This window comes from Mustela putorius, unplaced genomic scaffold (genome assembly GCF_011764305.1).
Source record: "Mustela putorius furo isolate JIRA1106 unplaced genomic scaffold, ASM1176430v1.1 tig00000129_pilon_pilon_pilon, whole genome shotgun sequence".
Taxonomy (NCBI): domain Eukaryota; kingdom Metazoa; phylum Chordata; class Mammalia; order Carnivora; family Mustelidae; genus Mustela; species Mustela putorius.
Genome location: NW_025421290.1, coordinates 12,015,555 through 12,135,193, shown reverse-complemented (window position 1 = coordinate 12,135,193; position 119,639 = coordinate 12,015,555). Strand labels below are relative to the sequence as shown.

Below are 119,639 nucleotides of genomic sequence, written 5' to 3'. Positions count from 1 at the left end.
ATAATTTTAAATTTAATAAAACTTAAAGGAAAACATCCTGAAAAGCTCCAAATACCTTTAAGGGATTATATTACTTTGGTTGAGCCCTAGGTATGAATTACGATCTACGATCTGGCTGCCTATCTTGCTTGGAAAAGATTAGTAGGTTTCTTATTTGTTGAAATGGGAACAGAAGTTCTGGATCTTGTTTTTTTATTCATAAGAACCAACTTTATGCATTTTATACCTATGGAATGGCTTTCTATTTTTTATTTTACTTTTTTTTTTCAGTTTTACTGAGATAGAGTTGACTTAACAGCCCTGTGTAAGTTTCCGATGTATTTGGTTAAACACGTGTTGGGAAGTGATTACCCGGATAAGTTCAGTTAACAGCTGTCTCCTCACAGAGTCACCAAAAAATGTGTTCTCCTTGTGATGAGAACTTTTAGGGTCTTTGCAACTTCCAAGTACACCACACGACCGTGGTAACTATAGTCATCCTGTGGAACATTTCGTCTCTAGGACTTATTTATCTTATAACTGGAAGTTTATACCCTTCGAGCACCTTCCTCCAGTTTCCCCACCCACACCAGCCCACTCCGTAGGATCTTGTTTTTCTTAAAAACAAGCCCAACTGTCTTCTTCGGAGGCTGCTCTGTGTGAGGATACGTTGGGGGGGGGGGTTGGGTGCAGCCTTGGAGCGAGGCAGGGTCCGTCTCCTGGTGCTGAGAGGCTTCTGTGAACTTTTGACACTTGTCATGGGTGATCATCAAGTGGTTAATCTTCCTTAGCAGATGAAAAATAAAGCAAGTATTCCAGGGTTGCCATGTCAACCCAAGGCTGGATTCTGGAGGGCTCAGGGCAACAATGTAGGATTGAGGAAATGCAGAAAAGCATGAGAAAAAAAAAAAATGATCATTTTAGTCCCACTCCCCAGAGACAACCATGGGGAACATTTTAGAATGAATATTTCTCGTCTTTTTCTCTGTGTGTTTATGATATCTTCTGTATACCTACTTTCATTTGTACACAAAAGGATTATAATTTACATGCTATCTTGCTACCTCCCTAGAGCTACAGTTTTTCATGGCTGTTTAAGAGTTTGTGAAAATCCCAAGGTTGTATTTGAATGAATAAGCTGTTTTTTTCTCATTCAGATTTATTTGGTATTTGATTGTCTGTGACTGTCCAGTACCTTAAGACACTTATGTATGATGTAAATGAAACGCGAGTTGAAAAGGGAAACGTCTCTGTAAACACAGTGCCCATAGGCTAATGTCACATTCCTGCACTCTGAGGGATTGGAGAAGACCATCCTCTCTGCCTTTGCTGCCAAAGCGAAGGTTGTGAGCTTTTATAATTAGAGGTAAGACTGAATTCCCATGACTGTAGATACTACGTGGTAGTGGGAGAAATAACGGGAAAGAATACACTTGCTGTAATGACCTAAATTGACTACAGCGACCTGAATGGTTCAGTTCAATTCTCTTGAATTTAATTAGTGTTTTTGTGTCATTCATTATAGCGCACATGTATTTTCTTTATTTGGTTTCACTTGGCTAAGGTTAAATGGGCAAATGTTCACTGTTATGCCCATTGTTTTCTTCTCTCTGTCATTGTTATAAAGAGAAATCTCAGCTTTTCACATTCCCTCTCCACGTCTTCCTAAAATTTTAGGTGCCTTTAAAAACAGTTAATGGAGCCTGGCTGTCCATGTGACCAAGACCTATATAAATGTCTCCACTAGCTCATACCCTCCAAATTTCTTGCACAGAGTAGGATATGAGATTAAATAAGGCACACAATAAAACCCCATGAGCTTTATTCTAATAATATTTTCTTTGGCTATCAAAGTGGATTCTTGTTCATTAGGTATTACTAGATGAAAATAGAATGGCATAAGCACTTGGTGAACTTTGAATCTTCACCAGGAAGACGATGCTCTTCAGGACACATTTCTGTTCATGTTCAAGGTCTGGAGTCAACCAAAAGCAGCTGGGAAAATGTCTTACAAATAAATGAATTGAGGTCTTACTTATTTTCTACTCTAAACCACAAGGGCCTTTTTTTTTTTTTTAAAGGATTTTATTTATTTATTTGACAGACAGAGATCACAAGTAGGCAGAGACACCGGCAGAGAGAGAGGAGGAAGCAGGCTCCCTGCTGAGAAGAGACCCTCGATGCGGGACTCGATCCCAGGACCTGAGATCACGACCTGAGCCGAAGTCAGAGGCTTAACCCACTGAGCCACCCAGGCACCCCCACAAGGATCTTTTTATTTAAAGTTCAGTTCTGGGTTCTTATTAGATAGGTGAGTTTTATGCTATGAGAATAAAATGCGCAATTCACATTTATTTCTATTTATGGATAATAAAATTACGAACATTTACTGGGCCGTTGCTGTGGGATGAATGCTGTGCTCAATGCTTTACAAGGGAAAACTCACTGAATTCATACCAAAGCTCAATGAGATAGGCACCCTCGGTCACCTGTGACTCTCCTGATGATGGAGCTCTCACTTACAGCAAATCATGATCCTGACAACAGAAATATATAATAAGACCTCTAATAGCCATTGTGTTGATTATTTTTCCATGCTGCAGAAACTACACTGCACTTTGGCCATCATTTTGCCTCAAATTTTTTAAAGTATTCAATTTTTATATTAGCCCACAGTGAATATTGGCTTTGGGGTAGTGCCTGTCACTTTGGGCTGATGTAACAAAATACCATAGACCGGTGGCTTAAACGGCAACATTAATTTCTCACAATTCTAGAGGCTGGTGAGTCCAAGATGCAGATGCCAGCCTGGTGGGTTCTGCTGAGAACCTTCTTTCTGGCTCACGGATGCCTGCCTTTTTGCTGTATCCTCTCCTGGTATTGAGAGAGAGAGAGCTCTAGTGTCTCTCTGTCTCCTTATAAGGGTGCTAAGCCCATCATGGGTGCTCCACATTTATGGCCTAATGGAAACCCAATTATTTCCTTAAGGCCCCACTTCCTAATAACCATCACACTGGGAGTAAGAGATTCAACATATACATTTTTGTATGTATGTGTGGACATATACTCAGTCCATACAAGGTCGATGCTCCATCTCCCAAGGGCTTCAAGATGAGGAGCCCAGAAAGAAGAAGACTGCATATTGAATTACATCCGGAAATCATTGAATGAATGCCTGGGGCCATACAAACACCTTGCTTTAGTAAGTAGTGTTCAACAGACAATCCAGTTATTCAAAATTGTTTGGAATTAGCGTCTATCATTTATTGGAGAAATCGTTTGCAGTTCTTGAGTTAGTAAATTCAGTTTTATCACAGTGATCTAAAATAATTGTATAGCTTGCAAATACATATGTTTGGTTCTGAAATAAAAACAGTATTTGTGATGTGAGACTTACGGAATGTCATGAGAAAATCTGTCCTATTACAACAGCCACCACATTTTAAAAGTTGAAAATGTGCTATGTTTATATACGCTTGGTTTCTAGATCCACAAGGCTTTTGCCTATGGTTATGGTACTTGGCATTGCTTAACATGATTTTTCTAACTCAAAAGAGGATTATTGTTCTGATTAGACTTGTGCAATGCACTACTTTGTTAAATTAAGGATATTAAAATAAAATGGGGGCTCCTGGGTGGCTCGGATGGTTGAGGGTCTGCCTTGGCTCAGGTCATGATCTCCAGGTTCTGGGATCGAGCCCCACATCCGGCTCCTTGATCAGCGGGGAGCCTGCTTCTCCCTCTCCCTCCATCCCTTCCCCTGCTGTGCTCTCTCTCTCAAATGAAAAAATAAAAAATATTAAAAAAAATAAATCGGTGTGGAGTAGGATCTATTCCTCAGTTAAAGAATTAGTAGAAGGTGGTTTCTTTGGGTCTATTTGCTTCACTAAAGACAAAGTACATTCTATCATTCTATCCAGAGACTTTTCTTCAGAGGGCAGTAGAAAAATAAAAAAAAAAAAAAGAAGAAGAAGAAGAAACAAGTTTGAAAACATAATTCTGGTGGGAATTTTTGTGTGTGTGCTTCTTAAAGTGTGTGTGTGTTTGTGAGAAAGAAAGAGCAAAGGGACCATATCTTTATGATTTGAACATTTGAAAGCAAAAAGGGACACAATAATTATGATGGGGCAATCGGCAAAACAGGGATGCTCCTGGGCAAACTGGAACCCAAGACTATCTTAAAGGGGCTGTATGGGACCCTCCCGTGTCACTCTGGGTCCTAGCGTTTATGACAGCCCCTGCAGCAGCAGTCAGCTCTGCACAGGATTCCCCCAGGTTGTGAGGGTGCAGGCTGACAGTTCGTCATCTCTGGCACGCACCGCCCACCTCTCTTCCTGCTGCGGTTGGCTTCTGTGTCATGGTATGTGTTGCTGTGGGGCCTTGCCCTGCACTCACACATGGATGACCTGGAAACTAATCCAGTGGGCCTTAGCCGATGGGGATGGAGACTGATGAGTGAAGTCTCCCACCGTTCATTGCTTATGTGGCTAAGTCTCAGATTCATTCATGAGGGCTCCTCAGAGTGTCTCTTAGGATAGAGTGCTGGGTTGTCCACTGCAGTGTGCCATGAGAACCCTTCCTTGTATTCTTTCTTTTCCTATTTTGCTGCAAACTGCATGCAAGACTTTGTCTCAGGCTCTGCTTTTGGGAAACCCAGGCTTCAATAGCTGGGACTGGAATTTTGGAGTGTGACTCCTCCCCAGACAGAGATAATAAGGACCCTCTTATTGGTGGTAGGTGGAGTGGTGATACCTGGCCAGCAGCATCTCGGTGACTAAGACTCTTAGCTGTGGTGGATTGGGATGGGGGGCTAGCAGAAGGCAGAGTATCAGGTGTGTGATGGCTGTGGTCTGTAAGCCCTATGGGAATTATGGTGGTTGTAAGGATTGAGTTGGCTGGTGGTTTTAGACTGCACTGGAAGCTTTGAAATAACAAAATGAGGAAAATGATCAGGTCAAGTCTGTCCATCATCAATCAACACAAGGAATCTCGTGAAAGCCAGCAATGCCTCTGTGATAGTGTTTTAGGAGATTCATCTGTGTATTGTGCTGAAATTCTCATACCCAAGGTCACCCTCCAAGCAAGCAACCTAGACCAGCCAGGATGCTGGCCAAGGGTGGGAGCAATCCACATGGGAGATGGAGGAAGATCAACAGCGACCATTTTTTGCAGAGATTATGGCTGACTGACAGCTGGAAGGGGACTATGATAGAGTGAATTTAAAGAGAGGCATAAACAAGCATGAGACATGGATTGTATCTGATGACATATTCTGTCCAGATCTCCTGCTTTTGCCTCTTCTGTGGTCACCAGGCCTGTGCAGGCTTTCATCAGCTTTGCATGGATGCAACTTGACGGGGACAAGCCTCATGCTTGACTTTCTCATTTTTCTGATGCTGGAGTGTCCCGACACCACACCTGGGGAATCAGATCCATGTTCGGGTATGGGGGACTCACACATATGAGGGGCCACCTTTGGCCAATGGGGACGAGGGTTGATAGATAAATGCTTCCTCTTTTGGAGTTGCAATTTTCAGGGCTCCTTGGAGATCTGCTGGGAGAGGCTTCTAGTCACCTGCAACGATGGCCAACCTATTAAACGTCCTTGAGAATCCTGTTCCTCTTTCACTTTCCACTCCTCTGCCTTCTGCTCCTATTCCCTGAGATCATGTTTTCAAACAAACTGCTTCATTGAAGGCTTTGTCTTGGGTTCTGTTTCCGGGAGAGCCCAGATGAAGACCATGAGAGGGAAGGTAGAATTATGGGTACGAAGCAAAGGAGGAAACTGGGATCTGTTCTTAAACTGCAGGAGTATTTCAGGAGATCAGAGCCCATTTAGTACTATGATATCTCTAATAATGAGGATGACGCATTTAGGCCACATGCTTCCGTGTGAGAAACTCTAACCCGAGGATAGAGCAATTTTAGAGCTGAAAGCATCCTTGGATCTCATTTTTAGCATGACTCCTTTATTTTCAAGAAAAGGAAGTTTGGGCTGTGGATATATTCCAGGACATCGGATACAGGGGATCTTATAGTATATCCAACTACCCAGTTCTAACCAAAATAATGATGGATATTCCCCCAAATGTAAAATTGCATACCTGAGTCTTAAAGACAAAGAGACATGCAAAACAGGGTGAGGGTAAGGTTAGCTGACGGCTGACTATGTTCAAAAAGTATGGAGGGTGGGAGTATTCCAGAGAGAGGAAACAACCTTTCCAGCAGGTAGATTTCTCCTGGGACTTGTTACATTTTTGGCCATGAAAGAAGAGAATGAAGGCATTCTGCAGACCAAGAATGTGACCTATTTATCCATTCGAGGGGGGCACTATTATCTCCATTTTATAGAGCAGGAAGTGGAGACTCAGAGAGATTAAGTGACTTTCTAAGATGTGTTGTAATTCAGGTACTTTTGATTGTATTTTTTCCATTTCACCTTACCCTATTTCCTCTGCCAAAGGGGAGACCCAGTCTGCTCTATCCGCAGTGGTTCTAGAAGTGATATGCAGCCTTGCCAGGGTTGTAAGCAAGACCCCATCAAAGGTTGAAAGAGATCGTTGTTCATCCCTTCTGGTCTGTCACCCCAAAGCCCTTAGGAAAGACTCAATTTTACCTTCAAGATGAATTTAACATGTCTAACTTCTACCTTTTTCTTCTCACTCCCTGCTAAAAGTTTCTGCCAGATTGTTGGTGATAACTAGAAAATAATTTCTTCGAAATGAAGAAGACGGTTTCTACCTAAAATACCATGAAACAGAAATTTTTTGCAGGTAAGGTAGTTGTATGAATCGAAGTCCATGAAAGTATTTTTACAAATCAATGACAAGATTTTTAATAACATTCTTCGTGCTTTTGAAAAGGGATTCATTCATCTATCCGGTGCACTTTTATTTTTGGAGTGCCTGGAGCCATTCACTGTGGTAGGAAGTAGTTGTACGTGGCTACTGAAATTTAAATGAATTAAAACAAAATAAAAAATTAAAATTCAGTTTCTCAGTCATACTAGCCTTATTCAAGTGCTTAAGTAGCCTCCTGTGTCTAGAGGCTACCATACTGGGCAGAGTGGGTATAGAACATTTCCATCATCACAGAAAGTTCTGTTGGACAGCTTGGCCAGGTGGGCACACTGTTAAGTTCTGGGGATACAGCGAATAAAGTAGACATGGTCCCTGCTTCTGGAGCTCACATTTTAGTGGGGAAAGAGAGACCAAAACTAATGATAATACAAGATAATTGATATTATAAAGGAAATCCATAGTGTGTTGGGATAAAAGACTATTAGGAGGCTCTTTCTCTATATAGTGAGACCACCAGAGAGAGGGGGAAAACGCCACTGTGAAGGACATTTGAGACAAACGGCAGAACAGATGCAAATGTCTTAAGAACCTGCCATGTTTCTGCAAGGGGAGTAAAGAGAGTCTGAGGGTCTGGACTATCTGGGGGAGGGGGCAAGAAATAGGGCACCCTACAAGGAGGCTAGTGAGAGAACAGCTTGAGAACGATATTTGAGAAAACAGTTCTTAAACTTTAATGTGCACTAGAACCATCTGGAGGGTGGCTTAGACCACAGAAGACTGAGTCCTACCCTCCGACTGTCTGGTCTAGTAGGTCTGGGTGGGGCCTGGGAACCTGCATTTCTAACAAATTCCCAGGTGGTGTTGATGCAGCTGGTCTTAGGACCACACTTTGAGAACCACTGGTTTAGTAGATGCTGCTCCAAGTTGGCAGGAATGAGCTCTTAGAAAGAGGACGCAGCTGGCCTGATTCCATAGCTACTTAGGGGAAGAGACGGGCATTGACCAGGTCTCTGGGCCGAATCCTGGGCTCTTTGCTTTCTACCAGCCTCAGTGGTGTTTTGCACCTTCAGAGGACTTCACAGTTCATGCTCTTTGCTCACAGTGAGATCGTGCACACCTTTCTCCAGACTTCTAGTCCGCGCAGCACAGGGGAAGCGGCTCCAGGCTGCACCATAGGCGAGGCTTTTACCTCGATGCGTGACACTGTGACCACTGACTTAGCTGCTCCCAGAATTTTTCTTATGGAGGGAGTTTTGTTAAAGCAAACGCATTGAAAAACTGCTCTGGGTTGAAGAAGGTGCAAGGGCTCACTCGGTAGAGTACGCAATTCTTGATCTCAGGGTTGTGAGTTCGAGCCCCACACTAGGCCCAGAGGCTGGTTAAAAATAAATAAATTGTTAGGGGGAAAAAAAGACAATTAAACTGCCAGCTTTGCGCTTTATTATTATTATTTTAAAAGATTATTTATTTATTTATTTGACAGAGAGTGATCACAAATAGGCAGAGAGGCGGGGGCGGGGGGTGGGAAAGCAGGCTTCCTGCCAAGCAGAGATCCCGTGCGGGGCTCAATGTGGGGCTGGATCCCAGGATCACAGGATCATGACCTGAGCCAAAGGCAGAGGTTTTAATCCACTGAGCCACCCAGGTGCCCCAAAGAGAAGGATGTTTAAGGTTTGTCTGAAGTTGTTTGCACTACTTCAGTGAAAAGTCTACTAAATAGACAGCCCCTTTGAAGAAGTGTGAAATCCAGCGTAGACTAAGTTCTGCTTTGGGGTTCCTGTGACCCAGGACACATGATAGGATATAGGCGGAAAGTGGGGGGCAGAAAGTGGGTCATTGCACCTGAAGCAGGAGTTCAGAGACAGGGAGAGAAGGGACACCACCAAGGCGCTGCCGGTGATCTGGTCTTCCCCGGGGTGTGGAAGGGGGAGGACAGCCGAGCGGCCGGCAGAGCGCAGTGGCCTCACCTGGATCCCACAGGACCATGAGTTGGGCTGCCTGTTGGTGACACGAGAGAATGGGCTTGGCCTGACTAAGCTCGCAGTGGCCTCACCTGGATCCCACAGGACCATGAGTTGGGCTGCCTGTTGGTGACGCGAGAGAATGGGCTTGGCCTGACTAAGCTCTGGCCATGTCATTCTCACAGCGGCCTTGACCATTCGGGGGAACGTGGCTGTGACTCTGACAGTCTGCGGAGAAAAACGAGGTCCAGGACAGCCTGATTATGAACCATGTTTGCCTAAGGGACAGTGTCTGGGAAAGGACTGAAGATTTGAAATCAGGAGCTGGACTCCCTTCCTTGTCACTGGTGGCCTTATCCTTAAACCACAGGAGATAGTGGTTTCAAGTGTGAGTTCTGGAGACTGCCAGGATTCCTAATCCCAGCTTTACCATATTTAGTTGTGCTAACTTGAGCAAGAAATTCAGTTTCTGCCTCAGCCAGGGTCCTGGCAGGAATGAGACAGCACACTCAAGGAATTTATGCAGAGAGTTTAACAAGGATTACTTTCGGGGTGCAGAAAGGTTAAGGTAACTTGTGAGGGATTGGTAAAGCCGCCAGAGACTAACCACTGGGGAAACCATTGTCCCCTTTCTGCCTGTAGGGACAAGAGAAAGGAACAGAGTTCCCTGAACCCTGGGAAGGGCTGTCGTGTGGTTGGGGGCCCACAGGACCAGAGAGAGGTAAGGCCCTGGGAGAGGAAAGCAGCCACTGCCCAAACAGACCAGGCAGGGACAGAATTGGCAGCAGGGTGGGGGGTGGTGGTGGTGGTAGTGTGAGGGGAGAAATGCCCATTCTTTTCTTCTCCTGGCTTCCCACCTCAAGCCACTGCCTCCCACTGGCCCAACTCAGCCAGACACATGGCAAAAAAGACCCGTTGATACAGTCACAGAGGCCCGTCTCCCAGCACACAGAGCAGTGCAGAGAAGGGAACAGAACAGATCCGGAGAGCCAAACACAGGGTCAGCAGCCCGGCTTTGAGAAGCCTTACTGTTGTAGAATGGGGATGCTCCCAGTCATGGCCGTTACCTCACAGGGGCACTATACATTTTAAATAGGGTGGCTCAGCAAAGCATAGAGCGCAGGGTCTGGCCCGTGGTACATGCTTGGGTTGTTAGCTGTCATTATTATGACGGTAAAGGGAGCCACCCGAGCTGCGGGGGAGACACTTCTTTTGTGGACTGTAATCCTGATTCCTAGATTCTTGTGGCAGAATAACCCAGGTGGGCTGGGGTTCGGTGGCCCGTGGAGGTGCCTAGTCACACGGCTGGTGAGTAACATGCTGAATCAGAGGACTGGCACCAGCTTTCCCCGTGCTGCTTTTTTAGCCTTGTTGCTATTTAATATGTTAAGCTAGATGAAGGCTAAGGTGTCTGATGGAGGTGACCGGCTTTATTTATAGACTCAGATTCTGCGGGGTGAGCCGTCCCAGGGGTGGGGATAGATAATCACTTTCTTCCCTAAGAAGTAACAGATGGGCACGTTCATGGAGATTCTGGGCCCAGGCTAAACCGCAGACGCCAGCAGCCATGGCTTGGAGCTGCCCAGCACCATTTTCTCACATTTCCTTTGTGTTGACAAGGGATTCTCCTCCTTGTCCTCCTCCTCCTCCTCGCTGTCCCCAGGCTGAGCCCAGCAGCTGACCTGGCTAATCACAATACCTCATTCTTTCAGACCTGAATTGATTCAAGGGTTCAGAGGTGATGGTTTCTTCTTTAAAGAAAGGAGACTTACAAAAATCAGCTCTTGGTCCTTTCCAGGCCTGGAGTTTCTGGAGATTAAAAGAAACAACTCAAAAAAAAAAAAAAAAAAAAACAACCTTAAACACTCCAATGATTGACTGCAGGTCTTTTATTTTACTCGAGGCAACAGAAACATATTGCTGACCAGTGCGGGCTTTGGAGCCGGCGGGCCTTGTGCCCAATCTGAATGCGATCTGGGCAAGTTTCTTCACCTGAGCTCCTTCTCCTGCCTCTGCGAAGTGGGGATATCTAACTTCTTCCCCTAGAGCTCGGCATTTGGGGAAGCGCAGGAGTTGGTATAGATGGAAGACAGGGCGTGGTGCCCTGGAGGGGAATAAACAAGGTCCGGTACGGATTTGCTCACTTAGTACCGGTACAGACATCATTTGTTATCGATACATATTTTTTTCCATTCAAAATGTTTTATTTATTATTTTTTTAAAATTTTTATTAACATATAATGGATTATTAGCCCCAGGGGTACAGGTCTGTGAATCACCAGGTTTACACACTTTGCAGCACTCACCATACACATACCTTCCCCAGTGTCCACAACCCCACCACCCTCTTCTTACCGATATTTTTTAAAGAACCTGAAAGCAGAGATGTGTCTGGAAGGACAGAGAGCCTCTCCCAGCCCACAGAGTTCTTGGAAGGTCTACATGGAATAGGTCTGAGAGGTTTTAGCTGTTCATCTTCACCCCCAAATAAAGTCAAAGCCAGCGTTCAGAGAGTGACTACAGTTTGACCCAAGACATAGCGTGAGTCAAGAATTACACTTGTCAAGCTCTGTGGGATTCAGCCAGAGAAGGTTTTGTCTAATTAAATGTTTCTCCCAGTGTAAGACACAGTAATGGCTCTGCTTGATCCTACAAGGAAATAGAGCCATGAGGGTTCAGCCCTTCCTTCTGGTGTGATGGCCTCAAAAGAGACAAGGAGAGACTGGTCTGGCTCTCTTGGACAGTGATGGGGTCTGCCTCGGGTCTCCCACATGGGAGGCTCTGGTAGAGTTACTATCACACTGTGAGGGTGTCTCCAGGGACTGGGGACACCCCGTCCTGCCCTGTGGCTCTCGCTTGCATGGGGAAGGTGCTCTGCCCCTGGCTGAGCCCCAGGAGGAGCCGTGAGCACCAGCTGTCATGCCTACTCTTGCCACATAAATGGACTTCTTTCCTCTCCCAAGTGCCTAGTGTTAGAGAATGCTGCATTCCCTTGAATTATTCGCAATGTTATAGCTCCCGTAATAGGAGAAGAAGAAATAGAGAAAGCCATCTTCACCCCCTGCCACACCTATAATCTGAATATTTCATTTTTTTTCTGCTCCCTTCTGGTCCTCGCTCATATAACTGCATGGTTTTTTGACAGCTGAAACCGTAGCAGAAATTCTGTTTTGAATTTTTACTTCATTAAGCTCTGGAAACCATGCTTGTAGCCTCTGAATTCTCCTTGTTAAAAAAAAAAAATCTACTGGTCTACGTCTACCCCTCGTCCCCGCACCCCTCCTCCCGCCTCAGTTATGAAGAAATCTCCAAAGACAGCCGTATAGTTTCAGGAGCAGGTGCTTGGCGGTTTGGCATGTCCAGCATTTTAGAAACTGCTATTTTGTTTCATGTATAGAATTTGATCATACTCTCTTCCCCGCAGTCTTCTTGTTCTTTGCCTTTCCCAGAAAGAGGACCTGGTGACTTCTGATCTAAATATCAGATCCTGTTGTCTCTGCAAACATCAAACTCACCCAGAAACGCGTACATCAGTGTATGTTCTAGTCTGAGTCTCCCACGGGGAAGAGACAAACCTTGCAGATGCATTCTGGGTGCAGAAATCGGGGCCACTCTGCCGCTGGGGCAGTGGTTCCGGAGAGCTCCTGAGAAAGGAGAGGGGACCGTGGGGGTGACAGGCCCCCACACAGAGATCGACTCTTGGACAAGAACAGGAAAGTGAAGGCCTTTCATTCGCTGGAAGAGAGGGAGCTTCAGGGAGGTGGAGAACTCACCTGCTATCTGGCTGAACCATGCCAGGCTTCTGGACTCACAAGGAAGCTGGACACAATGGGGACCCCAAGGACGTGCCCCTTAAATTTACACACTTGCTTCCCCACAGAGATGCTTATAAACCTCAAAGCTTAGAGTGGCCGGTTTTTGAGAGAATGAACACATGCCCCGTTTGTCTGAGTTTATGCCTGTTGTCTTGGCATGCTAATAATAGTGCCCCTTCGGTTTGAAGTGGTGGTGGGGGGGAGGTTGGGGGAACCAGGTGGTGGGTATTAGAGAGGGCACGGATTGCATGGAGCACTGGGTGTGGTGCAAAAATAATGAATACTGTTGTGCTGAAAATAAAAAAAAAAAAAATAATAGTGCCCCTTCATTCTCAGAAATGATAATGGTCACCCTAGTTTTTGAGGACCCTGATATAATTCTAGGACATCTAAGATTCAGAGTATTGTCCCATTCTCTGGGAAATATTTTGTTTGGGGTAAAACTATCTGTGAGTCTGAAGTTCAAAGGCAGTGACAGAGAGGAGGTAGCTCCTGGGGTGCAACGGCAGTGACAGACAGGAGGTAGCTCCTGGGGTGCCACGGTCCCACCGCCGCCTGCCCCAGGAGCAGGGCCTGAGCAGCACCAGCACTTCCTGCTTGGAGGCGGGGTCACAGCAGACCAGGAAACTGTGTTGTCGAATGGGGCCAGGTGCAACAGGGATGAGGGTTGCCACCCACTCATTTCCCATAGAAGTAGAGAGAAATGGAGCCACTTGAGTTAGGGTTCCAAAAAGACTGGATGGGGCAAGGACCATACCCCATCCGGATGCTTTGACTTTTTCAGTCGCGGTCTCCGGAAACAGGATATCATTCCAGTAAGAGAGCAGGCTCCCTCTCCTCGGTCCTAGCATCAAGTTCTTCCTACTGTAAACTCTTCTCTCCCTACCTGGCTAGCCCCGCCTGCCTTTTGTTACCTTCTGCTCCCATCCCTTCCCTTGAATCCCGTTGCCTTTTCGGAATCAGAGGCAACGTGGAGCAATTCTTGCCCAAAACAAGAATGCTGGTTCATCAGGGAAGTTGGGAGATGAGCAGCTGTGGACACAGCTGGTGCTTGGAAGCTCTTTCAGCAGTGTCCGGTGCTGTTTTTGCTGAGTAGTGCTTTTCAGAGGCAACACCTATAACTTCTCAGCCCCACAGAATCATCAGAAGGACATTTAGCTTCTGTTGGCTGGAGTGGGGCTCTGGACGCCATTTTGTCAGTACAACACGTTTCTACCACCCTGCTTCTGAGGACTCAGCATTCCCAAAGCTCACTCCAACCCCCTACCTGCACTTTAAAAACCTGCCCTTTAAAATCTCTTCCCAAGAAGTTGCAAGTGCCTCTTTTGACCGTGTCTGCTGACATGGTTTTTAATTCGGGAAAGAGGGTAAGGAGCCGTGTGGAAGCATCACTTTCTGGGATGTCAGAGTCTCCTTGGAAGAGCCCTAATTAAGGACTCGGAATGATTGACAGGTGGTGGAAGCCCACGAAAAGCACACTTGACATGCAGCAGAAGTCAATGTCTGAGCTGCAACATTTTTTTTTTTTTTTAAAGATTGGCAATCGGAGACCTTGAAAAACCTTTGCAGGTAATACTATAATTTTATTCCTGAGCTATACATGTATAAAAAGTCTCTGAAATGGCTGGCAAATGAACCCAGCGCGGATAAGCTTTGACTTTCTTAAGCAGAGGGTAATATGTTATGTTAGTAGCAAGTTTATTATTTCAAATTCAATGGAATCTATTTTCTAAACCATGCAGTCTTGCTGAAGTACGGTCTTAAATGTATTCATTTGGAGTTAGGAATCTGTGAACAGGGAGGTGTGATTTACTGCTGTGAATAACAAAAGTGTGATTAGAAGGCAGCTGCATACGAGATGAAAGGGGGGGCACAGAAAATTAATACCTGCAATGTTTCTCCAGGGCTCTGTGTTTGTACATGCTCCACGGTACCCAGCTGCACCATTTTGAAGCAGGAAGGAGGGCACGTTTCTTTGAATACTCAAATTACGGGACTATGAAACCCGATCTACTAGCATTAGAACAGACTTCTTCCTAACCTCCCTATCAATGAGCATCAGTCAGCGTGAACTTCAGTTTGCTCATCTCTGAAACAGGGGTAATATCAATAGCATCCACCCCATAAGGTGGTTGTTCTGATAAGGTGAGAAAACATGTTGCAAAAACTGAGCACAGTCCCTGCTGCATGGGAATTTGATAATGTTGTAATCTTCCTTAAGCACGGTGGGTGGGTTCTGGTTCCGTGTGCTTCTGTGCTTAAGAGGACAGAAGATCAGAAACGCAGCTCAGCAAGGAGAGGGGATGTTTAACTGAGGTTGCTTTATCTACCACGAGGTGTCGCTGGCGGCCCCCAAGGGCTTACGCGGATCTTCCCGGAGCTCAGAGGTTCCTCAGCGGTATTCCAGGGGTCGGGAACAGAGGGGCACCACTGGGGCGCCCCTCTCTCCATAGATATATTCAGCCATGGTTGTTCCATGACACACTGGGCCGCGATCCAAATACTATAGCACGTTCACAGCACTGTCTGTGAAATGATGGAAGATTTTTATATCTGTGTGATTCAATATGGTAGCCACAAGTCACAGGTGGTTTTTGAGCAATTGATTACTTCCTTTTCCCCCTCAGTTTGATTGAGATGTAAATGACATATAACACCGTGTAAGTTTAAGGTGTGCAAGTTTAAGTTTATGTGGTGATTTGATACATGTATATATTTCAAAATAATTACTACAGTAAGTTTGCTAACATATCCATCACCTTACATAGTTGTAATCTGTGTCTGTGCGGTAAGAACTTTTAAGATCCTCTTTATCAACTTTCAAGTATGTTAACTATAGTCACCATTCTGTATATTAGATCCCTAGAACTTTTCTTACATCGGAAAGTTTGTACCCTTTGACCAATATCTCCCCATTCCCATCTGCTCCAGTCCCTGGTAACCACCATTTTACTTTCTGTTTCTGTGAGTTTGGCTTTTTTTTTTTTTTTTTAAAGATTTCACAGAGAAGTGCACTTGTCTGTCTGACTTACCTCACTGAGCATAATGCCCTCAGGGTTCATCCATGTTGTTACAAATGGTGGAGTTTCCTTCTTTTTTGTGGCTGAGTAATATTCCTTACGTGTAATTTTCTTTTTCCTTTTTTAAAAATTTATTTGAGAGAGAGAGCATTAGAGGGGTGAGGGTCAAAGGGAGAAGCAGACTCCCCGCTGAGCAGGGAGCTGCACGTGGGACTCGATTCTGGGACTCCAGGGTCATGACTTCAGCCGAAGGCAGTCACCCAACCAACTTGAGACACCCAGGCACCCACACATGATTCTCTTTATCCATTCTTCCATCAGTGGACACTTCCATTGATCCCATATCTTGACTATTGTGAATAATGCTGCAATGAACATGGGGCTATAGTAACCTCTTCAAGATAGTGATTTCATTTCCTTCAGGTATATAACCGGAAGTGGAACTGCTGGATCAGATGGTAGTTCTATATTTAATTTTTTAAGGAACCTCCCTATTTTTTTCTAGAGTGACTGCATCAATTTACATTCCTACCAATAGTGTACAAGGGTCATATTTATAATGCATAATTGGGATAGATATATCTTACAGGATTTTCACATGGATTCCCTGACCTGTGGATTAAGAGTCAGAATAATAGGGAGAGTTCTATGGATGTCCCGAAACTAATTCCTACACCTCATCACGGTAATAAACCAGAAGGACATGCCTGATGTCAAACCTCTCTTCTAATAAGCTGGAGGAAATTTCTGGTTCTTAGAAAGGGAAGTTTCCAGGTTCCATCATTAGGTTTTAGGGCCCTACAAACTCCCCAGTGCCTTGGCATCAGTGTTTATTTCTATAAAAAAGACCACTGGTGTGAAAATCTTGTACAATACTTTCATGTAACTCCATGTATGCCGTCTGGCAGGATACCTTACGCTGATTCTAATACTCTCCTGGGCTGGTTCTTTGAAGCTGTGACATCAGGCTAGCCCCAGCTTTTGATGACTAGTGGAGAGGAGCTATTTGTTCCTGTGCGGTCAGCTTGTAGCAAGTCTCTCTGGAACTCTCTGGATTGTAAGGAAAGTGGTCACTGGCACAAAATGGTCACTTTGATCACCAACTTTTTGTGGAATATGATCATTCCTGCAATTCATGTAGGGACAGACCACCTGAGAGCTTTAAAATGGCACTAGTATTTTTATTAGATAACACATTGAAATGAAACTTATTTACTTGGAGGATCCCGAATGAATTCGGCCTGGTAACTGCCATATAGATAAAGGAGTTGTAAATCGCATTTCTTCCTTCCTTTGCTTCCCAGTATAGTCCTGAAAAATTAGCCTCTGAGGAATTAACTTTTGATGCCTTGTTAAGGTTGGAAAGTGTTTCCATGTGGTCTATCAAGGATGATGATGATGATGAATATTAATGGGGCCCTTACTATGGGCCATGGGCTGTTTAAAGTGCTTTGCATATATAGAGTCAGTTCAGTCTTTGCAATCTTATGAGGTAGGTTTGGTATTCTCATCCTTTTTGTGGATAATCCTTTCTTCATCATTTCTTGAAGCTACAATCCATTGGTGAATGGAGAGGATTGATGGGGGTCAGTCTCTGCCTGAGCCCCCTAGACAGTCCCATCATGGCCCATCCTGAAACTGTAGCCTCCCAGTCCCCTAAACCATTTGATTAGATGTTTGTTTCCAATCCTCATTTACCTTTCCCTTGGATCTAAGTGAGTAGGAAATACTTAGGTAGTGTCTAGTAACCTGTCTGTGGGAGGTTGAGGGCCACAAATTATTTCATACTGCTGTGAGAGGTAGAGTCTGATTCACCTCCCTTTGCATCTGAGCTGGCTTTGGTGATTTGTTTCATGAAGTAGAAATATTGTCCTGAGTTCCCTGAGGCTAGATCACAAGAAGGCTTGCAGCTTCCACCTGGGTTTCTGGGGAACCCTAAGCTGCAATGGAAGACATTTACAACAAGGCTGCCATGTTGAGAGGCCATGGGAGGGTGCTCAGCAGACAGTCTCCACTGAGCCCTGCCCTCCATCCAATGCCACCAAGGCACCAGACCTGTGAGTGAAACTGTCTTGAGCCTCTACGCAAGCCCACCTCCTAGTGGGCTACCACCAACTGACCTCCACTGAAACCATATGGAAAGGAAGAACTCCTGGCCCATGAAATCATGAAATTTAATAAAATGATTGATGTTTTAAGCCACTAATTCCTGGGGCATTTGTTACACAGTTGGAACCAACCAGAGCACTGTCCAGTTTTGGAGAGGGGTGGTGTTGGGAACAGGGGTTGGTGAGGGAGAGGATGTGGTGGAGCAATGTGCGTTTTAGGGAGTGTGTATGTACCTATTGTTAGAGAATTACTATTATCACTGTAACTGATATAGTTACACTGAGCTGACGACAGATCAGGGGAGAGAATGCTGATAGTTTTCAGTTCCAGACAGGAGTCTGGCTTGAGGCTTGCTTGAACTTCCTTTCTTGGGGCCATGAAATATCCCGATTCCCTTTTGTGCATCAGGTGGTTTGAAGTGGGCACCCATTATATGCCATCTGAAGAGCCGGAATTAAGACTCTGTAAGGTCTCTCTTGGCCCCCGCGTCCTAGGACTCAGAGGACCGTGGTGAGGCCTTCACAGTAATTCCACAGGAAACAGCATATGCCTTCTGCTTCTGATGAGAAGCCTCCAGCAGGGAACAAGAACCCCGTGAAGCACCCCTTCGTCCTTCATCTTGCCCTAGAAAATCGCTCTAGAAGCTAAGGTGTGTAGACCCAATTGAAATGGTGATTTGTGGTTGAAATCCGTAATTAATCCTGGAAACAATGAAACCTAGCGATTATGAGCAGCCTCCTGGGTTCTCTGGCTGCCTGCAAGTTCTGTCTTTCATATCCTGCAAGGCAGTGCTTACATAAAGACTAATTATTCCCATATAATCACCCACAGAAAACTTCCTGGCATGGAGCTCAAAAGGAAAATAGCACCACAACACAACAGGTAATGTGAGAGGAACAGAGCAGATGCTGGGGGAGCACAAAGGAGCCTGACCTCTCCCACCTCGGAGCTGGATGTGGCAACCGGACAGTCTGGAGACAATGCGTGGGTGGCACGGAGCTTGGGAAATGGCTCCTTGAACTTTTCTGTGCCTTATTTTAGTGGTCTGCAGACTGAGTCTAAAAACAGTACCCATCTCGGGGCGCCTGGGTGGCTCAGTGGGTTAAAGCCTCTGCCTTCGGCTCAGGCCATGATCTCAGGGTCCTGGGATCGAGCCCCGCATCGGGCTCTCTGCTCCGCAGGGAGCCTGCTTCCTCCTCTCTCTCTGCTTGCCTCTCTATGCTACTTGTGATCTCTGTCTGTCAAATAAATAAATAAAATCTTTAAAAAAAATAAAAAAAAAATAAAAACAGTACCCATCTCACAAGCTGGTGGTGAGGATTGAATGACCTGTGTGTGTAAAGCATTAGGATCAGTATCGGGCACCTAGTAAAGGAGCTAGCAGTTGGTCCTAAAACTCACTGAGGTCCTCTCCCCTGTCAAAGGCTCAGGAACAGGATTTTGTCTGCTCTGCTGGGCAGGGAGTGACTAGGCTTCCACTTGTGCAGAGCATCCTGAGGTCTCTTGCTTGGGGTCATGACGGTGGAAATGAGACTACTGGGCTGAGGGCTGGGATCCTGGTTCTGCCCCGAGTCAGCCAATGATCTTGGAACCAATCATTCCCACCCTTAGGGCCTCTGTTCCCTTTCTATAAAATGAAAAGGTGTTAAGGCTCCTTCTACTTGAGATGGTCCTTTCTTTCTTCTCCCTATTTTTAAAGCTTTTTACTATTTAATTACAAGAGTTACAGCATGTTTTTGTAGCTTGTCTCCCAAACTCAGCTTGAACCTGTGTCCTTCTTTCTAGCTCTGTTGCTACATCCTCATCCAGGCCATTCTCCTTGCCCACCTGGACCACTGTTCTAGGCTCCTAACTGAGTCCCAGTTTCTGCTCCTTTCCACACTCTTTCCAGATAGCACCCAGGGCACTCTACTTAAAATAAATGCCACTCCCTGGCTTAAAACCATCAGTATATTTTCTTTATATTTGGAATAAAATAAGATAAAATAACATTTTAGAATAAAACACAAAGGTCTTTTATGATCTACAAGGTGCTACGTGATCTGGTTTCTGCCAGCGTCACTTCTTCTGATGCCACTTACGCCATCTTTTCTGCTATCATCCATCCTGGGCCTTCCACCAGTGTCTGGAACACACCGAGCTCTTTTCCAGCACAAATTGTTCCATTTGCTTGTTGAATACTGTTCCCTGTGCCTGAAATGTTCCATGCTGCTGTCCATAGAACTTTCGCTTTGTAACCATCCGTTCTCAGCTTGACTTCCATTGTTCAGCCAGATCTGTTCTACCCTTCGTAGTAGTGAAAGGAGATTCTCCCACTGCTTTTCCATCTTAGCTTCTTGTTTTCTTCTTAGCTCCAAATCACAATTTCCTTTCCTTAATTTGTTTCCTGATATTTTATTTGTTTCCTTCGCTAGAGTACAGGCTCCATGAACGCAGAGCGCATTTTTCTGTCTCATTCACGGTTTTACTACCAGCACCTAACGCAGGGTACGATTCATAGAAGATGCACAATAACTATTCGTTGACTAAGTGAATGGTTGCCCCTCACCCTGAAGATAAATTCCATAGGTCCTTTTAGCCTTTGTGACTGTCAACCTGAACCCAGGCCCTCCCCTTGTTCTGGAAGATTGTATCTGAAGGAGGCCTGAACTCAGTCTAGGTCAACATTTCAATTTGTATCACGTGTTGGCTATTTGAAGCACTAGCTCTTGATCACGAGCCGGTCACTCTCACTTCCTGAGCCTGTGATGGAACAGTTAGAGAGGGTGGGGTCATCTTATGTAATCGTGGTTTCCAGAAGCCCTCGCCCACGAATGGGAAGAGGGAGACTATAGAAGGTCCTTAGGGCCTGGAAAGACACTCCTGAAATTATTTCTGTAGTCTGTATCAAATACTCACTTGGCCAAGGTGAGCCCCCAGAGAGACACCAAGATGATCTGAGCCCTCAGAAACACAGCCACCCACTGCCTTTCTGTCCCCATTTCTGTGCCTTTCTCTGTGCTGCTTCTCCTCCCTAAAATGTGATCCTGTCCTTCCCTTAGTCTCAGCACATCCCTTGGTCAGGAAGACTTCTCCCATTGTACGATGACCTCAAGACCCTTAGGATCTTTCCTTTCTTTTTAGCCCTTGTTTGAATTTTTATGTATGTTTAGAAACTTGTGAATTGGTCCTGAAACTGGAAAGGACCTCATGTCCTTGTCTGATCAGGTTCCATGTCTTCTGTTGGGAAGAAAATGGTGATTTATACTCCGGGAGGGCACCATACCCTGGGGTGGTTGAGAAAAAGGTGTGAACCTACAAAGTTAGTTGGTGTGAAAGCTTGAGTTAGAACCCAAGCCTTCTGCCTGCAAATTCTGTGCATCTGTCTTTAGCTGGAAATTAAGTGCTATTGGGTCTTGTATACTGTAATAGTAATAGCTTACATTTCAACAATTCCTTAGTGTTAACAACTCTTGAGATAGGTGTAACGACTTAGAGCGTCTGGTTAAGAGAATTGTTTGAGGCCATAGGACTAGGATGCTAAGAAAAGTCATTCAGTAGGATGATGGGAAAACTAAAGTATATATGCGATTTCTCCATCCTGCCTCTTCTGAAGAGGAGGAGGAGTGCAGGCCTAGGGAGGATAGAAATTGTTACCTGTGAGGAGACAAGCTTTACTGCCTAGGAGACTGTGTGCACAGGTGAGAAGCAGAGACCTTGAGTGTGCTGTGCCTGATGGGACAGTGCTGGGAAGCAAGGGGGAGCTGTGTTGGGGGAAGGGAGGATTTTCCCAGAACTTTTGGGAGGAGGGGCATGGGGTTAGCTGTGGCTTTAAGGAGTAGGAGTGATTGTACAAGCCTAGTGTGTCCAGTTTGTGAGAGTCCCTGAGAGGGTGAGGAGAAAGAAGGTTGAAACATCACCACTACTGAGAGGGATGAGGAAAGAAAGGGAGAATGGTGGTAAGGAGCTACCTATATATATATTTCTTTCAGTTTCTTTTTTTGGGGAGAGGATGCTAACTTGAGAGAATAGCAGGGTCAAATTAGAGAGCCTTAAGGATTGTGTCCAAAATTCTGATGTCTCTGTGGGGAGTTGGGTTGGGCCTGGCTAGGGCATGGGTGGGAAGGTCAGGAATTCGGTTCAGGTCCTGGGGTGGGGCAGGCAATGCTCCTATAGAGAGTTAGTCCCGCAGGAGGCAGCCTGGGGCAATGCCTGAGCACAGCGTGGGCCAGAGAGCCTTGAGGGCCACTCAGGGAAGCCAAGCTCTCTAGCCATTCTAAGGGTGGGACCAGGGCCAAGAACCAAGACCAAACTGTGGTCCAGAGCAATGGGAACCAGCCTGGAGGGAAGTGAGGAGAGTCGTAGGAGCTTGCTGGGCATGGCATCAAAGGAAGGGTTTATTATACAGGTTCTCTAAAGTTACCAACAGGAAAAAAGTGCATCAGATTTTAAAAAGTTATGCCTTCAAGAAATTTGTTTATTTTTTGTAAAAACAAATAATTTCTTTTTTTGATTCTAAGTTTCTTTGAACTCTAGGCTTTTGCACAATCATTAATTCAACAATTTGTTGAGAATATACTATGAGGCAGTGTTGCCTGGGTGACTCAGTTGGTTAAGCATCTGCCTTCGGCTCATGTCATGATGTAGGGGAGGTCCTGGAATAGAGCCCCAGTTGGGCTCCCTGCTCAGTGGGGAGTCTGCTTCTCCCTCTCACTCTGCCTCTTTCCCTGCCCCCCTCCTGCGTAGGGTCCCCCTCATGCTCCCCCCAGTGTGTGCTCTCTCTCGATCTCTCAAATAAGTAAATAAAATCTTAAAAAAAATTTATTAATCTTAAAAAAAGATTTTATTTACTTATTTGAGAGAAAGAGTGAGTAAGAGAGCATGAGAGGGTAGAAGGTCAGAGGGAGAAGCAGACTCCCTGCAGGGCTGGGAGCCCAATGCAGAACTCGATCCCAGGACCCCAGGATCATGACCTGAGCTGAAGGCAGTTGCTTAACCGACTGAGCTACCCAGGCATCCCAAATAGATAAAATCTTAAAAAAATATATAGTATGAGGCAGATGTTATAAAGGTAAGTTCTCTCTTTGCAAGTTTGGAGGAAATGGACATTCAGATAGTCCAAGCTTTAAAAAATATTTTTCTATATATTTAAATTTCCTACATGTATTGCTTTTCAGATCTAGGGGTAAAAGCAAGGTGGTTATTTTTTTAAAAGTATTAATTCTATTGCTTTCTTATTACCTCTTTCAAATGAGAACAGCATTCTGGAGACTTTTAAGTTTTGTGAAGAAATTTTGTTTTAGTGGACACCCACCAAATGTGCTGAGTTTCTACTTTTGATTAAATTCTTGGAGACCTTGATAAATATTCATTGACCCTGGAAGCTAAGTCTCTAATTTTTTTAAAGCTGAGTAATATATTCTAGAAATACTGGTTTGAACACCTCTCTCTCCATGGTTTTTTAGTTACAACAGCTCAAACAAACTGGATTTAAAATAATTAAAAGTAAATGGCATTTTTTTCAGATTTTTATTTAAATTCCAGTTAGTTAACATGTAGTGCAAAATTGATTTCAGGAGTAGAACTCAGTGATTCATCACTTACACACAACAGCCAGTGCTCATCACAAGTGCCCTCCTTAATCCCCATCACCCATCTAGCCCATCCCCTGCCCACCTCCCTCCATCAAACCTCACTTTGTTCTCTGCCATTAAGAGTCTCTTATGGTTTGAGGGTGCCTGGGTGGCTCAGTGGGTTGGGCTGCTGCCTTCGGCTAGGGTCGTGAACTCGGGGTCTTGGGATCGAGCCCCACATCGGACTCTCTGCTCAGCAAGGAGCCTGCTTCCCCCTCTCTCTCTGCCTGCCTCTCTGCCTACTTGTGATCTCTCTCTGTCAAATAAATAAATAAAATCTTTAAAAAAATCTCTTATGGTTTGATTAAATACCCTCAATTTGAAGAATCCATATTAATGGAAAACTTTTGAGTACAAAGTTGGTAGGGAAACCCAAGGATGGGAGGGGGTTGGGGGCCAGGAGCCCTGCAGAGCTGATGACAACTTGGGTCTTTCACACTCTTTCTGACTAGAGGAGAGCGGGCTTGCGTATGATGACCCTTCCTTTGAACGTCCCAAGTGAATCAGATGGAATAGGTCTACACTCCACTTTAGTGAATAGATTGCGTAAGTAGAGAGCCCTTTGAATCAGGGAAACTCTTCCTGTGGTTATAGGTCTTTAAGAGTATCACCTTATACCTGTCAGAATGGCTAAAGTCAACAACATGAGAAATAGAGGTGTTGGCACAGATGTGGAGAAAGGAAACCCCTCTTGCACTGTTGGTGGAACTGCAAACTGGTGCAGCTGCTGTGGAAAACAGTATGGAGCTTCCTTAAAAAGTTAATAATAGAACTACCCTGCCATCCAGCAATCGCACTGTGTGGTATTTACCCAAAGAATGGAAAAATACTAATGCAAAGTGATACAGGCACCCTGATGATTATAGCAGCATTATCTATAATAGCCAAATTATGAAAACAGCCCAAATGCCCAACAATGGATGAGTGGGTAAAGAAGATGTAGCATGCATCTATATTTATACACACACAAGTCTTCCTATTTGCAACAGCATGGGGCTAGAGAATATCAGGTTAATCAGAGAAAGACAAATACCATATAATTTCACTCATATGTGGAATATAAGAAAGAAACAAAAGAAATAAGCAAAGGGTAAAAAGAGAGAGAGAGAGGCTAACTAAGAAACAGACTCTTAACTACAGAGAACAAACTGAGGGTTAGCAGAAAAGGGCAGGTAGGGGACGGGTTACGTAGGTGGAGGGTATTAAAGAGTGCACCTGTTGGGATGAGCACTAGGTGATGTATGTAAATGAGAATCACCATATTGTCCATGTGTAACTAATATTACACTATGTGTTAACTAAATGGAATTTAAAGAAAACCTTAAAAAAAAAAAAGAATATTGCAGTTGGACACTGGGGCCTGCTCTGAACTCAATGAAATGGCCCTGAGAGGTTCCTGCCCCGACACTTGCCCTATCACTTTTGTAGCATATGCACAGAGCCATCTGTGTGGCCAACTATCCTTATATGGCACCTAGAAGGAAGAAGACACTCCTGGACCTGGATTCCCTTGCATACAGTTAGTTGGCTTTTCCTCCTGAATGTCTAGAAAGCCAACACACTTGCTTACAGAAACCTAGGCTATTTTAAAAAAAATATTTATTTCTTTTCAGCATAACAGTATTCATTGTTTTTGCACCACACCTAGTGCTCCATGCAATCCGTGCCCTCCCTAATACCCACCACCTGGTTCCCCCAACCTCCCCCCCACCCCGCCCCTTCAAAACCCTCAGATTGTTTTTCAGAGTCCATAGTCTTTCATGAAACCTAGGCTATTTTAACTGCAAATCTTACATTGCTTGAGACCAAACATTAACAGCTCTCACCCCCGCCCCCTCATACCACCACCTCTACTAACATATTTCTGAGATCTTTATGTAAAGGAGCGGAGGGAAGGTGATTCACTTTACACAAATTCAATTTACAGACTACATTGTCAGAAATCTCTTGTCTATTTCTTATTCATGTTTGTGCCCTGAAATGGATTGTTTTCCTCTAGAAGCATGGGAACCTTCCAGTGTTCAAGGGAGGGTGGATCGTTCTGATGACCATCCTGAGTTCTTGTCTTGAGCTGAGACATCAAAACCTTAATGTAATATATAACCTTGCCACTTGGAGAGCAGATTATGCTATCTTCTTATGAGTGATGGCTGTCACTCACCAGCTCCTTGGCAGACATAAGGATCCCAATTTCCTACTGTGAATTTGGTTTCAACTTCATTCAGTGTCTAAAATCTCTTCCAAATTAAGACTGTTCGAAAAGTTCTCTTTCTTTATGCTTCCTGTAATTTTTGCCCATGGGCAAGGAATAATGCTTAAATACAGTATTCTAAGAAGACCCGTGTTGCACTGAAACGATTTCTTTTTAAACAATTCACATACTATAAAATTTACCCTTTTAAATTGAGTTTTAACCACAGTTCACTGTCTTTAGTATATATTCTCAAGGTTGTGCAACTATCACCACTAATTTCAGAACACTTTCTTTACCTCCCAAAGAAGGCTTATACCCACTAGCAGTCATTCTCCATTCTCCCCTCCCCCAAGCCCTGTCAACCATGAATATACCTTTTGTCTCCATGAAACTTAGGTTAATTTTATATCTATAATTCTGAGCAAAAAATAGCTGATAGATAGCTGAAATCAGCTTTGGGCTAAGTTCCTATGCATAACAACATTTTAGATAAAGAAATAAGGTTATTATTAGCAAGTGCTAAAAGTAAAAAAAAAAAGGGGGTGAGAATTTGATTATCAAACTTTACCAAGTAGAGTCACAATAGAATGGTGTATTAATGGCAGAGAGGAAGAATCCATATTTTATGTTATAATTCTTGCAATTTATTTTTCAGTTCATGGAATAATGCACTAGAAGCTCATCAGTTTGGATTGAATGAATTAAAAACCTTTTATAATTTAACAGGATTGGGTTGAGCTGAATATTACTTATCAACATGGAAGATAAGGTTTGCCAAGTAATTTATAGTTTAAACAACTATAAAGGTTGTTGAAACTATAGGTTATCTTATTAAAGAGAACCAACTATTTTGGCATTTTTAGAAGAATCTATGTACATTCTAGTAACAACTGAGCTCATAGTCAAATATTGTATCTTTTTTTTATTGAGGCATAATTGACATACATTATGTTAGTTTCAGGTGTACAACAAAATGATTTGATATTTGTATATATTGTGAGATGATTAACACAGTCTTATTCACATCTGTCACTATATATAGTTACAGCATTTTTTTTCTTGTGATGAGAATTTTCAAAATTTACTCTCTTAGAAACCTTCAGAGATTAATGTAGTATTATTACCTATGGTCCCCATACTGTACATGACTTTCCCATGACTTGTGTATTTTATAACTGGAAGTTTGTGCCTCTTAATTCCCTTCACATTTTACCCATCCCCAACCCCCTGCCTCTGGCAACCAGCAATCTGTCTCTGTATCTGTGAGCTTGGTTTTCATATTTTGGTTTTGTTTTTTAGATTTCATATAAAAAAGATCATATGGCATTCATCTTTCACTGTCTGACATTTCACATAACATAATGTACTCTAAGTCCATGCATGTTGTTGCAAATGAGAAGATTTCATTCTTTTTTACGGTTGCCTAATATCCCATTGTGTGTATATATATATATATATATATATATATATATATATATATAACACATTTTCTTTATTTATTCATCTGCTGATGGACACTTAGGTTGCTTCCATATCCTGGCTATTATAAACAATGCTGCAATGAACATGGGGCGTCCATATACCTTTTCAAGTTGTTGTTTTTAATTTTCTTTGGATAAACCCACAAGTGGAACTGCTGGATCATATAGTAGTTCTATTTTTAATTTTATTAAGAGCCTCCGTACTGTTTGCCACAGTGGCTGCACAAGTTTGCATTCCGACCCACAGTTCATGAAGGTTCCCTTTTCTCCACATCTTCACTCGTATTTATTATTTTTTGTCTGTTTGATAATAACTATTCTGACAGGTGTGAGGTGGTATCTTACTGTGGTTTTGATCTTGCATTTCCTTTGATGATGAGTGATGTTGAGTCAAATGTCTTATCTCTTAATTCAGCAAGTCCCTAGTTTGGCAAGTCTTGGCTTGACAACAAGCTGTGAGTTGTTAATTTTTGTATTGTTGTAATAATTCAGGTAACCCATTCATTTGGCAACCCATTAGCCTGAGCATGAACCATCCAATCAAAGCATAAGGGATAAGAACAGAGGGAGGCAAAGTCATCTCTAACGAGATGGAATTGTTCCCAGAGCAACCAAATCTGACTGGAACTTGATTTAAGCTGTTAACATAGGTGAAGGGAAAAATGTCCTTCAGAAGAAGGGATAGTTGGCCATGGAAGCAAGGAAAAGGGAAATTCTCAGAGGCCATGGTTGGCCGTGTCATTCAAGACCTGTCTAGAGGTTTTGTGAGTTCAAGGACACAGCCTGTCCTGTCTCAGTGGAGGTGGGTGCAGCAGAGCCTGAAGCCATCCAGCATCTGAGTCAGGAGCCAACTCGCCAGGCTTACTTCCACGCTTACCAAGCAGACTTCTTCCTAATTATAATCTGGGCTTCTTTGCAGATTTTATGTATAGGGGGAGAAAGCCTGGCCAATCACTCCAGAATTTTGGCAGATATATTTCTCGTTATAAATACTTGGTTTATGAACTATTTCATATTGTGGATAAATGTTAACTTACATCTCTGTGCTGGGGTCAACCACGCTCCCAAGGCCCCTGGAGCTCTAGGCCTTGACAGTCACATGGACTTTCTGAGCTGACAGGACAGAGAGCTAGACTCTGGACCCTGGGCATCATCTTGTCGCTGACAGTGACTCCATGGCTCCCCTTTAGATTTAAATGATTCTTAAAAGAGATCAGGCCACATTTTTCAAAAGTAGGAATATTTATTCACCAGTTTTATCTTATTTTTCTGTACATTGTCTCCTCAAGTTTAGCAAATATGTTTACTACCATTTGGCAGGTGGAGAAGTTGAGAAAGAAGATTGTCCAGGGCCAGTTAATTAAATGCTCTGCTAATTTAAAGCTCTTGAAATTCATTTTGCATTTAAACTTTTTCAAATTACTGAGAAGGATTCTTGGTATTGAGCTCAATAAAAGTAAATAATTGAGAGTGTGAATTCAGGTTAGTGTTTTGGGTTAATTTTCTTTACTTGAAGCCTAGTTTATTTTAGAACTGATTTAATTTTGGCCTTGTTTTCTTTCCACCTGGAATGAGTACTTAGTGTGAAACTTTTGTTGGAGTTCCAGAGAAAATTCTGCTGGAACACTGAGGAACGAGTTTGGTATTTCGGATCAAGGGCGGTAAATAGATGTTAGCTCAGTGTCCCTATAGTCTGCTTGTTGGAATTTAACCAAAGGAAATAATTCAAAGGAGGAAAGAAAAAATATATAAAAGGTTCATTGTAGCATTGTTGCCAGTATAAGACAAATCTTTTTTTTTTTGGATAAAGATTTTTATTTATTTATTTGACAGACAGAGATCACAAGTAGGCAGAGAGGCAGAGAGAGAGAGAGAGGAAGTTCCCTCCCTGCTGAGCAGAGAGCCCAATGTGGGGCTCTATCCTAGGACCCTGGTATCATGACCTGAGCCGAAGGCAGAGGCTTTAACCCACTGAGCCACCCAGGCTCTCCAGTATAAAACAAATCTTAGATCATTTAGAGGTCTAATAACATGGCCAAGTAAATTATGGCAGATCCCATGGGTTATTGAAGAGCTATAAGTCAACTATGAACATCGTATAGTGACATAGAAATATGGAAGAATGCTTACAAAATATTTTAAGATAAAAAAGTGCAGGGGTGCCTGGGTGGCTCAGTGGGTTAAGCCTCTGTCTTCAGCTCAGACCATGATCCCAGGGTCCTGGGATGGAGCCCTGTACCAGGCTCTCTGCTTAGCAGGAAGCCTGCCTCTCTGCTTACTTGTGATCTCTCTCTCTCTGTCAAATAAATAAATGAAATCTTTGAAAAAAAAATGCGGAACACTTGTGTGCCTTATGTCACAACTGGGCAAAAACAAATACAAATGTATAGAGAATGGACAGAATGCACAGAAATATGAAGATAAGTGTATTAGGGATAGGTCCCTTGAAAAAAATTTCCTTTCATGCTATATTACATGTAAAAATAATTTAATTTTGATAAAAATATCAAAATTATAAGGCAGCGAGAGTGTCATTGAGGTATTTCATGATGATCTCCTTCTGGATATGTTCAGGTAACATTTTCTTTACACTGGAATTATTTGGTTTTGGCAACATTCTTCTAGAATAAATAAATATCCAGTTCTTATTCCTTTCAAAACTCTTTTCAGGACACTCTATGCATTAAAATTTGTAAGTTTGTAGTAAAAACTTTCTTAAGGGCTATATTTGATTACAGCATAATACTGTGTGGTGTGATGTCTGGCACACTGATCTAAACCCAGGGTCCAAGGTCCCCATCATCACTCTGCCAACTCATCAGCCCAGTGAGCTTGAAGAGAACTTAACATCTGTAGGCTTTGTGCTTTCCTGTGCCTGATGACCTTCTCAGACTCTGCTCTCTCAAAACCCTCTTTCACATTATAGTAAGTAATCTTTGAATATAAATTTTATGGTCAAATTTATATTTCCAAATTCTGTGTTTGGTGAGATAACATGGCTGAGTTCTGAAACTAGTCCTAATTTTTCTTTCTTCTTTCTTTTTTTTTAAGATTTTATTTATTTATTTGATAGAAGACACAGCGAGAGAGGGAACACAAGCAGGGAGAGAGGGAGAGGGAGAAGCAGGCTTCCTGCTGAGCAAGAAGCCCAATGTGGGGCTTGATCCTAGGACTGTAAGATCATGACCTGAGCTGAAGGCACATGCTTAACGACTGAGCCACCCAGGTACCCCTTGATATTTCTTGACAAGCTTAATGGAGTCCTAACTCTGGAAGACTTTCCTAAAAGAGCCAGACTCAAATCCTAACCTTTCCGACATTTCACCTTCCCACCTGATCCTTTGGGAGGTTTCATTCTGGCGTCCAAAGCAAGGGTTTCCCATGTTCTGGCACTTGTACCACTCTGATCTCCAGTGAGAGGTTTTTCTAGTTTAAGTGTACCTCAACCTCCCCTGGAGGGCTTGTTAAAACACAGATTGTCAGGCTCCTGATTAAATTTATGATTCAGAAAGTCAGGGGTCAGACCTGACTGAATAGTGAGTTCTAGGTGATGGTAATTACACTGGACCAGGGAGCATACTCGGGGAGCCACTGCTCTAGAGAAATAAGTGTGTAGCAACACAGGGAGGCCTCTAGAAGAATGGGCATGTTGTTCTTGCAGCACTGTGAGAAACTGCAAACTATTAGGACCCATATAAAGAGCTATCAGTGGGTGAATGGCTCTAACTATTCATTCTAGGGAACATTATACAGCAGGGAAAAAGAGTGAGGTAGATTAGCTCTGGCATCAGATGGTGTTTGAAAACAGTGCTTCAGCTGGGAAGAAAATGGAGAATCTGCATTATGATTTAAGTTTAATATATGAGAATCATTTTATTTACTGGTAAAAATCACTTTGTAAAGGGGAGAATGACTTTGGCTATGCTCCTGGTTTAAGGTGGATCTGCACTTGTTGAGTTTGTTGGAACCAGATCCATGAAGTCAGAGTGCATGAGCAAATTATCAGGAGGCCAGGGGAGACCATTTGTACAACACGCACTCTGACAAATGTCTTTTTTTTTTTTTTTTAAAACAAGCCTTCATGATCTCAAGGTTGTAAGTCAAAATCCTTGGCTTTATTAAAGTTCTTTGCCTTTATAACAAACAGAATAAAAATTTAAAATGTGTGCTGTCAAGATGCAAGGTAATTTCAGGTTTATTTAACCTTTATGATAACTGGTATTTAAATATTTACCTTCTTTCTGTCTTACCTATCAGAACAAAGGCTAATTGTTAAATTGCTGCATTTTCTTCAGAAAGCACTTTCCTCTGAAGTCTCCTGATATAGAAGCTGATGGCTTCTTGTCTCAACTTAATTTTGGTCAAGGATAATCTAATATATTTGGAGCTATAAATTTTTAAAAAGATTTTGTTTATTTATTAGAGAGAGAGAGAGCATGAGTGGCGGTGGAGGGAGGGCAGAGGCAGAGGGAGAAGCAGACTCCCCGCTGAGCAGAGAGCCCAGCTGAGGCTCAATTCCAGGATCCTGGGATCATGCCTTGAGCCAAAGGCCGATGCTTAACCCACTGAATCATGCACGTGTCCCAGGGCTATAATTTTTAACTCTACATTGACCACAAGCTGTGTGACTATAGAAGGATTTTTTTTTCTTCTCTGTGCTTCCATTTCCCTCTCTGTGAAATAACAAGAATACCTACTGGGAAAGGATGCCAAGGATTAAGTCGGATAATTTGTGTCAGTATTTGAAACAATATTTGGCATACCGCCTCAAAGGCATAGTCCATGAAAGTTCGTGAAAAAAATCAAATGATAGAAAAATGTATACAGTATGATACCATATATGTAAACAAAGTTCCAAGCAGTTCTGAATGCTTTTCCCAGGTACATCTACGTGCAAGTAGACAAAGAACAAGATCTAGAAGAATATATTGCAAACCGATATCAGTGATTACCTTTAGAGAGAGGAGGAAGGGACTACATTAATTTGGGACATGGTCAAAGAGGACTTAAGCTTTATCAGTAGTGTTGTTTTTATTATTTTATTCATTTATTTATTTGAGAGAGAGAGAGAGAGAGCACAAATGAGGAGAAAGGGAGAGGGAGAAGCAGGCTCCCTGCTGAACAGGGAGCAAGACACAGGGCTCAATCCCAGGACCCTGAGACCATGACCTGAGCCGAAGGCAGATGCTTAACTCACTTAGCCACCTAGGTGCCCCATGTTATTTTTACTTTTACATGATGGCTTTATTTAGTAATACTTATAGTTATTTCTTGTACTTACTAAGACCACCTATTTGTCTTCTCTCAGAGGAATTCACCTCATGGGTTGATTAAAGGTAACAAAGATAACATTTTGAAGTCAAAGTGAAAAAAATGAAGAATTACTACATATAAATATATTCTTACCTTAATAAAACTGAAATTGTGTTCTTTTTTTTTAAATTTTGGGTAATAGTTCAGACTGTCGTTGACATTTAATTATTTATTTTAATTGTGAATGAGAAACACCAATCTGATCTTGTTTGTTTTGACCTCTGCATTCTTTTTCCTCCTTTAAAACTGTTTTTAATTCTTTAATTTCTAAAAAGCGTATTTTCCACTCCCCAGGTAAATTGTTTTTTTCTGACTAGTTTGGCAGAAGTGACATCATGTCGTTTTCCTTTGGTGCTGTATTTATTCCCAGCCGGGCTCAATCTGTGTGAGTCAACACTGTCTCTTTTACAAATTTTTAATAGTTTATGTCAATTTGTTGAATTATGAAAGGCACGTTTGGTCTACTAATGAATTATGCATCAATCAGTTTTCATCTTGTCTGTTAATATTTAAAGATATATTAGAGAATTCTCAGTTACAGACCGTAGACCTGCAACTGAAATAATGTACTCTCTCTTCTACTCTATCCAGGCAGAACAAACTTTATGCTGATGAAAGATATGATATGTCTAAGAATCACAGTAGGGATAAACCATTGATTAGGTAACTAGTTTATGAGAAACAGCCAAGAGGTGGGAGAGGCTACACGTGGATTGGGGAACTTTAAAATAGTGGCCCCCAGCTTTAATTTTGTCTCAGAATTACTAAAAAAACCCTCTTAAAATGCAGACTCTTGGATGTCACTCCCAGACAAAATGGGTCAGGGGCTCCGAGGTAGGTGGGCTGCAGGCCATACACTGAGAAGCATTGCTGGGGCCTCATGGTGAGTTCCCTGCTGCTGGGAAATGCTGTGAAGAGCTGCCCTAAGTCTATCCTTTTTTTTTTTTCATCTGCCCAGAGATGAGGCAGCAAAGCTATACGGTGCCCTGGGGAATGACATTTGGCTTACTAGGTACTGGGAGACTTTGGAATGGGTGGTTAACATATCTTTGGGTTAAGACTCTTTGTGCACCCTTGAAAAATTAAAATTAAATAAAGAACAGTGCAAGTTGGTCAGTAGACTGACTCCTTGTTTTCTTACACGCTCATACCAGGTATGGGGTCCCCACTAGGACCTACAGCCCTTCATGTACTCAGCAAGGTGACCTTTTCTCAGATCTTCCTTTGCAGCAAAATGTACCTGGCCTGATTCTCAGAAGACAAGTTCAAAAGATTCCTGGAGGCACCTGGAAGCCTAGCAATGTCCCTCAAATCCCAATATATGTGCTAAGAGTGTCTATACAAAGAGCCCTCTCCAAGATGGTTGCCCTGACCTGCTCCCTGGGCTGTAATTTTCATCCCCACCTGCCAAGATCTCATCAAGGCATCTTGCCCTTCACTTCTGTGGTTGCCTGTGATTCTGATTCTCCCCTGCCTCTACCACCCAGAAGCCTACTGCATGTACCCAGTACAATGTTTCTACACCAACAGGAGGAATTTTGCACAACTCCTTCCTCCCACAGAGAATAAAGAAGACTCCTTTTCCCTAGGAACAATGGTAGGTTAGATCTGGTGAAGTCAGACATAGGAAGAAAACAATTTGAAAAATCACCATTTTTAACCTTATTGAGTCTCATGAGAAACTTCCAGGTTTGGTGTTTGCTTGATGAGGCTACTGAGAAAAGTGGGTTCCACTTGATAGAAGTATTAGTTCTAGGTTTTTTTTGCACGAGTTTTGATTTTTAAAAAATTCTAGAATCTCTTTTCCTAGGGGAAAGATTCAAGCCACAATCAATGCATACCTTTTGCCACTCTCTGCCTACTTTGCTCTCTTCCTCTTGCTTCTGCAGAGAAGTTGGACACACTGGTGCATGTGAGAAGTAAGTGTATGGCAGCAAGAGGGGAGCCCTTCCCCCCCAAAACCCTCAGCTTGCCAGCCACATGAAGTTCCTCTGTTTCCTTTCCATAGTTGTGTCTCCTGAGGTTGTTGAAATCAGATTCACATTTACCAAGGGAGTGATTTATCTTTCCAGAGTGAGAATGGGATCTCCCTCAAAGTCTGCCTGTCCCAGTAAATTCATGAATACGATGACTTTTTTTTCAAAAATTAACATATAATGTATTATTTGTCCCCAGGCTACAGGTCTGTGAATCATCAGTCTTACATATTTCACAGCACTCATCATATCACACACCCTCCCCAATGTCCATAAGCCAGCCACCCTAACCACCCCACCCCCAGCAACTCTCAGTTTGTTTCCTGAGATTAAGAATCTCTTATGGTTTGTCTCCCTCCTTGGTTCCAGCTCCTTTCATTTTTTTTCCCTCCCTTCCTGCCACAACTCCCCGCCCTGCCTCTCAAATTACTAATATCAGAGAGATCATATGATAACTGTCTTTCTCTGAGTGACTTATTTCATTTAGCATAATACCCTCTATCTAGTTCTATCCACATCGTTGCAAATGGCAAGAATTCTTTTTTTGATGGCTACATAGCATTCCATTGTGTATATATACCACATCTTCTTTATCCATTCATCTGTTGGTGGACATCAAGGTTCCCTCCATAGTTTGGCTATTGTGGACATTGCTACGATAAACTTTGGGGTGCACATGCCCCTTCGGATCACTACATTTGTATCTCTAGGGTAAATACCCAGTAGTGCGATTGTTGGGTCATAGGGTAGCTCTATTTTCAACTTTTTTTTTTTTTTTTAGTATATGTGCTGCCTAAGTGAGCACTCTATTTTCAACTTTTTAAGGCACCTCCATACTGTTTCCCAGAGTGGCTGCACCAGCTTGCATTACCACCAACAGTGTAGGAGGGCTCCCCTTCCTCCACATTCTCACCAACATCTGTCATTTCCTGACTTGTTAATTTTAGCCATTCTGACTGGTGTGAGGTGGTATCTCATTGTGGTTTTGATTTGTATTTGTATTTCCCTGATGATGATGATGTTAAACACTTTTTTAATGTGTCTGTTGGCCATTGGATGTCTTCTTTGCAGAAGTGTCTGTTCATGTCTTTTGCCCATTTCTTGATTGGATTATTTGTTCTTTGGATCTTGAGTTTGATAAATTCTTTATAGATTTTAGATATTAGCCCTTTATCTGATATATCTTTTGCAAACACATTCTCCCGGTTGTCTTTTGGTTTTGGTTTTGTTGACTATTTCCTTTGCTGTGTGAAAACTTTTGATCTTGGTGAAGTCCCAGTGCTTCATTTTTGCCCTTGCTTCCCTTGCCTTTTGGCGATGTTTCTAGGAAGAAGTTTCTGTGGCTGAGGTTGAAGAGGTTGCTGCCTGTATTCTCCTCAAGGATTTGATGGATTCTTGTCTCACATTGAGGTCTTCATCCATTTTGAGTCCATTTTTGTGTGTGGTGTAAGGAAATGGTCTAGTTTCATTCTTCTGCATGTGGCTGTCCAATTTTCCCAACACCATTTGTTGAAGAGACTGTCTTTTTTCCATTGGACATTCTTTCCTGCTTTGTCAAAGATTCATTGACCATAGAGTTGAGGGTCCATTTCTGGGCTCTCTGTTTTGTTCCATTGATCTATGTGTCTGCTTTTGTTCCAGTACCATACTGTCTTGATGATGGCAGCTTTGTAATAGAGTTTGAAGTCTGGAATTGTGATGCCGTCAATATTGGTTTTCTTTTTTAACATTCCTCTGGCTATTTGGGGTCTTTCTGGTTCCATATACATTTTAGGTTTATTTGTTCCATTTCTTTGAAAAAGAAATTTTTGATGGTATTTTGATAGGGATTTCGATAAATGTTTAGGTTGCTTTACGTAGCATAGACATTTTCACAATATTTGTTCTTCCAACCCATGAGCATGGAATGTTTTTCCATTTCTTTGTGTCTTCCTCAATTTCTTTCATGAGTACTTTATAGTTTCCTGAGTACAGTTTCTTTGCCTCTTTGGTTAGGTTTATTCTTAGGTATCTTATGGTTTGGGGTGCAATTATAAATGGGATTGATTCCTTAATTTCTCTTTCTTCTGTCTTGCTGTTGGTGTATAGAAATGCAACTGATTTCTGTGACACTTTACTGAATTCCTGTATGAGTTCTAGAAGTTTTGGAGTGGGGTCTTTTGGGCTTTTCATGTAAAGTATCATATCATCTGCAAAGAGTGAGAGTTTGACTTCTTTGTTGATTCAGATGCTTTTTATTTCTTTCTTTCTGTTGCCTGATTGTTGAGGCTAGGATTTCTAGTGGTGATAGTGGATAGCTCTGCAGTGTTCCTGACCTTAGGGGAAAGGCTCTCAGTTTTTTCCACATTGAGAATGATATTCACTGTGGGTTTTTCATAGATGGCTTTTATGATATTGAGGTATGTACTGTCTATCCCTACACTGTGAAGAGTTTTGATCAAGAAAGGATGCTGAACTTTGTCAAATGCTTTTTTTTTTGGACAAATGGTTTTTCAGCATCTATTGAGAGGATCATATGGTTCTTTTTCTTTCTTTTATTAATGTATTGTATCACGTTGATTGATTTGTGGATGCTGAATCAACCTTGCAGCCCAGGAAAAAAATCCCACTTGGTTGTTGTGAATAATCCTGTCATGTACTGTTGGGTCCTATTGGCTAGTATTTTGGTGAGAGTTTTTGCATCTGTGTTCATCAATGATATTAGTCTGTATTTCTCCTTTTTGTTGGTGTCTTTGTCTGGTTTTGGAACCAAGGTAATGCTGGTCTCATAAAATGAGTTTGGAAGTTTTCCTTCCATTTCTATTTTTTTGGAACAGTTTCAGGAGAATAGGTATTAATTCTTATTTAAATATTTGGTAGAATTCCCCTGGGAAGCCATCTGGTCCTGGGCTCTGTTTTGGGGAGATTTTTTGATGACCGCTTCAATCTCCTTACTGGTTATGGGTCTGTTCAGGTTTTCTAGTTCTTCCTGGTTCAGTTTTGGTAATTTATATGTCTCCAGGAATGCATCCATTTCTTCCAGATTGTCAAATTTGCTGTTGTATAGTTGCTCATAATATGTTTTTATAATTGTTTGTATTTCTTTGGTGTTGGTTGTGATCACTCCTCTTTAGGGTCTTTTCTTTTTGATATGTCTGGCCAGGGGGTGATCAATCTCCTTAATTCTTTCAAAGAACCAGTTCCTGGTTTTGTTGATTTTTTTCTAATGTTCTTTTGGTTTCTATTTCATTGATTTCTGCTCTGATCTTTATTATTTCTCTTCTCCTGCTGGGCTTAGGCTTTCTTTGCTGTTCTTTATCCAGCTCCTTAAGGTGTAGGGTTAAGTTGTGTACTTGAGACCATTCTTGTTTCTTGAGAAAGGCTTGTGGGCTAGGATTTCTAGTGGTGATAGTGGACACTATTTACTTTCCTCTCAGGACCACCTTTGCTGTGTCCAACAGATTTTGAACAATTGTGTTTTCATTATCATCTGTTTTCATGAATTTTTTCAATTCTTCTTTAGTTTCCTGGTTGACCCATTCATTCTTTAATAAGATGTTCTTTAGCCTCCATGTATTTGAGTTCTTTCCAACTTTCCTTTTGTGGTTGGCTTCTAGTTTCAAAGCACTGTGGTCTGAAAATATGCAGGGAATGTTCCTAATATTTTGGTACCAGTTGAGACCTGATTTGCGACCCAGGATGTGATCTATTCTGGGGAATGTTCCATGTGCACTAGAGAAGAATGCATATTCTGTTGCTTTGGGATGGAATGTTCTGAATATATCTGTGATGTCCATCTGGTCCAGTATGTCATTTAAAGCCTTTATTTCCTTGTTTTTCTTTTGCTTAGATGATCTGTCCATTTCAGTGAGGAAGGTATTAAAGTCCCCTATTATTGTATTATTGTCATTGTGTTTCTTTGATTTTGTTATTAATTGGTTTACTTAATTGGCTGCTCCCATGTTAGGGGCATAGGTATTTAAAATTGTTAGATCTTCTTGTTGGACAGACACTTTAAGTGTGATATAGTGTCCTTCCTCATCTCTTATTATAGTCTTTGGGTTAAAATCCAATTTATCTGATATAAGGATTGCCACCCCAGCTTTCTTTTGATGTCCATTAGCCTGGTAAATTGTTTTCCACGCCCTCACTTTAAATCTGGAGGTTTCTTGGGGTCTAAAATGAGTTTCTCGCAGACAGCACATCTATGGGTCTTGTTTTTTTATCCATTCTGATACCCTGTGTCTTTTGATTGGGGCATTTAGCCCATTTATATTCAGGGTAACTATTGGAAGATATGAATTTAGTGCCATTGTATTGCCTATAAGGTGACTGTTACTGTATATTGTCTCTGTTCCTTTATAGTCTATGTTACTTTCACGCTCTCTCTTTACTTAGAGGACCCCTTTCAATATTTCCTGTAGGGCTGGTATGGTGTTTGCAAATTCTTTTAGTTTTTATTTGTCCTGGAAGCTTTTTTTCTCTCCTATTTTCAATGGCACCCTAGCTGGATATAGTATTCTTGGCTGCATATTTGTCTCATTTAGTGCTCTGAATATATCATGCCAGCCATTTCTGGTTTGCCAGGTCTCTGTGGATAGGTCTGCTGCCAATTTTTTATTTCTACCGATGTATGTTACAGACCTCTTATCCTGAGCTGCTTTCAGGATTATGTCTTTGTCACTGAGACTTGTAAGTTTTACTATTAGATGACGGGGTGTGGACCTGTTTATATTGATTTTGAGGGAGTTTCTCCTTGCCTCCTGGATTTCGATGTTTGTTCCCTTTGCCAAATTAGGGAAATTCTCTGCTATAATTTGTTTCAATATACCTTCTGCCCCCTTCTCTCTTTCTTCTTCTGGAATTCCAAGTATTCTAATATTGTTTCATTTTATGGTATCACTTTATTTCTTGAATTCTCCCCTAATGGTCCAGTAGTTGTTTATCTCTCTTTTTCTCAGTTTCTTTATTCTCCATCATTTGCTCTTCTATACCACTAATTCCTTCTTCTGCCTCATTTATTCTAGCCTCCGTTTTTGATTGCACCTCATTAATAACTTTTTAAATTTCAACTTGGTTAGATTTTCGTTCTTTTATTTCTCCAGAAAGGGATTCTCTAGTATCTTCCATGCTTTTTTGAAGCCCAGCTAGCACTTTGATAATCGTCATTCTGAATTCTAGTTCTGACATCTTACTTATGTCCATATTGATTAAGTCCCTAGCCATCAGTACTGCCTCTTGTTCTTTTTCTTGAGGTGAGTTTTTCTGTTTTGTAATTTTATCCAGATAAGAATAGATGAATGAGAGAACAAAATACTAAAAGTGTAGCAATGACCCCAGAAAAATAAACACTAACCAAATCAGAAGAGACCCAAAATGGGGGAGAAGATAGGAGGGGAAAAAAAGGATGAAAAAAAAAAACTCTCTCTCTCTATATACAATGGTAAATAGAACAGAGGCACACATTTGATTTGGGATGTATTTTGTTCTGTTAGAAGAAAATGCCTCCTAAAATTTTTAAGAAGGAAAAAAAAAATATATATATATATATATATATATATATATATATATATATATACATATATATCTGGGTAAATGCAATGAAGGGATGGAATATGTGTAAAAATGAAAATTAAAAAGATTCTAAAAAATAAAATGTTAAGAAGTTGGTTGAAAAATAAAAAAAGGAAAGAATGTGATCAGGCTGGAGACTAGAACAAAGCCATGCACTAGATTTAGGGTATATTTTGATCTGTTAGAAGAAACTATATCCCAAAATTTTAAAGAAAGAAAAACCTATATGTGTACAAAAAATAAGGTTAAATACAATGGATGGAATATGACTATAACACTGAAAATTAAAAGACTTTTAAAAAAGGTATTGATAAGATAAAATAATTTAAAAAGGTTAAAATAGGAAAGAGGAAAAATTTTAAAATAGAATAAGGAAAAAATAAAATTAAAAAAATTTAACTTTGAAAGACTAAAGGATCATGGGAAAAAAGCATTGAATTCCATGTGTTGCTTTCCCCTAGCTCTGGAGTTTCACAATTCTCATTGATCAGTGAACTTCATCTTGGTCGGATGTTCTTGCTAATCTTCCGGGGGAGGGGCCTGTTGCTGTGATTCTCAAATGTCTTTGTCCGAGGTGGAATTGCACTGCCCTCGCCAGGGGTCAGGCTAAATAATCTGCTTGGGTTCGCTCTCAGTAGCTTTTGTTCCCTGAATGCTTTCTGTATTGCTTTGGAGGATGGGAATGAAAATGGCGGCCACCCAATCTCTGGCCCCATAGAAGCCAAGAGCTCAGGGCCCCACTTCTCAGTGCACCTTCAGAGGTAAGCAGTCACTCTCTCCCATCTCCCTGGTCTCTGACGGGTCTCTGAGCTCATCTGGTCTGTGATTGACCATTTCTATCTCTGACACTTGGCCCTGTTTGGAGTCTCCAAACCCAGCAGATTCCTGCTGCGTGCTCCCACACTGCTCCTCCTGGAGGAGGTAGGAGGAGGTCTCCTTGGATCTGCCACTTGTGGGGTCCCTGTTCGAAGAACAGTGACCTGACAGTGCCTTGGATCATGGTATAAGGTAACCCCAAACTGAGAGCACACTCCTCGGCTCCATCTCTGTAGCTCCCACTCTGATACCTGGGAGCTCTGCCACACTCAGATGCCCCTGGTGTTTCTGTGACCCTGTGCATCCTGAGACTACACTGTCCCTGCAAGGGCTCCACTCCCCACTTAGCCTCTGGAGCAATGTCCCTCAGAGGAGCAGACTTCTGAAAGTTCTGATTTTGTGCTCTGCTGCTCTACTACTTGCTGGGAGCCGCCTATCCTCCCTTTCCCACCTTGGTCTATCTTCCTATATATCACCTCGGATTCACTTCTCCGCACATCCTACCTTCCAGAAAGTGGTCATTTTGTTGTTCCTAGAATTGCTGTTGTTCTTCTCTTCGATCTCCTGTTGAGTTTGTAGGTGTTCAGGATGGTTTGATAACTATCTAGCTGTACTCCTGCAACTCCATGATATTTAGGTCTCCTATTCCTCTCCATCTTGGAGTACAATGACTCTTGAACAGCATTTCTGTGTGAATGAAAATTCTGGGAGTTGAACAGGAAGACAGCTGACTGTCCTCAAAAAATAGGCCATGTTTTGTCTGTCCTTTTCCCAACACCCAAGCAGTTGTGGGCCTACTGTGAGCCCCCTGTGGATGATGACAGCTGACAGGCTGACTCCCTCCACAGAGGTCAGATGGCTCATATCTGTTTGGTGGCAGCTTGGTTGGGTGTTTTGTTTTGTTTGTTTTTTTTTGCCTTCTGTGAAATGGCACAGAGGGACCTGCTACTGAGCCTGTGGCTCTTCCTTCCTTTTCTCCAGTGAGTCTCAACCCAGGGTGGCTATGAGGAAGGTGCTTCTGGGCCATGTGGCTAAAAGCCGAGAGCCAGGAGGAGGCCACACCTTCCCTGCCCCCTCTGTGCTTGCCTGTCTCATCCTAGGGGGTCTGCTTTGAAGACCAGCAAGCCACATGCCAAAAGCCATGTGCCTGACCTGCTGTAGCCTGGACTGGCTCCCTTGTCTAGCAACCACTGTCCCCATGGAGGAGTTGGAAGAATCCACATGGCCTAAAGCAAACAAGGTCAGTTTATTCTGATTTTTATCCTGGGAAGAGGTCAGAACTTCTGTGGAACAGAAATCACTCAAGAGAGAAGGCCCAGATGAAGGGATGGCCTTAGGGGAATGGCTTCCAGCTCTCCCTTGGGGATCCCAGACACCTAGATCACCCAGCCAGCTTCCAGCAGCCCACATGGCTCTGTGAGCCTGCAGATTTTTCTTTGTCCATCTATCCTACTCAGTGACAAGAAAGACTGAGGCACAGCAAACATTTAAGGAACAGAAGGAAAAACCAACCTGAGGTTTTGTGCCATGAGCTGCTAGGGGGACAGCAGCAGGGTAGAAGAGGCATGCAGGGTGGGGAGTGCCTCAAAAAGGTGTAAAAGGAGCTCTTCATCAAGTTTTGTCTGGGTCCTTATGAACATGGTGGGGTTTTTTTTTTTTTTTTTGTCACAAAGGAGAACTGCGAGGCAAGTCTCAAGTTTTCTCATGATTTTAGTCAATAACAGACTAAATGAGTCTCTAGTCCACTGGGGTTGTTGCTTGTAATGGTGAGCACCTTGCTTTGCAAGACTCTGGGGGATGCCCTACACATGAGAGGGATCCAGGGGTCCTGCAGGGTAAGTTTTCAACAGGTAACTGGGATGTCTTGAAGAAGAGAGTCCTTTTCCTACTTTAGACATGGACTGGGCTGACTGGACATCTGGGACCAAGACACTCCTGTCTTGATCAGAGCCACCCCCGGCCTCTTCCTGGACTGACCTGGGCTTAGATTCTTGCCTCTAGAGCAATCACTCAGGGTCAGGCCACATCCTCTATAAGTGATGCCCGAGTGATGCCCATTGATGCTTCTTGACTCTTCTCTGTCATCTCAGCAGGCCACCCAGACCTCTAGCCTCTTATAACCCTGGACCCTTGGCCACTTGACACTTTCTATTAACCATATAGATAGAATTTTTTTTCCTGTTTGAAGAATCTTTAAACATGAAGACATAAATTCAGACTTTTATTTTATCTTTAGGGGATATTTTAAAATTTAATTTCAATTAATTAACATATAATGTATTATTGGTTTCAGAGGTAGAGGTCAGTGATTCATCAATCTTACATAACACCCAGTGCTCATCACATCACATGCCCTCCTTAATGTCTATCACCCACTTACCCCATCCCTCCACTTCCTCCCCTCCAGAAAACCTCAGTTTTCTTCCTATGATTAAGAGTCTATTGTGCTTTGTCTCCTTCTCTGATTTTGTCGTCTTTTATTTTTTCCTCTCTTCCCCTATAAACCTGTTTTGTTTCTTAAATTCCACATATGAATGAGATCATATGATAATTGTCTTTCTCTGATTGACTTATTTCACCTAACATAATACCCTCTAGTTTCATCTACATTATTGCAAATGGCATGATTTCTTTTTTGATAGCTGAGTAATATTCCATTATATATATACCACATCTTCTTTACCCATTCTTCTGTTGATGGACATCTAGGCTCATCCATAGTTTGGCTGTTGTGGACACTGCTGCTATAAATATTGGGGTACATGTGCCCCGTTGGATCACTACATTTGTATCTTTGGTGTAAATCGCTTGTAGTACAATTGCTGAGTTGTAGGGTAACTCTGTTTTCAACTTTTTGAGTAACCTCCATCCTGTTTTCAGAGTGGCTGCATCAGCTTGCATTCCCACCAACAGTGTAGGAGGGCTCCCCTTTCTCTGCATCCTCACCAACATCTGTTGTGTCCTGACTTGTTGATTTTAGCCATTCTGACTGGTGTGAGGTGGTATCTCATTGTGGTTTTGATTTGTATTTCCCTGATGCCAGGTGATGTTGAGCATTTTTTCATGTGTCTATTAGCCATTTGTATGTCTTCTTTGGAGAAGTATCTGTTCATGTGTTCTGCCCATTTCTTGATTGGATTATTTGTTCTTTGGGTGTTGAGTTTAATAAGTTCTTTATAGATTTTAGATATTAGCCCTTTTCTGGTATGTCATTTGTGAATATCTTCTCCCATTCTCTCTGCTGTCTTTTGATTTTATCAACTCTTTCCTTTGCTGGGCAAAAGCTTTTTATCATTTTTTGAAGATTTTATTTATTTATTTGAGAAAGTGACAGGGAAAGAGAGGCAGAGAGAGAGAAAGAGAGAGAGCACGAGCAGGGGGTGGGGCAGAGAGAGAGGGAGAAGCAGGCTTCCTGCTGAGCAGGGAGCCCTATGTGGTGCTTGATCCCAGAACCCTGGGATCATGACCTGAGCCAACGGCAGACACTTAATAACTGACTGAGCCACTCAGGTGTCCCAAAAGTTTTTTTTATCTTGATGAAGTCCCAATAGTTCATTTTTGCCTTCAAAGACTTTTCAAACCAGTAAGTAACAATTTGGTTCTTTAGAGCATGAGCTTTGACTGAGACAGGCTTGAGTTTGGATTTCAGCTGTAAAACCTTAAGCAAGTCCTGCAAGTGCTTTTGATGGATTGACCAATCTACTCATTCCTTTAATTACTTATTTCCTCAGAAATACTTACTGAGTACTTACCCTGTGCTAGGCGTTAGGTAGTTCTGGTCTCTGCCCTCACAGAACTTGTAAGTCCCTGGAGGAAGGTAGATATTAAACAGACACTGACACTGATAATTACGCCCAAACTGGTCCCAGCCAGGAAAGGAGCCTATAGGAAGCGACAGGGATGAAAAACAGGAGGGCTTGATGAGCCTCGTAGGAGGGCTGAACCTTAGAGAATGAAAAGGAATGAACCTGGCAAATGTGAGGAAGCATGCCAGCTGGAGAGAGTGGTAGGGGCAAAGGTTCTGGGGCAGAACATTCTGTGACAGAAGACCAGTGTGGTTGGATATGAAATCCTGGGCAAGAGGAGCATATTTGGAGACAAGGCTGGCAGGTGGGGGCTGATCAGGCCTGGTGCTGAGAACTTTGCACTCTGACCCGAGAGTACAGAAAGATTTAAAGCAGGTAAGGGACACCATCCAGCCTAGTTTTAATGTTTAATAAAGCCACGGGTCTGTCTACCGTGAAGAAGCTAACCTTGGGGTTAATTCTTGGGGACAAGAATCAGTGGAGAGAAAAAAAGACCCAAAGGGTATCAGGGTGTCCTGTAGTTTCACAGATCAACCAGTTAGTTTCAGAACTCAATTCTCTCTCCTTGGGACGTGTTTATTCCAGCTCCTCTGTTCTCTGCAATGCAGCTTGCCAGGACTTTTCTCTCTCTCCTCTAGATGTCCTCCGTATGTTCTATGGGGACTCTACACCCACCACTAAGCCAATGAATTTTTAAAAGCAATTTGTTTTCTAAGAGGTGGTGTTTGGTTTCAGTGCAGGTTTTTGTGGGGTATGACGAAGCCAGACCGGTGCTCACAGTTCACTAACTATGGGTCCCAAGGCCCAGGCCAATGACAGCAGTCTGAAAAATCATGGCTCTGTGCCTCTGAATGGGAGGCAGGGGCAGCTGACTCACCTGCCCAGGGGCTCGTCACGCTGCCAGAGACTGCATCAGGGCCCACTGCGGGCCTTGTGCTCCCACCCCAGCCCCCTGACAGCTACCTGGAAACCCCACTCTTTACCCTTGCCCAGGGCGGTGCAGAATGGGCAGCAGTGTTTTCCCTAGGGACCCGAGATCATTTATGCACTAGTTCAAAGTGGAGGACTGGGAGCGCCCAGGAGACACTGAGCCATGGTGTGGGGGTCCTCTGTCATCTCCTTGGTGGGCAGCCTAATTCTCCCACTGCCCTCAGTCCTCACCCCAATGGCTCCTTGATTTCTTCTGCTGTCACTTCTCTGCCTACCAACTAGGAGAACTGCTCATGATGTTTAGAAAAGATTAATCTCCCAGTTCTCTCTAGGGATCAAGACTATCCTAAATAAAGTTACCTGTCCTGTGAGTGTCTTTGATCCCTTTTTTACTTCCTGTTTAGGGTTGCTGGCAGGACTGCACAAGGTCTATTGATTTTCTTTGTGTTCATTGTTCCTCATAATTGAGCATTCTTAAGTATCTCTGGATGGAGATCAGCTGCATAATAAGAGAGAGAGAGAGAGACTTGGAGATATTAAGAAATATTTGGAGTCAAATGTTTTTAAAAATATGGGTCTCCTGAAAAAGGGAGGGAACCAAAGAGGTTAGAAATGTCCCACTGGACATGACATTGGGTGCAGAGTCCTTTGTCATGTGGCCTCTAAGTGAGCCCCACGGCTGCTGGTCCTTCTCAGGGAAGTGTGTTCGAGGCTGACCAGGGTGAGCTACACCTACGACGGATACCAAGGGGGTCTTGGGGCTCTGAAATCTTGGTCCAGCACCAGGGATTTCTGAGCAGACATCACTGCCACAACTGTCTGCTTTTTCTGAGAGAAAAGGGGATCCAGTAAAACTAGCTAATACTTTCATAACTCTTAGCGCATACCAATATGAACTTCAAGTTAAGATATGTAATCTATGAGATGACTATTGTTAATCCTTCCGTTCCATAAATGAGGAGACTGAGGCACAGAGAAGTTGTTTGTGTCAGGCAGACTGGCTCCAGAGCCCTGGCCACACAGGCCTGCCTTTGCATAGCGAGTGCCTCAGTTCTCCTGGTCAGATCCCGCTTTTCCCCGGGGGTTCCCACCTGTTGTCTCTGAGGCCCTCCGCCATGTTGGAGCCTCAACCCAGCTCTTTTCCCAAGCCTGGCCTGACAACAGCCTCAGTCTAAAAGCCTGGAAGGGTCTTATTCTCATTGGTAACAATATCAATGGTAACTCGTGTTTATGGAGCACTATGTTGGCACCAGGCATTCTACCAGCTTTTAGCCACAAATCCTCATCAGGTTTTGTTATCATCCCCGTTTGTGTGAGGTGTAGGGGAGAGAAGTGGCTTGTCCTTGGCCATGAGACTGGCGGTGGGGTGGACCCTGACTCCGAAGCTGTGTGGTGAATCTGTGTGTGGTGACTGCCATAGAAGTGGTCACCTCTGTCAGGAAGGTGGTGGGGGCAGGTTCTGGGCGGTGGGGTCTCCTGTACAGGGCCAGACAGACTGGAGATTAAATTCCTACCATATCGGTACTCGCTTGCCATGGAAGCGCTACTTAACCTCTTGGAAAATCAGTCTCTTCTTCTGTAACCTGGGTCTAACTCCTCCTTCGTCCCGCTGGGTCATTTCGAGATCAAAAGAGATAAGGCTGGATTTCCGAAATCTGAGGCATTCATGCACCGCCTTTGTGATTTTTGCCATTATTTAAGAGTCTCCATAGGTTGAGTGAAAGAAAAATAAATATAAAAAACCCCCGTGTTACTACTTTATGTAGTAGTAACTTAAAAGCCACACATGGGAGAAAACGAAAAATCCGTCATTCTTAGAGTAAAGAAAAACTGTGTGCATGTACTTTAAAAACAATCGGTACAATCAGAGGTACCTATACCTTGGAAAACACCAACACCAAAATCTTTTTTGTAAAGTTTGTAAAGGTCAGGGCACCGTGTGCAGGAAGTGGTCCTTAAAAGGCAACCCCTCTCGTCCTGCGCTTCTCCTTTCTCCCCAGCAGTCCTTTGGGAGCCTATCTTGTTCCTGCCCCTGCCATGTGCCTCCTGTCTGGACCACTACACCTGTCTTTGCTGCTGGACCTTGCGCTGCACGTTGCTAGCCTAAAGCCCCATATGGCGAGTCTATGCACTACGGACTAGGAAGAAAGAAATCCAGGAGCTTCCTGCTTGGAGACTAGCAGGAAATGAAAAGTCACGTCAGGAATAGGATAGGAATTCCACTGCTCTTTGCTGAAGCCTCCAGTAAACAGCAGCTTCATTGAAGAAAGGTGGATAATTTGAAAAAGGAACTTAGTTTCTCGCCCCCCCTTTCCTTAATGTTGCCAATTGTATGCAAAGCCTGTGGGGGGGGCTACAGTGGGAACTGAGGGCAGAGTAACTCTCCCTGCTGGGCAAAAAGAAGCAATGGAGGCTGGGTGGCTTCAGCAAAAATTTTCCAATTATTTTCGAGGCTTACGGATGTTTTGGGGGGACGGGATGAGAAGCATTAGCACAAAAGTGAGAGGACAGAGTTCTGGCTTTTAATAGACCAGATTCAAGCATGGTCTATCTTTTTGCTAAGTATGTTATCTTAAGCCAATTCCTAAAACGTAAATCTCAGTTTTTGCATTTTTCTTAAAAAAAAAAAAAGATTTTATTTATTTATTTGACACAGAGAGAGAGAGAGAGGGAATGCAAGCAGGGGGAGTGAGAGAGGGAGAAGGAAGCTTCCCACTGAGCTGGGAGCCCAATGCAGGGCTTGATCCCAGGACCCCAGGATCATGACCTAAGCTGAACGTAGATGTTTAATGACTGAGCCACCCAGGTGCCCCAGTTTTTGCATTTTTAAAATAGAGGTAACAGTACCTGTCCCACTCATCTTGCTGGTATTTGGAAAGTTCGAATTAAATAAGATATGTGAAATTTCTTAATAAACAGAAAAAATCCCATCTGCATTTTTACTTTAAGAGCTACAACCTTGGTTGACCTGGATGCCCATATTCTCAAGGACAAGTGTAAGCCGTGACTTCCAAGAGCACGGTTACATTGGTTCTTGGTTCTATTTCTCACCAAAGCTCTTGTCCCAACAGCCTATCTGGCTCTGGGAAACTGAGTCATGTGAGTTGCTATTGATAAACGAATTGAAATTTTGAACATGGCTCATCTTGAAACAAAAAGAAAAATCTCCTTTGGAACCTTTCATCCTGTATTGGGCTGGAGGGAGATGGTCAATTACTATACAATTACAATTACTATATAATTGTACTATATAAATTACAATTACTATAAAGGTAATAAAACTCAAAAGGTGTCTTAAAGTCATCTCACCTCTAGTTAGGTTACGCAGTAAAGGAAGTAAGTATCATGCATGAGACTTCAGGGCTTGGGATACTGAATGAGGGACACAATAAATTCAGAACAGAATCAGGGCCTGGAAGTAAGATTCAGCTTGTTTCAGGAAATTCAACTCTGTATCATAGTTTATATGGGCTGGCCCCTGGTGTTACAGCAGTTATTCCTCCTTTATAATTAGTTACAACCCTGCATTTTAAGGGGTTTACCGCTAAACTGGAACATTCTTTGGAAGTATGTGAAAGCTTTGCAGGGAGAAAAATTTTGATAATGAGATGCTGACATCACCCACTCTTGAGGCAAGATATTTTCAGTCAGTGTCATCTCTCTAACCAGGATAGCAAAATGTACAATTTTAAGTTGGGGAAAAAGAATGGCACAGATTCCTAAGTCTTGAAGTATGGGGATATAGGAAAGGAGTTTCTAGCCCATAGATGCTTTGCAACTCCTAGACAGAATCATCTGCAGGTCAGAGGTAGGACTGGTGGCTGGCCTTGGTGACAGGGGAAGGGCTGGTAGTATAAAGTATAAAATAACATAATACTTTATATGGTGCTGGGAAGGCATTTGTCCATTCAGTTATTCTACAGGTACTCCAATGTCTATATACCCAGCACGTGGCTGGCCTCTATAGGGATTTACATTTTCATGAAATACTACCTTTGTTCTCAAGAAGTTAGAGGTCATGTATTCTCACTCCAAGTTGCCTTTTACTGGTCTTAAGCAGATGAGCATTAAAAAAAATTTTTTTTTTTAAATTTTATTTATTTGAGAGAGGGAGAGATATAGTGAGAGGGAGAACAAGCAGGGCGAGCAGCTGAAGGAGAGGGAGAAGCAGGCTCTCCCCTGAGCAGGGAGCTTGATGTAGGACTGGATCCTGGGATCCTGTGATCACAACCTGAGCCAAAGGCAGACCTTAACTGAGAGAGCCACGCAGGCACCCACATACACCCATCTTAAAGTGAAAAATCCCGTGACATTTAATACATACACAATATTGAGCAACCACTATCTCTATAAAATCCCCAAACATTTTCATGCCTCTAACATAAAACCACACGCTCATTAGCCATCTCTCTCCCCTCCTTGTCCTAGCCCTATGCAACCTCCAAGCCTCTTTCTCTCTGGATTTACCTGTTCCAAATATTCATATCAATGAAATAAAACATGATGTGACCTTTTGTGTCTGGCTTCTTTGGCTTAGCACAATGTTTGCAAAGTTCATTCATGTTGTTTTAGCCTAGATCAGTACTTCATTCCTTTTTATGGCTGAGTAATATTCCATTGTGTGTATATAACAATTTGTCCATCCATCTGTCCGTGAACATCGAGGTCTTTCTCTCTTTGGGCTATTGTAAATAGAGCTGTTATCAATATTCATGTACAAGTATTGTTTGAGCATTTGTTTTCAATCCCTTTGGGCATATACCTAGGAGTGGAATTTCTGGGTCATGTTGAACTCTGTTCAACTTGTTGAGGACCTGCCAGATTTTTGCCCACAGCAGCAGCACCATGTTACCCTCCCAGCAGCAATGTGCAAAGCTTCCTATTTCTCCACATCCTCACTAACACTTGCTATTCTTGTTGTTTTCCACATTTTTTTATGTTGCTCTCTTAGTAGATGGGAGGTAGTATCTCATTGAAGTTTTGATTTGCGTTTCCTTAATGATGAATGACGTTGTGCATCTTTTTTTTTTTTTAAGATTTTATTTATTTATTTGAGGGAGAATGAGTGAGAGAGAGCATGAGAGAGGAGAAGGTCAGAGGGAGAAGCAGACTCCCCAAGGAGCTGGGAGCCTGATGCGGTACTCCATCCTGGAAGTCCGGGACCATGACCTGAGCTGAAGGCAGTTGCCCAACCAACTGAGCCACCCAGGTGCCCGATGTTGTGCATCTTTTCATGTGACATGAAGTGTTTTTACAAGGTAACAAAGATGATGCCAGGTCATCTGAAGAGAATTATCACCTTTGTCCCTTGGAGGAACTGGGGCCTGAGATCACGGAACAAAGAACTAACAAACGTTGATAGGAGGTGGAGGGCGACGAACAGGAGGGAGTGAAGGGCAGACCTGGGGCACAGCCTGCCCCAGGGAAGGGGAGCACGTGTGGAAGAGTGTTTGGGAGAGCAGACATCTGGGCAACCAGAAAATGGACCAGGGGTTCTGTGTATTGGTGAGATGGAAAAGATGGCAAAATTAGGCTGTGTGATCCCAGAGAGAAAAGTGGGGATGGTCAGGACCAGCCTCCCTGTTTCACAATGTCTCTAAGACCAACTACTCCACTGATGAGTGAATGATTTCATTGCTCAGGGAGAATAAGCAGAACTATGCACTGGTCATTAGGAAAATTCTGCATCTGGGATCAGGAGAGAACAGCAGCCCTCAGCTAAGATAAGACAGGTGAGGTGCTTTAAGATAATCAAGAGTCCTCTCCAGGCTCTGAGATGGCACAAGCCTTATCTTAAAAACCACAATTTGGAGGTGTGTAGAGTGAACTAATTTGTTCAGGATTGTTTTCAAATGAAAGATTCTTGGCTACAGCTTTGGAATATATATTTTTTCATATTCAACTGCCATCTCACACTTAGCAAAAAACCCAGGCTGATCAAAAGAATTTTTTTGGAGCCAATTCCCAGAAATAAAAAAAAAAAAACTTTCTTAAGGGTTACTTCCACTCCATGGATGAGAACACTGAACCTTGACCTGGGAGGGTTGGACTTCAACTCTACCCTCTTCACTCATCTCCCTGCCTCTGTATAAATATGAGAGCTGAGTTGAGTTGTGGAATCTCACTGGATGATGCCATCATGGTAGGATGCATAATTTCCATGGTGAGTTTCTATCCCTATCACTCTGCTGAAACTGCCCTCCCCAAAGTGAACAATGTTCTCTTAATTGCCAGATCCAGTGGCTTTTTTGTAGTCCTTACTTAACCTGTTTAACCTAGTTACTGTTTATCGATTACTTTCTACATAGCTGGCATGTTGCTAAGCACTTTATATATTCGTCCTGTGGTTGCAAGTTTAACTCACTGTATAAGCTTGGATGTGTAGAGAAAAATGTAATATCTTTATTTTGTCTCTAAGAAATTTGGCCTTCTTCTTAAGCCTCAACACACTGGGGAAAATTATTTAACTATCCAATCCAATCCCAAGCTTAAACCAATCCCATAAATTAAATTGCTCCCTTAGGTAGCATTGAATCTATATTGGATAAAAACACTCAGTTTCTCAGAAAGCCTCCCTCCTCACTGCTTTTTTTCTAAAATGTTTGGGGATATGCAGGGAGTGGGTGGCTTTCCACACCCTAGGGCAACATGGAAGAACCAGGCAACACGGAAGGGATGACATCCTTTTTCTGGTCCCTAGACCAATGACCCTTGTCCTGGGTTCTGCTTGCTCTTCTGACAAAGATGGCTGAAGTGGCTGCTCCCTCTTGCCCTGGGCAGGCTGTGGTCCTGTTCCCTGGCCAACTTAGCTTCCCCTACACTAGAGTGGATAGAAGAACTCCTTTGAGATCTATCTGTTACCCTCATTTGGCCCCAGCTCAGGAGGTCCACTCAGGGGGTCCACAACCACTGTCATGGTTGTGAATAGCTGTCTGAATACTTCCAAGTCAGAATCTCAGCTCTAATGGAAACCTACCAAACCAACATGGAAACTCAGAGCAGCTAGAGAAAGCGAAATCTTTCCCTCAGGATTACCTTTATTTATCTGATGTACCTCTGCACTCTCAGGGAAGAGGAGTGGTGTAGACACGTCTCCACACTTGTTCTGCTACTTCCTGGTAGCTTCCTCTTCCCACAGTCCTTTGTGGCTAGACCGGAATTATCTTTCTCCCCTTCTTCTTCTAAGGTAGACATCGTTTACATAAAATGTGGAGGTCTAGCCCTGAACCTGCTCACAGGTCTACTTCTTATTGCAGCAGAATCCTACTTCTAAACATCAGAAGTTGAATATTATCTCTGTCTTTCTTTTGCTTTTTCTCACAAATCCTTATCTGTAACAAATCCTAATCAGTTAAATGCCTTCAGCACACTTGGGTCTTGCCACTAAAAGCGTGGTCCACACATTGGCATTAGCAACACCAGCAAAGCTTGTCAGGAGTGTAGACACTAGCCTAGGCTAGGCCCCACCCAGTTCTACCGAACCAGAACTTGCATTTTAACAGAATCAGGTGGTAAGTGGGGACTTAAAAGAAGCAGTGGACTAAGACAAAGGTCATGTAATGAAAGACTAAAGAGAAAAACATCTTCATAAATTCAAAACATCTTTCTTAATATATTTTTTAAAGATTTTATTTATTTATTTGACAGACAGAGATCACAAGCAGGCAGAGAGGCAGGCAGAGAGGAGGGGGGAGAAGCAGGCTCCATGCTGAGCAGAGAGCCTGATGCGGGGCTCAATCCCAGGACCCTGAGATCATGACCTGAGCTGAAGGCAGAGGCTTAACCCACTGAGCCACCCAGGCACCCCCAAATCATCTTTCCTATTGCATACATGTAATTTTATTTTACTTATTTATCTACATATTTCTAAAAATTTATTTGAGAGAGAGAGAAAGAGAGAACACAAGAAGGGAGGAGGGGCAGAGGGAGAAGTAGCCTCCCCACGAGCAGGAAACCCAATGCAGGGGGCCTTGATCCCACGACCCTGGGATCATGACCTGAGCTGAAGGCAGATGCTTAAATGACCAAGCCACCCAGGTGCCCCATCATTTAGTTTCATTTAATCACAAGATTCCTGTAAAGTGGACATCATTCTCTCCATTTATGACTCAGCAAACAGGCTCAGGAAAGTTCAGTGAAGTGCTGATGATCTCATAGCAGGTGGACCATTTGAGTCTGGCCCATCCAACTCTGAAGCTCCTGTTCTTCAACAAAACGAACTCTCATACTGGATTTTTGTCCATCCTTCTCTTCAAATTTTTTCCTTCCTTCCTAAACGCTACTTCATATCTTACCCCTTGAGAATTTCCTGGCTATTTATCTTTGGTACCTAGCCATTTTTTTTTTTTTTAAAGAATTGAACCATTTGCCTAGATTTCTGACCCAGACCTGCCTGTGTTCTAGGCTGTATCTCTAATCTGTAAATATTCATGTCTCCTTAGGTTCATGTTGATTTGTACTGTTCTAGATGGAGTATCAGACAATCTTCTGTATCCTTGCTCTGCAGTACATGGGAGAATACCAGTAAGGAAGAGGGGTCTCTAGCTGGGCTTCAAGGGTGGGCCCTGGTTGCAAAGTAGAGAGAATATTACGGCTAGAAATCTAATGGGAGAAAGGTTCAGAAGTAAGAATGTGGAGACAGTGTTGGGGAAATAATTTATACTTTTTATTTAGCTAGGATCCGATGCGATAATGCATTCCTCTGGATTTGATTCAGGTGCTCTTCTTTGCCCTTCATCATATGTCTGGCTGTGGATCCACATCCAGCCCAGAACTTCAGCTTCAATACAATCCTGGTTCTCAGAGTCTCAGCTTCTCACCTCTGAATTCCTTTATTTGCCATCACCAAACTCCCTGAGGAATAGCCAAATCTTTCATTTTTTTGTGATGTCTTCTTTTCTCTTGTTCCTTTCTTTCAATTCTGACCATCACCACTATAAATTGCGTTGATGTATTTGGTTATTTATGAGAATCTAGTGAGTGATCTCCTGACTTTTCATCTCTAATCTGAGCTAGACGCAGTGAGACTGCTGGCACTAGTTCAGAGCACCTACATTTCAAAAGTGGGTAAAATATATATTCATTTCCTGTTCTGAAGTTGTCAGTTTTCCCCTATCAAATAAAAGGATAAAGCTCAATTCCTTAATGTGACACATTTAAGGTCTTCCCAAATCCAGCTTCACTGCCTCATGTCTAATTATACTCCAGGACGGGTTCTCCTTTTAACATGGACTGGCTTGAACATTGTCACTCGACATTTCATGCACATGTGCCTGCTTATGGACTCCCTTCAAATTCCATTGGAATTCTCTCCTGAAAGGTCCTTCATTTATCCCAATCATCCTCTCCTTTTAAAGCTCAGCTGAAGACTTATTTCTCCTAGTCATCCCATAGAACAGACCTGGAAGATGGCTCAATACTAAGAAGCTAGTGCAGAGTTTCCCAGTCATGGCATTATTTGCGTGTTGGGTTAAATAATTGTTTGTTTTAGGGGACAGTCTTCTTCATTGTGGGAGGCTCAGCAGCATGTCTGACCTACTCCGTAGATTCCAGTAGCATGTCCTCCTTAAGCTGTAACAACCAAAATGTCCCAGACTATGCCCAAAGTCCCCTGGGGACACAAATCGCCCCATTGAGAACCATTGGTCTAATGTAATGGAAGACCTGAACCAATGGGGATGTCAATATTTACAGAAAAGCTAGAGATGGGAGTTATTTTCTGGGATACAGAAATCATGTCACAGGATGTTTTCCATCCTATTTAGAATATTGACTTGGAGGAGACCATTTTATGACTATGTTCTATATGAACTTTAAAATTTATCTCTGTAGACTTATCCCATTTGACTGGCTGTAACAGCCTTTAGAAAGAAAAAATGCATTTGGTCCATGCCTATGTCTATTTCGTAGTGTCATTATCATGTTTTTTAAGCTTAAAAATGGTCCTTCTTTTTTCTTATGAAATTACTAAAAAAAAAAAAAATAGTAAAATGAATATGCTCGGTATTCCTTGGAGAATATCTGTTTAGTATGGAATTTTAAAGTAAGAAAAGTTAGAAGGCTTAAATTAAGGTCTGTGTACAGTAGGTCTGTGGTCCAGAGATTCAGGAAAGAATAAAACTGAAACTTAACATATAGATCTCTGCAGAGATGCTTTCATAGTTTCTAACATTTATTCCAAGTACATGTACTGCTGACCTATTCCAAATTTATTTCTAAGTCTATTTTTGATATTAAGAATTGACTTTAATACCACTACTTTCAAAATCAAAATCCTTACTCTAAATTGGATTTTTTTTCTTTCTCCAGCTAGTGCAAAGCATTTGGAATATAGGAATGAATTAGCCATTATTTGGATTGTACAGAAACTTGTCCAGTTGGTTTAAGTCTCTGGAAGAAACAGGATATATGGATATGGCAGAATATTAGCAATATCAGTAAGTAAGGCACCATGAGGACTGTAGGGGATCCAGACCCAACAGCTGATGGATAGATACACTGCTCTGCTAACACCTCTTCTTAGTCTTGCTCTCTGGACTCCGAGAAGGATAAGACTAGTAGGCATCATTTTGTAAATGAGAAATCTAGGGTCCAGGGGATTTATTAACTTACTATCTTTTGCCTAATCCTAAACTAGAACCCAGTGTCATGAGTTGGGGTCCAGTAAGCCACTCCCTATAGTCTTACCAAGACCACTCAGTTTCTTGAATGTTTTGACTACACTGTTAAGCTACTAAGACACGCTTCAACAAGGGCTTTCAACAAGGCTACACTTTTTTTTTTTTTTTATAAAGATTTTATTTATTTATTTGACAGACAGAGATCACAAGTAAGCAGAGAGGCAGGCAGAGAGAGAAGAAGGGAAGTAGGCTCCCTGCTGAGCAGAGCCCGATATGGGACTCCATCATGACCCAAGCCGAAGGCAGAGGCTTTAACTCACTGAGCCACCCAGGCGCCCCCACAAGGCTACACTTTTAAGCTACTAAGATACCCTTCAACAGTGCTGCTCTTTTCTATCTAGTACTTTCAGCTGAGCCAATGAATAGCTAGTTGAGCTGAAAAAATAATCTCAAACAACTTATTGTTAAGGAAAATCCCATTCTCCAGTTCTCATGTTTCTATTCAATCATTCTTCAGCGGATATTTATTGAGAGCGAGGGAGTCAGATTCAGCAGTGAGCAAAATAGAGAAATCCTCAGGGATTTCAAGAAGGAACATCTGGCTCCAAGGGGAAAAAAATAATGGGAAGAAAACTTTTACCCTTTCCTCTACCACCTCTACTGGCTCCTCCCCAAGGGAACCTATATGATGGTTGAGACTGAGGAATGGGAGTGAGCTGAGGGGCTCGGATCCCTTCTCTCTTTCCAAAGCAACACTTATTGCTTCTTCCTGGGAGGTTGTGATTCTGTGATTTAGGGTTGGTAATTTAGTGCACAGGAGAAAGTGTTCAAAAACCAACTGTGACTGCAGACTCAAGTCCTCTTCTCTGTATTGGTAATCAAGCTGATCAGTGATTCTTCTCTGTATTGGTAATCAAGCTGATCAGTGATAAAGCTGACATGTTGATCCTTCAACATTTTTCTGGATCTTTTTCTTAGTTCAAAAGTCAGAGAAGAAAAAGGGGTGATTAATTATCAGTCTCAAACTTTAGCCAACTCAAAATTTAGCCAATTTAGCCAATATTACAAATACCATCAAGTAAAACTAACAGCTCTGTTACTGGTTACCCATAGGGGAGCCTATAGGGAGAACCTGGCTCCATTAGTGGACACAAACTCTTTTACTTCTGTGCATGAGCAGGTGACAAGTGATAAGAATTGTTCATCCAATGCTGTCCTTCTGGCCAGGAGTTCTTGTCATGTACTTGTAATAATGTCAGCCTGAATGACTAAAAGCTAGAAGTTCAAATCCCGGGGTACCTGGGTGCCTCAGCTGGTTAAGCAACTGCCTTCAGTTCTGGCCATGATTCTGGGGTCCTTGCATCAAGCCCCATGTTGGCCTTCCTGATCTGTAGGGAGTCTGCTTCTCTTCCTGCTTGTGTTCTCTCTCTCTCTCTCGCTCATGCTTTCTCTCTCTCTCAAATAAATAAATAAATAAAAACTTTAAAAATATACATGTTCAAATCCAGGCAGCCAGTAATCCCTCTGTGCGGGGAGAATGACTTATGGGTACTTTAAGTTACGTGCTTACTTCTGATGTGCAGGACGTACCAAGAACTGTTTACTCTTTCATGCAATGTACATCTTCATCCTCTGGAAGGATTTTTGGTGACATCTGGGTTTTGCCGATGAGGAAGCTGAGCCCAGAGAGATTGATGTTTCCAAGTTTACTAAGCACTGTCCACCCTCCCCATCACCCCTCCCCCTGCAGCCCAGTTAACAGGGAGCAGAGGATGGACTGGAACAGTGTTCGGATAGTCCTTGGTGATTATTTTGGCATTGTAAAGAAAGTAATTTAAAAAATACCTTTCTCCCCTTATGAAACTAATCTAGTTTACAGATCTGTAGTTAGACTGTAGTTCAAACTACAGTCTAGTTTAAAAAATATCTTTCTTGCTTTACAAAAGTAATACACACTTCACTTCGAAAAGTTTAGAAAATGCAACAAAAAAGGAGGAAGTTAGAAAACCCCATAATCTTTCCACCCTGAGGTAACCGCTATAAATATTTTAGTGTGTATTCTTTCAGTTTTTTTAAATGTATACAGATACAAAGAGACACCTTTAAAATACAATAAAATAGTGTGGCACTGCATATACTGATTTGCAACCCACTGTTTTTTTTTTTTTCATGTAACCATATATTTTAGAACTCTCTTTATGTCATTAAGTAATATTTTCACATTATTTCTACCATTTCTATGGCATTCCATTATGTGAGTATGATTAATTTCCCAGGGTTGAATATTTATGTTTTTTCCAATGAATAGCTGTAATAAACAATACTGTGACAAACATCCTTAGAGATAAATCTCTACACACTTGTCTTTACTACACAGACGAGACAACAGAGGTCAAGGAGGCGTAGTGACTTCACTTATCTGAGTTCCCAGGACCATGAAAGTCAAGTTTACTGACTCCAGATCCTGTGCTCATTTCACTCTGTCACAGTTGTCCTCTGCCTTCCAGGACAGAGCCGGAGAGCTAGCCCCTCCGCTGGGTCCTCACATGTGAGCCTAGTTCATTTATTCAACAAATATTTCTTGAGCAGCCTCTGTGTGCCAAGTACTGGTTCTACCCCTGGTCGTAGGCAGTGAACAAGACAGTTGGCTCTGTGCTGTTATGCAGTTTATTCTTCTAGTTGGGAAGATGGACAAGAAGTGAACACGTTTATAAACAAGACAATTTCAGATACTGATCACATTCAAGCACGTGTCTTTGAGAATGATGGGCTGGAAGGTGAGTGGGTGTGGTGGGCGCATTTACTGGCTTTGTGTGCCCATACCCTGCTTCGGAGGGCATAGGACCCCACCTAGCTCACACTTGTGATGCTCTTCAAAAGTCTGCTATTGGGTGGCTGGGAGCCACTGGGTGTGCCTGGGGGGTTTATGGCCATGTTTCCTCCCCTGCCTTACCAAGAACTGACTGGCGCAGGAGTGCGAAAGCCCCGCCCCCTCAAAAGGAAGCCAGACAGACTCTCGGGCCTAATTTACACCAGAGCTCCTGTGGGATCAGGACAAGCCTGGGTCTTTGCCTCAATTCGCACCCTTTTCTGGCTTCTTCTAATGTCTTTTGCTGTGGCCCCCCGCTCCATCCCTACTGGTTCCCCCAGGCAGCATGATCTTAACAAATCATCTGCATGTGAGTCCTCATCCCTTCTGGGAAACTTAAGGCAGGACGTGAAGATCGCTCACTCAGATTGGTGAGCAGGGGAGGCCTTCCCTAGAAGATGCCATGTACGCTGAGACCCACATGACAGTCGTTACAGGACCTGGGGGCAGGGTGTTCCAAAGGCCACCTCGCGGAACAGGAAGGAGGACGATGTCACTTCAGTGTGACTAAGGCGGGGAGAACGGAGGGAGAAGCCGTCCCATCCCCTGGATTCAGAGCAGGAAGCTGGGTCTGCAGCTGCTCCCATCTTTCCCAGCACCACTGGACAGAGGCGAGAGTTAGGGGAGGTTTTGCAGGCTTTCTTCCCCCGACCGCCCAGCACCATCTATGGACTGAGGCCGGAAGCTGAGAAAAGCCTACCTGAAAGATTATGGACGCTAAAGAACATTGAAGGCCACTCATGCTTTTCTGCTTCAGGGCTCGAAAAGCATCTTTGTTGCTGAAAAGCTCTTACAGGGATCAAATATATCCAACAATTAGAGGGCAACAGAGATCCTGGGAGAAGCTGGCTTAGTTTCTGTGCATATTTGGTGCTTTAATCAGAGAAAGGTCTCGCCGTGGTGCTTGGTAACAGATTGATAGAATGGTAATTTCCCTATCTCAGGAATCTGCTCATTTTCAGCGTGAACACATGCCAAGATACTTCATGGAATGTGTGGCTGCGAGTCTGGCCCGGGCAATGAAAGGAAACAGACGAGTCTGGATGGTCCTGTTAGGAAAACCTTGCTCGGGTGTGTATTTGCATTCTCCGTGGATCCACCTGTAAAGTCGGGATCATGATAACTTCTACTGTATATCTTGCGTGCGGAAGAGCAAATGCCTTTCTAAATGAAAATTAGGAAAGAAGCAAGCTTTTTTCTTTTTTCTCCCAATTCACTGGGAATTGGTTAATAAGGATACGGAAAGCCTTATTGCTTGGAACCCAGCTCACTTGGGACTTGGCCATGAAGGTTCCGATCCATTAAATTGATTTTCTTAGTTGATTTTTTTTTTTTTTTTTTTTTTGGTCAGAATGAATCAGTGACCCTTCATTGTTCATGCAATTGGAATTTAATTTAAATTTTTAGATAGAAAAATGGTATAAATGGAGACTGAGGGCAAACTCTAGTGATGAAGACAAAATATCATGTTATTTAAACAAAGCTATCATGCTCAAGGTGTTAAGGTGTTTTAATTATACTTTCATGCCAAGATTTGTTTATTTCTTTTTTGCTCCAGGTGCCCTCAATGAGAAATAATTGGTACAATCTCTTTCTGATTCATGTTATACTTTGTACTTAATGCAATTTCAAAAGGAATGTTTTAATTGATTATCGAAGCCTAACATCCCCTAAGGTTTTTTTCCCCGTTTGGTTCTTATTTCATTTTGTCAATATTTATTTCAATGAGGAGATGCTATCCAGCGACCTTTCACAAGCAAATGGCCATGTGCCAGAGCAGAAAGGAATCTTCTGCCAAACCCTCTTGGCTGACTTAGCCACTCAACAGACTGGCATCAGTGTTGTTCTCTTCTTTACAAAAGGAGAGAAAGCAGCATACAAGAGGGACAGGGACCTCACTGATTAAGCAAGGAGACCAAGTAACTTGCTTTAGCCACTCTATAGCTTAGGGACTCTCTGTTGTGAGTAACATGGGACCCAACAATCTGTGGGATCTGCGGATGAGATAGCAAACGTAATACACTCAGTCCCAAAAGCAAATAGGAGAGACCTTAGCTTTATTGACCTTCCGAGGTTGACAGCGTCAGGAGGATGGAGAACAACACCATTTTCCCTTGGTAGAGAGGATGCAAAATGCACTGGGTCACAGGCACAGAGCCTCCCTTTAGTTGACAGCCATGATTTTCTAGTCAGTTGTGAGTTTTATGTATTTTATTATGAGCTATCTGTGATTGTAGCCAGAAAAAAAAAAATCAAGCTGCATGTGTGTCTTGAGGGGGGAAATAGGCAAGAAAAGAGAAGGACGTGAAGGCTGGTCATGGGGACCACCTAGTGCACGACCCACCCCAGAAACCTAGTTGATGTTTGCCACCCAGAAGCCTTGACATCATTCTCTAGATTTGCCTGTGGACTGTACTTGTCTTCCTTTATCTCCTTTATTTTCTGCCTCTCACTCACATAAAAGGAAAGAAATTGAACAGAAGATGGCGGTTCTGAATTACACCTTTCGTGGCACTGTTTACTGCTGCAGACTTTTTAGTAGTCACCATTTTGGACAGGTGAATAAGTAGATAAAATAATCTCTGTGGCAGAGAAACCGTGGCAGCCCCGTTGCATCGTGGGAATTCTAAAGCTTCAGTCCTGAAGATCATTTTTTGATTATTATGAAATAAATTCATGCTAATGGTAAACATATCAAATAGAAAGACAAAAAGTGAAAAAAGAAATCCTTCTCACCACCCCCAACCCACGATTCTCATTTCCTTCAAGTAATCATATGCAAGTTTTTTCCCATAAGTTTTCTACATACACATTTTCAGGCCCACATATTTGAATTTTTTAGATGAATGAGATTGTACTTTACATACTACTCGGCGACTCAGTTTTTCACAATTGTAGTTCTGGGATCTTTCCATATCCATGCATATAAATATGTAGGTAGCAGGGTCATATACTTTGTTCTAAGAAATACATTTGTTGAGTGACAGGGAGTGTTAAGGGCATGAACTGGAAGTGCTCTGGGTGAATTAGAATATTTGGTGACACTACCTAGAAATCATGGTTTGTGCAGATCTCTCTGTTAGTTTGTCAAGGAATTGCAGTGTTTTGACAGGGGATAAAGAGGTGAAGGAGGAACCCAGCAGAGAACAAGAGCTACAGATATTCCCATAAAAGCTGTGGAAAGATTTGGCTAAGCCAAGAGCTGGCACTGCCTAACTCTAGTCAGTTGACATTACAACTTTTGTCTTTTGAGTTATATGAATGGGAAACTGGAGTAGGGTGTCATAAGGAGGACACATTCCCCATAAAAGATATGAATGATTTAACAGTGGCAGCAAAGCAGTGAGATGGACCAGAGAATGAACAAGATCTCCTTCAAGAACACAAGAGGCTTGCAAGAGTAAATGAGTAGATCTGGGACTTTTGCTGATCTGATTCCCATATAACCTGATGGCTGTTCTGTGGGGGATCGTTTACTTCTCATACCTCATTAAAACATTTTGCACAAACTGGCAGTGTTGGGGAGCGGTGATAGGGAAGATTAACGCTGGGTGTGTTATTCTAAGCTTGAACAATTTCCTTAGGGTGTTTTTGGTCCTCTACTGAGTTGTGCTTTGTGCTTCATTTAAAGACAGAGTGGAGCTTGGAGTGTTTTCTCTGATGGAGAAACAGCTGTGAGATAATTGGTGACCAGAGATCAGAGGAGCCACAGATCTCCAGCAACTGGAGCTCTTGTGGGCAGGATGGGACATGACCTAGTGTTCAAAGGGGATGATTTGGTGTCACCAATCTGATGCGGTGAGTTGTTTCCCACACCCCCAGTCCCATGGGGAAGACTAATTTCATTTTTATGTGACTTGCATTTACAGTTTCTCTGTGCTAATGGGATATTTCTATATTTCACTCAGCCAGCTGGCTGTCACACCTGCACATGTTTTTTATAGAACCTAGATTTGCATCCCCCTTTCCAGTTTGATCTTTGTTGGACAACAATTTTGTTGACATTGATTAGAAATCCTCCTTTAACTCTAAAAGTAGAAGGGGGTGAATTGAAATATAATGAATTCAAAATTCAAGTATGATAATGTAAGAAAGATGGATTAAAAACTCTGAAAAGTAATTTTTTGAATTGAAATATAATGAATTCAAAATTCAAGTATGATAATGTAAGAAAGATGGATTAAAAACTCTGAAAAGTAATTTTTTGAATTGAAATATAATGAATTCAAAATTCAAGTATGATAATGTAAGAAAGATGGATTAAAAACTCTGAAAAGTAATTTTTCTCATGTCTGGGTATCCATCCAGACACAAATGTCAAGTTACTATCCATGAAATTGGACACTAACAAGCAACACAGCGTACTAGAAGAACTGGGCTGAAAATCAAGAGGACCTAAGTTCTGCTTCTGGTTCTGGCACTGATGTCCTGTAACCCTGAATTTCTTGGCTTCAGTGCCCTCCAGTATAAAATGAGAACAGTGGAAACCTTTGGTTTCTAGGGTTCCCTTCATGTCTGACATTATTATAATTTTGTTACTTTGTTTTCTTACAAAGTGAAAATTCACAAAAGTGTTTTTCTTTACTTCCTATTCATTTTTTCTCTGTTTTCCCCCTCAATTACCACTTCAGAGTTTCCCTAAAGGAGGGACTATTTTGGGTCCATTACTCTTCCTTTCTCCATGGTCTCAACAGGCAACGTTAGTCTTGAGGCATGAACAGATAAGGGGAATGCCTTTTAAATGGCACTTGAGGGCTTCATCCAAGTATTTCCTATGTTAGCCTGCCTCTGAAATCTGAAATTCCATCCTCAGGAGTTTGTTTCCTGCAGATAAAGCACCTGCACTCTATTAATACACACATACCCTGGGAGAGGCAATGCATTAAGCTTGTTTCAGCTTAATTAGAATGTATTTATCTGGGTTTTCCCAATGATCTGGCTAACTGACCACAGTACCTTGGAGCAAGAGAGAGAGAGAGCGAAATACAATGGGAACATTTTTATAGGACAGAAGAGTGCGTGATACATCAGAAATTGGGACAGTGCCTGGGGTGGCTGCCTGGTGGGATTCAGAGACAATGAGAAGCCAGGGAGGAAGTGGATGGGAGGTTAATGGAACACTGGAATGAGGAAAGCTGTGGGCGACTGTGAACAAGGAAGTCAGCAGATGCCAAGGCCCCCTAAGAACAAATTTGCCTCACAGTCTTCCTCAGCCAGGTTCTGTCCATGTGAATCTATATAAAACTAGTAGAGTTCCTCCTTGCTCAATGAGCACTTGAGAGCAAAGTGGCAATGGGTGTGTGTGTGGGGGGGTGGTAGGGTGAAGGGGGCAGAAATCACATTGTATTAACTTGTGACACTTTCTTGAGGCTCCTCCAGGATCTCTTTGTTTTCATTTTGCCTGAATTTCACATCTATAATTAGAGTTGAGAAGAAAATGTTCTGCACAGGGAATTTTGCTAACACCACTGCTTTTGAAGAGGAAGTCTTTTTAGAGGTGAAGAATACGGGAAAGCTGCGCCCATCCCTTTATAAAAACATGCTCTCTCCTGAGAACCTAAGAATGGTAGGTTGCTGCAGTTACTTTCTGAAAGAACTCGTGTCTGGTAAGAGGAAGAAAAAAAAAATCCCACTTAGATTCCCTGTCAGGGTTGCTAGGGCCCACTCTGAAGCTTCTGTCACAGCGCAGGGCTGGGGGTGGAGGCGGCCAGGAGACTCTGGGCTCCTCAGAGCTGCGCTGGCTCAGGGGAGGCTTCGTCTGTTTGACGTGTGTCTTGGTTTCATGCTGTTCTGACATTTAATAACGTGGATTTCTTCTAGAAAATGTCGGTTATTACATAGTGTCTCTTCTCTCTTTAAGAATTCACTTTCTTAATCTCACAAGCAATTCTTAATGTCACAGCGATGGAGTGGTTAAGTGGTTAAGGAAGTTTGGTGTACATCAAATCCGTGTGTTTCCTCAAGTGGGAGCTGTGAGAGGATTTTGAAAAGGTTGGATGCAAAAGTGAGGAACAGTTCTCAATAAATACAGAATTTAGAGACAAGGTCTCCTGGATGCTGTTCCCTTCTTGGTGGACTTGATCCCACCAAACTTAGATGCCATCTTAAAGCTGAAATAGTCTATTTTCTCTTCATTTTGCTTTGTTTACTCTCCTTCATTAGTTCTTTTACCCTGTCCACTAGATAAAGGGAGGTCAAGGGACTAAACCAATTGTTTGGCCAACTTGTGAGGAGAACACAGCAGATGGGGAAATAGAAGTGCATACCCATGGCCTTTATAGTACCTCTTACGTCTTGAGACTATGCATATTTCAGCTGTTTTTCTCCTGTATGTTTGGATCTGTTGATTTTTTTTTTCAGTCTATTTCCTCCCCATTGTTCAGCTTTATTCATTTCTATTGTTCTATCTTCCAGTTCACTGATTCTTCCTTTGTCTCTTCCATTCTGTTGTTGAATCCACTCACTGGGTATTTTATTTCAGTTACTTATATTCAGTTATTCAAGAACTGAAATAATGGAGGAGAACACAGGAACCAGAGGGAAGGATCAGCAAACTGGAAGGAAGAACAATAGAAATTTTCAGTTCTAAATTTCCCTTTGTTTCTTCTATATCTTTTCTAAGGTTTTTAATTTTTTTCATTTGTTTTAAGGGTATTCATAATTGCTTGTTGAGACATTTTTACCATGGGTGCTTTAAAATCTTTGTTATATAATTCTAATATTACTATTGTCTTGGTGTTGGCACATTTTATTTTATTTTTTGTTTAGTTTGAGATCTTCCTGGTTCTTGATATGACAAGTGATTTTCTACTGAAACTGGACATTTTAGATTACGTTATGACACCCTGGCTTTATCTGACACCACTCTGGCAAGGAAGGGAAGGCTTTACCTCCTGCCAGATGGACATAGAGGTCCAGGTCTCCCACTCAGCCTCAGCTGACACCTGAGGGAAGGGGCTGTCATTACTGCTGGATGGGAATTCCAGGGGTCCTACATGGTCTCCAATGACACTGTAGTGGGGGTGTTCTTATTACTGGTGGATGATGGTGAAAGTCCTCACTCTCCACCTTTGATGTCACAAAAGTGCCTCCTTCCTGGCCAGTGGAGGTAAGACTACAGACTCCCCACTTGGTCTACACTAGCTTATTGGGTGTCAGTAGAGGAGAAGAGAGAAAATTCATAACTGGAAAAGATAAAAATCTTGGTTTCCTATTTGGCCTTCTCTGATATATGGAGAGGTATTAGGGTGCCTCATTAGATTCTGGTGTGAATGGAAATCTGTAGACCAGTTGTTGTCTAAAAGTTTTCTTAGATTATAGATTAAATGTAAAACCTAAAATTTAGAAAGTTTTTAGGGAAAAAATAGTAGCATCTAAGACTAGATAAACAGTTCTGAGCCTTGATGCACAAAGCATGATAAATCAGCCTTTATTAAATTTAAAAGCTTTAATTCTGTGATTCTGTTAAGAGAATGGAAAGACAAGCTATAGACTAGGAGAATATATTTTGAATCACACATTCACCAAACGAATAGTATCCAGAATACATTAAAAAAAAACAAAACCCAAAGTTCAACAATGAAAAACCAAAAAATTCAATTAGAAAATGGGTAAAAGACATGAAGAGACATCTCACCAAAGAGGATATATGGATGGCAGATACACATAGGCAAAGATGTTCAAAATCATTAGCCATTAAGGAACTGCATATTAAAACCTCAATGAGATATCATTATATATCCACCAGAATAGCTAAAATAAAAAATATCAGCTATACTGAATGCTGGTGAGGCTTTGGAAAAACTGGTTCATTCATATATTGCTGGTAGAAATATAAAATGAAGTAGCTACTCTGGAAAACAGTTTGATAGTTTCCTAGAAAACTAATCATGTAACAAGCATACAACCCAGCAGTGGCACTTGTGGGCATCGATCCCAGATAACTGGAAAGTTATCTTCACACTAACACCGGCACACAAATGTTTATAGCAGCTTTATTTATAATAGCTTCAAACTGGAAACAACCCACTCTCGTTCAGTGGGTGAATGATTAAAGAAACTGGTACATCCACACCACGGAATACCATCCTGCCACAGAAAGATGATGACAACAACAAAATCACTCCCAAACCCCACACTGTGTTTGTATAATACAATCTGGATACATCTTCATAAAATTGTGCTAATCGTGAAAATTGTGAAAAAAACCAATCTCAAAAGTTTACATACTCCATGATTCCATTTTTATAACATTTTCAAAATGGCAAAATTGCAGAGATGAGAAACAGATTAGTGATTATCGGGGCTAAGGAGGACATGGAGGCAGGAAGGAAGAAGATGTGGTTATAAAAGGACAAGAGGGAGAGACACTTGGTGACAGAACTGTTCCTTATCTTGACTGTATCAGTGTTGATGTCTTGGTTGTGATATTACACTACAGATTTGCAAGCTATTACCCTTGCGGGGAAACTGAGGAAAGAATAAGGAGATCCTTTAGTTTTATTTTTTACAACTGCATGTAAATCTATAATTGTTTCAAAATAAAAATTTTAGTTAAAAAAAAATACACCTAATAAGTTAGACAAAGAGGGCAAAGGTTTTCCAGACATATGAGAAATTCAGGAGGTGAGATTTCATGGTTCCTAACTTTGGGTCCTTCTGAACCACTAGAAGGAGCCTCTGGTTATGGCCCAGATCCTTCAAGAAGAAAGGAGTTGTATATGAGTTTTTAAAACTGCAGGCTTACACCCAAAGCAGACCTTATTCTGATCAAGTGTTAATAGCTACTACTCTTCTAGGGGCTTCATATAGTCCAATAGAAACTGGAGAGCTTGCAGAATGGCAAAGTGCTGAACCACAGAAAGGGTTTGCCTAGCCAGACCTTCAATTATGACATTGGTTGGGTGGTGCTTGGAGGGGCTGTCTCTGGGGTAGGTTACACCTGCTGCTTCTTTAAGGAAGGTCGGACTAATGCTGGGAATGCAGCCCTCATTCCCAAGTCTGGTCACTTGGTGGTGTTTCTTTTTATTCACTCACCATGTGGTTCATTTCAGCAAGGCCTCTTCTCTACTCAGTAGGACAAAAGAGAGGCTAGGGGCAGCTGGGGACTAAAAAGGGTTTAACCAGTCTCTGGGGGAGGTGAGGGAAAGACTCCGCTTGAACTTATCTTTTGGAAACACAGGTAATGTCAAACGAGGCTCACTCACTTTTTTATTTTTATTTTTATTTTTAAGGACTTATTCACTTGTTTGAGGGAGAGAGAGAGCATGAGAGTGGGGCAGGGTGAGAGGCAGAGGAAGAGGGGGAGAGAGAATTTCCAGCAGACTGCCCACTGAGTGGGGAGCCTGATGTAGAGCTCCACCCCAGGACCTGGAGACCATGACTTCTTGCCCCTCTCTGAAGCATCACTGTGACTTTTGCTATGTGTATAGTCCACTCTCTCGTTATATTCCCTTTTTAAAAAAGAGAAGTGATTACAGATATCTTTCCAACAGAAAGAAATCATATTCGTCATTTGTTAGGGATTTTCCCATCCCTCACTTTGGGTTTACAGGACCAGCTTGCAAAAGCGGCAGACGTACATCCGTAGAGGGATTTTCCCATGTAGATTTTCTTCCTAACTTGCTTTCCAGCATCAGGATGCTTTTCCATCACTGCCTTAATCTTTGGCAAGTCGTTTCTCCCCTTATTCAATGTACGTAAGTCTCACTAGCAGCAGTTGGAAGGGCAAGACTGTGTGAATGTGGTTTTGTGACTGTGTTAACAATGGGAAAAAGAAGTTGCGCACGGTATCTGCTTATAAATTTCCTTAGTGAATGCATCAAAACTCCCATCTAAAGAAACAATAGACATACCCTAACAGTTGGCGGCAGAGCATCACAACCACAAACATTTATAGGTCATGTGTCCAACACTGGGAGAAGGGCCAAGGGTATAAAAAGGTTAGCGACACAGGCCCCTCCGTAAGGGCTTTATGGTTTGTTAGTAAAAATGGCAGCTGGCCTGTTTTGAGTATCTGCTGTGTGACAGGCAGGGAGTTAGTATCACCAGCAAAAGCTCTCACCCATTCTGCAAGGTAGTGAGAACCATTCCCACTTTCCACATATGGACACTGACACTTGAAGAGTTTAAAGAACTTGCTCATGTTCGCAGAACTAGTGAATGGTGCTGTTCAGTTATGAACGTGATCTGCATATGCCGTGTTGTCTGTAAAGAGAAAAGAGAGAGGGAAAAAAAATCAGGACACAGCCAATGCTCAGTCAGTACCCGGGAAGTGGCCAATGATAAAGGCCATGAGGTACCTAAGGATGGAGAGATGGTTATGCTGAGGATGGCTTTCATGAATATCAATTGCACACTCTGTTTAATGTCTAAGCTAGAGGGTATTTTTGGTATTGTTTTAATTGGATGTGAGCGTTGTAATGGAAAGCCAACTCAAGCATGTCTATATGCTTTCCAATGTGACAGAAATTATCCTGTTGACAAAACGCGAATAAATACTATCCTTCCATTTATATTAAAGGGAAAAAGTTCTTTCAAACTTGGCTCAGAACTTTCCACTGAAAAGAATTGTTTTTTTTTTTTTTAAAGAAGTGTTTCTTTATTCTATTTTACTCCAGGACACCCTTGCCTATCTTCTTCCTTCCTTCTCATTTTCTAGGAGAATCTGTTCTTGCCAAATCTTGGTCTTGGAAGTCAACCAGTCCTCCAAGATGTAGAAACACAGAATGAGGACTAAAATAAACTACTAACAAAGAGTCATTATTCAAAGAAATTCAAAGAAACTCTTCATTCTTTGGGACTCTACATAGGCTCCATGGGAGAATGTATGAAAAAAACAAAACAAAACAAAAAACAAACCAACAAACCCACCTGAGATCTGTGTTAGATGCCGGAAGTTACTAAGAGAGGATTATTCAAACAACCTACTTCCTTCCAGCTCTCTAACAAGACTTTTTTTTAAAATTTTTTATTTTTTATAAACATATATTTTTATCCCCAGGGGTACAGGTCTGTGAATCGCCAGGTTTACACACTTCACAGCACTCACCAAAGCACATACCCTCCCCATGTCCATAACCCCACCCCCCTTCTCTCAACCCCCCTCCCCCCAGCAACCCTCAGTTTGTTTTGTGAGATTAAGAGTCACTTATGGTTTGTCTCCCTCCCAATCCCATCTTGTTTCATTGATTCTTCTCCTACCCACTTAAGCCCCCATGTTGCATCACCACTTCCTCATATCAAGGAGATCATATGATAGTTGTCTTTCTCTGCTTGACTTATTTCGCTAAGCATGATACGCTCTAGTTCCATCCATGTTGTCGCAAATGGCAAGATTTCATTTCTTTTGATGGCTGCATAGTATTCCATTGTGTATATATACCACATCTTCTTTATCCATTCATCTGTTGATGGACATCTAGGTTCTTTCCAAAGTTTGGCTATTGTGGACATTGCTGCTATAAACATTCCTTTGGATCACTACGTTTGTATCTTTAGGGTAAATACCCAATAGTGCAATTGCTGGGTCATAGGGCAGTTCTATTTTCAACATTTTGAGGAACCTCCATGCTGTTTTCCAGAGTGGCTGCACCAGCTTGCATTCCCACCAACAGTGTAGGAGGGTTCCCCTTTCTCCACAACCTCGCCAGCATCTGTCATTTCCTGACTTGTTGATTTTAGCCATTCTGACTGGTGTGAGGTGATATCTCATTGTGGTTTTGATTTGTATTTCCCTGATGCCGAGTGATATGGAGCACTTTTTCATGTGTCTGTTGGCCATCTGGATGTCTTCTTTGCAGAAATGTCTGTTCATGTCCTCTGCCCATTTCTTGATTGGATTATTTGTTCTTTGGGTGTTGAGTTTGCTAAGTTCTTTATAGATTCTGGACACTAGACCTTTATCTGATATGTCATTTGCAAATATCTTCTCCCATTCTGTCAGTTGTCTTTTGATTTTGTTAACTGTTTCCTTAGCTGTGCAAAAGCTTTTGATCTTGATGAAATCCCAATAGTTCATTTTTGCCCTTGCTTCCCTTGCCTTTGGCGATGTTCCTAGGAAGATGTTGCTGTGGCTGAGGTCGAAGAGGTTGCTGCCTGTGTTCTCCTCAAGGATTTTGATGGATTCCTTTCGCACATTGAGGTCCTTCATCCATTTTGAGTCTATTTTTGTGTGTGGTGTAAGGAAATGGTCCAATTTCATTTTTCTGCATGTGGCTGTCCAATTTTCCCAGCACCATTTATTGAAGAGGCTGTCTTTTTTCCATTGGACATTCTTTCCTGCTTTGTCGAAGATTAGTTGACCATAGAGTTGAGGGTCTATTTCTGTTCCATTGATCTATGTGTCTGTTTTTGTGCCAGTACCATGCTGTCTTGATGATGACAGCTTTGTAATAGAGCTTGAAGTCCGGAATTGTGATGCCACCAACGTTGGCTTTCTTTTTCAATATCCCTTTGGCTATTCGAGGTCTTTTCTGGTTCCATATAAATTTTAGAATTATTTGTTCCATTTCTTTGAAAAAGATGGATGGTACTTTTTTTTTTTTTAAACAAGGCTTTTATATACTGATTTGAGAGAGAGAGAGAGAGGGAGTGAGAGATCTTGAGCAGGGGGAGAGGTAGAGGGAGAAGCAGACTTCCCCTTGAGCAAGGAGCCTGATGCAGGGCTCAGTCCCAGGACCCCGGAATCATGACCTGAGATGAAGGCAGATGCTTCACCAACTGAGCCACCCAGGTGCCTCTCTAACAAGATTTTAATCACAAGTTCAAGCCCTTTTCTCTTCTTCAGCTGAAGAGGAAAGGTCCTTTCTTGCCTCCACAGAAGCTAAGTCGATTCACAAAATGAAGGGATGGGGAGCAGGGGAGAGGGGAGGGAAGATAAAAGCATCCAAAGGGAGACTTTGGAAGGGATAGGGAAAGGGAATGCAGTGCTTGGGTGGAACCAGATATTTGAATCTCCTGTACAGATTTCAAGTGAGTTGAGACAGGTGTTTGAGCAATTTTGTGGTTACTCTAGAGTGGTTGTTGGTGGATAATTTCTGCATTTTCAGTAGGCAGAGCCACTTCTGCCCTTCCAAGCTCAGCACATTCCAGGATTTAGAGACCGGCAGGGTTGAGTTTACCTGGCTGGCTGGCTGGTGGGAAGGTGTGGGTGAGCAAAGTAAATAAACTCAAGAACAGCCAATGTGCAAGGATCACCTTTTGTCATCTTCAGAGGACAAAAATAGTTGAATTTTGGCAATTCTGTATGACTCAATGTCATACATTCTCTTAATTTAAAATCCATTTCTGCAATGTTTTAAAAGGATTTTGAAATTAAGTATGTTGGAAAGCGTGGAGTTTAGTGTCAAAAGACAACTTAATTCTAGAGCTTTTTTTTTTTTTTTTTTAAATTAGATGTATGATCTTGGGCAAGTTAGCTCAACTCCTCAGGGCCCCAGGTTTCTCATCTGAAAAACTGATATATCAACACCTACATACCATATAGGGACAAAGTAAGAGAGCATAAGACATATAGCTTTTAGCTCCATTGTAGGCACTCAAATGTTAATTCTTCCACTGAACCCACTTCACTGAGATCTCCAGCTTTTATTTGCTTGAGATGTTGGACAATGTAATTCATCTCTCTGGATATTCATTGACCCCAGCATTCAGAATCAGTTGTGTTAAGGGAAAGAAGGACATGGTAGCTCATCAAGACTGATGCCACATTTTACAAATGTGGAAATCAAATCTCAAAGACATTTCTTTAGGCCACAAAACTAGCCAGTATCAAGATCCCTGCTGCCCAGTTCCAAGTGGCCAGTTCCAGACCTTGACTAAGTTTCCCAGAATAGTTGGTCTGGCCTTACATTTCAGTATTGTTTCATCCATCCAGCAGGAACCCAGGGCAGGGAGAAGAGGGAGAAAGAGAAACCTGAATGTGCTCCAAGGTCAGCTTTTCTTTCCAACACAGATACTGCAGACTCTTGTGTACACCGAGTGCTTCTTTACCCCAGAAGACCCAGACAGAGCCCCTCTAAGGCTTAGCAGGAATAGGAGATTAATAGGAGTTAATCTTACCATCAATTATCATTAGTTGCCTGGGTTACTGTGTTGGGAAGGATTCTGTGACCATTTCCAGGTTCAACAAGGCAGAGTTCTCTAATTGATGGATGATACCTGCCTGGGGTGTGGAAGTGTGGAAGCAGGAAGTAGTAACATGAATTCCTGGGCCTTGGTTCAGATTTGGCTGAATCACAACCTCCTGGGTGTAGCTCAGGCATCTGCAGTTCTAATAAGCTCCCTGGGTAAATGAAGTTTGAGAACCGCTGACCTGGAAGACAAAATAAAAATCCCTTCACACATGCTGTAAGTCCCCTGGGTCCCGGCCTGGAGGGTTCCATTCTGCAGTGGGACCAGTTAACTAGACACATGTGATGCAAGGAAATCATCTCATATAGCAGTGGGGCCTACGTGATGCCAATTTGGCAGCGCCCTCCTCAGTTAGTCACCCGCATAGCTGGAGTTTTCCTGAGGCTGACACCACACCCAAAGGCACTGGGTCAAAACAGCAGTGTTGTTTTTTTTTTTTTTTCAAACTGGTTGTTACAGTTGAATTGTGTCACTCCCAAAATTCATATGTAGATGTCTTAACCCCCAAAGCTCCGGAGTGTGATCTTATTTGCAAAACAGGGTTGTTGCAGATGTGATTAGTTAAGATAAGTTCATACGGAGTAGGATGGGCCCCTGATCCAAGATGACTGCTGTCTTTGTTAAAAGGGGAAATCTGACACAGAGATAGAAATGTGCAGAGGAAGGATGAAGTGAAGGGACACAGGAAGAAGATGGTCATCTGGAAGCCAAGGAGAGAGACCGGAGACACAGCCTTCACTGGTAGCTCTCAGGAGAAACTAACTCTGCCCACACTTTGAGTTCAAACTTCTTTACTTTCTAACAGTTTCAGAACTGTGAGACAATACTCTGTTGTTTCAGCCACCTGTTCTCTGTTATGGTGGCCCTAGCAAACTAATACACCAACTGGTCTAAGAACCTCAGGGACAATGATCACCCCAACTTTAGGGATGGTAATGTTTTAGGTAACTGTCCAATGCCATACAGCTACCATGTGGAAGGAAGAGGATAAAACCAGGGGTAGCCTTCTCTGATCCTGGGGTTGTTTGAAATAATTTGCTCTCAGGGAATGGCTTCCAGCTTCTTGATACTGCACTTGCCTTGCTGTTTTCTGCCTCCCTGTCCCCCTGTGTGGTATGCTATGCTGACCTGGGCTCCAATGGCCAATAGCTAGCCCAGCTCTGGGTTTTGTTTCATTTCTGTGCTGTCATTGCCATGGGTTTTAATGAACTGACCTCTGCCTGAGCTTCCACCATGTTGATGTATGTCTGATTCAACAAGATGAGTAATCTTCTGAAACAAACATAGTAGTTGAAGACTTGAATAAAGTACAGAGTTATTATGAAGATGGTCTGTGCCTAAAATATGATAACCAAAAATGAAGTCACTTTTAGTTTTTCCTTCTTTAAGTTGGGAGGTTTACCTCTGTGATATCATTTATATTGCTTTGTCATCTATTCCTTTGCTGTAAAAATATTTCCAGAGTCTGAAAGTACTTTTTTTTTTTTGGTTTTCTTCACAGTCTTCTTGATACTGATGAGATTCTTTGAAGGCTCAACCAGCTTTGACTAGAAGGTATCCCATAAGGGGTTAATAGCCCTGATTATAATACTTTGAAACTACATTTATTTCTATCGACTCAGGAACTGTACAGTTCTTAGGGGACCTAAGGGTCAAGGCTGCTCCTTGGAGAGGGGAAATGGTGACTAGATTAATCGAATGGAGTTTTCCAAAGGCTTCCTATCTTATGAGAAATAATTGGTTGGTTTTTCTTATATGTGTTTCATTAATATTTGATATCTGATCCAAGAAATGTAAAATCAGAATTTATAACCAAAGGCAAATATAGAGCGAGCTTGTTGGTAGTGATTAAATTGAGCTAGCATGCTTAAATCAATGAAACTGGCTTTTTGAAAACATACACTTCATGCAGTAAGGAATGTGTTTTTAATCAAGAGATAAGGAAACAATGTGCAAGCATGATGTCTCTATCACAGATTTTATACGGCAGTTCCAACAGGGAGGCTCACCTCCCAAGGTTGTAAGTGAATAGGAGAAGAGGTAAGGCTTGTGAAAGTGATCTGGAAGTTGATGGAGTAGTTTGTAGAGAATCATCTGTAAGAATGATCAAAGAATAACCATTTCCAAAAGAAACACTATTTTCTTACTGGGTCCTTTTTTCCATGAAAGCCTTTGTCAAAATTGTGCCCTTCCTCAGAGTGAGTTGTCAGTGCCCTCCAGTCCTCTCCTCAGCCTTCCACGTCCTACAGGGGGCTGTGGCATCTTCCCCCTGGGAAGACACCCAGGCAGACACTTCACTCTGCCTGGCATTGTAGTTATTTGGGAATGTCCTCTATCCACTCTTCCTTCATACTCCCACCCCCAGGTACTAGAATCAAAAAGTCCTCCATCCAGTGACCTTAGTTACTGGCCCACCTGGAGGATGTAAGTCCCCCTGTCCTCTGGATAGCCTGCAGAAGGATCTAGCTTTCTCTTCCCTGCTTCTGGACCCTTCCCTGCCTGCAGAAGTGAAGTAGGTTGGGCAACCAGGGAAACTGAGAGTAGAACTGAAGTCTTTAGTTTCCTGAAGACGTTGAACTTATTTCATGTTTACACTGATGTGTGTTAACTGTGTGTTCAAACTTTTTCTCAACTATTGTTTCCTTCTCAGTGTTATGAATTAGAAAACTTCCAAATACTTTCTTCCTGACAGAGTATCGGTAGTAGGTGCTTGTCCTTAATTCCATAGTTTAGTTCTGCACCTCCCGCCCAATGAGCTAAGGTAAAACGAACTGCTATCATAAATAAACCTCAAACTTCCAGTGGCTTAACATGAGAAGTATATTTCTCCATCACCTAACACTATGATGTGTAGAATTCTGCTCAGTGGGGGGCTTTCTTCCTTACAGTAATTCACAAACCCAGCTTCCTTCTATCTTGTGGATCTTCTGTCTTCTGCTTCCAAGTAATGGAACATCCTGACAATGGCACCTGTCATCCTACTCATATTCTAGTGGTGAAACCTAGTCATAAGTTCACACCTAGATGCAGAGGATACTGGGAAAGAAATCTGTTTGGACAGTCATTGGCCAGCAACAATTTCCCACTACAGAATGAGCATAAGCTTGGGGAGGTTAACTAGTAGTCTCTGTCACACGGGGCTCACTTTGTGTGGAGTAGAACAATGTGTTAACATACTTAATCTCCCACTCCTCATCTCATTCCAGTCCAGCAAGCAGAATTTTTGAAGTTGTCCTTGAGTTGTGCTGGACCCCAGTATTTTTTATCCCCACCATAAGAGCCCAGCCAAGCCTCTGCAGCTTTGGCAAGGCATGGCCTGGGCCTTCATAGAAGGGTCAGCAGCAGGCTGTGGGTCTGGGTCCCCTCATAGTCTGCAGCTCCACCACCTTCCCTTACTCACCAATGTAACTCTAGATAATTATAATTTTGGAAAAGGATATGCTTATTTCTTCCCCTGATGGCTTTGTTAACATAAAAATTTTTAAAAAGATTTTATTTATTTATTTGACAGAGAGAGAGAACACAAGTAGGCAGAGAGGCAGGCAGAGGAGGATCCCAGGACCCTAAGATCATGACCTGAGCCAGAGGCAGAGGCTTAACCCACTGAGTCACCCAGGTGCCCCTAAATGTATTTTCAATAGACCATGTCCTGGGCCTGCTTTTTTCTCTTTCAGTACCTAGGATTGTTGCCATCATAGTCCCAACTCAGGGCCTTGCTCATATAGGCTATCATAAATATGTGTTGAATAAATAGAAGAACAGACATTAATGGATTAACAAATGTTCAAGGGATGTTGTATATCAGGGGCTGAAACATTTTATATATCAACTAACCCATGCATCCTAAATAATAAGGATAAGGCTTAATAGTGCTAATGGGAGATGGGGACCATTCAACATAGGGAGCCACTCTGACCCATGATTTTTGATGTCGGTGTTCATGAAGTAATGTGTCTGATGGGTCTTTTCATTATTCGCCAAGAAGACAACTTATGTGAAGAGTTACTTAGAACTATACCTAAGTATATGGGTTTCCCAAATGGGGCTGGGCCCCCATGACTCACTCTACAAGAGTCTTAGTTAATCTGCCCCTGAGCACCATGCCAGCCAGGCCCCAGTCACAGGGCTGACCCATAAGAGCCCCCACTATCTCTCACCACGGAAGCAGGAGGGACAGAGACTGTGGTTGTCAGCTTGGGCGCTACTGGGCTGGATTGGAAGGGAGGGAGATACGAAGTGGCCATATCCTTATAGGGGAGGCAAATGGATACTGGATAGATGTTTTAATGCCTACCTAGAATTCAGTCAACAAAATTTATGACCAGAAAGAGAAATGGGTAAGAAAAAAATACAAATGTATTCATGAGAAGAAAACAATATCTTGAGAAGCAATCCTATTATCCTGAAGATTGGCCTAAATGAAACTTTATTGTATTCGAACAGTCCTCAGGTCTTAGTGAAATAGAGCTGCTTTTCATTTCCTGTCAGCCTTGAAGGCATCTGGGAGGTGATTTGTAGTCAAGTCCCAAGGGAGATTGCATGCACTTAGAAGGGAGTCTTTCTGGGGATTCGGCAAGGGGGTGGGGTCTCTTTTAGCTGTGCTCTTCTGCCTCTTGTGATTCCTGGCAAATGAGGTATGTGAAGGCGGCACAAGTGGGCAGGCAGAGGAGAAGGTTGGCTGGTAGCGACTGTTTTAGGGATCGACCAAGGGAAATTGAAAATATTTACTAGTAGATGTCCATCTATCACCTGGGACCATGGAGTTATGCTACGGGAATACACCTAAGCGTGGGCAATGGCTCCTTCCTTTCATTTCCCGGAAGTAGTTTTCTATGCAGCTGTGAGGTTATCATTAGGGACTTTCATCTCCCCTTCTATTTGTTTAAGTTTCCTTTAACACTTTAACCAAAAGTACCACCATTAAAAATTAATTTTTCTGCACTCAGTTTTAAGATGCCAATACTACTGAAAAGGGTCACAAATAACACCAACAGACACTAAAATGAGCCTGGCTTATTTGATGCTTTTTCTAGATAGAAGGAGTTCCTGAAGAATGTGGGGAATTGGAAAGTAGAGGGAAAATTGAGGAGACACAGTGGCTTCTGGATTGGAACCATATAGTAGCTGAAAGCCTTTAATATATACTTCAAATCTGTGGAAATGCGTGCATAATTACTTGGGTAAGTATAATGTTTTGTTCATCTGACATATTTTACCCTACGATATAATGATTCTTTCCAAGTGCATGGAATTTTCACCATAACACAATTTGACAAAAACTTATTTAAGGGGTGCCTGGGTGGCTCAGTGGGTTAAAGTCTCTGCCTTCAGCTCAGGTCATGATCCCAGGATCCTGGGATCGAGCCCCACATCGGGCTCTCTACTCAGCAGGGAGCCTGCTTCCCCTTCTCTCTCTGCCTGCCTCACTACCTACTTGTGATTTCTGTCTGTCAAATAATAAATAAAATCTTAAAAAAAACATTTAAATTATGAATATGCTTATAGTTGAGTTTGCTTGAAGGTTAAGTTAATCATACACATCGAATGTAAAATACATGCATGCATATTGGTACAACCTTTTGGGAAGGCAATATCTATTTAAAATTTGAATGTACATACTCTTTGATCTGGCAATCTTACTTCTGGGAATTTTTCCACAGAAATGCTCCTCACAATTATGCAATGATATTATATAGGATGTTTCCTGAAGCATTGTTTATAGCAGTGAGTAATGAGAAATAATTCAAACGTCCTTTCTTAGGGGATTGATTAAATAAGTCATGCAAGAGTTACAAAGCAGAATATCAAGAAACTTAAAAAAGAATGAGGCATTCCTGTTACTAACACAGAAAGGTATCAAAGCTCTGTTTTTCTGTGAAAAAGCAATTACAGTAGAATAATAAATAAATAAAATCTTTTAAAAAATTACAGTAGAATACACACAGGGCAATCTTTTATCTTTACATGGTGTTAGAGTGGCAGAAAAGGCACAAAGACTTATACCAAATTATAAATGCAAGCCGTCTTTAGGGGATGGGGGACTTATAGTTTCTGTTTTTATTATTTCTGTACTGCTTGAGTTTTCAGAAACAAGTATTACTTTTACTATATATATATTTATTTTATTTTATTTTTTATTTTTATTTTTTTTCCCTATACCCTGTTGAGGTGTGGGCCTCATTTTGGTCACAAGCTCTCATCACCAGGGGAATGTTCTTATGTCTCATGCCTGTGGTGGTGGTGGTGTGTCCCTCTTGGTTTCTCAGTCCTTTTGCTGATCTGTCCTCATGCTGGGTGGGAGGCTCTGAGTACCAGGTCTGCTCCTTCTTACAGACTCAATGTCAGTGCCTCAGTCTTTGGGGATTTGATGTCTTTACTTCAATCCTTTTACACTTGCTTTCCTTCCTCACACACCCTTTCCCTGTTCCTCCATTTTCACTGTGCTCATTCCCCCGCCTCTAGTTTCCATGCTCTTTATGCTCTGCCCTCCACTCTTTTTTGCATGTTGACTTTCTTTCTTTCTGAAGATTAAATCTTCTGGGAGATACCTTTCCTCACTGCTGCCGTTTAGGGCCCCCCACTCTGAACAGGGTAGTAAATGCTCCATCACCTGCTGTTGCTCAAAATCTGAGCTCACTCTCTTTTAGCTGGCTGTTGGCATTCATACAACCAGCTAAGGATACTCTGAGATTCAGTGGTTTTGTGATAATTTTGTGACTTTCTTTGGATGGCCAGAGAGGCAAATGAAACACGGTCATAGGCAGAAAGTAATCTGCTAATTGCCATAGAAATAGCAAGAGGACTGAGGTGACAGGCCTTCAACATGGCCGCCAGGAAGATTCTTACTTCCTGGTATCCAGACCCTCTGTAGTCCCCTTACATGGAGTCATAGTTGACTTGTGTGACCAGCAGAATACTGTGGAAGTCACAGTATATGTATGACTTCTGAGGCTACTTGGTTTCATGGATTGCTATTTCTGGGTAAAGACAGTCATCATGCTGTGAGGACATTCAAGCAGCCCAGTGGAAAGGCCCATGTGTAGGGGAGTGGAGGCCTTTCACCAAAAGCCAACACTAACTTGACAACCATCTGAGTAAGATGACTCGGAAGTAGATTCTCCAACTCCACTTATGGATTCCGATGGCTGAAGTCCCAGCAGACATCTAGCCTCATGAGACACCTGAGCCAGAATCCTCCAGCCAAGGTACTGCCAAGTTCTTGACCAACATGGATGAATTTATGAGAAAATGCACGATTCTTGTTATAAACACTGAATTTTGGGGTTATTTGTCCCACAGTATTAGATGAATAATTTAAGAACCATGTCTCATAGACATGAAATAGCCCTTATCTCCATGGTCTTTTTCTGTTTACTTTTTGTAAAGTTAAGTCTGTAGAGAGGAGTAACTCTCTCCTAGAGAGAGAGTATGCCTACTAGAGCATAGGCTTTGGCAATAGACCTGGTTTGGATCCCAGCACCATTAAATCCTAGTTTTGTGACCTTGGAATAAGTTGTTTAACTTCTCTGAGCCTTATTTTTCATATTTTTTAAATGGGGGAATCCTGAAACCATAAAACTCCTAGAAGAAAATATAGAGGGTAAGCTCCTTGACATTAGTCTTGGCAATGATTTTTTGGATTTGACACCAAAACTGAAGGGAACAAAAGCAAAAATAAGTGGGACTACATAAAATTAAAAAGCTTCTGCACAGCAACTCCATTAACAAAATGAAAAGGCAACTTAAGGAATGTGAGCAAATATTTGCAAATCATAAATTTGATAAGAGGTTAGTAACTAAAATATACAAAGAATTCATAAAACTCAATAACAAAACCCCAAACAACCTAATTAGAAATGGACATTTCTAATTCATGTATAGACATTTCCCCAAAGAAGACATACAGATGGCCAGCAGATACATGGAAAGGTGCTCAGCATCACTTAGTCATCAAGAAAAATGCAAATTAAAACCACAATGAGATATCACCTCACACCTGTTAAAATGTCTGTTGTCAAAAAGACCCAGAAGTAACAAGCGTTGGTGAGGAGAATGTGGAAAAAAGAGAACCCTTGTGCACTCTTGGTAGGAATGTAAATTGGGACAGCCACTATGGACAACAGTATGGAAGCTCCTTAAAAATTTAAAAATAGGAAAACTCCCATATGTCCTAAGAATTCCACTAGGATATCCTTGAATATATATCCAGAGGAAACAAAATCACTGTCTCAAAGAAATATCTACATTCCCATGTTTATTGTTCATTGGAGAATTAGTTACAGTAGCCAAGACATGGAAATGATCTAAGTATCCATTGACACATAATGGTTAAAGAAAATGTGACATATAATGGAGTATTACTCAGCCATAAAGAAGAAGGAAGGACATTTTGGGCATTATGCTAAGTGAAATAAATCAAACAGACAAATACTACATGATCTGACTTATATGGGGAATCTAAAAAAAAAAAAACCCAAACTCATAGACATAGAGAGCAGATATGTAGGCAGGGGTTGGGAGTTGAGGGAAGTGAGTGAAGATGGTCAAAATGTACCAACTTCAACAGAAAAACAACCACTTTCTGAAAGGTAGGACCGGCAGAGACGTGAATCCAAAGCGACGGGAAGATAGACCCCGGGGGGAGGGGCCGGCTCCTGGCAAGCGGCGGAGCAACGGCGCAACGGCGCACAAAATCAGGACTTCTAAGTCTGTTCCGCTGAGGGACATTGCTCCAGAGGCTAAACCGGGGCGAAGCCCACGCGGGGTCAGCGTGGCCTCAGGTCCCGCAGGGTCACAGAAGGATTGGGGGTGTCTGAGTGTCGCAGAGCTTGCGGGTATTGGAACGGGGAAGCCGGCTACAGAGACAGAGCCAAGAGTAAGCTCACATCTCAGTGTAACCTTGAACCGGTCGCAGGCTTGGTGAGCTCGGAGCGCGGCCGGAGGTCAGGCAGACGGGAGTAACTGGCGCTGTTCTCTGAGGGTGCTCTGAGGAGTGGGGCCCGGGCTCTGGACTCCTCCGGGCCGGAGACCAGGAGGCCGCCATTTGTATTCCCGTCCTCCGGAACTCTACGGAAAGCGCTCAGGGAACAAAAGCTCCTGAAAGCAAACCCCAGCGGATAACTCACCCCGGCCCCTGCTAAGGGCGGTGCAATTCCGCCTGGGGCAAAGACACTTGAGAATCACTACAACAGGCCCCTCCCCCAGAAGATCAACAAGAAATCCAGCCAAGACCAAGTTCACCTACCAAGGAGCGCGGTCTCAATACCAAGGAGAGTAGCAGAATTCCAGAGGAGGAGAAAGCTAAGCACGGAACTCATGGCTTTTTCCCTGTGATTTTTTTTAGTCTTGCAGTTAATTTAATTTTTTTCTTTTTCATTTTTTGTTTTTTTTCTCGCCTTCTGGTAAAATTTTTTTTTAACTTTTACCTTTTTCTTTTTTAACGTTTTTTAACCAGTTTATCTAATATATATATATATTTTTTTTCTTTTTTTATATTTTTCTTATTTGTTTTCTTTTTTAAAAAATTCTTTTCTTTTTTTTTCTTTCTTCCTTTTTGAACCTCTTTTTAATCCCCTTTCTCCCCCCTCACGATTTGGGATCTCTTCTAATTTGGTTAAAGCATATTTTCCTGGGGTTGTTGCCACCCTTTTAGTATTTTACTTGCTCCTTCATATACTCTTATCTGGACAAAATGACAAGAAGGAAAAATTCAACACAAAAAAAAAAAAAGAACAAGAGGCAGTACCGAAGGCTAGGGACCTAATCAATACAGACATTGGTAATATGTCAGACCTAGAGTTCAGAATGACAATTCTCAAGGTTCTAGCCGGGCTCAAAAAAGGCATGGAAGATATTAGAGAAACCCTCTCAAGAGATATAAAAGCCCTTTCTGGAGAAATAAAAGAACTAAAATCTAACCAAGTTGAAATAAAAAAAGCTATTAATGAGGTGCAATAAAAAATGGAGGCTCTCACTGCTAGGATAAATGAGGCAGAAGAAAGAATTAGTGATGTAGAAGACCAAATGACAGAGAATAAAGAAGCTGAGCAAAAGAGGGACAAACAGCTACTGGACCACGAGGGGAGAATTCGAGAGATAAGTGACACCATAAGACGAAACAACATTAGAATAATTGGGATTCCAGAAGAAGAAGAAAGAGAGAGGGGAGCAGAAGGTATACTGGAGAGAATTATTGGGGAGAATTTCCCCAATATGGCAAAAAGAATGAGCATCAAAATTCAGGAAGTTCAGAGAACGCCCCTCAAAATCAATAAGAATAGGCCCACACCCCATCACCTAATAGTAAAATTTACAAGTCTCAGTGACAAAGAGAAAATCCTGAAAGCAGTCCAGGAAAAGAAGTCTGTAACATACAGTGGTAAAAATATTAGACTGGCAGCTGACTTATCCACAGAGACCTGGCAGGCCAAAAAGAGCTGGCATGATATTTTCAGAGCACTAAACGAGAAAAACATGCAGCCAAGAATACTATATCCAGCTAGGCTATCATTGAAAATAGAAGGAGAGATTAAAAGCTTCCAGGACAAACAAAAATTGAAAGAATTTGCAAACACCAAACCAGCTCTACAGGAAATATTGAAAGGGGTTCTCTAAGCAAAGAGAGAGCCTACAAGTGGTAGATCAGAAAGGAACAGAGACCATATACAGTAACAGTCACCTTACAGGCAATACAATGGCACTAAATTCATATCTCTCAATAGTTACCCTGAATGTTAATGGGCTAAATACCCCTGTCAAAAGACACAGGGTATCAGAATGGATAAAAAAACAAAACCCATCTGTATGTTGCCTCCAAGAAACTCATTTTAAGCCCGAAGACACCTCCAGATTTAAAGTGAGGGGGTGGAAAAGAATTTACCATGCTAATGGACATCAGAAGAAAGGAGGAGTGGCAATCCTTATGTCAGATCAATTAGATTTTAAGCCAAAGACTATAATAAAAGATGAGGAAGGACACTATATCATACTCAAAGGGTCTGTCCAACAAGAAGATCTAACAATTTTAAATATGCCCCCAACGTGGGAGCAGCCAACTATATAAACCAATTAATAACAAAATCAAAGAAACACATCAACAATCATACAATAATAGTAGGGGACTTTAACACTCCCCTCACTGAAATGGACAGATCATCCAAGCAAAAGATCAGCAAGGAAATAAAGGCCTTAAACGACACACTGGACCAGATGGACATCACAGATATATTCAGAACATTTCATCCCAAAGCAACAGAATACACATTCTTCTCCAGTGCACATGGAACATTCTCCAGAATAGATCACATCCTCGGTCCTAAATCAGGACTCAACCGGTATCAAAAGATTGGGATGATTCCCTGCATATTTTCAGACCACAATGCTCTAAAGCTAGAACTCAAGAACAAAAGGAAGTTTGAAAAGAACCCAAATACATGGAGACTAAACAGCATCCTTCTAAAGAATGAATGGGTCAACCGGGAAATTAAAGAAGAATTGAAAAAAATCATGGAAACAAATGATAACGAAAATACAACAGTTCAAAATCTGTGGGACACAACAAAGGCAGTCCTGAGAGGAAAATATATAGCGGTTCAAGCCTTTCTCAAGAAACAAGAAAGGTCTCAGGTACACAACCTAACCCTACACCTAAAGGAGCTGGAGAAAGAACAAGAAAGAAACCCTAAGCCCAGCAGGAGAAGAGAAATCATAAAGATCAGAGCAGAAATCAATGAAATAGAAACCAAAAAAACAATAGAGCAAATCAACAAAACTAGGAGCTGGTTCTTTGAAAGAATTAATAAAATTGATAAACTCCTGGCCCTACTTATCAAAAAGAAAAGAGAAAGGACCCAAATAAATAAAATCATGAACGAAAGAGGAGAGATCACAACTAACACCAAAGAAATACAAACTATTATAAGAACATATTATGAGCAACTCTACACCAATAAATTTGACAATCTGGAAGAAATGGATGCATTCCTAGAAACATATAAACTACCACAACTGAACTAGGAAGAAATAGAAAGCCTGAACAGACCCATAACCAGTAAGGAGATTGAAACAGTCATTAAAAATCTCCAAACAAACAAAAGCCCAGGGCCAGACGGCTTCCCGGGGGAATTCTACCAAACATTTAAAGAAGAACGAATTCCTATTCTCCTGAAACTGTTCCAAAAAATAGAAATGGAAGGAAAACTTCCAAACTCATTTTATGAGGCCAGCATCACCTTGATCCCCAAACCAGACAAGGATCCCATCAAAAAAGAGAGCTATAGACCAATATCCTTGATGAATACAGATGCGAAAATACTCAACAAAATACTAGCCAATAGGATTCAGCAGTACATTAAAAGGATTATTCACCACGACCAACTGGGATTTATTCCAGGGCTGCAAGGTTGGTTCAACATCCGCAAATCAGTCAATGTGATACAACACACCAATAAAAGAAAGAACAAGAACCATATGATACTCTCAATAGATGCTGAAAAAGCATTTGACAAAGTACAGCATCACTTCCTGATCAAAACTCTTCAAAGTGTAGGGATAGAGGGCACATACCTCAATATCATCAAAGCCATCTATGAAAAACCCACTGCAAATATCATTCTCAATGGAGAAAAACTGAAAGCTTTTCCGCTAAGGTCAGGAACAAGACAGGGATGTCCATTATCACCACTGCTATTCAACATAGTACTAGAGGTCCTAGCCTCAGCAATCAGACAACAAAAGGAAATTAAAGGCATCCAAATCGGCACAGAAGAAGTCAAATTATCACTCTTCACAGATGATATGATACTATATGTGGAAAACCCAAAAGACTCCACTCCAAAACTGCTAGAACTTATACAGGAATTCAGTAAAATGTCAGGATATAAAATCAATACACAGAAATCAGTTGCATTTCTCTACACCAACAGCAAGACAGAAGAAAGAGAAATTAAGGAGTCAATCCCATTTAAAATTGCACCCAAAACCATAAGATACCTAGGAATAAACCTAACCAAAGAGGCACAGAATCTATACTCAGAAAACTATAAAGTACTCATGAAAGAAATTGAGGAAGACACAAAGAAATGGAAAAATGTTCCATGCTCCTGGATTGGAAGAATAAATATTGTGAAAATGTCTATGCTACCTAAAGCAATCTACACATTTAATGCAATTCCTATCAAAGTACCATCCATCTTTTTCAAAGATATGGAACAAATAATTCTAAAATTTATATGGAACCAGAAAAGACCTCGAATAGCCAAAGGGATATTGAAAAAGAAAGCCAACGTTGGTGGCATCACAATTCCGGACTTCAAGCTCTATTACAAAGCTGTCATCATCAAGACAGCATGGTACTGGCACAAAAACAGACACATAGATCAATGGAACAGAAATAGACCCTCAACTCTATGGTCAACTAATCTTCGACAAAGCAGGAAAGAATGTCCAATGGAAAAAAGACAGCCTCTTCAATAAATGGTGCTGGGAAAATTGGACAGCCACATGCAGAAAAATGAAATTGGACCATTTCCTTACACCACACACAAAAATAGACTCAAAATGGATGAAGGACCTCAATGTGCGAAAGGAATCCATCAAAATCCTTGAGGAGAACACAGGCAGCAACCTCTTCGACCTCAGCCACAGCAACATCTTCCTAGGAACATCGCCAAAGGCAAGGGAAGCAAGGGCAAAAATGAACTATTGGGATTTCATCAAGATCAAAAGCTTTTGCACAGCTAAGGAAACAGTTAACAAAATCAAAAGACAACTGACAGAATGGGAGAAGATATTTGCAAATGACATATCAGATAAAGGTCTAGTGTCCAGAATCTATAAAGAACTTAGCAAACTCAACACCCAAAGAACAAATAATCCAATCAAGAAATGGGCAGAGGACATGAACAGACATTTCTGCAAAGAAGACATCCAGATGGCCAACAGACACATGAAAAAGTGCTCCATATCACTCGGCATCAGGGAAATACAAATCAAAACCACAATGAGATATCACCTCACACCAGTCAGAATGGCTAAAATCAACAAGTCAGGAAGTGACAGATGCTGGCAAGGATGGGGAGAAAGGGGAACCCTCCTACACTGTTGGTGGGAATGCAAGCTGGTGCAGCCACTCTGGAAAACAGCATGGAGGTTCCTCAAAATGTTGAAAATAGAACTGCCCTATGACCCAGCAATTGCACTATTGGGTATTTACCCTAAAGATACAAACGTAGTGATCCAAAGGGGCACGTGCACCCGAATGTTTATAGCAGCAATGTCCACAATAGCCAAACTTTGGAAAGAACCTAGATGTCCATCGACAGATGAATGGATCAAGAAGATGTGGTATATCTACAAAATGGAATACTATGCAGCCATCAAAAGAAATGAAATCTTGCCATTTGCGACAACATGGATGGAACTAGAGCGTATCATGCTTAGCGAAATAAGTCAAGCAGAGAAAGACAACTATCATATGATCTCCTTGATATGAGGAAGTGGTGATGCAACATGGGGGCTTAAGTGGGTAGGAGAAGAATCAATGAAACAAGATGGGATTGGGAGGGAGACAAACCATAAGTGACTCTTAATCTCACAAAACAAACTGAGGGTTGCTGGTGGGAGGGGGGTTGGGAGAAGGGAGTGGGATTATGGACATCGGGGAGGGTATGTGCTTTGGTGAGTGCTGTGAAGTGTGTAAACCTGGTGATTCACAGACCTGTACCCCTGGTGATAAAAATATATGTTTATAAAAAATTAAAAAAAAATAAAATTAAATTAAAAAATTTTTTAAAAAGTACCAACTTCCAGATATGAGATAAATAAGTTCTGGGGATATAATGTATAGCATGGTGATTATAATTAGAAATACTGTATTGTATATCTGAAAGTTGCTATAAGAATAGATCTTAAAAGTTTTTATCATAAGAAAAAATTTTTTAACTATATGAAATGATGGATGTTAACTAGACTTATTGTTATTATCATTTCACCCTACATTCATATATTAAGTCATTATGTTGCACACCTTAAACTAATCTAGCCTTATATATCAATTATATCTCAGTAAAATTTGAACAAAATGAAGTGGGGGGAAATGATGGTACCCACTAAGCAGAGCTAAATTAAAGATGATGTGTGTAAACAAAAATTATTCCAGATCATGACACAGAGTAAATGTTTAGTAAATGTTATCTTAAAAAAGACAAAAAGATCCAATAGCAAAGGCAGAAAACTCTCCTGTGTTTTTTAAATTAATTATTTTCTGCTCAGATGTATATAAAGTCAACAACAATTTGAATTCAGTTAAACTTGGCCCTGCTTTTAAATTCATTCCTCATTCAGTGTCTTGCTTTTGTGTGAATGAAAATATCCTAACTTTATAATGGAACACAGGAGTCCATGAGAATGCATTGACCAGTGCATTAAATCAAGAGAAATTTGAGAATGGTGCCTGCCTTCTCTAATGGATATAGCAACAATGTTCAGATTTTCATTATGAAAATGGGCCCTTTCTCAGTAGACTTAACATTTTCTCTGATTTAGAGCATGAGAGACACGGCTGCCATTGTTTCTCCAATTACTGTAAATGTGCATTAGTGGAACTTTACCACCAACGGATACACCTTCCAGAGAGGGTGTATGGTTTTACGATAGAATAAATAATTCAGAATGTGTTTAGACCCAAACTCCAGGCTTAAATTGTTAATGAATTTATCAGTATGACAGACTGATGCAGAGTTGCATCAGAATATAGAACTACTAAATATTTATAGTGATTCTTTATTCAGTTACTGAGTGATTCGCTCTCCCAAGCTAATAACTTGAGCTGTAGAGGCAGCACATTTTTTTCTTTGCAAGAATATTCTTCAATCTCCCAACCAGTTAATTAAGTTGTTTAGGAATAGAACTTGTAAAATTCATGTTTAATGTCAGAATGAAAAGATTTATTGAAATTGATGATATGCTTAGGAAAATCTGTCACTGGGTCAAAAGAAGGATTGTGAGAATTAGTTTTAAACAACCCATTAGAAGAGATCTCCAACGTTACTAAAAAGAATTAATTTTATTCAGAGTAAATGATTTAAAGTTTTTACATAATTATTTTTCTTGTCAGGGATTTCCTGTAACTGCACTTGAGACTGTTGTGTATAAACCTTGTCTTAGGAGAGTAGACTAATAGTTACAGCAGACATTAATTAAATTACATTGGGTTTTCATAATGTGCAGGTTTTTAACGCTTTTTTTGAGACAAAATTGACCTAAGAGGGAACTTTGGCAGACAAGTTCATCCTCCACCCACATCCACTTTGTATTAGTCAGGGTTCAAGGAGAGAAATAGAACCACTAGAAGTTATATATCTATATAGGTCTCTCTCTATGTATATAGAGAAATCTCTCTCTCTCTATATATATATATAGATCTCTCTCTCTCTCTCCATATATATATATACATCCATGATTTGTGTGTATATATGATTTTTAAAATAGGGATTTCACCTGATACAGTTGTGGGAGTTTGTTGAACAGTCTCTGTAAGGTTGTCATCTCATGGGATGAGACAGGGTGGGATGTCTATAAGGCTATCATCTCATGGGATGATGGGGTCCTGAAGTCTGCAGGGCAATCAGATGGGTAAAGAAGATGGATAGAAAGAATGTGAAGATCAAGGACCAGTTGGAATCCATGAGCATGAGTTGGATGTCAATGCTTACTGTCTCCTACGTTGACATCATGGGTGTCCTGCAGGAGAAGCTGGTATCTTGTTTTTTTTTTTTTTTTTTTTAAAGATTTATCTATTTATTTGAGAGAGAGAGAGAATGATCATGTGGAGGGAGGGGCAGAGGGAGAGAATCTCAAGCAGACTCCCGATTGAGCTTGGAACCCCACGTGGGGCTCAATCTCGGGACCCATGAGATCACTACCCAAGCAGAAACCAAGAATCAGCTGCTTAACCCATTGAGCCACCCAGGCTCCCCAGAAGCTCCTAAATACACCTCACTCAGGAGTAATAGAAGATGCAGCAGGATCCAGGGCAAGGTGGAATTACCCTGGGGTTACCTTATCCGAGGTGAGTCATAGCCCTGGTCACTGCATCATATCAACAAGGTGAGCCAGCAGTAAGCAACAACATGTGGGAGCTACCAAAAATGGCTGCCTTCACCTTCTGAGCACAAGAATAAAAATGGCTGCTCCTCCATTTTCTCATTTCAAATATTAAACAAAGTATACTTTTTGGTCCTCCTTAACTGGAAACTTAGTTGGATGGGAATTCTGAGAAAGAAAGTTCAGCCCTATTATAAAGCCACCACATCCTTGGATCCCTTATACCATTTCTTTCTCTGCCCACTCTCTGTGCTGGGTTCTGGTGTGCCATGGCCTCTCAGGCAACACCTATACCTCTCCTTCTGGATGGATGAGCTTTGGCTATGGGAGTTGCTTCCCTTGGAAGTGCCTGAGAATTTCCTTTTCTCTAGGATAGCTATTGGTCCATGCCTGACCAGTGTGTTTGTCCTCAGTGTTTCCTAGTACCTCTGCTTTGGATCTAAGTTTCTCAATAATAACATTCTTCTCTGGCATCTCATATGGCCCAGTGGCTGAAATTTTTTCTCAAAATCTTAATTTTCCTATAACAGGATATCTTAGGGAGGCTGTGCTTCTTTGATATTGTTTGACCATCTTTATTGATGGCCTGGCCTATCTCAGATTTGATAGACCCTATGTCCTAGATTCCCCCCATCCTTTTCTTGTGAGCTGATTATCTAGGTCAGGACTCGCCATAAGACTTCCCTCTCACATGCCCTTACCATGTATGTCAAGTCCAGTCTCCGTTATATATTCAGATCTTGGCCCTTTGGCCATCTACTAGCCCTTCTAGATCTGCAAGTCAGAGTCTTCCCCAGGCTGATCCATCTTGCCTCTGCCTGTGCCCTATTTCTGACAAAAAAGAGAAAGAGTTGGCAAAATAAAAATTTTTGATATGTGAAGAAATATGGAAGCCAAGGGTTTAAGAATAAAGACAAATAATATTTATTCATGAGTATTCCAGATTGTGATCTTCTAGATTCTGGACACGTTGTGATGAACTAACCAAAGTCCCTGACCTCATGGGTCTTACCTTCTCATGGGGGAGAAAAAAGACAACAACAAAAACCAAACAAATATGTCATGTAGGAAGCAGAAATAAGTGATAAGAAAACAAAGCACAGCCAGAATATGGAAAAGGACAGTGAAGATACACTGCTTAGAGGGGTGGCTTGTAATGTTCTCTTTGGTGGGGTCACGTTTGGGCAGAGACCCAAATGAAAGGAAGGAATGAGTCAAATGTTTATGGGAGAAGAGTCTTTCATGCAGATGGGATGCAAATGTGAAGTCCTGTTAGCATCCGAGAATAAGCAAGGACTTATAGCCGCCTACATTAATTTGTCGTGAGGCATCCTGGAAGCACTTTACATATATTCTCTTTGAATTAAAAAATGTTAATGTTATGATTAATGTGGCTGCAAATGTTTTATACACATGAATTTTTCTTCGCTTATTTCAATCACTTTCACAGGATAAATTTCCAGGAGTAGAGTTTGAAGTCAAAGAATATGGGCATTTTTATAGCTCTTGGTATTTTATTACCAAATTGCTTTCCCCAAGAACTGGACCCAGAAATTTACATTGCCACCAGGAATGTCCAATATAGTAAAGAAGTAAGCATTAGAATGGCATGTGTTGTTGCACATGTCCATACTCAGAGGGACAGTCAATTATTTCCTCCAAGAATAGGGTGGAAAAATGTTCTTATCTGAACTTTGGTGCTTTGTGATGCTTTCTTTAAGGCAACTTGGTTTCCAGGGCATGTTTAATAAAATTCCACAGAATTAAACCTACACCACCTCCTCAGATCACTGAATTGGGGTCAGAAGATGTTCAAGTTCTGGCTTTCCCTCTTACCAGCTGTGTGGCTTTGGGTAAATCTCTAAACTGTGCTGAGATTCAGTTTGCTCATCTATAAAATGGTGATTTGTACTTGGTAAGGATGTAATGAAAATAGAATGATACAGTGTATATAGAAGCACTTTCTAACTTTGGAGAATTCTGTGTATATTAGGTAGTTAATATTGTTTGCTAGGCATTCTCTGTCATTGTCCTCCATACAAATATGAAGCAGTGTTTATTATTATTATTTAAAGATTTCATTTATTCATTTGCCAGAGAGAGAGAGAAAGAGAAAGCAAGCACAAGCAAGGGGAGCAGCAGGCAGAGGGAGAAGCAGACTCCTTGCTGATCAGGTAGCCCGATGTGGGTCTCAATTCCAGGACTCCAGGATCATGACCTGAGCTGAAGGCAGAAATTTAACTGACTGAGCCACCCAGACATCCCTATTATTATTATTAGAGTAAATTAAAATACAGTGTTATATTAGTTTCAGGTGTACATTATAAAAGATTAAAAATTTTATGTATTTCTCAGTGCTCTTCAAGATAAGCATACATAGTGTTTATTATTAACATATTTTAGTGCATGTTTTCTTGTGTGGATTCCTCTTCTATTAAGGGAGCTCCAGTTTCCCTGGGCACCCCCATCCTCAGCCCACCACCACCACCATTCCCAATCCAGGTGGTATGTGGGAAGTTGACTTTGCACTAGGATCTCGAGGTGGGCAAACGACCCAGACTAAAGCCAGTCAGTTCATCACTCCACCCCCTGATCCCAGTGATCGGTTCAAGGATGGCCAAGCAACATAACGAGCCATAATCCTGGAATCTGTGCAATGGCACCCAAGGGAGCATCTTCCTTTCCCAGCTGTGGTAATAGGTTGGGTGCCTTGCCACCATGAGGAAGAGCCTGCATAGGGATGCAGCCAAAGCAGGAAAAAGGGGAACCAAGAGATGCAAAAAGAAAACCCTGACATCCCCTGGAGCCATCCATCCCCCATCCCTGAGTCCTGCTCTACTTGCTTTGCACTTGCCAGTTACATGAACCAATACATACTTTTGCTTAATCCAGTTTCAGATGGATGTTCTGTAATTTGAAGCCTAAAGATTTCAGAACTACACAAATACTGTGCATTTGTGTAGCGCTTTTTAGTTTCTGAAGCGTTTCACAAATTATGTGTTTACCATTGGTTTCTTTCAGCCTCCTTATGAGACAAGCACGGACAGTGCTCTTCTACACTTTCAAGGTGAAGTGCCCAGAGCAGTGTGTGTGGTAGTCCTGAGCCAGTTCCACACTCCGCTGATACCCGCTACTTCCTCCCCACAGGAATTGGAGCCAGTCACCACCTTCTCTGCCTTCCTGACTTCTTGTCTGAAAGACTGGGGAAATTACACATCAATAGAGAGTTTTCAGTGCTGGAGGGTATGAAGTGCTTAGTATAGTACCTGGCCAGAGGTGGAGGTCAGCTGGGAAAAAAATATGAGAATTTCTGCAAAATCCCAGAGCTGCTGTGACCCAAGCCAGGTCACAGTCCACTGTTTCCCATGCCTTGCAGCACTGTCCCATCCTATCAGGAATTCGTGAACTTCTGTGGGGGCTTGATTTGGGGGAACTTCAAAGGAGTAGAAAAGCGTTCTGATGGCTCTTAGAGCAAAAGAGGAATGACGCTCACCAAGAAGTCAAGGAATCCTCCAGTCTTCTTCCAAAGTGGTATTAGATCATGAATTCTGATTTACAGAAATACTGAAGGATATTCCTAGAAAACCTATTAAGAAAACATAACAAAGATGAACCAAATCCATAAGGCAACATGGGGGAAATGTATAAAATGACTGGATATTTATTTCCATATTGAATAAGTTGGCAGAAAGCAACAGGGCTCTTACCGAATTTGCTGACTTCATTTCTCTTTCCCTCAATATAATAGAAATGTTGACAGGCACATTGAATCATGGAGCGACTGCCAGATATTTTAAGGGCTGTTGCCTCACTTGAAATAGATGAATAATTGTATCACATGCCCGTATATTAGCAGAGACAGGAGGTGTTTTTATGGGTCTGTTTCCTTATCTCTGTTTTCTTATAGTTTTTGCCCAAGAAACTCCTTAAGGTTTGTGTTTAATGATCTGATTGAAGCACTCAGTATCTAACTGGTTAACATAGTTATTAACTTTCCATTTCCAAGACAATAAAATACCCCAATCCCCCATGTGTTAAGCCCAGAAGGAAAATCATTATGTGACCTAAACTTAAGGCATGCAATGAATAGTGTTCAACTTGCTGCATTCAAGCATTTCAGCCTGGTGACTAACACAGCATATATGCAGAAAATGCAGAAGACGGAACATTGTTATGAATCTGATATGCCTAGTTTTGTTACTGAGATAATTGTCTTTTTATTCTACCACTCATTTTGTTTTACTAGTTTTGGTTAAAGTGTTGGAAAAACCGAAAATGACATTAAGTGCTAATTATCCTTCAGTGTTTATAAAGTTTCTCTTTAGAAAAATGCGTCTCTGAGATGCTTCTGGAAAACATTATACGCATGGAGATTATTCATGATTTTGCTGCCACTATTTCCTTGGCGACCTGGAGAAGCTCTATTCAAAGCCTTTTAAATCTCTTAGCTCCTCAGTAACTATCTATTAACATCCCATAGAGTCAATATTGCTATCACTATTGGCTTTATTACCCGGCGACTCTAAATGAGACTCACTGGAACTCAATCCCAAACCCAAATATCCAGAAACCTGATTACCTATGCTCTGTTTCCGGAAGATGTCATCGGTGGGGGCTAAATTTAGAAGCAGGGCAGCGATGCACTGGGTGACTGCTCTCTCGAGATAATTTGTAGTCGAAGAGCCATATCTAAATTATGTTCCATGGCAGAATTATTTGTTTATTTATTTTTGTAAGCAAAAGGGATGCTCTTAGTAGCCAGCTACCTAAATACCATCTCCTCACACACACAGTGGACAAGGTGTGCTTTCAGTGAGCCCCAGGAGACCTGCTTGGCGGCCAAGAGGAAAATGCTGGAACGTGCATCACTGGTGTGTGACTGCACATCAGGGCTGAGAGCTGACGGATTGTCTTCCTGCCTTCTGCTTGGACCCAGGAGTTATCATTCAGTCTCTTTGTTCCCGCCTTGCGAGTGAAAATTTTATTATAAAGGATGGTTTGTGTACTTGCCCTAAATCCATTTTGGTTCCTCTTGTTTTATGACCACAGTGCTTCACTGTAGATTTTCTCCTGTTCCAGTGCCTTGTCTTTGTCGTTTATCATGCTGACAGTTTAATAGAATTGCAGGCCTGGCAGATGGTGCTGGAATGTCCTCTCCCACATGATGCTAAGGAGCTTTAACCCTAGCAGGGAGTCTCTTGATACACTGTTGCAAGAAATGCTGCTAACAATCCTGTGACAAAGCAGCAACCAGAGGGAGAGTAAAAGTGGACAAGCATCCATTGCATGGGATTTTATTTTTAGTGCTTCTGGGGAAGCCTATGAGGAGGGCTTCCTTAAGATACCTTTGGGGCCAGTATATAAGCAACTATGGTGGTATACTTAGTTAAGTTAATAAAACTCCTAGGAGGGGATAGAATGAATTGTCTGGATATACTTTAGCAGAGTACAGGTTATCATCCAGATAAAAGCAAGAAGACTAGGTCTAGTGAAGCAAAATAAATGTGAACAAGAGGTTACAGCCTAATCAATTAAAAAAAAAAAAGTTACCACTCATTGGGAATTCACTATGTCCCAGACAAAGATCTAAATACTTTACATACGTTATTCAATTTAATTTGCTCACCAAACTTTTCAGACAATTATCAAACCAACATTTGCTGAGCTGTGCTATATGCCAGGCACTGTGCTAAACATTTTACAGGCATTAGCTCATTTTTCTTCTCAGTGATTTTACTTCTCAAATATTATTCTATTCGCTCTTGCCAGTCTCTACAGCCAACACAGGTCACCAATAATATTTTAAAACTTGGTAAAACAAAATAAAAATCACATAAAATAAGGCGCCCACATTGTAAGTGTGCATACATACACGCCCCACGGGACCACCCCGATCAAGACAGGAAACATTTCTAGCCATCCGCAGGGCTCTTCCTGCCCTCTCCCAGCTGACACTCTCCTCTGAAGGAAACCACTATTCTGATCTGTCACCATAAATTGGTCCTGCCTGTTCTTGAACTTCATACCAAAGATTTACCCTATGTATATATCTCGAGTGTGGCTTGTTTTATGTAACATTGTGTTTATGCAGTTCATTCATATTGTTGCATAGATCAATATTTTGTTCTCTTTCTCTATTGTGTAGTTGTCCATCATATGAATATACAACAGTTATCTGTCCACCTGCAATTGCTTCTTGCCTAAATTACCAATTAGCTCGTAACTGGTCTCCTGGCATCTCTAGTTGCCTTCTGTAACTTCTCTGCAGTGCGTAGCCAGAATGGTTTACCTTGTCCTTCCTGAGGGAGATATGCACATTGAATCTGGTAAACACTAGTATTCTGACAAGTTTGGGTTGCATTTTGGGGTAAAGAGAGTCCAATTTAACCATTTCATTGCAACATACATTTATTGTGCAGCTAAGTTGTGGCTTCAGCTCTTTAAGAGCACATAGAAAGTCCATAGAATGTCAATTACATAAATTAATACATTCAATTCAGTGTGATTGATTATACCATAGGTACAAGGGCATCATAAAGAGGAAGAAGTCCTCCTCAAGGTTCTTGTCCTTGGCTTTCACTCCTCTCTCACCAAGAAATCTAATTACTGATTGGCCTCCAACATACCTGGATATGTGGAAGTGGGTCCTAAATAGGAGGCAGAAGCAGCTCAGTCAAAATATCATGGTTAAAATAATAACTTGGGGCACCTGAGTGGCTCAGTGGGTTAAGCTTCTGCCTTTGGCTCAGGACATGATCTCAGGGTCCTGGGATCGAGCCTCGCATCAGGCTCCCTGCCTCTCTGCCTCCTTGTGATCTATTTCTCTCTCTGTCAAATAAATAAGTAAAATCTTTTTAAAAAAATTAAAAAATAAAATAATTACCTTGGGGGCACCTGGGTGGCTCAGTCAGTTAAGATCTGCCTTCGACTCAGGTCATGATCCCAGGGTCCCGGGAGCGAGTCCCACATCTGACTCCCTACTCAGCAGGGAGTCTTCTTCTCCCTCTCCCTTGTCAGCCTCCCCCAATGCTCATGCTCATTCTCTCTTAAATAAACAAATAAAATCTTAAAAAAAATAAAGTAAAATAATAACCTTGGGTTTCTGGTGGGTTTTGTTGCCATGTCATGTGTGTGGCTGGTATGTCCCTGAGAAACCAGCCAATTCTGTGCATATGGACAGGAGTTGTTCAGTCTGAAATGCGGAGAATTAGAGCTGCAAATGCCAGGTGACATGGTTGGGTACCAGGTGATCTCCTTTAATGACATCTGTAGTTCCATAGCTTCCAACTGGGTTCAGTTGAGTGTACTGTACAAATTAGGCACTTAAGGCATACTGTTCAGTTTGACTTGGCAGTGAGGTATAATGAAAGGTTTATGTTCTTACTTAGAATAGGTGTTGAAGATATGACAAACAGTGAGCTTTTTCTTTCTTTCTTTTTTAAAGATTTTATTTATTTATTTGACAGAGAGAGAGACAGTGAGGGAGGAAACATAAGCAGGGGGATCATGAGAGGGAGAAGCAGGCTTATCACTGAGCAGAGAGCCTGATGCAGGCTCAATCCCAGGACCCTGGGATCATGACCTGAGCTGAAGGCAGCCGCTCAACAACTGTGCTACCCAGGCGCCCCAAATAATTAGCTTCTTATTTACATAATAAGATAATTTTCTTTAGTTGATGATGTCAGGTAAATCTGTCTACCCCTGAAACTCTCAAATAGTTTTTTATCTTTTTCCCAGTCCTGTCAAGAAGATGAGACTCTACTTTATTAAGCAGATTAATTAATTAACTAAGATTATGTTTATCAAGTGGAGCCATATGAAAATGTGAATTACTGGTTGTTTTATTTGCCATCCTCTTTTGTTGAATGAAAAGTGAATTTTTGTATTTCCGTGAATGTAAATAGGTATGCTCTGAATTTGGTAAAAATTCAGCAATGGATTTTAGAAGTTTATTTATTGAAATATTCACCAAAAAAGTATATGTACAGCTCAACAAATCATGTCAGTGCAAAGCTGAGTAGCTATACATATTTTATGTAGCTTTCTATTATTGTTTTTGTTCTGCTTTTTTTTCACTTACTGTTATTTTATCTATGTAGGTACAGATAGAGTCTAAATAATTCAAAGTTTATCATGTTTATATAAATGTATAATAGCTTCTGGAGTCATTTCTTTTCTTCTTGGGCACTTGCAATTTTACTTTTATTTTTTTGCTCTTCAGTGCTGCAAAGGGATTATTTATACAATGGACTTCTTTCTTTTGAGCCATTTTCTTGCAATGTGAAATTACTGGTTAAAAAATCAGGAATCGTTTTAAGGCTCTTTTTATTTAATTTCATATAGCTGGTCATAATGTCAATGCATAGTATCTTGAATGATACTCATGTATACTTGTATACTAATACTAAACATTGAATTTTATAATTTTTCATTTATTTTATCTTGTTTCATAGGAGTATATCATATAAGGGATTTGATGGCGTCTATCCGCATTCATTGTCTTCCTATGAGCTGGCTAATAAAACTTCAGCAAGTTAATGCAGGGACATCTTTTAACTGTATTTATGGTTGTGGGTGTGTGATATAGTTAGTATTCAGTACCTGAATTTAAAATTAAACTAAAGTGTTTCTGAATTTTCATGAGAAGTAAAAAGAGTCCCCGTGATTATTTTGTTTTGGGAAGGGGTTTGAACTGTCTTGTACTTAAATTGAAATTCACCCAACACCTACTTTGAGGGTTGGTTTGTTTTGTTGACATGGAGAAAAGGGTTTCATTAAACTCGAGAGCTTCATTTGGTTCTTTTTTTTTAGTCTGCCAGTTTTTACTGAGTTATAACTGACCTATAACATTATATTAGTTTGAGGTGTACAATTTAATGATTTGATATTGGTATATATTGCCAAATGATCTAATTACTATCCATTACCACACATAATTACAATTTTTTCCTGGTGCTGAGTACTTCCTAGATCTACTCTCTTACCAACTTCCAAGTATACAATACAATAATGTTAACTATAGTCACCATGATATGCATTATATCCCCAGGACTTAATTTATGATACAACCAGAAGTTTGTAATTTTCACCTCCTTTACCCAACTTGTGCACCCACCCCCCGCCACCACCCCAGCCCCCAACTTCATTTAGCTCTTAAAGAGCAAAGAGTAACAGGGTATCTTTAAAGCAAGTTTGGGGGACTGAGACCTTAAAACTTGCCTTCTTTTGCCTGCTGGTTGGCTGTTAGTGTTCCGGTCTGGGGAACGCATGTATGGACATACAGGCTAAGAACAACATAGACTCCTCATTTTTGAAGGGAAAAGCTACTAAGAGTGGAGGCCTCTAAAAAATTGATGGAAAATGGATTATGAGTTGGGCATTTGGACATAAGGAGCCTGAATTGAGTTGCCCACAAGTTATCTTGACTTGTTTCCTAAGAGATGAAGCTTCTGAAATAAGGTAAATGACTTCTTGGAAGTAAGAGGCAGTTTGGTGCAAGAGTAGAGAACATGGGGTTGGATCCCACATTTTTCACTTACTAGTTATGTGACCCTGGAAGCCTCTAAGGCTTAGTTTCACAATCTGAAAAATGGGAATCAAATCTACCTCAAAGAATATTTGTCAAGTTAAAATGAGATAATGTATATAACACCTGACACACAATGTGTGTTCAGCATATGTTGTTATTTTTCTGTGGATGTATGTGCGGACCCATAGCTCCATGAAGACAGTGAAGGCTGCCCCAAAGGGGACCCTAGAAGAAATCTGTTGCTTCTGTATCTTGTGAAGGTGGCTTCAGGACAGGAAAAGAGCCTGAGAAACAAGTCCTTCCACAGAGCTTCTAGAAAGTTTCCATAAGCAGGTGGCAGAGATCTAAGCTGGAATCCTTAACTGATAAGAAGCACTTAGAGCCCTAATTTTTTTTTTTTCTATCTTCAAAAAACTCCAGTTCTATCATTTGGGTGTTCTTTCCTTTAACCAAGAAACAGGGTCATATAAACTAAATAATCTATAATAAAAATGATTCATAGATTTTCGGGTTTTTTTAACAAGCCAAATTTTAGAAAATCATGTTCTTCCACAGGTTTGCAGGCTGCTAGAAACCTCAGAGGAGTGAGTGTGCAGGGAGGGCTTTTGTTCTTTGTGGGGAAAGGAAGGTGACCTAGCGTTTCTGGGCTCTAAACACTATTCACTGATGAATATGAGCTCTTTCTTTCTTTAAAGATTTATTTATCTATTTGAGAGCTAGAGGAAGGGAGCACAGAGGGAGAGGCAGAAGCAGACTCCCCACTGAGCAGGGAGCCAGGTGTGGGGCTCCATCCTAGGACCCTGAGATCATGACCTGAGCTGAAGGGAGATGCTTAACCAACTGAGCCTCCCCAGGGTGCCCCAAATACAACTGCTTTCAAAATTTGTGAAAAATACCAATATTGGGTACAACCTCTAATACCAAGGTGCTAATGCAAGTCATTATGAGACACAGATGCAAAAGGAAACATTGTGATCCATGCTGAAGCCCTCACTAGAGGCAGAATATTGGGTATTGATACCCATAATCAGCCTTGAAACTTCAAACGAGTTGTGTCCGTAACATCTTCCAGGCTTGCCAAGGGGTTCTAGGAGCTATGAGTTGAAGAATGGAATTATTTTTGGCAAAACTTTCGCCACCTGGAATGTCTTAATAGACTCGGCAGGTAGGCAGACACACCTTCTGCCCATGGCCGCCGGCTGTAGCCCGAGGGTCCCTCTCTCTCGGAGTCCTCTGGGAGATGGTGTGGCAAGGATTCGGGCAAGCTTTTCTTCTTGTGAGACCAAAAGTGTCACCTGCCTAATGTGTCTAGACACAGCTCTTCACAAAATGGGAGGCCCAGTGCCCTTGCTTAATCTCAGATCCTCCCTCCAATACGGCAGTGTGGAATTGCTGTTCAGGCCACATTTTCCTGATCTCTTTCTTCATTGATTAGAAGAGAAAAGATGAAGGAAAAGGCAGTTAGACAAGGACAGGAGGAACACCCCCAAAACTCACTTTTTCTTAAAATTTAGAATGTCATGAATAATAAATAAACACATGGATTTGGGGAAAGGATCCTCATAATCATATTCTTGTTTTTTTTTTTTTTCAAAACTCTGAGAGTTCTTTGTCTTTATTATATATATAGAAGAAGCCATAAATTCAGAGACCTTCTATACTATTACCTAAGAATGCTAGAGCCAGAAACAGTCTTAAGCAGTCAGTCGCTTTATTGTATTGATATGATTTCTACTGCAAGTTTCCACACTTGTGATAGAAGGTAAACTCCATGAGGGCAGGCAATCTGCCTAATTTACAGCACTCTTTAATCCTGCAAAAAACAGTAGACACACACTAAATGCCTAGTGAATATTTGTTAAGTGAATGAATGAATATCTATTTTTAAATAAAAGGTATCATCTTAGTGGGCATCTCAATGGAAACTTCAGTATTCCCACTAAAGCCATGGAGTTTCTTTAAAAACTGTTTCTGGGGGGCACCTGTGTGGCTCAGTTGGTTAAGTATCTGACTCTTGGTTTTGGCTCAGGTCAGGATCTCATAGGTTGTGAGATCAAGTCCCACATTGGGCTCCAAGCTCAGCAGGGAGTCTGCTTGAGGTTCTCTCCCTCTTTCCCTCCCCCCACCCTGGGCCATGTGCTCTCTCTCAAATAAATAAATCTTTAAAAACAACAACAAAAAAAAACCTTGTTTTTGGACCACCCATGTGGCTCAGTCAGGTAACTCAGTTAGTTATTTAGTAACTAGTTATAATAACTCAGTCAGTTATTTTGGCTCTGGTCATGATCTCAGGGTCCTGGCATTGAGCCCTGTGTTGGGCTCCCCATTCAGTGCAGAGTCTGCTTGGGATTCTCTCTCTTCTTCTCCCTCTGCCCCTCCTCTGTTCCCACACACTCCTGTGCGTGCGCTCCCTCTCTTTCTAAAATAAATACATATTTGAAAAACCCAACAACTGTTTTTGATGCTTACAGGAGTCACGGGGTATGGTCTGTGAGGTTTTCACTACATCAAAGAGAGCCACAATCTGGAATGACCAGTAAACAGTGATATGATACATTTCCCGACTCTGAGCAGCCCCCAACGTCCCCTGCTTTTGCTCGTGTTACCCGAGTTTATGAGGCGACGTCCAGCTCTCCCTAGAAACATGTTTCAGTTGATGGGCTTTTCTCTTGTACCTAACCTAAAACAATCCTACTATAAAGGGCTTTCTTAGTTTTGTTTGCTCCTTGGTGGCGAGAAAGGAAGAATGTGTTAATATATATTACATTCATTGGAAAAACTGTTATCTCACTCCTCCAATTCTTTTCCTCTCACATCAGTCAATAATATTTAGAGTCTCTATTATGAGCATAGTCCTCTGCTTTCCCATGGCTTCACACCTTATTTACGAGAACTTTGATAACATTCTCATTCTTCTCTAAATTTTCTCCCATTTGTTCACAGCTTGCTTCAAATATGAGCCCACAAAATTAGGCATGCAATGGTGAGTGCATTAGAGAAACACAGCCTGTGTATAGGGTTTTCAGGGACACCTAATCTCCCTTTATTCATATCCAGAAAAAGGGACATTGATCAGCGAAGCCCCTTTGCAGATGTGGCATGGGGGGGGTGGTTTACAACCACTGAGACAGGCTAAGGAACTTGATGTTTCCAAAATGTCTCTGCAGGGATATAATTTTTCTTTCATAGAAAATAAATAGCACGTTATAATCAAACTTTCAAAAGGTTGGAGATTTTCTTGCTTTGTTTGGCTCTGTATTAGAGTTATTGCCACAATTACACTGTGAAACAAACCATTTCCAAACTCAGAAGCTTACAAAAACAAGCATTTACTCTGATGCTAATGGGTCCACAGGTCTACTGAGGTTTGGCGGGTTCTGTCTGTTGCTTTGGGCTGGCATTGGCTGGGCACCTTTGTTTTGGGCTGTTGGTCACCCGGGCTTGCCTCCTGGGTGCGGGTGGGTTCGTGTCCTCTCCTCCTTCTTGGACTAGTGGCTACAGTGAGTTCTTAGGAAGAAGGGCAGGAGTGCCAGAGGCAAACATGTCAAAGGCCTCTGTTTCTGTCTCTTCTATTAACATTCGTTGGGTGAAAGCAAGTCATATATCCAAGTCCAATATGAACGGGGGCAGAGGAGAGTGCACACCCACTGGGGGAGAAATAACATCCATTTCTCAGACTGTGGAAGGGTATGTTTGCTGAACAGTAATCTCAACGATCACCCAGCACACTTGACCGTAAACTTACAAAGGCAAACCATTGGTCTGTTTTGCTTGGCACTGTGTTCCCGGGGCCCTCCGCGGGCAGTGAGGGGCTCAAGGAACATTTGTCAAGTGAATCAATGAATGAATGCAGGAGAAGCGAATAATACAGACCTAGCAATAGCAGACTAAGAATAGTATTAATGGTAACAGAGTAGGATATTTTCTTTATAACAAAGGCATTTATTTTAATCAGATCTTTCTTTTCTTTTCTTTTTTTTTTTTAAGATTTTGTTTATTTATTTGACAGAGAGAGAGATCACAAGTGGGCAGAGAGGCAGGCAGAGAGAGGGGCCCCCCACTCAGCAGAGAGCCTGACGCAGGGTTGGATCCCAGAACCTTGGGATCATGATCTGAGCCACCCAGGCCCCCCTAATCAGATCTTTCTGAATGTATGACACAATTTGTACTAAGATAACTCATGTGGTGCAAATATAACCATGTGTCTATACTCTGATGTTCTTTGTCCTCCGGTGAGTGTAGTTCAAGAGGTGCTCTTCTGACCTGGAGGCCCCTCTGCATCAAGGGCGTCCTGTGACTTGCAGTGACTCTAGAGACGGCCTCTCCAAGAGCGGTTCTGCTCTGAGTCTCCGTGCAGGACCAGGGCGTGGGCTGAACCTGAGTTCTGTGGCGGAGACTGCTACTGGGCAGTTAGTTTCCCCGGTTTCTGGGGCCTGACCAGCTGGATCCCATGGCTTGAAGCTCTGCTGCAGGGAGTACTTCAAGGGTCTCTTCTGTCTACCCCACTTAGAGTCAGCTGAGCTAGCTCACACATCCCGTTCGCACTGCCGCTGCTGATCCTGATGCCGGGACCGACACTGGGCCCTGATGCTGGGCCCCAACTGCTGCTGCGGGCCCCCCTGGAAGTGTTGGTGACCCTGCCTGGCTAGCCATGTTGACCACAGTTTCCAGGAGTCACTGATGCACTGCCTGGGAAAGCCAGATAGTTTAAGTAGGGCAGATCCAAGTCTGGCTGTTAAATAAATTGTTGAACTATGTTAAATTTGGTTTAGCAGGGAAAAAAAGGGGCGTGATTGCTTATTTCCAACATCTCGACAGGATGTAAATTTGAGGCAGGCAATTTATCCTTCTCATTCCTCATTACCATCCCAGGGACTAGCCCCGGGCCTGGCTTTTGGCATATCTTCGGTTCGTGTTCTTTGAATGCATATGCATTCTCCAAATTATTTATATTTGGCCTTACAATAATTTTTTCAATATGTTATAATATGATGTCATCAAATTAGTGATACTTCAAAATTAAATGAAATTTGATTCAATAAGTTCTATGTCTAGAGCAGTCACTGGCACATAGTAATCCCTCTATAGTATTTCACAAGGTAAAATAAGTTCCCAACCAGAAGGAAGTGACTTTTTTGTTTTTGTTTTTCCAATTCGGAACAAAGTACATATGGTCTAACTTCTCTGTCATGTCTTTCTGTCCTCTCGATGTCTCCCCTCTGATTTCATCACTTAGAACAATGATGGGAATGAACACAGTGATGTCACAATGACATCTAGTATTTGTTGAGCATCAGGCATTGTGCTAAATGTTTTGTGTGCATCATTTTATTTAGTTCTTAACATAAATGTATGAGGCGGGGCATAGGATCATTGGATCATTGGCATAGGATCCTTACCTTTTTGGCCAAGGAAACTGCAGCTCGCTCAGACAGTAAATGATGAAGCCAGTGTTCCTGGTTCGAGTCTGTATCTTTTCCACCTGTGTGTCCCATGTGGAGGGGGCTGTGGGTGGCTGTCGTCTTTTCTTCCGTTGAAGACACGTGGCTACCAAGTGCTGAGAGAAGTGCCCGGTTTTTATAAAGTTCCTCTGAAACTCCTCTATCCTGTCTTGAGAGAAAGTCACCGAGAGCTGTGGCTTTTAAGGTGTATCTGAGTCGTTCTGCCTGAGCTACAGGAAAAATTCAAATCTCCTTCCCTGGGCCCTTTCTTGCCTCAGACTCTGTTCTGAGCGAGGGTAAAAGAAGACGATAATAAAGATAACTGATAAAAATGATGAAAGCAGGGGCGCCTGGGTGGCTCAGTGGGTTAAGCCTCTGCCTTCAGCTCAGGTCATGATCCCAGTGTCCTGGGATGGAGCCCCACACTGAGCTCTCTGTTCAGCAGGGAGCCTGCTTACTCCACCCCACCCCGGGGATGTCTGTCAAATAAATAAATTTTAAAAATCTTTACTTTTTTTTAAAAGATTTTATTTATTTATTTGACAGACAGAGATCACAAGTAGGCAGAGAATCAGTCAGAGAGAGAGGAGGAAGCAGGCTCCCTGCTGAGCAGAAAGCCCAACACAGGACTTGATCCCAGAACCCCAGGATTATGACCTGAGCCAAAGGCAGAGGCTTTAACGCCCTGAGCCACCCAGGTGCCCCTTAAAAAATCTTAAAAAAAAAAAAAAAAAGTGTTGAAAGCAGATGATGAGTGATGTCACTGAGGCAGAGCAGGTCTTCTACGATCAAGAATTTCATGGAGCACTTCTCAGATTGTTGCTCAGAGAAGCCAGAGGGGTGTGTGTCTCTTGGGCCGAGGAACAGCTCCATTGGCCGCTCTGCGGGCCAGGAGAAGATGCTTGCCATGTGTTACCGTGGGGCAGTTACCTGGAGCAGACCAGTGTGTGGTGCTGTCCATGGACCTCCACAAAGCAGCCAATTACAAACCTGGCCCAGTTCACCACGGCTCTGTGTCCCCCTCTAGACAAAGTGATGCGCAAGTCTCCATCTTGAGAATAATGCCCAGACGAGGCCATGCCCAGGCTCACACTAGCTCTGCCCGTCTTTCCGTTGGCTCTGACACTTTGTGGATGGATTTTGTTGCTGGGGCTCTGCAAGCAGAGGTTCCCTCAGCCAGCAAGAGAGTAAAGGGACCTGAGCTTGGGGCTTGCTGTTCCCCGTGTCAACTCCTCTCAGAGATGAGGGGATGCTCGTCCTTCAAAGTGACACCCGTGAAAGGCACATTTGTCGCTCCCAGCGAGGCTGCCCATTCAGAGGACAGTGAGGGGTTCGGTTGTTCAGCTTTCAGTTTTAGCAGATGGCACAATTCCCAGGGTGATGTAATAGCGTTTTGCTGATCATTTCCTTTCCTGCTTCGTCCCTGAAGATGCAGAATCCCGAACCCAAGGCTGCTGCTATGTGTACAGACTCTTAGCCATGTGTTTTGGGTAACAGAGGGCAAGCGGAGCACAGCATGGAACAGGGTAACCTTTAAAATGGAAAACCAGGGAACTACTTAAGAACAAGATTATTCTTAAGTGTTTTGTCCATTTGTCACAACATTTTTTTTTTTTTTGGCTCCCCCACCTTGTTGGGACTCCTCTTTCCTTTTCCATACTTCCGACATGACCTTGTAACACCCGATAAACTCTTCCTTTATTATACCTAGTGATTTAGCTTTTCATAGCTCCCTTCTTCACCCAAACCAGTTCCTTGAGCTGCTTTTGTGTGGCCAAAAGCTTGAGAAGGAGCTTTGCTCACCGACAAGGCCTTCTGCACAGGCTTTACCTTGAGCTGTACGAAGAGCCAGTGGGAACTTTAGAATTACATTTTTTCCCCCTTAATATGATAAGAGTCAAGTTATCTGCCGGGACTCTTTACCTGTTTGGGGGGGGGCAGGAGAAGGGTGGAAAAATACATTAATTTTCTCTTTCTTCCTATGTCCTGCCTGCCATCTGGAAGAAGTTTCCAGGGATAAACTTAGCTTGTGACTCTGAGTTACATGATGAAGTTGACTTTTGAAAATTTTGACTTAAGCTCAAGTAAGAGATAGGCCTTATTGGGAATGTTACCTACTCTAGCCAATTCTGGAAATAAATTCTGCCCACACCTTGGGTAAATTTGGAAACAGCCTGCCCAAATTGAGCCTCTCAGTGAGAACCCAGCCCAGGCACCTCTGGATGGCAGCCTGTGGGACCCTGAGCAGAGGACGAGGGCTGAGCTATGTGGAGGCCACAGAAACTGTGAAGTCAGAAATGCGTGTTGTTTTAAGCCACTGTGTTTGTGGTATTATGTTATGTAGCAATACGTGACTAATACAAGCCACTACCTCACAGAGTTGTTAGAATTAAATGAATTAAAGCAGGTAAAGTCTTCAGAATACTGCTTGGCACCCAGTAAGCAGATGTTAGCTATTCAAATACTAAGGAGTTTTATACATTTCCTTTCATAGTTCCTTAGTCAGCAACTTGGGTGCTACTATGTGCCCACATAATCCCTTTTTTTCAAACTCCTGACAGCCTAGTGGGAAAATAATTCATTGAAAATATTTATAACTCTAAGGAGTATTCTGAAGGAAAAATCCAGAATGCTATGGGAGGATATAAAGGACCTTGGACTCAGGCAGGGATTAATTGAGGAAGTGATGTTTAGGCAGCAAATGAAGGCTGAGTAGCAGAACGGGATAAACAGTGGGAGAGGAGCCCAGATCAGCTCGGTGCAGAAGAACTTTCTGAGGTGATGGGAGGGTCCTCTGTCAGTTCTGCCCAACCCAGGAGCCACTAACCCTATGTGGCTATTGATGGCCTTTTTTTTTTTTTTTTAAGATTTTATTTATTTATTTGACAGAGAGAGGCAGAGAGGCAGGCAGAGAGAGAGGGGGAAGCAGGCTCCCCGCTGAGCCAGAGAGCCCGATGCGGGGCTTGATCCCAAGACCCTGGGACCAGGACGAGCTGAAGACAGAGGCTCTAACCCACTGAGCCACCCAGGCGCCCCTATTGATGGCTTTTACTGTAGCCAGTGCAGCTGATGAACTGACTTGTACATTTCATTTATTTTGAATTCATCTGCATTTAAATCGGTCCGCATATGGCTAGTGGCTACCGGGTTACAAGTGTAGGGAAAAGGGAAGAACATGTCAAAGGATGCTAAGGCTTGAACAAAATGTTTTATTTAAACAACTGGAAGACATCCTTAGCTGATGGGTACAGGTGTATGGTTCTGTTATTCGGTCAAACTCCAACAATACTAGCGAACACTTGTACAGCATCTGTTCTGAGCCAGCACTGTGTGAAGCCTATGAGAACTCACTTACACCTCAGAATGGCTCTCATGACCTGCATTACAAAGGTATACTGCGGCTCAGCTAACTGGCTTCCGGTGGAACAGCTAGTGATGAACTGAGCTAGGCAGGCTGGGTCCAGAAGCTGTGATTTACCGCGCAATACTGACCTTCATACAAACTGAAAAGGATTGTAAGCTGTGTTTGGGAGCAGGGGACCCTTTTGTTCTCTGGTTAGGTCATTGTGCCTGTATGTACTGCAGAAATGAAATATCTTCTGATGGAAAAGAAATGTTGCAGAGTAATAGAAAGCAATGTGCGTATCTAATGAGTTCTTTTTTTTTTTTTTAAGATTTTATTTATTTATTTGGCAGACAGAGATCACAAGGAGTAAGAGAGGCAGGCAGAGAGAGAGGAGGAAGCAGGTTCCTCACTGAGCAGAGAGCCCAATGCAGGGCTTGATCCCAGGACCCTGAGGTGAGCCAAAGGCAAAGGCTTAATCCTCTGAACCACCTAGGTGCCCTTAATGAGCTCTTTTTGAGAACATTATGTTGTCATGCACAGTTGTATTTTTTGGAAACTTTGGTATTCCTACTCATTTTGATGTCTACCAAAGCCTAGAGGGAGGACAGTTTTCCAACATGGAAGTTTACTCCTCCTGTGTTTTGCTGTAACTTGATCGATCATTTAATAATTGTTTCCATGGACCTGGGGAGTCAGTGGCATAGGGCACAGTAATTATTTTTTGTTTTATACTACTCATAACAACAGAACTATCTCTGTGTAAAATTTTAAAACCTGAAGAACTGCATTTCTACTTGCAAAGGTAAATAAAAGATGCTTCGATCTGTTTCAGAGAAGTTTTCTCTGTATCCATAAGTATGATGTATGTAAAATGTTAGGGAGTATGAAAAGAGTGGCTGTTTCTTTGTCACGCGTTCTAACAAAACATAGCACTAAATCCCTTGAAAACGTGGTTTAGTGCCAGCATCATTCAGATGAAAAGGATACAGGAGAGAAAAGTGCTCCCAAGCTGTTCTGAACATTTTAACCACATTGTGAACCCAGTGGATGTTTGCAGACTACACCACCAGAGGGAGTGGGATTACATTTTTAAATGTTTAATCCCATCACTAAACATACTCTACTGGCTGATTTAGGGCTACTTGGTTAAAGGTGATTTCCTATAAGATTAAAAGCCACAAATCTGTTGAGGAAGAACAGATGCTCCAATTACCTTTAGCTTCATTTAATTGGGTCCCTGAAAATAAGAAGTGCCTAGAAGAATTACTATCAGTGCTTTAATATCAAAGGATTCAGCATTTGTCAATATTATCAAAATGCCAAGGGAGTGTTATCAGGGCTGCTGAATTTAGGATATTTACAAAGCAGCTTCAATAGTAAAGGAACCTGTGGTTATAATTTGGAAATTACTTTCACCCACTACTGTGATGAACTCTACCACCTGTCTTTTTAGTTGAAGTTTCCTTTCTCCTTGTATTTGTGATTTTCAATTTTGAAATTAATCAGAGCTTATAAATAAAAAAGGGGTATTGGTTCAAACCTCTGAAGGAGCTCCCTGTAATCTGAGACTGCCCCCATACCCGGAGGGATGGGAGAGACCAGAGAAAGTGGCAAACTGCACCAGTTTAAAAGCAAGGGAATTTACTAAAGAGACTGGTCTCCTTGAGGGCAGGAGGAGTGGATCGCCACACCCGCCTGTCAAATCTTAGAAGTCTATATAGAGAGGCCTTAACTGGGTTTGGTCATGCATACTTCCAGATGATCTCAACAACTCCTCACTATCTCAAGTCTAGTTGTTCCAAGGTGCTTCTGGGAGTGAGAAGGGCACGTGTGAGACTTCCAGCAAAAGGGGCGCCAGGTCTCAATGTGAGAAACACCCAGATGTGTCTGGTTGGTTTGCTAAAGTGTAAGGGTGAAGGAAAATCTCAGGAAAATCCAAGTTTGGAGAGGAAGAGAGGGATGGTCTGATGTGTTTTGGAAATATCCAAAGGAAGGCTGATGGGTATGGATCACATTCATCTGGTCGAGAGATGGGGAGGCTTGGATCGTAGCAGTTAGCAGTGGGGGTCAGAGGAGAGGGACTCTCCTCACTTACCTCTTCTGCAGCCTCCCCACCATTCCAGAAGGTGCTGAGGACCATCCACCTCCTGAAGCTCTGCCCTGAGGCCTGGGAGGATTTGGGTCCGAGCTCTTCCTTCACACGGCAATGCGCCACTGGACGCGTCACAGAAACTCTGGACCTTAGAGGCCTTGTTTGCAAAACGTCCAACACACCAGATGATCTCCAAAGCTTCCTTCAGGTCCTATCTTCAGTCTTCCCAGAGAATGGCATGGTTTCTTTATGTCCATTTCAAACCGGATACGGTGATATATCCAGACTAAATTAATACCTCTGGGGCGCAGTAGATAATTGAGAAGAAAAGAGACTTAAACATCATTTAATCTGCAAGTTTTCATATTTCTTGTTAGCTGTAGTGTATTTTGTTCAAATGAAGTATTACGCAAAAGCTCAATAAAACAGATGGAAGCTGACATCTTCACGCTGATGTGGAAGTAAGAGAAGGGAGCCTGCACCTTGCTCCATTGGCTCCATTGGCAGTTCCAGCGGGGTGTGGGGGGAGGCACCCAGGGATTAGGCTCCATTGTTTGGACCCTGGGCAGAGCCAGGCACAGAGTGGAGGCTTGAGCTGTCTAGCTCCAGGCAAGGAATAAGCCAGGTCATGACCCCTGTGATTTCAGAGTTAGGGACAAAGTTAAGATAGGATCTAAGTCTCCCGGTTTTTGTTTTGTTTTGTTTTTTACTGTTGCAGGATGAGATAAGATCCTCATATGCATACTTTCTTGAAAAGTGCAATGTCAAATATCTTGTAAAACTTTTTGGAATATAAGAGTTGGCAACAGCACTTGAACGTTTTTCTCACACTGAAGTTAATGATAACGTTAGAAAGGACTAAGATACTGGGCCCTCAGTTACCCATATATCCTTGTTTAGGAATGGATTATGACTTGTTTTCTGAAGAAAACTTTGGCTTTGCCTGGATGGAGATGGCAGAGATGGTAGGTTTCTTAATGTAGGCACATGTGCTGTTATTCTTCATTACATAGCCTCAAAAATATCTTTAAATTTGTTGCCCCCCCCTTTTTTTTTAAAGATTTTATTTATTTACCTGAGAGCACAGAGGGAGAAGCAGACTTCCTGTTGGGTGCAGGGCTCCACACAGGGCTCATTCCCAGAATCCTGAGCTGAAGGCAGATGCTTTAACTGACTGAGCCACCCAGGTGCTCCTAAACCTGTTGCTTATTAAAGAAGGTAAATGGGTCTTCCTCTAAGTAGGAACATAGAGTAATCGGCTCCAAGAACTTGCGTGTGATAATCAATATTAATTAACCAATCAACTAACTCTCAAACATCCCTGAAACAGCTAATCTGCACCTGGCACTGTGCTAGGCATTGGGGATATGAGGGTGAGCAAAGACAGAGCCAGGAGCTGCCTTGGGGAGGTTCCGGTCCAGTGGGTGAGCTACACAGGTAGAGACAGCTTTCTGGAAGGTGCACCCTCTCTAGCTTGAGACATGGAGGAGAAGCGCCAGACATAGGCAAGGACCAGAGCATTGCTAAAGGCAAGAGCTTTCCAGACAGAGGGAACAACACAGATCCAGACGCGAGAGAGAGCATGACTTTTTCAGCAACGTCAAAGAGCTGGAATGAAGGGAATAGTCAGAGAGTTGAGGCAGGAGTTGTGGAGGCCGAAGTCTGTATTCCGTGATGAAGGCTGTGGAATTCATGCGGGGTCCCGTTGGAGCCTTTGAAGTGTTTGAAAACAGCACCCTGTTTTAGGGAAAGCAGCCTGGCTGTGGTTTGGAGAATGGATCAGAGTAAGACAGACCAGTTGGAAGGCAGTGGGGTAATCCGGCTGGAAGGCGGGCCACCTGACCTTGGGCAATGGCATTGAAAATGGCATTGAAAAAGGAGAGGCAACCCAAGTGGGAACTACTGTCTATGGGATTTGGTGATATTAACCAGTTTCTCATTTGAGAGGTTTGGGATTTACAGAGACGTCCTTGGAGGACACAGAACCTGTGCGCGTCTAGCCCTTGGTTTGGAGTTAGCTGAGCGTTCTAAGAGGGAGCAGTGTTTGAAGGTCTTGTCAATGGGATTTTCCTCCATAGTGATCTCACACTGTGCCGTCGTCGGGCTGTGTGTCCTTGTATCTTCCTGTGGATGTTCTTCACGCTCTTGTTTACAGCATTACATGGGGTCCTTTTTACGACTATCCTGGAGATCTTACTCTCAGGGTGCACACCAGTGATGATTTCCGCTTCTCCCGACTTTGTCTTGAGCTCTGTCCACGAGAAGTAGTTTTAGGGACCACAAGTTCCTCTTGGGTTGGTGTCTAGGAAGCTCTAAGCCAAATTACTGCTGCTTCTAACAAAATGTATTAGCGCTGGTGGCATTTTATTGACCTCATTCTGGCTTCAATTTCTAGCTTCTATTTTTAATTTTACTTTCTTCCCAGTTCCTTCCTTGCTCGTTATTATTGTTTTAAATCTCCAAATGTAGTATCTCTACAAGCCACTTCAACTCGTTTTTAGAATGAGACTGGCTATAAATAATTATAACAACGTGAAGAAAACTTCTTACAGCTTTGTGCCATGGAACAGTTAGAAAGTTAATATTGCTGGACCGCCTGGTGGCTCAGTCGGTTAAGCATCTATCTCTTGATTTTAGCTCAGGCCATGATCTCTGGGTCCTGAGGTCAAGCCCGACCTGAGAGTCCTTGCTCATTTGGGGAGTTTGCTAGGGATTATCTTCCCACCCATCCCCCAACCCTGCTGTGTGCACGCATGCTCTCTCTCTCTCTCTCTAATAAATAAATAATTTTTTTAAAAAGAAAGTTAATATTATATATAAACTTTTTTTTTTTTTTAAAGGAGGCTACATGCCCAACTTGGAGTCCAGCTTGAGGCTCGAACTCATGACCCTGAAATCAAGACCTGAACTGAGACCGAGAGTTAGACACTCAACTGACTGAGGCCCCCAGGTGCCGCTGCCTTTATGCTTTTAAGTGTTTAATTGTGAATTGAAAATTCAGATTCAAGTTTTTGAAAGTCTAAGGGTTTCTCTTGACTTATAAAGCAAAAACATGCATTTCTCCATCCTCTTTCCTCTGGATTATAATTTGAACATCACCAACTTCTTCCTTCTGATTTAAGCTGAATAGTAGCATTTTTTGTTTTTGTAAGGAGTCACTTATCTTCACCAGTACTTCTATAATTTTTCATATGGGAGAATTTCTGAGTATTTGCAAAGATTCATTTAAAAATATAAATGTGGTTATATTGGGTTAGTCTTTTTCTGAGTCACAGAAATAACTCTCTCTCTCCTTTCCTTCAACAGTCAGGCTCTGTATTACATACAGAAATATGGATTTAAAAGATTTATTCGTGTCCCAAAGAAACCAGGAATCTAGTGGGGGAGGCAGTTAATCCGATCTTTGCTGTATAGTGGGATAAATGCCTCTACAGGGGGTAAGTACAGTGAATGCCTTAACTTTTTGGGTCCCCACTTTTTGCCTTGGTTGTAGAAACAGCCCTGCTGAGTCAAACTCCCTGTATTTCTTTGTTTTCTGTGTCTGATTGTACCACTGTTATGCAGACCCAGCCTGTGTGGGTGTCGGACTTCTGGTTCCCCATTTTTAAGCCTGAAGGTTTGGCGTTACATGCCATGCAAGAGGCTGCTGTTCCTATTCAGACAAAGTCTTATCATTGCAGATAAACTTTAATGCCAGATTCTGCTTAACGAAGTCAACCCCACGTTGCTTTGTTAACGATGAGTAGACGATTGCTTTGCTGATCTGATCTGGAATCAAGGAATTCTATTAAAGGACACATTTTGCAGGAAGGACATTCTCATCAAGTCTCTGATCAATATGCTTTGTAACACTGGCATTGATTTACATTGGCGGATGCAGTAGAGTCCAAAAATGGCCATGATTTTTTTTTTTTTTTCCCAGCAAGCCCATACAGAGGCAGAAATCAGTTTCTCCAGCTCCTGAATCAGGGCAAGCCATATAACATGCTTTAGATCACAGAATATGGCAGAAGCAATATTGTGCCAAATTCTGAGTCTGGGCCTCAAGAGACCTTGCAAACCTGACTCTTGCTCTTGGGACTTTACTGCTATGTTGAGCAAACCTGGATTAGCCTTTTGCACGATGAGCCTTGTGGCCCACTCACGCCTGTCTCCCCATCCACTAGTCATGTGCGGAGGTCATCCTAGGCTGTTCAGTCCACAGCTGATCCACCTGCTGACCACAGGTGCATAAGTGAGCCCAGCTGAGATCAGAGAAGCCTGGACAGATTGGTAGAAGCACCAAGCTTACCAATGGGTGGTGAGAAGTAATAAGTGGTTGTTATTTTAAGCCATTAAGGTTTGGGTTGTTTGGTGGGCAGTAAAAGCTGAACAGTAGGAAGGCAATTTTGACATTACTGCAGTGGCACACATATGCTAGAGGATGGTAGAGCCAGAGTAAAAGGAAGGAATGGTATTAAAGAGCAAGAAAGAAGAGTAACACGCGCTCAGCACCTTCTGTATGCTCAGCTGATGATCTTTTTTAAAGATTTTATTTATTTATTTGACAGACAGAGATCACAAGTAGGCAGAGAGGCAGTCAGAGAGAGGAGGAAGCAGGCTCCCTGCTTAGCAGAGAGCCCGATGTGGGGCTCGATCCCAGGACCCTGAGATCATGACCTGAGCCGAAGGCAGAAGTTTTAACTCACTGAGCCACACAGGCACCCCAGCTGATGATTTTTTTTTATTAACTCAAATCAATGAAGAAACAAGTAAACAAGTCTTCTGGACATTGTAGTAGATTATACATAAAGGAGATTCAAACCTCCTAATTATGATTCCCAAAAGATTTGTCAAAACAAACCTATGTTATTTATGGCAGTGAATTTTAAAAATATCAACCCCCTAATAATATATAATTCTATTCATATCTAAAGACCATTTATCTAACCCCATCCCCAGGACCCTAAAAATGAGTGGTAATATTCTAAATTTGACTGGATGGCAAATTGCATAAGTAACCAGGTACTGAGCATACCAGAAATATAATTCACAGAAGACTCTGGAAAATAGGCCTGTTAGGTTTCAGTTTCATTTAATAGCCCTTGAGGGGTGTCCCACTGTCTGCTCAGTCCAGGGTTTAACTAGGGGACGACAGAAGGAAGAAGATGAGGGCATGATCCGATTGGAAGGGTAAGGGGAGGGTGTGCGTTGTCATAAAGCCATACTGGAGAAGGTGGCATTGTGCCCTGTCAAGGAAAGATGATGCATTGAGAAGGAGGGCTGTCGCCAACTCACCAGGAGGCCTTTGGACCATTGGCTTAGGCTCTCCAGCTTTAGTTTCCTCATTCATAAACTTTGCTTTAGGCAAGTTGTTCCATTTCTGGTCTTGAAATAAGCCAAACTTCCCTGATGCACTTTCTTCCAGAAAGTGGTCCTAATGAAAGATTTTCTTGACTACAATGATTTTTCCGTCCTGAACATGTTTTGATTGTCTGGTGTGTGCCAGGCTCTCTGAGAAGTTCTGGCCATACCATGATGAACAAAATGGCATCCTTGCCTCTGAGGAACTGAAGTATATAGTGTGGGAAAGACCACACGGTGTGGGAAAAGATCTGGAGGGGCAGATACCTGGGCCATCCAGGAAGGGTGGTGCTCAGAGCAGGCTTCCCAGAGGAGAAACATCTTTGGAAACCGCTGAAGGAGGAGCAGCACTGCTCAGGTGGAGCGGCATTTTTAAGTCCCATCCAAGCACAGATGGTCTGACTCCATGGAGCCAAGAGATTGTTACTCATCACTTAAGATAACTGTGTGCCTACAGTACTTTGTTACCTTAAGAATCTGAAGAGTTTAAGATTGCTTTGAGATATTACAGAACTTTTCATGTACTCGTTGTCATGGAGCCTTGTTTTATTATTTATAAGAACATGAAGAGCCAGAAGAAGAGACCTTTAGTCAGATGTCATCACATTTACCAGAAAGGAGATAATTGTGATTGCTGAGATTAACGTGGAGGCAAGTGGCACTCTCCAGCACAGTGCATGTAAAAACCCAGCAAACACTGCTGAATAGAGCTAGAGCAGGTTTTAGGGTTGGTCGTGTGTGTGTGTGTGTGTGTGTGTGTATGTGTGTGTGTGTGTGTAACCATTTTAAGAGCAGGAAAGCCATCTATCAGAAAGTTCGGAAAATGAGAAAATATGGTTTTTAAAAAAATTATTTATTTGTCAGAGAGAGAGAGTACAAGCAGAGGGAGCAGCAGGCAGAGGGAGAAGCAGACTCCTTGCTGAGGAAGGAGCCCAACACAGGGGCTGATCCTGGGACCCTGGCACTATGACCTGAGCTGAAAGCAGACACTCAACCAACTGAGCCACAAAGGCATCCTGAGAAAATACTTTTATTGTTTTTTTTAAGATGTTATTTATTTATTTGACAGAGATCACAAGTAGGCAGAGAGGCAGGCAGAGAGAGAGGGAGAAGCAGGCTCTCCGTTGAGCAGAGAGCCTGATGTGGGGCTCGATCCCAGGACCCTGAGATCATGACCTGAGCTGAAGGCAGAGGCTTAACCCAGTGAGCCACCAGGCACCCCTGAGGAAATACTTCTAATTTTTAATATTTTTCCTAAGGTACATAAGCATGTTACTGAGCTGACCATCCTTTGGCATCAAGAATGACTGACCTGACGACTGCTCTACCTTGTGGACACAAGGCTGTGGGAGCGCCAGCCTCTCAGTGCAGCCCCTATGGAACAGAATGGAGAACTGGTCACCTGGCTCCCAGCTCCCGCTATCACACGTCTGTCCCGCGTTGCATGTGTCCCATGCACTTGCAGGCTGCATGTGGGTTCGATCCAGGTGGATGCACTTTTCTGTCTCAGCATCAACAGGGAAGCCGGGGGGCAGGAGGCTAGAGACTCTGGGCATTGGCAGGAGGTGGGGAGCTGCCGGGCTGTGTCCATGTGAAGGTGATGGGAGCCCGCAAACAAGCTGGCCACTGCAAAGGGGAAGCAAGAGCATTGAACTGAAGCATGAAAGGTATTTGCTACAACCTTCTTGCTTTTCTCTTGTACTCTTTCTGATAAGCGAGGAGCCTCCTCTGACCGCTAGGTAGCCAGAAAAATTTAAAAAAGGCAAAAGTCCACTTTAGTACTGACCGTCTGCATTATCCTCGTGTATTGCTGAGATAGGGATAGGGAGGAAATAAAACCTCATGAACAAATTTCTTGCAAACAAATAGTTCTCGAAGCTAAAGGCAAACCCACTCCTGAGATTGCTTTTGGCGATAGTTACTCAAGATGTGGATATAGTGAATATATAGGTATTCTAGACTCTTTTTGCCTTGTTGATACATTCTAATGAGTTTTAAGTGCTCTGTTCTCTGATTTCCCATACCATGCTTACCATTTCTTTCCAACTCTTTCGTCCTCACAATTGCTTAGTGAGAATTGTTTCAGAAACCGGTGAACATACACTTAAACATGCACAATATGCCCTTGGAAAATAAAGGATAAAGAAAAGATATGAAAATTAAACATGGTGTTTTGAGAAGGAATTCAGACTTGCTTTGATTTTAATGATTTCAGTAACCAGAATTTAATTTTCAGTAAATTTTATGGGTCACGGTCATCTTGAATGTTTATGGTCCTCATGCCAGAGGGAAGAGAGAAATCTGAGCGATTTGTTCTAGCTCGCTCTGGCCAGGAGAGGATCACTGTCCTTTTCCCTCACTACAATCAGTCACAGACCCCACACTCCCCACCCTACAACCACAAGGGGGCAGAAAGTACAATTCTGTGGGATGCCTAAAATAAATGAGGCCCAGGGATACTTGGAGAATAGTACCAAGACTACCACAGCAGGTCTGACATTTTTAGCAGATAATGTTACAGAAAGCCTTGTGAGATAAGTGATATGTGGTAGGTTTGAGGCTGTGGCATGCCTGGGATTTTTCGATGTTGAAATTAAAGTCTTATTTGAAAAGGGAATATGTAACAGGTTTAAACATATAACCATCAACACAACTGTTTAAAAGGGTTAAGTAAATCTTTATTAGCCAATAAGAAAAGTGGAAAATGCAGTCTCCCTGTTCTTGGGGCTCCCCTCCTGCAGGCTTAAGCAGTCAGGAGAGATCTTTGGCTAAGCTCAAGCATCAGGGAGACACGCTGGTCTTCAGTCCTCTAGTCTCTGCTGAGATGTACGCTAGCCAAGCCTACATTCCATGTCTCTGGGGCTGGCAGCTCTGCTGCCTTTGGTCTAAGCTTGAAGCACCAGAATCTCTACTGAGCCTGGGAAGCCCAAGCCTAATGGCCTAGCCTCCCTCAGGGCACCACCCTGTAATAATGTCTCTGAGGCCATTCCACTTCCCTGGGGCACGAGCATCAAGCAGGACCAGAGTCCCTCCCATTCCTGGGACCAGCTACCTTTGTGCCTGTATCAGCCTGAAGCATATATTCTCTGGGTTCTCCTGCCTTCTCACAGAACAGGAAGAACTGCTGCCCCAGAGCATTTACTTTCTCTGCAAAGCACTTAAATTCTGCAGTTCACCTATTCCATTGGTCTGCCAATGTGATGCCAAGATCTGCCTCCCGTGATTGGTGTCATGGTTGAAGGGGTTCAAGGAGACTCCTGACAGCAATTGATACAGAAACCCCTAAAAATGTGAATGAAATGTTCAAATGAATTAACTTTAGTAATAGATAATGGACAGGGCAGGTAGGGTTGAGAGAAGGACATTGATATTTATTGTACAACTACTATATACCAAGCCTGGGTAAAAAAAAATTTTTAAGACTTTCTTTCTCTCTTTTTCTCTTCTTTCTTTTCTTTCTCTTCTCTCTTCCTTCCTTTCCCTCTTTTTCTCTCCCCTCCCTTCCCATCTTTCCCCTCTATTCCATTCCCCTTCCTTCTCCTCCCTCTCTCTTTATTTAGAGAAAGTATGAGTGGGGAGAGGCAGAGGGAGAAGGAGAGAATCTTAAGCACATTCCACACCCAGTGGGGAGCTGGACTCAGGGCTCAGACCCTTGACCCTGAGATCATGACCTGAGTTGAAGTCAAGAGTTGGAAGCTTAACCGACTGAGCCCCCCAGGAGCCCTCTTAGTAAGGTATTTTCATATGTTATCTCACTTAACCATCACAGCAACACTATTAAGTCGAGAGTTGGAGCCCA

At 42.2% G+C, this 119,639-nt stretch overlaps 1 long non-coding RNA gene across 1 annotated transcript; it reads left to right on the top strand.

Moving 5' to 3' along the window:
* The first annotated feature begins 41,601 nt into the window (after positions 1–41,601).
* On the top strand, positions 41,602–118,272 carry LOC101680401. The gene is made up of 3 exons (XR_001179228.2): positions 41,602–41,869; positions 78,020–78,166; positions 117,100–118,272. It is a non-coding gene; the product is annotated as an uncharacterized LOC101680401 (long non-coding RNA).
* Positions 118,273–119,639: the final 1,367 nt, after the last annotated feature.